The 137,913-nt window shown below is 33.2% G+C and overlaps 1 protein-coding gene across 1 annotated transcript; it reads left to right on the top strand.

Annotated features, from left to right (window-relative positions):
- Window positions 1–33,719: 33,719 nt before the first annotated feature.
- Window positions 33,720–93,931, top strand: LOC129805390 (homeobox protein B-H1-like). Its single transcript, XM_055853276.1, has 3 exons — window positions 33,720–35,355; window positions 74,627–74,855; window positions 93,337–93,931. Exons 1-3 carry the CDS (start codon window positions 35,046–35,048, stop codon window positions 93,821–93,823), a joined length of 1,026 nt encoding a protein of 341 aa, XP_055709251.1. The 5' UTR covers window positions 33,720–35,045; the 3' UTR covers window positions 93,824–93,931.
- The last annotated feature ends 43,982 nt before the right edge of the window (window positions 93,932–137,913 follow it).

Below are 137,913 nucleotides of genomic sequence, written 5' to 3' on the forward strand. Positions count from 1 at the left end.
CGGCTTAAAATTTTTTCTATAGATAGTCTCCATCGGTCTTCTTCAATGTTATAAGTATGTTAGAATTTGAAAAAGGAATTTAGAAAATAAAAAATATCTTTAGCCCTATTTTTGAAATATTTTCCATGCAGAAGATATCAATTATTAGTTACTTATATTAAATTTGATGCACTGGTGAATATTTCCCAAATTATCTGGATATTCTTTGAATACGAATCCGCTATCTATTTTAGAATTTTACAAAGATTCTTTTCTACAGATATCCTTTTATTAAAACGACCACTTGGGGTAAAAAGTAAGAAAAGCTATGGAACAAAAAGTAACAAAAACCGAAACAATTTCTGATGTTCCATGGTGAAAAGAAACGTCAATGCTATGTGTCGCAGCTTGTTGTTTGCATTGGTCAAACGATTTGCAGTCTTTTGTGTGTTTTTTGTAAAATAACCTAAAATGCGATTTTCTCGCTCAGATAGAGAAAACGGTGTTTTACAAAGGTGTAGAAGAATAAATTTCCTATGAAAATATGTCCTCTAGGTATTTTACTTAAATTTACGGAATCCTGTAATAAAGCGAATCAAAATGTGATAGTATCTTATGCCTGATACTATTTGCCCCAATATTTTTGAGAATGATCACAAAATTACCTTTTAAAAAACGGCTCGATAAATATATTTCCTTACAAAATAGATGAAAATAACTTTCATAGAGTTGCAGAGCGGTAAATTTCCTATATAACTGTGCAAATTAGAAATTTTGGAGGTGCTCGGGTAGCTTGAAAAAAAATAAAATATCGGTTTTGTGACTTTTTGCCCCAGTCTCCCTTATGGCCTCTACACATTGGGAGAAATTTTTGTCAAAAATTGCTTTTTTGAAGGAAATTCCCTGCAGCGTTGTAGGGGGAAACGTCAAATTTCTGTCAAAAACGCAATTTTTGACGAAAATTACTCCCAATGTGTAGACACCTTTACTCATTGAAAATGAAACTACTTGTAAATTTATTTCACAATTCACGTATAACAAGACAAATTATTCACTTGAATTGCCTAAATTGGCTTAAGTCGCGAGACAGCTTCTACCTCACAAATAATTGTAATCAACTCACGTGAACTGAGATATAAATTTACAAATAGTTTTATTTTAAATAGAGTACATGTACATTGCAATAAAAATATCTGCATATAAACCCACAAAAGCTATATTTTGTGGATACCAATATGAATGCTAAGCCTCGTTTGTAGTGTGTCACAAACAGACTTGGATATGAACGGGCTTAGTCGTCTCTGGACTTTAGCCGTAAGTGTGTCCAGGGCATAAGGCTGTCTAGGCCATAAGCTGATTTTATTTCTAGTAATTATAATTGAAAGATGTAATTTGAAGATTTCATCATGTTTAATTTTTTTTTTGTTTGAAAATTTTGGAATTTTGATTTCAATACAACGGCTCTTTGTGTAGGTATAGGTTAGGTGGATTATGTATTTTTAAGGTTGTATAATCACAAAAGAAATTCAAGTGAACTTAAAATTGTTGTGGTCAGATTTATTACATAGGTATATGACCGTTGTAATTTGAGGGTTCATTTGAGTGCTCAGCAGTAATACTTCTTGGAAATCCAAGTCTTCCTAATAAACATGTCATGTGTCACATCAACCCTTAAATGCCTAAATGGCATGCAAATCGTGACTAAGTTAAAATCGATCCAATAGAACATTTAAATTCAGCAAAGTTCTTTGAAGAAAAGCGAAAATTGTTTGCAATAACAAAGCAAAGAGGGTGTAAATTCATTTGACCATTTTGGGGATATGTGGAGCTGGAAGGTGAGACGGAACCACAAAACACCCCAAATCTCCCACCTCACATGGTCACCTCACCACCCAATACATTTAGCGCCACGTCGTGGATCATGACGAGGAATTAGCCATACAAAAACTACACGATTGCGTGTTATCGCCGCGCTTAAAACTGTTCAGCAAATGCGAATAATTGTTATTGTTGAAATCACGACACAACTTTAAGTGCTTCCATGGAAGTATGAGGCTATTAGGTAAGTGGGTGGTGAACTAATTAGACGTGGATACACCACGTAACATTTAATTGTACTTGCTATTTTTTTCACCTTTTCCACTGACCAGGGAGGTGGTGAGTTCTGGAGGGATATGCAGTGATTGTGATAAATGCATTGAAAATGGTAAGACAATTTTTACTCTCATGGGATTTTCTTAAGGCTCAACCATGTGTACAGTCCAGCCAGGTGAGCAGCAAAAAAAAAAGCGCAGTCTAGAGGGGCATTAGTGTTGGCATTTTCTCAGATGAAAATTAAACCCTTAATTGTGCTTAATTGCAATTATTTACTTGACTAATTCCAACTAAATGTAACTTAGCGTGTTACCAGTACTTAAGTATTATTTCCGCGCAGCGATAAAACCCAGCAACTCCTTATCATGCCCAACAATCTCGTCAGTTGGTGGTTTCACCCCTCGTCGAGGGAGTGCATTCAATTTCTCCCCAGCATGTGTGTTGAGTGCTCTTTGGAGTGGACAGGCACAGTAAAAGACTCTTGAAGAGTGTGAGAAAAAGAGCCCACAGACGATGAGGGGGATGAAGGAGGAAATGTATAAAGGTAAAGTGGGGATGAATATATATTTAAATGTAATCAAGAAATCAAACAACAGAGAAAAATTGGACTTTTTGGAACTATTTTTAACGCAGCTTTTTCGTCGTTTATTCCATGTGTACAACTCACTACGCAGGGAGAGTATTCGAGTCCATTTTCCGAGACTAATGGTAATGGTTTAATAATCACTCTTGCGTGTGTGATTTCCACCCCTTATGTGTTGTATTTCACTCCATCAACCCCATTTCCCATATGATATCCAACTCTATTCTCTGACATTCTCCTTGACACAGCAGTTAAGCATGCTCAAAAGTATTTTTATTGACTCACTTTTCGGTTGATAGAAATACAATTAAGAGGTGGATTAAAACATGAATAAAAGTTCGTGTTCTCAGAATAAGGTTAAACTTAAATTTGGAACATTTCTAATGAACTCTGTAAACCCGGAGATACATTAAATAAAAAAATATAAAATTATTTATGAATGTCTCAAATTCATTTTACTATTTACAACTCTAAAAAATAAATATTTTGAAAATGCATTTAAGGTAAGATGGGGTAATTTGGAATCATGTCTAATTTGGAACTTTGAGATATTCTATTTGTTTTAGATTGCGAAAGGAAAAAACAACGAAGAAGTACTTTAGAATGCAAAGTCTTTGTACTTCTTCGTGATTTTCTTTTTCACTTTGACCATTTGAAGCAACTAGAAAATCTCAATATTTCAAAATAGACATGATTTCGAATCACCCCATCTTACCCTCTACTTATAAAAAGTATTATTAAAGAAAGCGTTTCAGTAAATGTTTGTGTTTTTTATACATCTGATTTTTAGTTACGTTAATTTATTTAAATACTATTTTTTTTTAAATAATATAATTTTTTTTTGTAATTATTTATTTTCTCTGTAAATTCATATGTACACCATGAAATTCAGATTGTTCACTTACAAGTTCACTTCATATAGTGATCATATCTGAATTTCGCAGGGTGTAGCTGTAAATGAATAATTGTGCTATTCCAATGCAAAATGAAAAGGGGTAATCTTTCTCCTGAATATTTTTTTTTAGTACTTTTTTGTTCTCGAGTGTTTCTGCATTAGCGACTTTTCTTTGCGTTGGTTCCAGTCTCCACTGTTTTTCCTAGTCCCCGTCGTGTTTCGAAACCACCAAACAGTCGTGACAGCAACCTACGCAAAGACAAGTCGATTATAAAAATGCACTTGATGACAGTAAAGTGCTGTAAAAATATCCAGGAGGAAGATTTCCCCCTTTCATTTTCATTGGAATAACACCATAAACCCGGCTGTTAACGTCAGGTACGAATTTAAGAGTGTAAAACAAAACCCATTTTAGCTTTTTAGTCAGGGTGTTTTGTTATCGAAGTTCAGTCGTAGAGCACTTTGCAAACTCATTTAGGAGAGGGTGGGGTAGTTTCACGCACGCATTACTTTCAAAAATACACATTTTTGGATAATAAATCTACGAATTGTGCTGTATATCTTTAGATAGCCAATACCCAAGAGAAACTAACGTTTCATAAGTTTTGTTTAAATACTGTTATTAATAATTTTTATCGTTTTTCTTCTAGTCATATATTTTGAGATGAATCTATAGCTCATTGAGGGAACCATTTAACGGTGAGTATCATGACGAATTATGAGCTGGATGTTCTCTACCAGGAGCTAATATTGCAGCCTGTCAAATCAATTGTTTCAGACTTATATAGGATCTTCAAAAGACCAATGGATAGAAGTAGTAAACAATGTCCTTAACTTAAATATCTGGAAGTTCCAAGCTGTAAGATAGAGTTGGCGAAAAGTCGCCAGGACTTGAAGAAAGTTTACAAGAGTTTCTGGTTCCTTACAAATCTGGTTCCTTAAAAAACCATTACAGTCATCCAAGTAAGTAAATAGGAGAGAATGGGGCAAAATTTTTCAAATCGAAAATTACTAAATGCAATATTTTCCAAAATAAAGGAGACTGATGCTTCAAATTTTTACCACAGCTTTCATGAACTCTTTTAACGTACAAGGTTTTAAGACATTCGAGAAAGGAAAATGGGAAACGAGAAATTGAAATTTTGTGCCCTATTATTGGAGTATTTTTTTTTACAGAAAATATCAATTCTAATTAACTTAATCAACCCTTTAAGGACGATTGGAACACCCGTGTTCCATGAAGAAAATAATTTTTCCTGACAACCTAAAGTTATTAGGTGAGATTCTTAACAATCTCACCTACTATAATCCTAACAAAATCTCATGTCCTCCGATTGGCCCCAAACTTTGCCAGAATGTGTTTTGACACTTCCTGATCACGAATATATCGATGGCTAAAAACCGTTCCCGTCCGTCCGTCCGTCCGTCCGTCCGTCCGTCCGTCCGTCCGTCCGTCCGGCCGCTCTTTGGAGCTTAATAGCTCCTAAACTAAAAGAGATATCGACTTGCGGTTTTCGGCAAAGGTTATATATCGTATGAAAATTGCAACTTGGTGCATTGATCCCCCACCCTCCACCACTCCTTCCGCCATTTTGAATACCACCCTTTTTTTGTTTTCTTAATGGCTCCGCCCCTATGGCATCGATCGGGCTCAAATTTTAGAATGTTATAGCTGGGTCTTAGGGCTTTCCATCAATACCAAACTTAAGGTCCCCTGACCCCCCTGACCCCAGCTATAAGGGTCCAAAAAAAATTTCTTAAAATGGCCATAACTCCGGTTCTAATTGTCAGAATTTAAAAAATGGGGGTGTTTTGGAAAGCTCTCGTGAAATTCCACTTCCCCTTCTAACATCGCAAGTTCATAAAACCACCGCTAGGGGCGCTATTATTAAAAAGAAAATTTTTAAATCTTAAAAGTTAAATAACTCAAAAATTCCTTATGCAATCGGGCTGAAATTTTAGTATGTTGTAGCCGTTGATTATACCTATGAAACAAAAAAAACCTTAAGTCGATCCATAACCCCTGACCCGAGCTATAAGGGGTCAAAGTTCGAACATTGACCGGCCTCTATCTCCGGTTCTAATTAACATATCGACATAAATTTTACCTTTTTGGTTTCGTCTCGATGAGCACTTTCAGATGGAAGTTTAAAAAGTCACTACAGGTGGCGCTGTGATAGCGTCAAAATTCATCGAAATTCAAAGTCACTTTTCTCAAAAACGGCATTGTGCAAGTTAATGAAATTTTAGTATGTTGTAGTCCAGTCTAGGACGTTTCCAAAATGGTGCGTAAGTGCGCTGTGGTTTTAATAGAACCGGAGATATGAGGGGTCAAAGTTCACGAAATTCAAAAAATCATATCTCCGGTTCTATGTGACCAATTTGGAGGAATGAGGGCTTAAACGAAAGATCTCACCAAATGCTACAACTTTCTAGAATATTTGAACTTCGTGGGACCAACACCAGGGGCGCCACAGTCGAAAAACAAATTTCAATATCACATAACCTCAATTATCTCGACTGTCGCTAAACCGATTTTGATGATTACTTCGACATAATTGTAGAGCACATTTGTCTCTACATTTCGTCCATACATCATTTTCCACTCAGACTACGCTATCACTCCGATTTTGCCGTTTAAGTGTGAAAAAATTGATTTTTCTCATAATAACGCTTTGAAATCACTCAGAAGCCAATTTGAGTGCCTCTACTCCACCAAGACACTTAAAATAGGGTTTTAAATGGAAAGTCCCACAAAAGACAATAATTCTTTGATATAGTTGAAGTTCAACAAATAACTACTTGGGGAACTCTGGATGAAAAAACGAGTTAAGAAACAAAAAACCTCGCTTATCTTGACTTCTGAGTAATCGATGAAATCATGTTCTATGGGAAAATTATAGAGAACATTCTGGTCTACATTTCACCCATATATTACTTTTGTGCCAGTTCATCCAAATCCTTGATATTTTGGTTTAAATACAAAATTTGTATAATTTCACGAATTTGATTCAAGATAACTGAATGGCGTCTCCCAACTTCAGCTCTAAATCGAATTTGCATGCACTCTGAGTCAGCTCACGTTAAGAATCTCACCTACATAAGCCGGTTAGGATTATCTGTCCCTTTTTTCTAATGTTTGTACATCATTGCAAAATAGAAGATAGAACAAATCTATGATATTTTTTACAAGTTTCCAACTATTTGCTAGTAAATATTTGAGCTCAAAAGTGACGACGAATTTTGAAATTCTCGCATATTCATGATTTTAATTATTTTTTATACTTTCAATTTTTTTAAGCAAAACTCCTTTGAGAATAAAAATTACAATACTCATACATAATATTTTTCATTAGAGAGAAAATTATCATTGATTGGTATTGTCAGAAAAATTACTTAAATTTTTGGCCTATTTTTGTCCCTATCGTATTATAAAGTTACAAAATACACCGAAACAGACTGTGTTGGATTATTCAAGGTTAGATGAAAGACTTTTCTTTGATTATGTGTCAGTTTCATTTTTATTGTTGATATTCGGTTAGAAAAGGCCGCTCATCCTTAAAGGGTTATATCATATTTCTTTGTAAGATATAAAAATTGGTCTTCGGCAAATTATCCCTTGTCTGACAAAATTTACCCTGGTCTCCCTTATGCGATCATGCTTTATAGTATTGTTGTATCTTTAACAGACACTTCTACACAATAAATGCAGAAAAATCCTTCAGATTGATCTCTACTGTTTGAATTCTAACAGATATTTAATGAGATTTAAATTATTCTAAAAGTTGTTTAACTTTTATAATCTTAATAATTAAAAAATAAAAAGGGTATATAATTTTATGCAGTATATACAAAAAAGCCAGATATTTAAAATTAATGCTGCAACTTCGAATTAGTGTATTGTTCTCATTGTAGGGACAGGTGGGGCTATTTTAAGTTTCTATTTTTAAAGGAGAATGGTGTAAGCAATTATGTTACTTAGTCCCATAATTATTGTGTAGAGTTTAATTGCATTAAGTTAAGGCCCAGTTTCCTTCAGAAATATGCGAAAAATCGTATATTAATGTAGCTCGACAGCTCAAGATAGTCCCAACTCCCCATAATCTTTTTTTTTAATAATTTACGAAATATGATTTTTTTTAATTTGCACCTGTAAAGCTTTTAAAATTACACTTACAGAGAAATCCGAAACAGTTAAAATAACATTCCGGAAATGTTAATTTTACCCTGCATTATTGATCCGAAATCGGTGTAAATATTATGCTTTATAGGTGTATTATGGGTTAAAGTAACCCTTTTCAGTTAATTTTACACTTAAAAAGGTGTAAAATTAACACTAAAAATTTTGATATATTTTCACACCGCCTAAAAAGTTTTAAAGTTACGAGGAAACAAAGTCAATCGCACCCTCTTTTTTTCTCAGTGTAGAGGGAGGTGGGGTTACTTTGAGCTGTGGTGCTAGATTGTTATACGACCTTTTCGCCTATTTCTAAATCAAGTTGGTCATTACAATTATTTTATTTCGATTCACAATTGTTTTATCTATTCAAATTACATCATGTTAAAACACGGTTTCCTTTACAAATACGCGAAAAAATCGTATAACAATATAGCTCCACAGCTCAAAGTAGCCCCACTTCCCCTTAACACAAACGGTACAATGTCACTATCGAACATTATGAATTTCTTAAAATATGCATGTAATATATTTTTCAGTGTTTAAATTTTAATTTTCTGCTCTTTTCCAGGACAAATTTGTTGAGTATTCTACCCCACCGCGGTTTGTCATTTGGCCGAAAAACGACCAAAAACGGTCGGTAGGTTTAGTGTTAAATGACTATTTAGAAATTACTCCAAAATATTTGTTGTTTATTTCGTGTTTAAAATAAAATTCTATAATAATTATATTACCTGAAGTAATTTTAGGCGGTATTACGAATTTAAAGAAAAGATTTACGTGAGGTTTTGAGTCAAAAAGGTGTAAATTTCAGTGAAACATTCACGCGGCAAAAAACTTCTCAATGAATCTTGACCACTCCACTTGAGAATCCGAAAAAAAAAGGAAAAAGAGCGGCAAATGAAAGAAAAAAGCGCATAAATTTACACAAAAACTGGGTAGGGACCTTTCTTGCAGATTGAACGTTGCCTTCCTTTGAAGAAGATGTGAATGAGTGGAGTATAGATGAATGAAATGGTCATCGATGGTCAAATGAGCGGGAAAAGGTGGGTTAAAAGTTGAGAAAAAGAAACAAAAAAGGTCAATAATTAGAGTCAACCTATAATAACAGCTAATCGCCTATTTTTGTGGGTGAATTTCTTTTGCCATTTTTTTGTACCAACTAGTCTATTTCTCCTTTCGGGAAGCGCCACCAAACACTTCAAAAGAAACACATTAATTTTTTTCGATGGTAAAATAGAAAATGAAGAGTCTAAAATCTCCGAAAGCACCTTTCCATAATGATAATGGAGTGGAAAGTCGTTCTAAATGGTAAAATTTATTGTCAATTATTAGGTACAAGTCTCTGATGCAGTCCTGCCCCGGATATTGTATAGTAATTATATATGACTTGTACTCGGGAAGAAAATATAAATTAACGAAATTGCTGATATACAATTTCACAAAATCTAGGCTCAGAAGGATATTTTTGTCTAGGAGACAGGTTGTTTTCTGGCGTCAAACATCTATGAAAGTCCTTCACACCGATGCGTTATTTCTTTTAAAGGTTAGGAAGAGGAGGTTTTAGACAAAGAGGATAATTAAATTAATTCTCAGGAATAAAGTGATATTTGAAGAAAATAATAGAGGGACTCTTTCAGTTCTGAATGGCATCAAAAGCGAATGGAAGGCACAGAGACAATTTGTGGTTCTATAAAAAGAAACCAAATTTCTGTGATGGTAACTGTTGACAAAATGACTGGGAATTGCCAGAAGAAACTTTATAAACTGTCAATTTGTCTCACGAAAGGCCCTAAAACCGCAAATTCTTCCTCTGAGATGATCTTTTTTTGTCTGAGATGAAGCTAAGAGAGATCAAGTTCGAAAAAGCCCCAAATGATAGCATTGTGAATGTTTCTCGTATCCAATTTTGCACACAAATTGATTATTACTCTGGCGGTTGAAGGCAAAATAGACACACAAAACACGGAAACTGATATCATAAATTAATTTAGGTGCGTATAAAAAGAGAACTAGTGAAACTGTTTATATTATTATTGCTTCTTGGGGATTTAAGTGGTGGCGAGTAAAAGAAAGGGACTTCTCTTTTGGGCTTAGAAATGACCGAAATGACACAAACACGCAACTGAATCCGTTTTGCCTCATTTCCGGCCCCGAGGTGACGCCCTCAACCCACACTACCATGTGCCCCTTTTGCCACATCAAATTAACAATTTGCCTCCAGAGGCCAAAAACTTGGGATCCACTGTGTAAAAACACTAATTTCATTTGTTATTTTGATGACCTGAGATTATAAAACTTTCGCTAAAAAAGCAAGTTTGATTTTAAGAATAGGTCTCTTGTCTTAATGTCTCGTTCTTGAGACTTTCTGTTCTTTTTTGTTTAATAAATTTTATATGTCTTCTCAATGAGTAATTTAAGAAAATTGTCACACTTTAAAATTCATTTATTCTGCTTTGACGGTGGTAACATGCAAGAACTATTCTCAGAATATATCCATATTGTTAATTAAGAAATTTACCTTTAAAAGAGAAGAAGTAATATATCCGCAATTAAACAGGGTTAGTTTACAACTTTCTAGGAAACGAAACTTTTTAAAACACAATTTTCTGCAAGGTTTACTTCTTGAATTACGAAATTAATTGTTTAAAAGCTCAAAATACACTGTTAGAAATATTTTTCAAGAAACTGGAAGAATATAGAGTGGTGGCATGGGTTGTGGTTAATCATGGGTCAAAAATGAGCAGTAAAATGTGAAATTTTGATTAGTGAAAAATTTAAAAAAGCTTCTTTGGCTCATCTTTTAGATCAGGAAAATTTCATGAAATCAAAATTCATATTCTGTTTTTTTTTCAAAAGCCTTGTATAAGACACTCTTACTTTTAAGACTTTTTTTCTTTTGAAAATCACACCAAATTAAATTTGGTCCCATTTAATTTTGAGTGTCTAAGGGCCTCGACAGACTTGAGGATTAGCCGAGAGACGGCTTAGCGTAATTTTATTAGAAATAATCGTCACATTTCTATCATTTTCCACTAAGTCGTCTCTCAGCTTAAGTCGTAAGTGTGTCTAGGGTATAAGAGTGGCATAGACACATGCGAAACGCTTGGGAAAGAAACGGACTTGGAAACAGATGTGAATTCCGATTTCACGACAATATCTTAATTCAATCCCAATTAGATTGAGATGCCACTTGATGACTTAACGCCATAGAGAATATGATCCAAAAATAAAGTGAAATAAAAAAAGATTTTATTCTTTCTGATGCCAAAACTTACATAATAATTTCAATGTTTTTTTTAATTCAAAATTGACTAATACTCAATTTTTATTTTTCTGCTAACCAAATTTAATTTTTTACTGCTTATTTGTACAATCACCTAAAAATAGCGGTCTCATATAAACCATAAAATATCAAACTTTTATCGAAAAATGATTTTGAGGTCTCACCTAGGGCAAGTGTACCAAATTCCGGCTAGCTTGCAATTTCGGCCACTCTTTTTGTTCCTGAAATTTGCATGAATTTTTAGTTTTTGCATGCTCTAGCTAGAGATTATACAATACAAAAAAAATTACAAAAAATGTCGCTTAGACGAAGGAGATTATGTGAAAAAGACTTTAGCTGAATTCCGGAAGGGCGAGGAACTATGCGAACGAAGCTGGCCGAAATAGGCTACCAAAGCTATGTCTACATTTTTATTAATTTTAAAATGTATTAAGAATGATTTTAGATAAAATAAAGACGATAAACTGTCTACAATGTTCCAAGCAACGCTCGTTATAACAAAAAAATTAAATTTGTAATAGAAATATAACATTTTAAACTTAAAACTTTGTTGCTTGCATGCCGAAATTTGGCACATTTACCCTGTGGCCATGAGATTTGGGTAATAACCGAAAGCATAAGATCACGAGAAAAAGCAGTCGGGATGAAGTAGCTCCTGGCGGTTAACCCTTTAACGACGATACACTTTTAATGGACTGAAAATCAACAAAAAAAATTAAACTGAGAAACATAATCAATATTAAGTCTTACATTTAACCTTGGAAAGTCCCACAGAGTCTGATTCGATGTATTTTGTGCTTCTATGAACGATAGGGACAAAAATAGCTCAAAAATTTAAGTAATTTTTCTGACAATACCAATGAATAATATTTTTCGCTTTAATGAAAGATATTACGTATGAGTATTGTAGTTTTTATTGCCAAAAGGGTTTTGCTTAAAAAAATTGGAAGTATAAAAAGTAAATAAAATAAATTATGAATTTGAGAATTTTAAAATTCGCCATTTTTGAGCTTAAATATTTACTACATAGCAAATAGCTAGAGACTTGCAAAAATATTCTAGATTCCTTCACTTTACAATTATATACAGACAGAAGAAAAAATAACTTTAGGTAGTAATCAGGAAAAATTATTTTCTTTATGGGACACCGGTGTTCAAATCGTCCTTAAGGGGTTAAGGGAATCACTCGTCGAGATCGAGTGAAGATCGTAGCCGTTCGTGAGATGATGAGCTAACTAAGAGTCGAAGAGTTGGTTCTTCTTGTTGAGGGATAACAACTTCGGTGGTATGGTCATGTTTACCACATGAATGAAGAAGGATTCCACCGAAAAGGTATGCATATGCAAGCCATTGTTGAGTAACCTCTACTTCGGGGAGGTATAGAAAAATAAGGCGCTTTATTTAAAATCAGGATTCTGGCTTGGAACGCCTTAGGACCCAAATAGATTCAAGCTGATCCTCGAGAATATGTAGTGTGTAAAAATTTAGCAACAAAGGATTAGGTAAAAGATATGTATGCAAAGGACCTCTAATCGATGATCTTAAGCCATCAATGAATGACTCTGTTTGGGATAAATCTTTACTGCCAAATTTTACTGGTCAAATAGTTATTCTCGAGAATCAACGTGAGTCTATTTGAGCCTGATTCCGAACATGTTCCTGAAGTTGAGGAGAATCTACAGGCGTAGGTTGCTAACCTGGATATCCTGCGCCTGTGACCCTGATAGGGATAAGCGGTTGAAAATGAATGAATGAATGAATGAATGAATGATTTTGAAAAATTGTAATTTTTTTCTGTTTTGGGATCTATTAATAAATTGTTTATTCTGAGAGAAATAGTTTGTATTTGTTTGTTAAAGCTTTGTCAAAAGGATGTTTTTCAATGAATTAAAATTTTTATCGCGTTGTTGAAGAACGTTTCCTTTGACAACAAGCTTTTTCTTAAAAGAAGCTTTCTAGCTTTAGTTTGAAAAATAATTGATTTTTACAAAATATTTCGAATATAGATACCAATAACGAAAAAATGCATTAAATAAATCATTACTTTGACACCTTTGACATGATGATGTTAAATGAACTTTATAAAGGTTTCAGAAAATGCCCTAAACCTAAACCATGCTTCCGCCCTTATATTAATTTTTATATTTCATTATATAATATTTCAATCCTCAATATATTTATGTCTCTTTTGTCACAACATTTTTTTTAAAGTTTTTTAAAGTTTAATAAATACAAGTAAAAAGTAAGTAACTATAAATAGAATATAAGGTTTAAAGGGAAACTCAAATGTAATTAACAATTTGGCATTATGAGAAAATTCATTAGAATAGGAGTCAAGAAAGTACAAAAGATGTAAAAAAAAATTCAAAATTGTTATCATATCAAGATCAATTTATTAGTTTTTAATTGCGTTAGAACATTTAAGTGCTATTAAGTTTTGTTTTTCTTGCCAACAAACCTAGACGTAATTTGAAGATTAAGGAAAATTACCATGCAAATTGATCAAGAAACTTTTTTCTGCTAGTTCTCTTGTAATTTATTGCTTTTCTTCGAAAACAATCTCTTCACAAATATGAATTGTGGGTAAGTTGAGAGATTAAGAAAATGAAGAATTTAATTTGTGGTGTAGAGAAGTAAAAACAGTTTCTATTTGTTAGTCTTTCCCACCATTTAACAGTGCATTTTAATAAACCATCCAATATATGTGGGGAAAAAAACAAGAACACATTTTTATATTGTAAGTATTTAAATAAATTATATCGTCTAAATGTAGAATAAGTGTGAGGGAGGACAGAGTGAGAGAAAAAACTAGAAATATACACTAATAGATTATTAAAAAAAAATACTCAACAATTTCATCGAGAATTATTTACTGTTCTATGAGGTACTAAAACAATTAAATCCACAGTGTCGTTTAATTTTTTTATTGTACATATTCGCTTGCACGAATACATCGCTGAGCAGCCAGCAAATTGCTGTTCCTGATTCTAATCTCACCAACTTGTACACGAGCTTCCCTTGAAAATTGTTGTGGCATGTTTTCGCATTGGGGCGAATAAATGATGAAAGAGGTTCCGATCTTGAAGGACTTGAGGGGTGCAGAAAAGGGTGTCCAAAAAAAAAAAAACAGGTTAGAGTCCACTTACCCTCCCTCTATCTCCTCAATACAGATTTTCCCCCTTCGGAAAATTGTAATATTTTTTTCTACCATTGAGCACAATTTTTCATTTTCATAACTCACAATTTAAGAACTAATTTTTAGCCTTACCTTCGTGTTTTGTTGACTCAGAATTGGTTCTCCATAGGAAAATTTATTTAATTACAGCAAAAGCGTTTAGGGCAACACCGAGAATTCTTTCGACTGGGATTTTCTTATGCTGGTATAAGCGATAAAGGACACTTGACGTGAGTTGCAGAGGTGGAAAATGGTGAGTGGTTATCGTGAAAAACATACCTCTGGTATTTATGAAAAACATTTGTTCTCCTAATGGAACTCACATATTTCTTTGACTTGGTGGACAATATTTAATGAGAAAAATCAGCCAAAATGTGGCATTCTTTTGGAGTCACGTGTAACAATCACCCAAGACTTTTGATCACGCCATAAGGTATTTTACTCGAATTCTCTCATGTATTAATATCTTTATCATTTTGCCAAATATTTTTCCTTAATGTGTGTTCTTAGTGGTTCCTAACTTCTTTGTGATTACGTTGATTAGGTATATAAGCTACAATTAATATCGCTCTTGAAGGATAATAAATGATCTTAACAATAGCTTAAAGGAGCATACACAACACACTCAAGTGTTTTGTAGAAAGACGTTAAAATAAAATTTTATATACGTGATTTAAAAAATTGCTGCGCAAACTCCACAGAGAGAGCAGTATAACCCCTCAGTATTTTGGGTAATGTTTTGAGTATTTTATAAATCGGTTTAAATCGGTTGAAAACCGATATACGGTAAATGATGCGAAAGTACTTTTAAGGTCACAAGTTCAAGCACTACGCAAAGCTTCGTACACTTTACCATCCCAGCTTTGCTTTTTATTTTAAACATGGATTTTTCAAATGACGAATTCTTAAATTTTTCACTTAAACTTAACGAATCACTCAATTCATTTTGTTTAAAATTAGGGAGATGAAAAATAAAGCACGTAAAGTGTTTGTCTATTTTACTGCAGAAATTCATGTTTCACTAGTCATAGTGAAAATATAGAATAGGTTCCAAAAATATAATGTTTTTTATTGGTCTTTGATTCTTTAATATTCGTATACTAATACGCCCCAGCAACTCGTTTTTAACGTATTTTGCCGAAGCAGAGGATTCATGAAAACTAAGTCAAGATTTCCATGTGTACCTATGTCTGAACATTAAGAAGCCAAACTGTAACAGATAGCGACTTGGGGGCTTCAGGAGCCCCTCCTATAAGTCATCCCTTGCATAATATTATTTTTTTTTATTTTCACAAAATTAAAAAAAGAATGTTATTATCGGATCACATTATGCGATCACGTGTTATTATGCAATCATTATGCAATCACAAAAAATGTTATTATGGGATAGCTCTTTTAAGTACATTATGGGTTAAGGAAAAATGTTTAGTTATGTTTTGGAAGATATCTAGTCTAACTTTCACTGGTATACACTAGATATATATTCTTAAGAATGACTTTGATCCATATTAAGCCGGTAATGAGCCATATTTTTTTTCCAAAATTCAATTTTAGATATCAAAAGGATACTAAAAATGTGATCCACATTTTTTTTAACATTCTCTAAAATTTAAAAAATATATAAAGTTTAGTGATATTTTAGGATCAGGATTAAACTTCCATCGCGTAATTTAATTGAAGGGTAACTGTACCAAATTTCGGCCAGCTTACAATTCCGGCCACATCTTTTGTTCATCAAATTTCCGTGAATTTTTAGTTTTTGCATGCTCTAGATAAAAGATATAACATAAAAAAAAACAACGGTCCGACGAACGAGGTGATGTGAAAAAGATTTTGAAAGAATTCCAGCAGGGCAAGGAAATACGAGAATCAAGGTGCCCGAAATATTACCCAAACCTATGTCTATATTTTTATTCAGTTTAAAATTTATTAAGAATGATTTTAGATAAAAGAAAGACGATAAACTATCTACAAGGTTCCAAGCAATACTCCTTAGAAAGTAGTAACAAAAAAATTCAATTTGTATTTAAAATATTACATTTAAAATTTAAGACTTTGTATTTGTATGCATCTGCAGGATTTTTAAACCTTTAAGGACGATTGGAACACCGGTGTCCCATAAAGAAAATAATTTTTCCTGACTACCTAAAGATATTTTTTTCTTATGTCTGTGCATAATTGTAAAGTAGAAGGTTGAAGGAATCTAGAATATTTTTTGCAAGTCTCTAGCTATATTTGCTATGTAGTAAATATTTAAGCTCAAAAATGGCGAATTTTAAAATCCTCAAATTCATAATTGATTTTATTTATTTTTTATATTTCCAATTATTTTTAAGCAACACTCTTTTGGTAATAAAATCTACAATATTCATACGTAATATTTTTGATTAAAGCGAAAAATATTATTCATTGGTATAGTCTGAAAAATTACTTAAATTTTTGGGCTATTTTTGTCCCTATCGTTCATAGAAGCACAAAATATACCGAATCAGACTCTGTTGGACTTTCCAAGGTTAGATGTAAGACTTATCATTGATTATGTTTCTCAGTTTAATTTTTATTGTTGATTTTCAGGCCGTAAAAAGTGTCTCGTCGTTAAAGGGTTAAGGGTTAAGGAGGAGAAGCTGGGATGGGAATGACTTATTTAAGATATTATATTTATAGTGATATTTGTTTATGAATTACAATAGTGGGGTTAAATTTCTAATAAAGCCTTCATAAACATAAACCAGGATCATAAAATAGAAAATTTTGTTCGATGATTTTCATTGCCATTGTTAATATATTTTTCATATTTTGTACATTTAAAAAAAATCGAAGTAGATAAACAGAGTAACGATTTCCAAATTGTTTCGTGAAGTATAGTGAAAAATTGAAAGTGTAAGTGAGGAGTCGGAAGGAGTGTTCATTCCATCAAACCCTTAGGAAAAGCTCTACTTTTGGCTTATAGATCTATAAATTGATTTACTTTATGTTTACAAAAATTTGGCTAATCATTAGTTGTATCTAAAAAAAATACAGAATTAAATATATGCTTTGAAGCCCGGTAAGTACCACGTTATCTAAGTATTTTTTTCTTAAAGTTTTAGCAATGTAAGATCCCAAAGAGACTCAGTCTGATCCCCAAATTCGGTGGAAGAGGATCAGTCCCAAATTACCATATACTGTTGATTTAGGATCATCGATTAGATTAGAGGTTCTTTTGCAAAAGTTTCCCTTACATTATTCTCAAATAGCCTGGATCTGTTGGGGCTTAAAATAAATTGCACTTAAAAGAAATTTCGTTGAATCTAATTCGTTAGTTGTCAGAATATTTCATTAATCATTTCCATTTAATATAAAAAAAGCAACAGCAAAAAGTATAAACGATTTTCAAGTGTTCGGTGATAAAAGAATATAAACCATTAATTCTCTTTTTCACCCTCATTTCCTGCGTGTAAGCCCCATTGCATCGAATTTCCAACGCAAAAGCGTGAATAAGATATTGCACATACGTTTTGTTTGTCGATAAAAATCACGATTAGAATCTCAAAATGGATTAGTTAATATAGAGTAGAGAGAGTGCTATAAAATTGTGAGGCTTGGAACTAAAAGTACAAAATGCGTGACACATGTGAAATTTTATGAATATTTAATAAGGATAGAGTTTCTTTTTTTTCAATGCCTGGGTTTTCTAAAACACATGTTTAGAATCCAATGGTTTTTTTTCCAGTGAAATTACCAATGAATCGATTTGTAACCAATTTTCCCTCTTTATCGCAATTTTTTATTCTCGAGTAAAGAAAACATGGCAATTTTAGAGATATTCACATTCTCTCCCTGATTATCCTTGTATACATGAAGGTTTGGGATGAGGTCAGGAAGAAAGGGGCAGGAGGTGAAATTATTGGTGGTTCTCATACACTGTGATGGTCTTACTTTAATGTAACACGAAACGTGATAAGTGTGCACATAGAGATTTAACGCAGAGATATTTAACTTATTGTTAGTAGCAATTTGTTCGGAACGCAAATGAGCACTCAAATATGCAGATTAGCTCCTCTTGCTTGTGCCATTCATGTTGATTTATGTTTTGCGTACATGATGGAGTTTGCTTGTTTATCGCCCCGATACGCGGCGTTTATAAGTTTCTCACTCACTTCCATGGGGTATGGCCTCCAAGTGTGGATCATCTCTTTGGTCTTTAACACCCGCAACAATAATTCCCATGGGGGGAAAATGTAATGAGGGAGATCTTTGAATATTTTCCACATGAGAGAAAAGTTACAGCATATAAATGCTATTAATCGTCTTTATTTAGTTGCTTTGCAAGAAAACCATGCTAAAAACACCTTTTTAATTTAAAAAAAAAAATCTTCTGAGAACTAATCATGAGCACAATCACTGACGCGAAGATGTTAGGAAAATGAGTAAAATTGCATTAAGCAATCATCTCACACATTCAAGAATAATTAAATTCAATATATAATTGTATATAGGGAAATTGTCACACAAAGTGCAACATCACTGAATTTGTGAGAAATTCATCCCGATGATTCTCTTTGTGGGTATTAAATAATGCACGACTTGGTAAATTTAACCCTCTTCATCCTCTTTGCATTTTCCATCCACAGATTGTCACACATTTTCCGATGTGTGCAGACCAGAGTGGCTTATAGACGAGCGCATATACATACTTAATTTGCCATATTGTCTGAACCGCGTTAATATCCTTTTGCCAAAAGGGTGAAAGTTGAGAAGGGTATTAACAATCATTATTGACAGTTTAAAAACTGGCTCAAAAGTGTTAAAATTTTATCAATAGCAGGGTATTTCATTTGAAATAATAATCCTACAAAATAAAATGCTTCGTAATCTCTTGACTATAAATATTTTAAAAGCAATTTAATATACGAAATTTAATGTTTAAAATTAGGGAACCACATTCAAATAAATCAATGTAAAAAATCAGTGTAATAAAATCAATAAGAATGTCGAAAAAAAATTGCAGAGTCCTCGAATATTTTGTAAATTTAATTAATTTGCAAATTTTCCTTCGATATTATTCTAGTTACTATTAAAAAGGTCACTCGTTGGGTCAAGTGATAGAGTACTTTTCTTATGATACGTGTCTCGAGTTCAAATCTTCCTTTAGATTACCAGGAATTTTTCTGGCGTTAAAGAAGCCATTCCCAAGGAATCATCTTCAACAACGATTTTTCAAGGTTAAAGGCTAAGAAGGCTTTAGAAAGCGTATTTCTGAATCGAAAGGTATCATGTTTGGAAAGGTTTTGGAATTTTTCCCAAGTCGGAACCGGTTTCAATTTTTGCACTTACATTTCCAAGTTCTCTTATTAGGAGAAGTATATTACCACATATACTACAAAAAAATTAAAATGTTAACATCATTTTACTGTTCGAATTCAAATAGAGAACAGTTATGTAATCGATTTTCTTTTTCAACGTGTGATACGGCTGGAAGCCAAACGGTAAGAGATATCGACTTCGGGTCTTTGACGACCCCCATAAGTCAACATTATCTAGGACAATCTTTTTCTCTCCCCCCACTACCCTTTTCCCCCACCAAAACCATGTTCTTTTTTGGTTTATTTCGAAAACGGCTCCTACGATTTCTTTCATTTTCGAATATGTTTTAGAGGTAGTCAAGGCGAATATTTCGTCGTTGCACACCTATGTTCGAAAACCGTTTCGATATCGAATTTTCGAAGGTCAAAGTTTAACCACTTTATAGGGCATACTTTTCAAGCGATTTGCTTTAAAATTGGATTTTTTAGAAAGAGTTTTAAATTTTCAACCCAACTGCATCGGACTTAATTGGTATCGATAGTAAATCGATAATATGCCCCTAAATGATTTACCTTTCTCAGATTTACATTTTATTTGTTCGAAAGCTTTCGAAAATATTCTAAAACCAACTTTTATTAAGCAATTTCTTAGTTCGGAATGGATTTTTAAATGTATCAATAAATTTAATCGGTAGTAAAGCAGTATGTAACCAAAAAGCATGCGAAAAGGTAATACACGGATAGCTCTTTTTAGCGAGTTTGAGCACTCCGCAAAGCTGGGACGCTTTGCCATCTCTTTTCTCACAGAAGTGATATTAACTTCTTTTAAGATTGACAAATAGCCAAAACACTCACTGTTAGACAATACTGCCAACAATTTTTTTAAAATCAAAAGTCATCGAAGATATTCGCAATTAGGTGGTCTGGAGGGGAATTCTGTAACGCTCTGGCAATGTCATATGGCAAATTTAGTTCGAATCTTAGGAGAGCTTTTTCGAAAATGCGATTCTGTAGCCGTGACATTGCCATTTCAGCTCACGTGGCATTGTCGGCATTGTCAAAAGTCACATATTTGAGATTTCTGGCAATTCAAATGACAATGAGTTTGGTTAAACAAATCAACCAAGACGTACTTTATTTTCATAAAATCATCAAGTAAAGGGATTTCATTACAAATTCAATGAATTGCATTTTCGAACTCATATGATATGACAAAAAAAGCTCGAACGGCATTGTCAGGTTTCGAAATCACGCTTGACAATGTCACGAAAATTACAGAATTCCCCTACTGGTCTGAAGTACTTAGTTTCCAGGATTCCCTACCCTTGACTATATGATTTCCAAGGGTCTTAGATATGAACGTCTAATTTGTTAATATTTACGTCGTCGCGTAGCTGGAATTGGTTTTTGCTGCTCTCGGGTAATATCAATTTATCAGTATTTGGCTGGATTATTTTTATAGTAAATCTTTACAGAATTTATGGTAAAACATAAATATGAATTAGTTAGTAAAGGTTACTAATGACTTATGGTGTTAATTGATATATATTTAAATAATTTTTCAACGGTTGATTTATCGTATCTAAAGATGATCGAGAACTAAGGGAAACGTTTTCAGTATTTCATGAAGTTTGTCTCTTAATCTTGTTTTAAAAGTCTCTTAATTTTCTCTTTAGAATTGGAAAATTTGTACAACTGTACATTTGTTGCATGTATTATCTCAATTTCTGAATTTTATTTAAAAGAATATCTCTTTCAGTGTTCTAATTTTGATATAAAAAATGTATAAATTTTTCGAATGCACTTTCGAGTGTAGAGTGACACAAATTGAAAGCCTTGAAATTAACCAACAAGATGAAAGTGTTGCATTTCTCACTTAATTTTGCAGCATTTTGGCTCATATTCCGTTTTTGGATGGAAAATTTTCTCGTTGAAAGACACACAACCACCCACCCCTATTTCTCTCACTTCTTCATCCCCCTTTTTCTACTCCACATTCCCAGAAAAGAGATAGAAGTTGATGTGAATTAATGCATTCCATTTTGGATGAGAAAACTGCTGGGGGTTGGAGGGTGCTTCTCTGGAAAAAGCACATCGTCAGTGGCAATTTGCCACCCACCAGCCCATGTTAAGATGCTCACTTCGGTTGCCTAATAAAATGTGACACCACGCTCTGACGCCCCCAGAAATTGTGTTGATGATATTTGTTTGCATCTCATTTTGCTAAAGTGGAATTTTATATAAACATAAAAGCGACGCTCTTTCGAGGGGTGTTATTCCAAAAAGAGGTACTTCAAACACCCTCACAGTGAGAGACATCCCCCTTTGCTCTTTGTACCGGGATCCTCTGGCAAAAAGTGAGTGTGGTGTCAGAAAATGAGCTTCCAATTGGTTGTATGATACGATGTGACTCCGTTGGAGTTAATGCTCATTCAGGGCATTCAGTAGACATATGGGGGAAGTGGGGCACCTTTGAAATTGAGATTTTTCACCTATTTTTAAATACAATTAAGCCTCGTCGTGATATAATTTTACTGCACAAACAGATTGAGAAGCTAAATTACATTATGATATGGCTCAGTTCCACTTTAAAATAGGAGAAAAATCCCAATTTCAAAGGTACTCCACTTTCAAAGATGCCCCACTTCCCCCTATCCAAATTGTCGCCTTTACAAAACAAAGTGCCTATAAGTTATAGTAGATTTTTATATTTTAGTCTTATGTTAATCTTTTATATTTTTTTTTAAAGTAGGAATAAGAAAGGAATTATATTTTGACGTTTTTTGCAAATCTAGGGTAAGTGTGCCAAATTCCGGCCAGCTTGCAATTTCGGCCACCTTTTTTGTTCCTCGAATGTCCATGAACTTTTACATTTTACGTACTCTAGAGATTATAAAATGCAAAAGAATAACAAAAAATGTAGATTCGACAAACGAGATGACGTAAAAAAGATATTGGAAGAATTCTCAAAGGGCAAGGAACTATGAGAATGAAGGTGGCCGAAATAGGGCACCAAAGCTATGTCTATATTTTTATTCATTTTAAAATGTATTAAGAATGATTTTAGAGTAAATAAAGACGGTAAACTCTTTACAAGGTTCCAAGCAACACTCTTTCAGAAGAAAAAATAAAAAAAATCAATTTGAATTTAAAATATTACATTTTAAACTTAAGACTTTGACGCTTGCATGCAACAATGCCGAAATTTGGCACACTTACCCTAATGTTTGGTATAAAAAAGCGTAAAGATTCTGATTTGTTAATTTTACTTATAGGGTTAGTGAGGCATCGAGCCTAATAGATTTCAGTATATACTTCATATCTTCAGATCTGTAGGGGAAAAGCTTTCAGGCTTCGTACACACTTTGGCTTCAAACACATCATATTTTTCCCATACTTCTTTAATAAATTTAACCTGAAGGGGAATTCTGTAACAGTATATGACAATGTCATATGACAAATTTTCGTGGTAAAATTCGGGAGTAAGATAACATTAAACTGCAATGAACATTTAATGGCCATTGCAAAGAGCTTAATGAAGCTTTTTGTAACTTATATGAGTCGGATTTATGATTAGTTCTTTCGATTTTACCACATAAAAAAAATTTAAATTTGTCATATGACTTTGTCATACTGTTACAGAATTCCCCTACTGGCCTATAACAATATAAATTAATAGCTTTTATTGAGTCACATATTTACTGAAGAACTTAGTGTTCGAAGCCGAAGTGTGTGCGAACTTTGAAAGCCTTCCCCTAAACCTTTTCCTGAGACTGTGTAAAAATTTGGCATTTCAGACATTCAGTTCTTTAAATCAGACAGACTACAGGAGTCAAGTGTGACTGGCGCTCTTATCTATTGCATCACAAAATCCCTATAAGGATAATAAATAATTGAGAATATACACATTTATTTATTTTTTACTTAACTCAGCGTGATACGTTTATACGTTAGGCTTTCAAATCTTTTTTTTTGTCAAAATGTATTTTTGATTGAAAGCAAAATTTATCAATCTAAACGGAAAAGAGTCATAGAAACCTTACAATTTGAGAATTTATTCCAAGTTTTCAACATGATCTTTTTTGTAATGCACGATGTTTTTAAGTCAGTTGATGAATACTTCCCATGCTGCCCGAACGTGAACCTCCGGAATGAAAGTCTTTCATTCCGGATTCATTCAGTCACTGCGATTACATTCTGGTGATTTTTTAGTTAACATAGATCATAAAATGCCCCATATGAAAAGTCAATCGGATTTACATTTATACGTTTGATCATGGAAGCTATTGTGAGCTCGAAATGAACGCTGTTTTAAGCTAACTCTAGTATAACAGTGCTGAGTTTTGATGGAACGTCCACTACCTTTCACCGAAATATTTACGTATTCATAGAATTGCAAGAGAATTTCTTAATAAATATTGGCCTTAATTAATTAGTTAAATTCTTTATTATATAATTATTTTATTTATTTTTTAATGCTTGCACTCCATAGAGAGGGTAGTATACATAATACCGCGATTTTTTCACCTCCCCAAATTTCCACCCCTGGGGACCCCTTTTCTCAACATATCTTTATATTTTAAAAGATTTAAATGTTGAAAATATTCAAATAAGGTCATGCTTGACGTCATTAGAAAGGCCTCGGAATTTCTGACAAGTTTGAAGTTTGAACTGGTTCCAATCGGTTAATAATCATTTTTATTTCAATTGTAACCATTCGCAGCTGTTTTGGACCATCTTTTGAGTGATTTACGAACGATTCAAATTGGTTGTGAACCGGTAAACGGTACATCAGAGGTGTGCAAGAACCGTTGAAACCGAATAAACGTCAAAATAAGTTTGTTCAAGTAGCGTTTTGACCATTGACGTACAAGTTTCTTTTGACGTTTTTTCGATTTCAAACGGTTCTTGCACACCTCTGCGGTAAATAATGTACAAGTACTTTTGAGGTATAGCTTCGATATAGTTGAAGCAGAGGCCTCCTCGACATTATATATATGCATGTAATATATTTTTCAGTGTTTAAATTTTATTTTTTTGCTCTTTTCCAGGACAAATTTGTTGAGTATTCTACCCTACCGCGACTTGTCATTTGGCCGAAAAACGACCAAAAACGGTCGGTAGGTTTAGTGTTAAATGCAGGGTCCTCCCGACATTTCATTTTTCCATACGTTTTTGCATAGAGGCACTGAAGACTATTGGCAAGTTTTTTCCTAAAAAGAATTAACTTATCAGTCTGATATATTTCGAAATCGTGCACAAATGCTATCTAAAAATACATATTTCATAATGCTCGCCGAAATAATACAAGAACTATGAGCAAATTTGTTTAAGTCGCGGTGCAATTAGCTGCAAAATTTTTACAAGGAAAAGTGAAAAATAGTTCACTTTTTATTAGGTTTGATGAGCCCCTGGTTGAAGCAAGTTTCTTACGTTTGGCTTGGGGAAAATTGTCAAATAGTGACATAAATTCTCTGTAGTTGCGTACGCCATAAGTTACGAGTTCGTGCATTTCGCAAAGCATGAGACGCTATAGGGCTTAGGGAATACCAGGCGAGAATTAACTAGCAAATGATATTTTTTTCTGTGCCTATAATTTGTGAAAAACATGTTCGAATCAGACTGATAAATATTTTAGGCATAATAAACTATGATATCCCATTATTGTCTAAATCTATCCCTCACTAATTCTGCCCCGGTTTCCTCTACCATCCCTTTTTTATTCCCTATGTGTATAGGAGAGTTTCCAAAATTTTCACACAGAATGCGGTAATGGCATTTGTTCCTTTTTTTATTTATTTGTCACTAAACTATAGGGTAAATAATTTTAGATAGCGATTTTCAATTTCTCGGTGACTCCCCATATTTAAACCTTTTAAACTTTATTTTCGTGTATCTTAGAAACACGAAAGTAGAGTTCTGAGCTCACTTACAGAAGTAGAGTTCGAATATATGTATTTCGTATAGACAAATGTGTACGAAAGCGTATGAATTAAATTTTTCTTGTATTGAGATGTTGTGATTCTCATGTTTTGAGAAAGAGTGAGAACTGCAAATTATGTAAACACATGAATTATTCCCTCGTCAGAGTCAAAATCGCAATTTTCATATTTCACATCACACTTTGCAAAGTTGAAATTTTCGTGAATTTCCGAACGAGCCATCTATCTCTTCCCTCAACACCAGAGAGCTTTCATCTCATCGCGCATCATGTGCTAAAGCGACAGGGGTAAATATACAATATATATATTTATATGGAGGAGTTTGAGGACGTGGGTGGAGATACTACGGAGATTTCAAACACATAAAATGCAAACGAATTGGAATGCACATGCATTTTAAAATCGAATAATATACAAACTGTGAATTTTTAATAGAAAAATGTGTGTAGAGACTCCAATTGCATTTGCAACATGGCAGACAAAATGAGAGAAATCTCCCTTATGCAAATTTATCCGGGTGTCGAAATGAACTACAAAAAAAAATGCGCAAAATAAAATTTTCCTCTCTCACTATATTAAATAAATATCTCTCGACATCAATTTCCTACTTATTTGATTAAACTCATTTAAGTAAATTATTCCTGATATAACTCAGGTCATTTTTGTGCATGCTAATTTCCCAAAAGTTAATTGAAATTTATTATTGAAAGTGATATTTTTTATGCTTTCCCTTAATTACCGAGCACCATGATTCAATAACGAATTATTCCATTACGCAGGAATATGTCCCAAAAAAAAAACTTAGAAAAAATTTATAAAAGAATACTCTGCACAGAATATTTCGCATGAGGACTAGTTATTTGCATTCCAATAAATAACTCAATTACACTGTGGAAAAAGAAAGATGAAAAATCACACGCTTCTAATTTGTAGTCCGTGGCTTAATTCAATTCGTTCTCTGTGCATATTTTCCTCTCGAAAAATTTCATGTCAAAGGCAGAGAAAATAATTTCCATCTCCAGTGACACAAACATTATTAGTTTCTGCAAAAATAGCGCAACAGAATTGCTCAAAAAAAATTGTATGATTGCGGACATAATTACTCGTTTCTTTTATTGTTTGATTACTGTCCAAATAAATAGTCATAGAGAAGAGGTGATATAAAACAAAAACGGTGTCTCCATACCATTTATCTAGGTAGACCAACCGCAAAAAATTATACTTTTATGTCCACCACCTTTAATTCCCCAATCTAAAACTTTAATATCCCTCTCGCAAATATATTTTATTGTTCGTAATTAAACTGTAAGAGTGTAGATCAGTAATGTGGAAGGAATTTAACAAATAAGCTCTTATATACTGTGACATCATAATAAATTCCAGCGAATGGAATACACGAAATTAGTAATTTGAAAATTAAAATAATTTATCGTGTAAATTGCTATTATACCTCTTCAAATTTAGTCAGTTCAAAAGTTCTGGCTCAAATGAGAAAGGGGTGGTAAATTAATAGTCTTACGTGCTGGGAGTGAATTCTGAAATTTGTGAAGTATTCACGTGAAAAAAATTCACAGCCCTTAGGTCGTCTTTTGTGAGTATTTCGTTAAGTTTTCACACAAAGTGTCACGTGAAACATTCATGCTATCTTAGAATCTATGAGATGTTTTTTTGAAAGTTTCTTGAAACACTTAGTTGGAAAATGTGATCTCAAATTGGTGAATTTATCACGTGATTAACTCACCATCTCAGAATTCATATACCGTGGGGATATATTCTTCTATATTCGGGAGTTTCTCACGTGAGTACGAAAATCGAAAAAAGCGCATTATTTTAGTGAGTTTTGACTCGTTTTTTTCTTTTAGTGAACTTGCTGTGTTTCTTAATTTTCACACTCAGACGAGAAACTCCTGAATAGAAGAATATGCACCCCGTTTGTGAATTCAGAGATGCTGTGAGAATTTCATTTGACAGTTTGTGTGACAGCTTCACAAATCACAGAAAGCGATTCTAAGCGTTCGTGAATTTCTCGCGTGAAAAACTCACTATCCAATATTTTTCACAGAGAAAAGTTTTGGTGAGAAGGTTTTTCACAGAAGATTTTGGCTATTTATGCCAAAAATCTAATGGGGATGCTCCTTAGAGGGCCTCATAGGTCAATTTATGTTAATACATTTTCACAAATAAAAATATGTCAAAAATATGTTTGAAAAGCCTTCAAAATTTTCGGTGACTGCACAACATTCTGTTATGGTGTTTATTACACACTAGAAGAAATTTTCATCAAAAATTGCCTTTTTTTAAAATTCTGACGTTTCTGCCTACAAAGATAGGAGAAATTTAAAAAAGCCATTTAAAAAAAAATTCTACTAGTGTGTAGAGGCCATTAGGAAGTACTGACCGCAATTTTGAGATATTCACCGGCCGTTTTTCTCACTAAAACAGCATATTTTGCATCACTTCATCTTAACCCATTCCTTACCATGGTAATATACATCATACGCAATTTGAGTGATCTTAGATGATTTATTCCTGGGCAATTTTTATCTGAATTGCTGTCGGGAATGGATTTTTAGTAACTTTAGTTCTTCAATTTCTTGGGAAAAATAGTCCGACAGAGATGGGAATGCATTTTGTTGTTGTTTTCTTGCTTCGCGGAAGGTCATGCAAAATTTTATTGCTCAAAATGGTGGACGGAAAATTCGACATCTCGTCGAATTTGCTAAAATTGGCCTCTTTTCTCTTTCCTGGTTTGAATTCTAGTTGTCAATCTGTTTTCTTTGATAGTTACTCTATCTAAATCAATAGAGTTCGTAATGAATTAATGCACAGAATTTAAATTCAGTAACCGTTAAGACGTGTGTTTGACTGGGGCTCCCCGGGCCCCCATAATACATTTAAAAAAATTTCTTTTCAAAAATTTCATCTACTAATCTGTAGGAAACTAATCCCACAATATGAAGATTCTATCTCAAGTATTTCTGGTACATTGACTGAATGGGTTAATCTGTTCACAGAATTCTGGAAAGATTTTCCTAAATACACAAAACACTGAAATATGACGTTTCAAAGAAACATTCTTTGACATTTCAAAGTTCTGAAACCCTCCTCAAAAGTACGTAGAAGTGAAATAAAATAGCCCGCAAACAGCATAAAAAAGGTCAATATCTTCTGGAGAACTTTAGTTTTGGCATTCTAGCAAAAGCTTTTCGTGAATGTTGTCAGTCACTTTTCACTCACAATCTGAGAATCGCAATTCTAGCAGCTGTGAAAAATCTTTCGTCAGATCTTCAATTTGATTTTCTCACTAGCTGAGAGGTTCACGAAATCTCAGAATTCATACCCTGTGGGCAGAATTACGACTTAAGGCGAGAGACGGCTTAACGTAATTATAATCAAAATAATGATTAGATTACATTTGTTATTATTTGTGTAATTTTACAACAAAAATTACGTTAAAAAAAAGGTACCAACGACTATCATTATAATTTATTTTTTACTGTTTAAATAAGATTTCTCGAAACTCCCGAATTTATAAACAGTTATTGCATTTAATTTTCAAAACATGAATTCTCTCTAATCTAAAGGCGTCTACACATTGGAAGCCATTCTCATCAAAAGTTGCTTTTTTGAAGGAAATTGTGTACAATGCTGTAGGAGGAAACATTAAAATTCTGTCAAAAATGAAATTTTCGACGAAAATTGCTCCCAATATGTAGAGACTTTAAATCAAAATTTTCCAAAACCTCCCCTCATATCTCTTATATCATATTACTTTACGTACCAAGCGAATAGAAGTCTGCTCAACACTCTCACAATTTCTTATTAGGTTTATCTATTGTACTATCTAGCTACTAGGCTATCTCAGATTGACAACTTTTCAGGCCTGTGTAATTTGTTTTAATGTAAAATTGAATATCTTGTTACCTGGCAATTATCACCAGATTTTAAACTGTTATAGAGCTCAGTCTCAGGAATGTCCATAATTGAAGAACAAAAAATTTTGTTGCAAATTAAAAATATTTTTTATGGTTATTATTAGGGTGGAATCACCAGTTCTCGCCAGTGCCCCACTTCTCGCCACTTACATTGAAATCGCTATTTTTCGCAATTTATGAAATAAATGAGTCGCAATTTTTTTGTATTGTTTCTGCTTCTACGCATAGAATCGAAAAATAATAATTATTCGTTTTGGATTCACGATTTTGATCATTTTTTAGAGCAATATTTTAAGCAAGTGCATCGAATCCAACATCTCTTACCAAATGTACTAAGTGTCGTCAAATTTTCATCAGGCTAAAAATACCTATTAGGGTAAATAATTTGTCTATTGAATATTTAATTGCACATGTGGAATACATAAAATTTGTATTTAGTCAATTAATATTTCATTTTATATTATTTTTGTATAAAAATGAGGCATGGCGAGAAGTGGTAATATTCTGGAATTGATTTTACCACCTGTCGCCATATCTTTTCAATAGGCGACGCTAACTTCACTTCGTACATTCTCAGTTGTCAAATTTGCATTGTTTACTTTCTGCAAAAGCCACATAATTTGATTTCTCAAATAAAAGTGAAGAAAAATCATTTAAAGAGAGTAATAATAAAGTGATCACAAGGAAAGAGAAATGGTGAATGTATTCTTTTCATAGCATTGCCTAAAATAACCGAGTGTGGTTCTTTTCAAGTGGGTGGCGAGAAATGGTTACAAATTTTACAAAACTGGCGAAAAGTGGTAAAAAGTGGCGACGAAATGGTTATTTTTGCATTATTAATAAAAATCAGTTTTTTAAGTAGTCCAACGTTATGTTCTAGGATTATTGTTTTCACGTATCTAGAGCCAATACATCTAAGTAACTTTGTGTCAAATTTGACTTATCTTGTAACAAGGATTCAAAAGTTATGATTAAATGAATTTAATTTTTTCCTAAACATGGCGATAGACGGTTATTCCACCCTATCATCAAATTGTGAACGAGAACTTTTTGACTAACCATTTAATACTTTGGTTGGGATTGATATCGCGATGTGATCTCAATGAATGTAACATTTTTTTTTCACATTAATTAGTACAATCTGTATGACAAAAATATCCGTCCATCCGTTGATCATAAATAAATAAAATAATAGTCAAAATTGCTCATTATACACCGTGACCATCTCCTAACTCCGCAATCCCCGCGCAATTCTCTTGGGCTCAATATAATAACATAATTAACGCGCAACTGATTTTCGTGGATTGCATGACATTTGAATTTATGGTGCTAGCCAGGGGAGGCAGGAGAGGTGAGTCAGATTCACCCAAAAAGCGGTGAAATGGACATTGTGTTATATCTATTACAAAATTAAATAAATTAAATTTATTAATGGGCATATACAGACACCAGTTAGCGGAAAAAGAAGGGAAATCGTGCAGTTATAGTCACCAACAATTATGTTGATTTGTCAACTGAGAATCAAATTTGGAGCTTTAATGTCCATGTGCATGGGTCTGGAAATTTTCCAGATATAGTGTTGTGGCTTTGTTGGTTTTAGTCGTGTTTTTTTTTTTTTGGAGAAGAAAGAAAAATAGCTCAATAATAATAGGAAAAAGACCCGCGAAATTAGCTAAAATCAAATTAAGTGAACGTAAATTGAGTAATTAAAGACATGTTTCTTTGGTCGAAAGAGCAATTTCTCAGTAACAATAAATTGCTGTCATACATTAAGAATGGCAATTTTCATGAAGAAATTTTGATATTATTACAAAATTTTCAGGGAAATCTTGAGATGACACAAATATTATTAACTTCGCTTACAAAACGTTAAGGGGCTATTCATTGGAAATATTGATTGAAAACTGATTTGTGTTCAAGCTTTTTTTTCCTTTTTTTCAGTTCTTTTTTTTAGTTCTTATTTTTTTCTTCTTAACCCATTCCTTACCATTGTATTATACATCATACGCAAATTGAGTGATTTTTGATGATATATTTCTGGGCAATTTTTATACGAATTGCTGTCGGGAATGGATTTTTAGTAACGTGAGTTATTCAATTACTTGAGAAAAATAGTCCGACAGAGATGAAAATACATTTTGTTATTATTTTCTTACTTTGCGGAAGGTCATGCAAAATTTTTGCTCAAAATGGCGGACGAAAAACACGACATCACGTCGAATTTGTTAAAATTGGCCACTTTCCTCTTTCCTGATTTGAATTCTAGTTGCCAATTGGTGTTCTTGGATAGTTACTCTATCTAAAGCAATAGAGTTTGTAATGAATTAATGCACAGAATTTAGATTCAGTGACCGTTAAGACGTGTGTTTGACAGAGGCTCCCCGCGCCCCCATATGAGATAAAAAAATTTTCTTTTCAAAAAAATCAACTACTAATCTGTAAAAAACTAATCCCAAAATATGAACATTAATCTCAAGTATTTCTGGTACATTGACTGAATGGGTTAAAATTACTGTTGTGTTAAGTAACTGCCTTTAGAGTAAGAGAAAAAGGATATAGGGGAAAGTACTTTCCCTTTGAACGTTCATGCCTTTGAATAATGTGATTTTTTTTTAATTTTCGTAAGACACACAATTCTATTAAATATTAGTTAGCTTATTATTAATTATTGGATAATTGCGTGATAACTATGTGTAAATCTTTAAGGAAACATAAAATAAACTCGCATTATTCGAAGGCATGAACGTTCGAAAGGAGAGTACTTTCCCCTAATAATGATACATTAACTTTAATATAATTATTGTTGCGATTGTAAGTCAGTTGTGTTGTGAAATTAATTTGTACTTAAAGCTTACTTGATGTAATTTGAATATCGTTGATTCTAAAAAAAAACAATAATGACTTAAAAGGGATTCGAACCCGTAACACTGTCCTAATACGAGACGAACTCTCCTCCACTTAGGGGAACGTACTCTCTATTCGAACGTTCATGCCTTCGAATAATGTGAATTTTCTTTAAATTTTCCTAAGACTTAAACATTTCTATTAAATATTAGTTAGCTTTTTATTAATTATTGATAATTATGTGGCAATCATGTGGAAATCTCTTAGGAAAAGTAAAAGAAATTCATATTATTCGGCATGAACGTTCGCAGGGAGAGTACTTTTCCTTACTTATTGTGTGCTCTGTTAAATACATTTATCGGCTTTATTTTTGAGAATTACGCCGGTAAATATAGAGATAAGAAAGAGGAAGGTACAATTTAAAATGATAGGGAATCACGAATCTAGGAAAGAAAGGATAGGAAGTCTTCGACATCATCGGGAATTGAACACTTGCCATTTTGTGTAAGACTCCCTCAACGTGACAACTTAACATGCAAGGGCCATTGAGGGTATCAAAATTTGAAAACGAATTTATTATTACGAAAATTAGTCAGTTGAAAATTTATAATACCGAAAAAGTTGTGAGAAAATGTGGCCAGAAAGGGCATTTTAAAATAAATAGCTTCAAAATGCATTAAAGTGGTCTATTTTGATGGAAATTTCTTACAGTATGTAAAGGCCCTATTGTCAAATTTCACGTCAAATTTAAATTTGACATTATTTTTTTCAACTGTCAGTTGCAACATTTTAGATTTATCAAGTATTTCTAAAAACCTATTAAAAAAAAAACAATTCTCATCTCTAATCTCTAGGTCGTACAATAGTAATAAAATAAAATGCTAGAGCGAGAAAAAACAATTGAGAATTTTGCTGGGGTAGACACGCGAAAAAGACATCGAAGAGGAGAAAAAAAAGTGTACAACAGAGTTGCGAATGAGACAACAAATCGAGGAAATTGCCCTTCTCACTGCCATGCAGGGGAAAAATAAATCAAACATAAAGTGTTTTAAAAGCACCACTTTAGAATACTTTTTTTCCCAAGTGGTTCTCTATTTGGTGGAACTGTTAGCACACATACATATGTGTTGGCAACATCCCACAGTTTTTGCGCAATTTTCCCCGGCGATCCGGCGCTCTGGGCAGAGGCGGAGTTTCCCACACTAAGCACCCAACTCACACGTCCACTGGCGGAGAGCTGTGAGCATCCTTCAGATGCACAGACAAATCGATATGGCGACCAAATCGATGCCGCCGCCGTGAGAAAGTGACCGGAATCAGTCACTGAGAATTCCTGGGCTAATTGTCACAATTACAGATGATGGGGAGGGAGATACCTGACAATTGAGGTTCTTAGCATTACCTTCGCTATCCCACTCACTCCCATGTTGGGAAGATAGATGACAGTTGAGATAGAGTATGATGAGATGAATACGGAGAAGTACCTTTAGAACCAGCTTCCGTCACTTACGCGGATAATTGTTTTCCGTTTTTCCCACAAAGCTCCGTTTCAGCTGCTCCTCGTGGCCACGAAAGCTTCCCCGCAGCGCTGCAGGCGATTGGTTGGTAACTGGAGGAGGAGCCATGGAGTGTGTGAACTGTGAAAAGGGAGAAACAGTGGGAGAGAGCTGACGGATTGGCGGCGGAAAGTGGTTCTTGCACACTAGAGTGGTGGTATGGTTTTCAGTGTTGGTCCAACTCTTACCGTGAGATCATGTGTCTCTAGTTTCCTGCGTCTAACAGCGCCTGAGGAAGAGATCATTTGACGTGTTAATTGAGTGCAAGACTTTTCTTCCTCAACTTCGGTGGCAGTGCATGTCCGCCTCGATTCTCTTTCTCGTGCCACCGAACAAGACGGTTCAGTTTGTGATTTTGCACTTGTGATTTCGTGTTGACTCTTAAGTTATCCGTGGTTAATCTACATCACTTGCACCTGGAATAACTTTGCTCCAATCGCTTGGGTGTAATATCACAAAATTTATTCCCGAAAAAACTTACTGGAGACTTTAATATCATTGGTAAACCTGCGAACTGGACAAAAAAAATCAAATTCCCAATCAGTTAGTAGGTGAAGCGAATTTGAACAAGAAGTTGGTGAAGTTAATGAGCTAATTAGTGTTTTAAAAGCGAAAATTAAATAATTTTTCAAAGTGCATCTGATGCAATTGGTGGAAAATTACGTAAAAGCAAACATAGCATTACAAACACACTTCGCTAAAGTCATCGGCCCAGTGAAGCCGTGCATCACAGTGAAGCCAACATAGTTGCAGTGAACGCGTCGCGATCGCAGTAATCGTTGGCGATTAAGCAAATTTAAAACAATAAACACCAATAGCACACATTATGGAACTATAAGAAAAATAACAAGAAGCATATAATGCAGCAGAAAATGCGGACATAATTTAACACTTGACTGTAAGGAAAGTAAAAGCAAACCAATTTAATCAGTATATAAATTGCTAATAAATAATAATACAAAAAAAAACGGTGGAAAATAAATAATAACACAGTGATAAATGAGAACGTAACTTTACCTAATTTACTTTGGTATATCCGCTTTCGGGGCTAGTGTGGTATCTTTTTGGCTGTTACAACTAATAACAAGACCCAGTGAGCCAAAAAGGAAAGTCACGAAAACAAGGGACAATTTTAACTAAGAACTCTGTGACAAAGTGACAAAGGGTGCCAGATACTTTCTTTCCCGAGTGGCAGAGTAACTGCGTCAAAATCGTGCTGCAGTGGTTAACGTCGGGCGGAAGCCCATTTCCAGCAACCAATATTAGTGGCATATCGGACATTGCGGGGGCTGACATGACGGTCCCAGTGCAGCGTGGCTCCATGGCCGTGCTGCAGCCCCCACGGTCCCGCTTCATGATCACGGACATCCTGGCGGGTAGCGGTGGTGGTGGCGGTGCCGCCGCAGCGGCTCTCCATCACCATCCGCTCCATCATCATAATTCAGGAGGTGGCGGTCGAGATGGAAGTGAAGATGGACGTTCCCCAAGTCCTGGGCCGCGAGATCTAAGTGTAACGCCGGGTAATCGACACCTACATCATCCTGCCGACGATAGCGACAGTGATTCGAGTGGACCCCTTGACAATCACAGTGTCTGTAGTAATGGTAAGTCCATTACGATATTTTTAAATTACTTTACAAGCTCCTCAGTCTCTCATACTGGACGTAAAATCGTGATTCTAGTAGGACATCGTTTAGTCCTATTTGTATTTGGACTAGTTCTGGTTCCCAATTAGATTCTTCTGAACTTTTTATACATTTACTGAAGTTACTAGGTTACTGTTTTTTTTAGTAACCGTATCTTTAAAATTAATATAAGTAATATTAAATCAAATCGTTAATTTCAATGTTCATTTTAAAATTCCCGTATTGTAAAATTTTGACAGTCCATGAATTGTCCACAAAACTACCATCTAGGCCGGTTACTCTTTCCATACTGATTTTTTTTTCTAAGTCGTGTTAGTTCTAGCATTCACAAAATGATGAAATGGTTGCCATTTAGGAATAAAATTAAAAAATAATATAATATTAAGTGTATAATATTTAAAAAGCGGATTTGTTGTGAGAATCGAACCCGTGGCACGTTAACGTTTCAAGGTTAGGTAGTTCAGTTACTCTTTGAAAACTATTTTAAGTTACTGCATTCAATTTATGACATTCTTCAATTGTTCGTGAGGAGTTTTTACTGTTTTAAAAGTTTAATGTAAATCGTAAAATATTTTTAAATTGTGTTAATTATTGAATAATTTTGTATAATAAAAATTGACCTAATATAGATTATTCAGTCTCAGTTGATCTATTTGTGTTTTTAGAAAACTAATAAAAATAAAATTTTACAGGAAAAGTAAAAGTTTTTTTTTTAAATAAAAGACTGGTTAACACGTTTGTTAATAATACTAAGACAGCGACGGATGCAACGGTGTAGTCGCTTGTTGCATTTACATTGCTTTTGTTTTCAATATGCGTCACTGTTGTGTTAAGTAGATCTAGTTAATTCGTTAAATCTTGCCCCAGGTTCTCAATAAAAAAAAAAATTAAAAAAACCCGTTCAAATACAAATTATTTATTTTATTTATTTCGATGTAACCGGGCTTTTATTGCCATTTTGTACATTGTTCAGTTTACAAGTTTCTTATTCAGTTTACAATGTTTCGTGAAAAATGTCCATTCAGACGCTTCAATCATTTGCACCGGGTGGGACTCGAACTCACAACTGTGACAGTCTAGCTAGGGGTCACACCGCCCAAGAGCCGAACGCTCTTACCAATTGCACCACGGACCCTCCAAATCCAAATTAACATTTTAATTTTTAATGTGTTTGCCGCGTATTGGAGTTGCACTGTATAGTAACAAATTTTTGAGTTAAGGCTAACTCTTAGAAGACTATTTGCTATAGTTAAGGAATAATAATTAAATATTGTTTATGAATAAAATCTATTTATCTATCGAACTAAAACTAAATCTAGATCTAAAATCTAAAATAATGAATCTATGGATCTAAACTTAAACGGAATTTAACATACGTTATTATATGACTTAAAATAAATCTTGAAGATATTTTAATACTTTATGATTGATATATTTTATGCATTTTGTTGCAAAATACGAATCAAACACAATTACAGTTTTTAAGACAGGGCTTGAATTTGAGGCTATGAATAACTTTTAAAAAAATGCATTTATTTTCTTTTTTTGTAATTATTTGTATTATTGTTTCTTAGGCATTATCGCCTTTCGGTTCTCATCCTATTTAAAACAATAAGAAATCTTGTATTTAAAAACGTTTGATATGAAAACAAAAGAGTTTTGATTTATTTGTTGATACATGTATATTTCCTGTATTATTTTTCCTACACGGGTTAGCAGGTCAAATTTGGAAGTTGCGGTACCCTAATTGCAAAGTTTGGTATCCGATTCTCTATCATGAGCATTTTGTACGTACGTAATCCCATAGGGGTTGGTCCTATTGGTCCCATTCAGTAATTGAACTCAGTCGTTTCTTGTACATCTTATGCTTAAGTTCCTCAATGTCTGTGGTCTTAAGGCTGAGGTGTCCTGTCCTGGGAGTAAGAAGATTTTCATCTCTGTGAGAGAGTTTTGTCGTCAAGAAATAAAGAGAGAGAGCGAGAGTGAACTAAAAGGCCTCTGTTCACACACAAGAAACGATGAAATCAACAATACGCTAAGCTGATTATGTGATTAACGTCTTGACTTATCAAATTCGTCACTTTATTTAAAACGCATTTAAAATTTTATTATTTCACTGTGATCCTCCTATATGTGTGAGTCTTAACTATAGTTGGGAAGTGTAGCGCAAAAATGCCATTAACTTGTTACATTATTTATTTAGTCTGATATATATATTTTTTTCCTTCTTTTAAAATATATTAACACAAATACAAACTCACGCAACCAGCAAACAGCTGCCTTAATTCTGGTTTTTTTTCGCAACAACATTTGAGGGGGTTTTCTCTGAGAGATGGAATTATTATTATGAGTATCTTGGAGACATAATATCGGAGGCATCGCACCTCTTTTTTTTATACTTCTTTTGCCTGACCGAAGAAAGAAGGTACAAACGATACGATAAATGAAGTGAGGCACCCAAAGTGATATTCAATGTGGAAAAGTGTTGATCCAATTAAGAATGACAAATTATTGATATAGTTTCTGGTGACAACAAGCAATTTTCCGAATTAGGGTAGAATCATCGCGACTTGACTTCCGTTATTATTAGCGCCTGTCACCCAAACTGATTACCAATCAAATCAACACTCGATAAATTATTTATTGTGTCTAAATGAAGAGTATATAAATTATTTAACAATCACATTTCACACACAATCAACAAGCACTATAAATATTCCGTGTATATGGATGATTATCGATGATTGTTAACAGTTTGTGATTCGTAAATTCGAGTTATATCTTAACCCTAGATTTGAGCTCGATTTTTTTTGTTCATTTACTAAATTTAGAATTCAGTTATTGACTTTTTATAGACATTTAGTAATCTTTATAGTTTTATTTACAACTTTATAATTCAGTTTTATATTATTGAAAAAGTTTTATTTTTTTATTATTAATTTTTCCAATAATCTACATATCAAAATCTGCTTGCGTATTTAACAAATTTATTGAATTTCTTTAATGATAGATCTTTAGTCTTGATTATAGGTTTAAGATATGGGTTAAGGGCAGAATCACGTTGACAATAAAATGCTCGCCGTGGCCTCACCGTATTTCGTTAATTTACACATTTTTATTGCAATTCTTACGCAAAATCTCGATTACCGTATTACCTTTTCTCATACTCGGTGGCACTAGGTAAACATAATATAAGAAAATTGAAGAAATAAAACGAAAATTCGATAAACGGTAAGCAAAAAAAAAATGTAAGAGAAATTAATCGTAGTTTTTTTTGCTCACCGTTTATCGCATTTTCGTTTTATTTCTTCAATTTTCTTATATTATTTTCATCTAGTTCCACCGAGTATGAGATAAGGTAATACGGTAATGGAAAATTTGCGTAAGAGTTGCAATGAAAATACGTAAATTAACGAATTATTGTGAGCATTAAAGCGTAAAGTACTCGTTTAACTTTAGTTAAGAAATATAGAAAATTCGATCGTTATTTTAAGTTACAAGATTTTTTAATGTTAAATTCGAATCCTATTCAGTAAAATTTTACTGTAAATTTCGTAACAGAAAACAAATTAATTTATATCCAGAAAATCCCATATACGTCGAGTCCTAGTTCCCTTACGGGGTTATTATTTACAAATTATTATTTTTTTAAGTAATTTTAATTTAGGTTTTATACATATTGTACACCTAAAGGTTTGCTTTCTTAAATTAAAATTTTAAAGAATATATCTTTAGATAATTTGAATGATATAAATAAATAAATAAATAAATGATTAAACATCCTCGTTTTGGAAATAAAAATTTGAGGAAAAATACAATAGCCGTACTCACTATGGCGCTGTTAACTTGTAATATCGTTATCTCGTTATGTTCTCGTAATGTATTTTAGCCGTACTCACTATGGCGCTGTTATCTTGTAATATCGTTATCTCGTTATCTCGTTATGTTCTCGTAATGTATTTTATAAATGAAAAATTATAACAAGATAACAGATTACGGAGATTACGAGATAACAACGCCATAGTGAGTACGGCTTTTATAAATGAAAAATTATAACAAGATAACAGATTACGGAGATTACGAGATAACAACGCCATAGTGAGTACGGCTAATGAAACGTAAGTCTGTTTTTATTTGAAGTAAGACTTATTTTTTTTTTGATATTTTATGTCCAGGCACAATAACTTTTGTTTTGTAAACATGCTTTTGACATTTCAATGAGTGTGAATGAAATCTCGATCTAGTCATCTCGCTCACTCACATAGGAAATTTTAATAAAAACATGTTTACAAACAAAAGTTATTGTGCATTGGTCATAAAATTTGAGCTGTTTACATAAATTTACAAAAAAAAAGAATGAAAAATAATAACAAAGGCACAGTATTTCAGAAAAGCCTTCTGGAAAGCGAGATTTCTAAACATTCATTAAGATTTTTTTGTGTAAGGATGGGACTGATGATAAATGCGAACCCAGAACACTTACATTGTAGAACAAGCGCTCCATCAATAAAGTCATTGCAATAATAATTGAATTGAAATTCAAATTGCAGGCAACGCCTCATAATGGTCCATTTTATTTATTTGCTGATGCCTTTTAATTATCATAAAGATCGTGGACATACTACAAAAGATGAAGTTGATGACATTTGACAAGATTTCCATATTATATATTTCTCTCTCTTTTTCTCAGATGAATCTTAAAAAAACGTAATCCAAATAGTATTACAAAAACGTTATAAATGTGCGACGTGTCTTGGGCGATTTGCCGTTTGGTGTTAAAATAAATTTACGGATTATAGTCTGAATGAGATCATTTTTTGCTCTCCATCTGGTTAAAACATCATTAACTCTCAATGTTGTCGCACGATTTCTTTTCACACCGAAATAAAGCGTATCGATATGACCAGTATGAATGGGGAATTGAAAAGAGAAAGAGAGGAGTGTCAACAGCCATAAATATTTTAATCTCATACATAGCTCAGCATTTATACATTTAATATTCACACATTGTAAGTGTGAATTAGAGGCAAGAAAAATTTTGTCTACAGCAAAATGGCAAGTAATAAAATTAAGCAAATATTATCCCAAAGCATGGTGTTGATGTGAATGGCAAAATACAAAGTGCAATATGATGCTTTTTGTGGCATAGTTTTTTTTTATTGTTGTTGCTGTTGACTTTAATTGTGTCGATGACTGTGTGTGGGGAGTTATCTTAATTGTTTTTATTGATGGAAAATCATTCCTAAAACATACTCTACAATTAAGATAATTTTATACACACATTTTGTGCCTTTTAGTTTTAGATGATGTCTGCAGGAAAAATACAGGGACGAATTAGACAGAGAATGGATTGAATTTATTTTTGAAAGTTTTTTTTTTTAAATATTAGAGTGGATTTCAGAAAATTTAGAGTTGATCTACTAATTTATATTTTTAAATCTCTAATTCCTCTTTTGGTTATCCCGAATTTGAATGGGAGGGAAATGCAATGGAATTAATGATAGAACACACATTTTAATAAGTTACACACGTATTGGGTTCAATTCTCCTTTAGGGTACACTGAGAGAAATCCGAAAAAGTTAAAATAACATTCCGGAAATATTTATTTTACCCTGCAGTATTGATCCGAAATCGGTGTAAATATTACCCTTTTTAGATGTATTGGGGGTTAAAGTTACCCTTTTTCATGTTGATTTTACCCTTAAAAAGGTCTAAAATTAACATTAAAAAATGTTGATATATTTTTACACCTAAAAAGTGTTAAAGTGTTAATGAGGAAAAAAAGTTAATCGCACCCCCTTTTTTTCTCAGTGTACGAGAAATTTTCTGAAATTAAAAGTACACTGAGAAAAACAAGAGGCCGCGCTTAACTTTTTTTCGTCATAACTTTAACACTTTTTGGGTGTAAAATTATATCAACATTTTTTTAATGTTAATTTTACACCTTTTTAAGTGTAAAATTAACTTGAAAAAGGGTAACTTTAACCCATAATACACCTAAAAAGGGTAATATTTACACCGTTTTCGGATCAATACTGCAGGGTAAAATTAACAGTTCCGGAATGTTATTTTGACTTTTTCGGATTTCTCTCAGTGTAATCACATCCAGTGCACTTCACTCTGCTTAATTTAAAAGATTTAATTACACGCCTACAAATTTTTACTTGAGGTCAGATTCTTCTACTGCAGGGGAAACCGGGGAGGTTTGGGACAGGGGTAGTGTGGAACGAGGGGATTTTTTCATTAATTATTAAAATAAATGGAATTTAACCACTACAGAATCGCTATCAAGCTTTTAAATGTGTCTTTACTAAAAGAGAAAAAACGCGTCCCACACTGCCCCAGATCGAGGAGGTTGGAGACAAAGCATCAGGTTAAATAAGTATTCTATAGGCCGAATAGAATTGTAATATACTATCGTGATTTCTTGGAATACTGTCCTAAAGTAAAATTATGAAAAAGTGTCCTAAACTTCCCCGGTCTCCCCTACTGCATTATTTTTTTTTAATATTATTATACTTCATATATACTAAAAAATATAATCACCTTTTTTATAGACTTGTTGGAAATTTAGTACAAAAATTTAGTACATGGTTTCGTATTTAGTATTTAATTTTTGCAAATATTTGCCAGAGTACAGTATTTCGATATTTTAATATTTAGTTTCTGTTTTCATTTTTTTTAACATACAAAATAAGAATTGCATAAGACTGATAACATGAGAATTCGGTTCTTATTTTAGTACTAAAATGAAATTAATGAAAATTACTAAATTAGTTTGTCTTATAAATTCCAGAATTTATGAAAATTAAAATAACAACTATACTTCTATAAATTAGAATGTATAATTTATTGAGTCAGGAAGTGTGTCTCGTGTGTTGTCGTAGTTAATATAAATAATTCTCTGAATCACTTCTTAGCACCCGCTTAAGCCCTTAGTCTATAAGTTTGGTGCAAGAGAAAAATCTCCTAATGAAAAAAAGATGAAGTAAGAAGAGGTAGAAAAGGTTGAAAAAAAAAATAACAAAACATGCACAAAATTAATGGAGAAAAAAGAGATATAATGTATCGCAATAGAATGGTCGCATGCAACTCTCACCATTATCCGCACCATGATGCACATACACTTCCCCTGATTACGTATTTACTTTGCATTTTCGCTTTATCAGACGGCAAAATCCATTATATGCATCTCAAACCGTAACAGTAAGTTGAAACATTTTCCGCATATTATCGCACACACCTGCACTATGTGTTTTCAGAAGAAGAAGAAGTGAATTAAAATGCTCAAAGAAGAATGCAATGGAGCCCACACCGGATTACCTTTCCCTTTAAACTTCTGAAAGCCTCTATAATGCCCCCACCTTAGCTTAAAATGAGAATTAAGCGCAATCTCACCAGCAGCTCTTTAGTATAAATTATGAGATTTTTTTTCATTCATTGATTGTTTTGAGAATGGTTAAAAGAGATTGAATGACTCCCTCTCAATCAAATACAAATATCATAAAAATAATATATTGAATTGAACAGCAGTGTAATCAGTGGATATATCAGTGAATTGCTATAGTCTCTGCAGGGGTAATAAATAATGCTGTTTTGATTGCTATTTTTCCTATCGTTATTTTTTTTTTATTCATTTCTGGTTGACTCGATAATCTTTTTTATTGTGTACACATTTAATTTATGATAATTTGACTTCACAAATTGCCTCTCATAGAGATTGAATGACTATAATTCCTCTGAAATGGCTGTCAGGGATTTTCAGCACATTCAAACAAAATCACGCTAAATATGATAGAGGTTTAAGCTGTTTCGGAAATCTCAATGACGGAGTATTTCAGGAGAAAATTTGCAGTTAATTCTTCCAAATTGATCTTTAGCATTGAGCTTCGATGTTTAACCCTATGATGCTGGAAAGAAGTTTACAATGCCGACAAAAAACTCTAGATCTGAAAGATACTCTATCGATGGAGTTTAGAATTAAAATAGTTTAGGGGGAGGTGGGGCTACTTTGAGCTGCCCGAGGTTTAACATGATATAATTTGGATAGACAAAATAATTGTGGATCTAAATAAAATAATCGTAAGAACCAGCTTCATTTAGAAATAAGGCGAAAAAGTCGAATAATAATTTAGCCCTACAGCTCAAAGTAGCACCACCTCCCCCTATAGAATATTTTTAACAAAATGAGTAATAAAAAAATAAATTAAATGCCGGTATATCTTGCAGAAGAACTAGGCCTTTACACGATCGATATCTGCAGACATGCATTATTACAATTTTTGATAGGGTTATCAGTCATATACTTAGAAACTTTTCGTGACCGTTTAAAAAGGTATTTTTTGAAATGTACCCTATTATGCACTAATGAATCTTGGATAATTCCTCACAATGATTCGCTCTTGAAATAAAGTTTTTTCTTTAGTTAAATATAAGTCATCTAATGGCCTCTATACACTAGGGAATTTTATTTTTTGACTGTTTTTCCTACACAACCGTAGACATTTTACTTTAATGACAGGAATTTCTATAGTGTGTGGTGGTCATAAGTATGTCTTTGCTAATATAAGAAAGTGGTACTGGCCAAAATCCCGAAAGTCAAAATCCCAAATGTGTTTGATTTGATTCTCCAATAGTGTCTCGGATAAAAGGTAAATGGAACTCTATTTGCACAAAAAGTCGTTGAAGTTCGAAGAATTCAAATTCAATTTCGAATTTTCATACTAAATTTTCGAATAAGGAGGGGGGAAATTTATCAAATTATCACGTTAAAAAGCTGGCAAAAGAGTTACTCAGTGGGAGTGATTAAATAAAATGGGACAAGAACAGTAAGCGTCGTTGTTCTATTTTTTTCCTCACAACAATGTGAAGACCGTCACATTTTGACATTTGAGCACTTCGAAATTCGAACAGGATGCCACCTGTTAGCCACCTTGCGAAAATATCAAGAAGTAAGAAAGTCTCTTTTTTGGCTTTTCAAATAGATTTTCGAATGGCTTTTCTCTTTACCAAACTCTACTTCTGTATACGGAAAGGATGGGTCGAAATACCAAACGGGTCAAAGTCGCAAATTGGTCAAAATCCCGTAAGACAAAATCTCGAATGGGCCAAAATACCAAAAAGCCAAAATTTTTAACGCCAAAATCTCGAAAGTTGAAATCCTGAACGCCAAAATCCTGAAATCCGAAATTCTGGAAAAACCAAAATACCGAATTGTCAAAATCCTGAAATCCAGAAAATTTGCCTTTGCCTCCAGTAAGTGCGGATGTAATCCTGGGAGTAGAAATTACATTTTTAAGAATTCGAAATTTTGGCACTTCGGGAGTTTGGCCTTTTCGTGATTTTGGCTTTAGGGATTTTGTCAAGTGATTATTCTTCTGCTATTTCGGTAATATTATTAATATTTAATAGTAATTCCTAACAGTTTTTAAAATATTAAATAAAATAAAAATAAAATATGAAATATTAAAGGATATTTCTTTGTGATAGTGACCATTTTTAGTCACATAATCTGACGAACCAATTTCTGTAATGGTCTTTAAGGCCTCTTCAAATTATTGGGAGTAATTTTCGTCAAAAGCTCCATTTTTGACAGAATTTTGACATTTCCACCTATAGCACTACTGCAGGTAATTTTCTTAAAAAAAACAATTTTTGATGAGAATTGCTCCCAATGTGTATAGGCCATTATACATTATGATTTTTTGTCAAAAAGGAGCACTTTGACCTAATTTTAACGAACTTTACGTGCAAATGTATCGCTTCAAAATGCTTCATTTTAACAAAAATAATTGTGCAATGTGTAAAGGCCGTACAAAAAAGTTTTTTTTTCTTTTGTTTATAATTTTATCTTAAAAAATATTTTTTATTATCAAAAGTGTGCCTTTTGATCGAATTACTTCTCTTAAAAATTAAAATATTTTACCAAGAGGAAAAATGAAGTGAACAAAAAATCGATGCTTGAATATTGAAAATCAGGCGCCTCCCTTAAAAATTTCTCTAGTGTATACACTGAGAAAAAAAAGAGGGTGCGATTAACTTTTTTTCCTCATAATTTTAACACTTTTTAGGTGTAAAAATATATATCAACATTTTTTAATGTTAATTTTACACCTTTTTAAGGGTAAAATTAACATGAAAAAGAATAATTATAACCCCCAATACACCTAAAAAGGGTAATATTTACACCGATTTTGGATCAATACTGCAGGGTAAAATTAACATTTCCGGAATGTTATTTTAACTTTTTCGGATTTCTCTCAGTGTAGAGATGTTTTAAAAGTTTAAGACTGAGTTAATGCTATATTTATTACATTTAGTTTTTTTTAATAAAAAAAAAATTAATATATAAATTTATAAGAATTTTTATAAATTTAATTATACATTAGGCTTGTCATTGGGATATATACAAAGTTTAGACAGATGAGGGTCATATATGTAAGTATTATTGCAATTGCTAAGTTTCAAATTCAACAAATTTAAATATTCAATATCCTCGCAAATGCTCTTTATCTTGTCTAAATTGCTTAAACACATAATTTTATGTCACCTTATAAAGAGAGCTACTAAAAACACGATATCAAGGAATATAATTTACATAAAATACCGCATATATTTCTGTAATGTTTTTTTTCAAATTTGCATTTTTATGCAATAGTTTAAACTTTTGTTTCAAAACACCACCCATTTCAATTTCAATGCAGTGAAAATAATTTTATATGAATAAAAATAAAACTGCTGTATTAATTTGGCCTTTTTCCTCTTCATCAAAACTCGTGTTACACAAAAATATCGTGATGATAGACGAGTATATAGGGGATTTACAAGTAAATCTACTGGAACGTTAACTGCACTGCAATAAATTTCCCGCGAAATGAAGTATTTTGTAGACATAAATATAATGATTTATTGAAAATATTTCATATTGCGTAATTGGAATGTTATGAGATTACTGTTTATAGAGTTTTGGATTTTAATAATTTATTTGTATGAGCATATAGATTACGAATCTTTGAAAAGTTCAACCATTTTATCCAACAAACAGTCCTTCTGATCATATCTTTAACGTTATTAATTGCTTTTTGAGTGATAATGTAGAGGCACCTAGAATAAACTCCCGGAACAGAAAGACCATGGTGCTTTTTTCACCCATTTTATTGTCTTTTATATGTTTTATAGTAGGTATTATTTTTGTTGTGAAGAAAATTAATGCTGATGATAAATTCTACGAACCAATCATCGACGTATAATCAAGATCTCACTGAAATGGGGATAGATATCAAAAGTGTGTGATGTTCTGTTATTTATAGTTGGAGTATCTCCTCTCTTAAACCAGCAGAAGCAGTTTCAATGGATCATTTGTCATAAAAGTCGACACGCTACTGTTTTATAAGAAGGTATCAAGAAAAAAAAAAATTAAAGTGGAGAAAAAAAAGTCGAGAAAAATGATGAAAAAAAGTCTCTCCCACCGCGCAACAACGCACACAACTTTTCCACATTTGTATAATTTAGTGTATTATTTTTTTTATCTATCTCCCTCACTCTTTATTATATTGTATTTAATATTAAATTACGTTTTGTTGCTAATGGGCATAATATTCTCATGTATGGGGTCCCAATTAAGTGGTCGCTCTTTGTGGCATAATGGCTCGTTTCCGTGTTGGATGCTATTAGTCCGTTTAACTTTTATCATTTCGAGAGGATTGTATTTCGTAGAGGAGCCACCTCTAGCCAAGTTCCAGTGAAACATCCGAGGATGACTTGGACGCGGTGGCTCTGAAGCTGTTAATTGCTGTGATACCCAGTGTCAGCAACTCGCACAACACACGCGGTCAGAGTTCTTCCTACAATCCAACAAATTGCACGATATTGAATGAGAGGTGATGGCTACGCTAGTCTCAGCATAAAACACTCAGATAAATTTGTGTTACAACATTTTGCATGGCATTTAGTTTTGATTTTAAAATTTTCGTACTAAAATACAATAGCTAACAGTAATTTTTGTGTATTTTTTACACAATCGTGTATTGTATTAGATGTCTATGGAGAAATTTGTTTTTCGTATGAAACGTGTGGAAGGAATTCGTCTAATTTTACACAAAACAGATGTTTTTGTGTAAATTCTTCATTTTCCACACGTTTGACTTTACACAAAGTATTTACACAAATTTACACGTTTTTTGTTCTAATCAATTTTTTTGTGTATCGTTATATCAGGATACGATAATTAACAAACGATTATCACTTAACATTTTTATTCTGTTTATTTAGAAAGAGTTACTTAAATTCAATTATATTTAACCAACATTTTGGTAGTTGGTTTGTTAAATCTAAAAGTGTAGGGGAGACTGGGGCAAAAAGTCACAAAACGGATATTTTATTTTTTTACAAGCTACCCGAGCACCTCCAAAATTTCTAATTAGCACAGTTTTATAGGAAATTTACCACTTTATTACAGTATTCTGTAAATTTAAGTAAAATACCTAGATTACATATTTTCATAGGAAATTTATTCTTCTACACCTTTGTAAAACACCGTTTTCTCTATCTGAGCGAGAAAAGCGCATTTTAAGCTATTTTACAAAAAACACACAAAAGACTGCAAATCGTTTGACCAATGCAAACAACAAGCAGCGACACATAGCATTGACGTTTCTTTTCACCGTGGGACATCAGAAATTGCTTCGGATTTTGGTACTTTTTGCTCCATAGCTTTTGTTACTTTTTACCCGAAGTGGTTTTCTGGAGAAAAGAATCTTTGTAAAATTCTAAAATAGATAGCGGATTCGTATTCAAAGAATATCCAGATATTTTGGGAAATATTCACCAGTGCATCAAATTTAATATAAGTAGCTAATAATTGATATCTTCTGCACGGAAAATATTTTAAAAATAGGGCTAAAAATTTCGATATTTTTTATTTTCTAAATTCCTTGTTCAAATTCTAAAAAAACTTACGACGTTGAAGAAGACCTATGGCGGCTATCTATGGAAAAAATTTTAAGCCGCTATCTTATTTATCTTGGTAGATATTGAATTTTAAAATTTTCGATTTGTGACTTTTTGCCCCAGTCTCCTCTACTAAAAGATTATGATGGATATAATACAGTGTTTATGAAATTAAATAAAGAGATAGTGACAATTCACTCCAAATTTTAGAGCGGTTGGTGGTTGTTATTTATACCAATTAAGTACTAAAAATCTAGACGATCATCTTATAGATGGATGTAAAATTACTATCTACACGGAAAAAAATATTTTGCAAAAATGTTCGTAAATGTTTGTGAATTCCTATGGGGTAGTTAGGAAATGCTCGTAAATTGTATAACCCACAAACAAGTTCGTAAAAGTTTGTACTTTTTCACAAACATTGTTCGCAACATAATCACTTTACGAGCATTTTTTTTTGTGCTTTTACAAACATTTGTTCGTAAATATTCGTAAACGCACAAAAACTGTTCGTACAATTTTGTCATTTGTTCGTAAATATTCGTAAAATATTCGTCAGACAAACACACATTTACGAACAAATGATAAAATTTTTCGAACATTTTTTGTGTGTTTACGAATGTTTGTAAAAGTACAAAAAATGCTAGTCAAGTAATCATGTTGCGAACAATGTTTGTGAAAAAAGGACAAACCTTTACAAACTTGTTTGTAGGTCATACGATTTACTAGCATTTCGTAACTACCTCATAGGAATTCACAAACATTTACGAAAATTTTAACAAAATATTTTTTTCTCTGTAATTTAGTGGTGCGCAAACTATATTTCTTATACAAGCACGTTTAGAAAATTAATATACAACTAAGCATGTTGAAACTAGTCAATATCAGTGAAATAGTACTCAAATCTACAAGACATTATCAGATTCTAGCACCTAATTAAACAGAGTACAGGTTTTGTGATACAAAAGGCCTAGGACCGGGTTACACAAGTTAAAGTATTCCCGGGGTTGTTTCATTTTCAAACATTTTGTGAGCACTTGGTTGTTCTACGACTAATGAAAGTCAGTACTTATTGAATGCTTAATAAGTATTTGATGTGTTACATGCTGGGAGGTTAAGTTTTTCCGTTAAACTCGTGTCCAGTAAAAAAGAATGTATTCAAAAGCAATAAGTAAATAAATTTTGTTTCTAAACAAATTTTTAAAATTTCCCATGGGAATGAGCGAGATGACTATATCTCGCTTTCATTCACTCTCATTGAAATGTCAAAAACATGTTTACTAAACAAAAGTTATTGTGCGTTAGACATAAAAATTGTTCTAATTTTTTTCGAAAAGTTTTTTTTTAACAGTGAATTTTTTGTTATGAGAACTATTTCAAAATAATTTAGATTAGATTTTAGTACATTTCACATTTTAATATAATATTATTTTTACAATTTATCATTGCCTTAAAAAGCATTATTTATGTTTCTATACAACTATTACTTTTGTAAATTCTAAAGGAAAATCTAGCAGTTCGACTAAACTGTTTTTAGTACAAAAGCTTAGTTTAACACCTTTGGTAAATTTTTCCGAGTGTATCGTTTTATTTTGGACTGATGATCCAAGAATCTCGGGGCGGATATGGACACTAATGCTGGATTCCGACTAAATGAGGGGCTATCACTTGACTATTTTATGCCTTTACAATTCAATCTCAATTCTTCGGCGAGCATCATCAGACTTGTTGATCACACCATTCGAACAGGAAATAAACTTCGTGATGATCGTGTTTTTATTTGTGCTCAAATTTCGGTTGTTGCGGCATTTTGATCGTTTTTTTTTTGGTCTTTTGATGTGACAGAAAAAAAATGTTGTGCTACTCGCAAGAGTCAATCTTTCTTGACTATTCTCCACGGCATGAAATGTATGTCCTCAGGGCAAAATTGTGAGAACATCTTGTGATGATCACAACTGTCCATCCCCATAAATATCAGTATCGGAGCAGTGATTCTTTGGTTGGCAATAGAGTGATAAAGTCTTCTTCAATGTGCCTTGTGGTTTGATCTTGGCGGTCGGGAACAATTCTTCAAAAAGTGTGTCTGTTCTCAAAATTTATTGACCATTTGTGCCACACACAAATCGTAAATTGAATTGAGATGCGCCCATTTAGGGGTCCCCACATCACAATCCAATGGGTGTTGGTGACACAACTTGGAAAGTAACAAATTTTCAAAAGGAATTAAATTATCTTGCCATTTCTTGCTCACAACACTCCACACACAAACTATCTCAATTCATTATTATTTATACATTACACTCTTTATTGTGGCTGAGTGTTAAAATGAAATAAATTTAATTGAACATGATTTTGCAATTCTCAACACTCACTTTAATACTGTTTCTTTGGATCTTTTTTTTTCATAATACTATTTTATAAAGTGGATGCCCCAAGTAAGACGTGTTTGAGCTGAAGGAGTGTTGGGACTGTATTATAGAGACGTTTTTCGAGAAATACCTTTCGAGAGCAAATAAGATAGTCCGTGTAGGCGTTTTGTGGTCAACACAGCTTACGATAAATAAGTGTTAAATATTAGAATTTTAATACGGTTTTATGATTTTTTTTTCAACCATTCAACTTATTATATTAATCTGGCAGCCATAAAATCATTTGCGATTAGGGCTATAAACGTGCGTGGTGCGTGTATTTTTTTTAAATCTCTCATCTCTCTCATTCACATTTCCATCTCACTCATCTGTGCAGCCAGACACTTCATTTAATTGGAGGATTTTTGTGGTTGAGATAATTAGAAGAATTTGAGATGGGAAAATAAAAATTAGAAATTCAAAAGTTTTTGGGCAACAGTGAAATAATTGCAATTAAGAAACACACATTCACAGCTATCAAGGTGATGTTTGTGTCTACCAAAGAGGTAATATTACCTAGAGACCGAAAATGAAGTAAGTAATAAATGATAATTTATATGTAATGGACAAAAAAGGCCATTTATTGCTGGACAATTAATTTTTCAAGACAAAACAATCTTTTTTTTTTAGAAGTCTTGCACGTGGATTTAGAAATGAAACTTTACAATTTAATATAAAATTCATGCCAAAATTTTCTTCAATTGCTTATGTGATGAATTTATAAATTTTGCCACAGAAAGAATAAATGACCACAAACACTTGAGGCCATCCACAATTTTCTATTTTTGCTAAATTTCTACAAAAGTATTTAATTGCGTGTTTAGAAGACCAAGTATTACCGCAAGAATATATTTCAAACTGAATTTTCTCTTCCTTACAAATGTTATTTCGATTTATAGAAATATTTTGTAAATGTTATAGCTATTTCGTGCTATATCTAAGAATTCAGTAGCGATTAATAAATTGAAAGCTTTTATCGATTTAACTTGTAATTGTTGCGTACATCCTGTTAGAAAATCCTTAAGCTTCCGATTAACAAGAGATAATCTTTCTAGAATGTAGAATGCAATTAGACGCTTGTTTATTTTGAGTTATGCAATAATCAAAATATGTTTTGCAACAATATTATTAATTTCTTATGTCCAACGCACTATAACTTTTGTTTTCAAACATACCTTCAAAATTGACTATGAGAGTGAGCGAGACAACTAGATATAAGTTTCATTCACTCTTATTGAAATATCAAAAACATGTTTGCAAAACAAAAGTTATTGTGCGTTGGGCAAAATGTCGTTTTAGTCACCTCATATTTTTAATATTTCAGTGAGAGTGAATGAGATCTACATCTAGCCATCTCTCTCTCTCTCTCATAGGAAATTTCGAAAACATGTTTCAAAACAGTTAGTTATAGTGCGTTGGGTAATGCCCAACGTACAATAATTTTTGTTTGTAAACGTCTTTTAAAAATTTCCCATGAGAATGAGCGAGATGACTAGATCTAGATCTCATTCACTCTCATTGAAATGTCAAAAACATGTTTACTAAACAAAAGTGATTCTGCATTTTTATTATGTTTTCGAACTGTTTTCGTATAGGAAAAAACCTTTAAATTTTATATTCAAATTAAATTTATCTGTCTGACAAAGGGGGGTTAGAAGTTTTAGATCCAAGGTCTGAATCAATACTTAACGGTAAGATTATAATGGTAGCTTTAATTAGCGGCTTTATAAGAAATAATTTGGGATGCATGGAAATTTAAGACCTAACGTCTCTATATTTTTCTAAATATTAAAAAAAGAAAAAAACAAAATAATTTGAAGTGATAGTGTTATGTTTTGTTTAATCAGAATTAACAATCCAAAATTTTAGACATGTAAAAAGGGGAAGCATGTGAAAAAAAAGTTTTGCAAAAATGATTCATAAAATGTAATCAAAATAAAAAAAATAGATTTATACTTTATAGTCTTTTCAGCACTATGCAAAGCGACGATTAATTTAAAGTTTTTTTTTGTACTACACAACACACTGTACTTTCAATATGACAAGTTAAGTATTAGCGTTATGGGGACTTCTTTAAAGGAAGGCATGGAAATATAGTCGAATTCGGGCTTTAATTGTGACCTACACTGAGAAAAATGGGTGTGCGATTAACTTTTTTTTTCCTCATAATTTTAATACTTTTTAGGTGTAAAAATATATCAACATTTTTTAATGTTGATTTTACACCTTTTAAGGGTAAAATCAACATGAAAGAATGGTAACTTTAACTCATAATATACCTAAAATGGATAATATTTACACCGTTTTCGGATCAATACTGCGGGGTAAAATTAACATTTCCGGAATGTTATTTTAACTTTTTTGGATTTCTCTCAGTGTACTTGTCACACGGACATCATTTATATAAATTTGAAATTTGACAGTTATGGTTTTTGTATTAAATTAGGGTACTGTTGGGTAATTTTGAGCAGAATTTAATTTTGAGTGTTGAGATGGACACAGAGCAAAAAAAAAAACACGAAAACGAAGAATAATAAGAAAAGCATTGCTTCATTGTCTTTTTATATTTATCCGATAAAGTGAGGAAAACTCAAAATTCAGAATTAGATTATGTCCAAAAATGCTTCATTGTACAGTGTCATCAATAGACGACACTGTACAATCAATTATTCATGTTGTATACTTATGGACCGGAAGGAGGCAGCCAAAATCCAGAGCGCCAAAATCCTGAATAATTAAAATCCTGAAAGGGATAAAATTATGGAGGATAATGTGTAGAATAATTCCCCAAGATACAGAAAATTTTCCTGTACCTCCAGCACGCACGGGTGCAATCATAGAAGTATCTATGACAGTTTTAGAATTCGAGATTTTGGTTATCGGGATTTTGACCGGGACTCTTATGAACAGCTATCAGAAATCGTCAATTACAATTTTTAATAATCATAGTGCTAAGTTTATGGTTTTTCGAAATCTATTTTAAGGACTTAAATAAAAAGAAAAATAGTCTCAGTAATAAGGTAAAGTGCCCTCAAGTAGACCGGTTCCTCAATTCGACCGGTAGAGTTATTTATTCAATTTATTTATATTTGCACTAATATTTGGCGTATGATCTTACATTAATAAGTCAATTATTCCACAAATAAATACGAATCAGTGACAATTTTATAGAAATTCACCATTAAAACATTCAAATATTGACCACCAGTCGAGTTGAGGAACCGGTCGACTCGAGGGTACTTTACCTTATTATTTCCTTCTTTACTCTAATAATGGGATGGTAACGCATCCCATGCTTTGCGGTATATTCAAAGTCATTTCTTTGATGCAATACCTCAAAAGTATTTTCGCATTATTTACGCATGCATGTATATAACCATATTTGATCCGTTTTAGAAATCACTCAAAAGATCCCCCAAATTAGCTGATGAGTAGGATTTATTTTCTGGCAAAAATTAATTATCAGTTTATTACTGGTTCAAACCCATTGGAATCGATTCGATCTTGTCAGAAATTCCAAAACCTTTCCAATGAGCTCAAACATGATACCATTTGGTTGAAAAATACGCTCTTTAGGGCTTCTAACTTTTGAAAAATCGTTATTAGAAATGATTCAACGGTATTTTTATTTACGGGAGAAATGTCCGTCTAGCTGATCTCTAAACCATGTTCAAAAATAAAAAAAAATAGTACAATACGTATTCGAACAATCCAAATAGCATGGTTTTGGAAGTGAAGGGGAGGGGTGATGGGAAACTGAGGAGCATATTAATGGTTCGAGGGTTGATTTATAGGAGGGGAGTCCCAAGTCTCTATCTCTAATCGTTTGGGCTTTAGGCGACGTAACGGCTGGATGGAAATACGCACAGACAGACAAACGGCATGACGTCAACAAACTCAAAACTTCCGATTTCCAAAATTTTACTAAAATACGATCCCTTGGGGGTAAAGACACGAAATATATGTATAAAAATCATAATTGAGGGATTATATGCTCCCTCTGTGTAGTTCGAGCATTTAATAAAAATCTAAAAATACCTAAATGTTTTTAGTACACATTCAAATTTTAGGATAGAAAAAAATTGGGAATTTTAGAACTAGCTATTTTATATCTTCTCATTGTGTATAGTATTTAAAGGCCTCTACACATTGAGAGCTATTTTCGTCATATACTGCATTTTTGACAGAATTTTGACATTTCTACCTATAGCACTGCATGCAATTCCTTTCAAAAAAAAAAACAAACTATTTTTGAAGAAAATTGCTCCCAGTGTGTAGACGCTTTAAATCATAGTCTTTTGATAATTTTTTTTAGTACAAATAAAATTCCATTTTAAAAAGTACATAAATTCGAGTACACTTAAAAATGCACTTTTTAGTACACAGTAGTACATACAAATTTTATTGTTGTAAAATTTTACAAAAACAAAAAAATTGAAATTGAAAGATTCGTTCCATCAAACATTTCAAATATTTAGAGCATAAGAAATACAATGTGTCTCGATGGGAAATTAGGCTTAGATTTTAGTACATGGTAACATAACCTCAATCGTGAAATCAGCTTCACTGTCACAAGGTGATGAGGCTCTTCTTCAGACAATAGAGGCGAGATTGAACATTGGATACACGTAAATTGCAATTTTTCACTTCATAGAGAGTAATTTCATAAGCAATTAATTTCATGAGTCTTTCCAATTTCAACATTAACAAGTTGTAAAGTGAAAAGGAAGACTCAACAAATCTCCCTAATTGTGAGTATATTATATATATATTTTTTGTGTCTTTCGAGGGCAATTGTTTGAAAAAAAGTAAGACTAAAGAGAGAATTTCACGTGGAATTGTCTGCGTGCAGTTTTGTGAGTTTAAAATGTACAACTCGTATTGTTGGCACTGGTATCAATCTATCCATCCAGCTTGTACACAATCTTGCTAATAAATCTTTCCGCACTTTGAGCTACAGTCTCCCCTCTTGATTTTCTCTTGGCGCCCTCGGGCCTAGTCCGTTGTGCACAAAATTATTAATAACAATGGTCAGTGGACAACAGAAAAGGCGTCAAGAGACTGCGAGAGAATTTAGTCACAATAATTGGGAGAAGGAAAAGACACAATTTTCACATCATATCTCCAAAAAATAAATGTATATTGCATAAAATTGTTGGAAGTATGCTTTCTTCTGTGGGACATTCTCTTAAGAAGATGTTTATGTTTAATGGTTTTCAAATAATATTAATAATCTTTTTTTTTTGTGGCTTCTGAACATGAGTTCAAGCATAAATATTCATTTTTGAAATGAGCAAGTTGAAGAGGTATTGTATATTTTTCTTTCTTGGATGATTGTGATCAGAAGTGAAGCAAGTTGCCCATCGCATTTGCCCATTTAACGTTAAAGAGAAGTTGTGGAGATAAAGTTTGTTCACATTGCGCATGTAATTCTAAATTGTATATTAAAAACGCTCTTTCACGGTTCGTTACGCAACCATTTTTTCAAATTAACATTTTAGTACATTTCTACAACATCGCGTCTTCAGGGGCGGAACTTGACCACCAAAAGCTTCCCAACGGTGTGTCCACAATTCGTTCCAGATTCCGTCACTGGTTCAGATCCGATAGCTCGAGACTTTGCTCGTGTATTAGCAATTAATTCCATTTGTGTAATTGCTTCTAGTTTTCTAACCTGGCACATCATTAAGAAGTCTGGCGTTCTCTTCAATTTTTATCCATCATAGACTTCACGTGAATGTAAATCAAAATGATCTCATTTCTTTTTTGGAGGAACTTCATGATCTGTTTTCTCTTCAGAGATAATTCAAATGATCATATATAAGATATAACCAAAGCCACAGCAAGTATAAATGTCTCAAAATTGGCCTATTACCCTGTCCAAGACATCTCTCTCATCTGGGACATTGTTCTTTTCCCCATGTGATCGTTAGAATGGGTCTTCCTAATTCCTTGTCTCGAGGCAAAACTTCCATTCTCTTTGCATGTTGTGTTACACTTGAGGGAATGTGGTTGCGTGAGAATTAGCGTCGATGCAACTTGCGTCACAATTCAACTCTTTTATACGTTTTTTTCGCCACTAAACACTGCATTTTGATCCTTTTCACTTTTCTTCTGACAAGAATGTCTTCCATCTGTTTATTTTCTTATTCGTTTAGAACATATTTAATGTTATGTTGTAAAATTAGAGAACTATGAATAAATGTTTTTTTTTTATTTTAATAAAATTCTAGAGAAATTCAAGAGCACAGTGTTCTATAGGAGCATGACGAACAGGAATTTCTTCAAATTTTCACTAATTTATCACTAAATAATAAAAGTTCAATTACTAGTAAATTTCAGAATTATTACAGACTGTGATCCATGCGGTCGTGTTGTATATTCCAAGACCTTTCACTTGAATTCAATCTTGGTTATATCTGTTGCGAAATAAACCCTCTGGATGTAATTAAAATTTGGCATTGAAAAAATAAAAATGTCGAATTTTACGATATAGACAGAAGAGTGCGCTTGTGTCCCTTCCAACACTTGAAAATGAAATAAATCGTTGGAGTTGTTTTTTAAACTTAAAGAAAAAGAATTTATTAAGGAGTTACGTGGGTCAAATATAGGCTTAAAAACCAGTATATTGTCTTTAGATTTTTTTCAATAACTAATAAAAACAATATTTTTATCAAGCTAAAGGTACAACATATTTTCTAAAATTTTCATTTAAAATTTTAAAAAATCAGTCGTTGAGACTTGATTTTTGAAGACCGTTTTAAAGAAAAAAACATACTTTTCCGCGGATAAGATTTCTCACAATATTATTAACCTAACGTCCAAAAACTAAATATGTCCTGTTAGATCATGAGCTGAACTCGTACCTTAACTATAGATTTTTTTTACCTTGATCACAATTGATTTTACAATAGAAAACGTGTTGTAAAATAAGCCGAAAATTGTATTTTTGTATAGAGATGGTAAATTTCATGATATTTCATGAATTTCCGCCTAAAGTGGATGGCGACTGCTGTGAAATTTCTGAAATTTTATTATATCTATTTTTGTATGAAATTCTGCCAAAAATCCAAATTTTATTTAAAAAAAAATGTACTGTTCATGTATGAGTTTAACTGATCAGCTAACAGGAATTGGTTTTTTGACGTTAGATGAATATACTCTGAGAAATCTTATCCACCGAAGTTTATCTTTTTTCAAAAAAGGTGTCCGAAAATTAGGTTCCAGTGGCTCAATTTTTAAGATTTTGAAATGAAAATTCCAGAAAATACTTTAAATGTTGTACCTTTATATGTTTGAGAACATAAGTAAAAAAAAATATTATGTTGAAAAAAATATCAACTAAAGATTATCCACTTAGGGAGTCGATTAAATTAAAATAAATGGATTTTATATAATATGCTCTCTTTTTGATTTCAAGCAATAAAAATTTACTAATTTGATTAGTTGTAATTTTGCTGTCATTCTTTATAACCGATTTTCAAGGTCAAATGTCAGAAATACAGGTCAAAGCTTGGATTCATTGGAAAGGTCTTGGAATTTTTGACAAATTTTAACCGGTTCCAATCTGTTATGAACTGGTTGTGAACCAAAAACTAATTTTTAACTGAAAAATCGATTGTATTATTCCTTTTTATTTTGGCCGAACATGTAATTTAATTGGTTTAACAAATCGGTACAAATCAGTTGTGATCTGGTAAACGGTAAATGATGAAAATGTACTTTTGGGGTATAGCATCTAAGTTACGAGTTCGAGCATTTTGCAATACATGGGACGATTTGCCACCCCTTTTTACGCAAAATGCAATAAAACCAGATGCCTATCGCCTATCCATTACTTGTCATGCTTCCTTAAAAGGAACTCTTGAGAAATAGCATGGCATAAGAATTTATGGAAAATTTTGATATATAAAGGTAAAAAGTGAGCCATGTTATAGTTGAGAAAATCATAAAATTGCTCAGACGAACATGGAGAGTGCTTTAGGGTAAGTGAAGCGTGACGAAGTACAAAACGTGCTAAGAATAATCTTAATTAATTAATTAAGTTACAATGTCTGATAGTTGCTAACTATTCCGATTAAGCAAGAAGAGTTTTACGGTTTTTTTTTCCTACCTAACCATCTCTTTTTGAATATATCTTTTTCATAGTGGAATGTGTGGCTGAGAAATGGGAAAATCTTCGAGGGGAGTCTCACAGAGAATGCAATAAAAATAATTAGCGATTTAATTATATTTTAGCCTAAGACGAAAAGAACATATGTTTGTGTGATAAAAATCGTATAGTGTTTTTTTGGTGGTTGTGTGCCCCTTATTTTAGAAGAGGTTGAGGAAACACCTGTACGGTGTTGTCTAGTTCGCGGTTGAATTTCTCTGCACCACAGTTAGTGAATATGGCCTCAAAATTCCCTTAATAGATTCCCTATGTTGGACACTTGGTAGGTTGAGAGGGTAGGAAATTGTAGCTTTGTTACCATAATTCAGTGATAAGCAATTGCTAACCGCAACAGTCGGGCAATTCTTGTGGAAAATTAATGAAGGCACCAACTTACCCTGGAAGAGAGCCAGAATAGCGAGACAGACAGACATGAAAATGTTAAATCACAGTCCATCCATTATGGCTAATATTTATTTTAAAAATCATTTACTCAGTTTATGATCGTTGATCGGTTATTACATTTAAAATGAGCAATAATTCATACACAGCAGTCATACCACAAAATGTATACACGATAACATTATGAGAAATGTTACATCACGCGATCCAATTTATGTCAAGGGAGAAAAAGATTAATCGGAAAATTGCGACGGTACGGGGGGAGATACAATTACACCACTTCCATGCCCATAAAGACTTAAATGCACCACTCTTCTCCCCTTATTTCCAAACCTACTCTTTTATATCATACCAACTCGACATTTAGATATCCTATTTTCTGAAAAAAAAAAAAAATTATTTTTCCACAATCACGGCTTCTTCAAAAAATTATTTAATCAATTTTTCATGAAGCCATACAAAAGATTTTTTCAATATTTGATTCATAGGCAATTCGGGGAAGGCTCAAATTCAGAAAAAAAATCATTTATGTATAGAATAATATTCATTTGAATTCACTTTCAGAAGTCACAAAAAAAAATCAGAAAAAAGATCTCTTTCAAAGTGAACTCTTAATTTAATGTTTCTCAATAGGTTTTGTATGATTTTTTTTTGTCAAACTCTTTATGTGAAATTGTAAAACATCCAATTTAGATTGTATTGTTTGGATTAACAGTTAAATTCAAATTATACTAGATAAATGTGAATATATTGCGAGAAATTATGAATTTTAGTTTAATAGGAAAAAGAAATAAGGTAAAGTGCCCTAAAGTCGATCGGTTCTGCAAATATAAATAAATAAATAATTATACCGGTCGAGTTGAGGAACCGGTCGACTTTAGGGCACTTTAGCTTAAGACATTTTCTGTGATATCAAACTATCTAGATCTAGAGTATGATTTGATGGTGCCTCAGTTTCCCTAGTATCGATAGGTTAAGAGAAAATCCGAAACGCATTTTGTGTAGCCTGTAGAAAAAAAAAATAAATAAGAGCCCTAAGAGCCAAATTACTCGAAAATAAAATGATAGGAAAACGCGATTTTTTTCTATAAAATATGAGATAAATTATAGAAAAAGGATAATTTTGATCAAAAATTGCATATTAAGCCTTATATTATCGTGAATTTTAGTAGAAACGTTGATATTTAGAATTTTCAATAAATTTGTCATCGGAGCACATATGGTAGGGTGGAGTCTATACTGTGGATGTTATGCACTTATGGACAGTGTGCAAAAATCTTAAGTTGTTACGTAAAACATTTATTTATTTATTTTGATGTACTGGGCTTTTTTGCCATTTTGTACATTTTTCGGTTTACAAATATTTATTCAGATTACATTGTGTATGAGAAATATGTCCATTCAGACGCTTCAGTCGTTGCACCGGACGGGACTCGAACTCATAACTGTGACAGTCGAGCCGGAGGTCACACCGCCCAAGAGCCGAACGCTCTTACCAATTGCACTACAGACCCGACAGACCCCCTGTTACGTAAAACAGATTTCGAAATTCGAAAAGTTATAAAATTTGGTTTGCGGAATCTTTGTTTTTTCTATTTTGTTTTTTACACTTTTATTTTTCCCAGTTTGTGTTTGGAATCTTTGTCTTCAGTAATTTTTGTTTTTTGGAAACTTTATTTTTGGAAATCTTGTCTTTCATATATTTTAAATAAGTTTATTAAATAAAATAATGAAATTACAATGGTGTTTTTCGAAGTTTTTAGTTTCGTCCTTCAGGGCAAGGGGAAATTTTCTGTGTGTTTGGGAAGTTTTTAGTTTTGTCCTTTCGGACAAAGGGAAATTTTCTGTGTTTTGGGAAGTTTTTAGTTTCGTCCTTTGGGATACAAGGAAATTTTTCGTGTTTTGGGAAATTTTTAGTTTCATCTTTGGGCAAAGGGAAATTTTCTGTGTTTTGAGAAGTTTTCAGTATCACCTGTCGGGACAAGGGGAAAATCTCTGCGTTTTAGGAAATTTTTAGTTGCGTCCTTTGGGGCAAAGGGAAATTTTCTGAGAAAAGGGAAATTTTTGGAAAGTTATAAAATATACTTGTGCAAAATGTGTCACAGACAAAATTTCCGATAATTGTGAATTATGTATGAAAGACAAGATTTCCAAAGACAAAGTTTCCAAAAAACAAAAATTAACGAAGGTAAAGATTCCAAAGACAAAGTGGAAAAAACAAAATGGAAAACGCGAAGATTCCCGATCCCATAAAATTTTCAGTTTATGATATAATTAACAATTTTTTTTTATTTTTCGAAATCTGTTAAATGTAATAACTTAAGATTTTTGCGTTGTCCATAAGTGTGTATAACATCCATAAGTGTAGACTCCACCCTTTTGTTTTTTTTTTTTACTTATCAAAAGTGACAGCCAATGTACAGATTCAATTGACAAATTGGGGTTATCATATGAACTTACAGTAAAGTCTCTCAAATTGGAACGCTTGAGGTGTATTTTTGACATTTCTCACCTCCCAAATTCGAACGATATTTTCAAAACTAACGGAATTTAGAGATCAAATTTTACTTTGAATCAAATGCCCGTACTTTCTCACAAATCTTCGTGATTATGAACTTCCTTTTCATTTTACTTGATCATGTAAATATTCAGGAAGCAGCAAATAATATGATTTTTAATCGTTTACAACATATGAATGTTTTTTAACTCCACAATTGACATTTTGAATTCAACTATTGTTCGAATTTGAGAGATTCAAATTTGGAATACTTTATTGTCAGATTAATATTTTTCGATTTTGGCACAAGTTTTAACGAACTTATTCTTTTTAAAAAAAAATGGTCTTCAGAATGAAACTGTAGTAAGAGTGACACATAGTATAACAGTAGAGTCTTCTAAATTCGAACGTGCGGGGGGTAAGATTGACATTTCACACCTCCGAAATTCGAACGATGTTTTCGTCCACGAGTGTGTCCAACAGCCTTACATAAAATAGAAGAAGAAGAAGAACGGTGTTTAAAAAAAATAATGATATTTATTTGAGATTAATTTGTATTTTGCGACAAATATTCTGACTTTCACAAAAATCTTCGTAGTTACGCATTTCCTTTACATTTTATATGATTGTAAAATTATATAATGTGTAAATATTTAGGAAGCAACACATAAATTTGCTTCTCAATTATCCACAACACGAATTTTTTAACATAACCCAACATTTGACGTTTTGAATTCAATCCGAAGCGTGTCGTTCGAATTTGAGAGATTCAGATTTGAGAGACTGTACTGTTTCTAGAAAAGTTGAATAGGAATATTCCACAATTTTCATACAAATGGTAAAATTACACATAAAACGTTTTCGGTGTAGTTTTTTTTTTCAATTTATTTCAAAGAACAAATAAACGTGTATAAACGGTAATTTTATTTTATTCAAAATATACAATTAAACTTCAACAATTTTTATATAAAGAGCCAACTCTGGAAAAAATACACTCATAAAAACAAATCAGAAAAAAAACGGCAGCGGGAGAGAAAATTTTTATGACCCTCTGTCATGCAATGCACAGTGTCACACAAATTTCATATAAAATCGAAAATTAAAATATTAATCTTTTATTACGGAGAAGTTATTATGTCCAATTAAAACACATTATATTTGTACAATTATGGAATTTGTGCCTCTGTGTGGCCTCCAATGACAAATCACATGGTCTGCATGCAACATGACATTTTTAACCCTTTTTTTTCACTGTATATGATCCAAGGAGAGAGATGGGGTTGATGGAGCATAGAAAAAATCAATTTTCTCGTAATGATTTTCCGCTGAGAATTTTTCACATTTTAACATCACCAGGCTTTCGTGTTTGCGGGTTAAAAACAGGGAAAACATTACAGCAATGACAATAAAATGTACTAAAATATGTGTGCAGCTAATTTATCCATTTCACACGCGAGATTTGTTGATGAAAAACCGTCTGCAAGTATTATTAAGGCCCTTTTAGTCTTCCCCCATCTCCCAAGCAAAGTTTTCACAAAAGCGCCAAAATGAATTTAAAACAATCGTTTTTATACATACATATGTATATGAGAGAAAGATTGGTTTATGAAATAAAAAATTAAGTAGATTATCTTTATAAAATCATCAACAGTTATGCAGAATATCTGAAGTATTTATTTATTAATTAAAAAAAAAGAGACAAGGAGATCTGAACAAAAGAGAGAGAAAAATCATGTTGATTAACTTATCATTTTGCTTTGTAATTAACAGTAACGAATAGTTCTTTGGAGAAACACCATCTTCCACGAAAAAAAAAGACTTTAAATTATTATTTATGAAACACAAAATACTGAACAACAAAAGAGAGTTAATAGACTGAGAACAATATGAATTATATTGTTCCATTACACATTTTTTTTCGTACACTCTTACTTAGACAATCATCGTAAAACCAACAGGTAATTTTTCTTTACTTCTTGTAAGTTAGAAGGTAATGCAACAACGACATAATTAATTGTTTGCTCTTGTAGAGGAATCCTATTTATTTGGCAAAATTGCTCAATTTTCATTCTGTCTGCGGTAGCAGAGTAATTCTTCACAATTGTTCTCGATTAAGAGCTGAATTAATTGGGCCAACAGTCAATTTCCCGTGAAATTTTACGAGTGTTATTAATAGGATCATTTTTATTATTTGAAATTGGATATTTCCAAATATCAGCTACTTTTATTTTAACAAGCCTATCGTTCCCATAAAATAATATCTCGTTTATTTATTTATTTATTTTTTTTTTTTTGAAATTACAGAAGTAAATGCTGTAATGAATATATCCCATGTTTGCAATGTATTTTATAGTTGGTGTAAAAACTGTTTACGATAAAAATACACATTAATAGTGGCAGCTAATAATTGATTAATAAACAAAAGGTTGCATTGTGAATTTATTTATTTTTTGAGAAATTATTTTGAAATTATATAAACTATAGAGGAATATGTTTATAGGAGGAAGAGGGGCAGTTCAAACACGATTTTTTTTTCTGGCAAAAGGTGAATGGGATTGTTAAAAGTATTAATTATAATCTCTGTGCGGTGCATTGTCAAGTAAGAATAGGTAGGTTTACATTATTAGAAAGTAACTAGCATCGCTCGTTTTTGCACCTGTGCACTACATCGTACCTGTCCACTACGACGCCTAGAGGCCAAACGGTTAGAGATAGAGACTTTGAACTTTCGGGGGACCCCCCCATAAATGGATCCTGGGATCATTGACAAGCCCCTTATAGCCTCCCACCTCTAGCTTCCCCTTCAAAACCATGTTTATTTGGAATTGCTCGAAACGCGTTGTGTGATTTTAGATTAGATTAGATTAGATTTCAGTTTATTTCATGCCTTTTAGATCTACAGATCTTAAATTTCACACTAAATTTTCACAGATTGATACAAAACTTTTTTCAATGCACCTTCAAAATTACAATTAAAAATGTTTTAAAATTACACTTTGTAAAGTGTAATTGTCAAACCTTTGTTTTATACATTGTCTGATTCCTCAAGGTGTAATAGACTCAAAATTTGTACTACAAGGTCTAGCTATACGTATTAATTAGTGTTCCTATTAAGCTATTTTTAGTGTAAAAAAAATCCCTAATTAATTGAATAACTTCTAGTAACAATTAATATATTCGTCAGTGAATACTTAAATGAGTGCAGTCAGGGAGAATAAAGCCTTTTGCATTTGCATCTCAGAACATATTGCGCCAGAGCAAAATGGTGTAGTTTTGTGGACGAGTGTGCATGTTAGACTTAGTGGTTCAGTGCTCCTCTTTTGTTAGTAATTAAGTTTTCCAGAGATCTTCATTTATGATAATTGTTCAAAGTTGAAAAGTGTTGTGTATAAAAGTGCAGTGCACACGGTTTGTTTTCTTTCTGGTGCATTTAATAATGTTTTATGTATTAAAAGTGGTGTGAGAGAATGAGTGAAGTGTATGGAGCATAAAAGAGAGTGAGAGAACTTCTGAAATTACCATTAATTTATCCAACTGATGACGAGATGAATTAATTCTATTTAGTCGTCAAATAAACCTTTCTTTTTAATTCACTCTCCTAGCATTAATGTATGAAGGTGTTAAGGATATTTATTGGACTGCATGCACATTCATTTCTGTTTTTTTTTTTTGGAAAACCCAAGAGGGATTAAATGCTCTAAAAAAAAAACAGACAAGGGCTATAAAAATTCAAATGAATACCACACCGGAAGTACATTTAGACGATGTCTAAATGTAGAAATTATCAACTCGAGTAATTACACCATCATAATTATATGGCAGCTTAACAAATTCTTTATACGAAATTAATGCTAATTCCACCACTTCATAATACAATTGTTGAAAAATATGAAAAACCACGTAATCTCCTATTATATCTGGGTACATCATTTTTTCCACCAAGAACGACATTCGCACAATCAACATGATCTTTTGGAATTCTAACACAGAGCTTTAATATATAGTGGCGAATGGCGATTCATGTAATTTTACAGATGATATCAGAAAAATGGGACCAATTACATTTGGATATTCTCTTTAAATGTAATTCATGCATGACAAAAAATTTAATTTTTGTACTCATCCTCCTATTTTACCAGAAAGACATTTTGGAATAACAGGTTAGGGTAAACCTAACCTAAAACTAAGACGCTAGGGAAAAATTTGCAAAGGCGGACAGTTAAAGCACAACTGAACTCTACATGTATTTTTGTGAAGATTTTGTCTTTATGTGTGTCCGATTTTCAGCGCTGTCCGACTTTTAATAAATTACAAATTGTTATATTTATATAACTATAATTTTGAGAACCTAAATAAAATTAGAACATGAAATTTTTCTAGTATGTCTAAAACGTTAGAATATTTTAATAAGTACAGTGTTAAGAATCTCCGGAAAAACAATCCAACATTTTTTTGAATGAAAGTTTAATTCACCTAAAATGTTAAAATGATCCTGATATTAACTTATTTTATCGGATAGGGTACCTGTTCCATATTTCGGCCAGCTTGCAATTTCGGCCATACTTTTGTTTCTCAAATTTAAATGATTTTTTAGTTTTTGCATACTCTGAGATTATACACTGCAAAAAAAACGCTTCGACGAACGAGATGATGTGAAAAAGACCTTGAAAGAATTCCAGAAGGACAAGGAACTATTAGAATCAAAGTGGCCGAAATATTATTTCAACCTAGGGGGAGGTAGGGCTACTTTGAGCTGTATAGCTACATTGATATATGATTTTTTCGCATACTTCTAAAAGAAACTGGACTTTAACTTAATGTAATTTAGCTTAAAGCTCTACAGCTTAAAATAGCCCCACCTCTCCCTATGTCTATTTTTATTAATTTTAAAATGTATTGAGAATGATTTTGGAGAAAACAAGGACGATATACTATCTACAGGGTTTCAAACAACACTTCTTAAAAAAAAGTAACAAAAACAATCAATTTCCAACTAAAGATTTTAGTACTTCAAATTCATCGTATGCTTGCTAGGGGGAAGTGGGGCAACGTTGAAATTGGGATTTTTCAGCTATTTTTAAATAAAATTGAGCCTAATCGTGATATAATTTACACAGTAAAAAATTTTTGGCTGCTTTACCATGATTTTCATTGTGAATTTTACATTAAACATGTAGTCGTGTGTGCTAATACACATTTGTGTAATTTGTACACATTTTGTCTGAAAACTGTGTAATTTGTACACCTTTTGTTTGAAAACTGTGTAATTTTACATGAAATATGTAAGAAAATATTTAAAACTGTTGATTACACGGTTTACAATTACATAAAATTTAAATTACACATTTTCAGATTACATGTTTTGTTGAAATACATAATTTGTGTAACTTTACAAGAATAATCGTGGTAAAAAAGCAAACCAACGATTATCCTTGTAAGTTTTTTTTTACTGTGTAGATGCACAAACAGATTGAGAAGCTAAATTACATTACGATATGGCTCAGTTGCACTTAAACATAGGTGAAAAATCCCAATTTCAAAGGTGCCCCACTTCCTCCTACAGGCCTATAAAGGCCAAGCGATAAGAGATATCGTCATCTAGTTTTCTATGACCCCTCCATAAGTCGATATCTGTAGAAATGGTAGAAATATTCTTTTTCCTATTCCTACGGTCTAAGAATTTTCTTTAAAGACTATTTTTTGTTAAATTGTAGTATTATTATTTATAACAGTTCACCTTCATAATTTTATGAAGTGCGATTTTCAAATTTAGAAAAAAATCTGTTGCTTTAATTCTTTTGCCCCCTAGTGTACCTTAAAACATTCTTTTGCGATTTTTTTTTACATTCCAGCGGTAGACGAAGCATTTTGAGTATCTTATGAAGGTGAAAGAGGAGTAATTTATTCATAAAAGCATAAGCATTTTATTGTTGTGAGCTAATTATAATTTTGTCATAAATTTAAATTCCCGTCGTGAGGAATTAAAGTGGCGTCTAGCCATTTTTTTCTGCTAGGTTTGCTCTCCTTTGGAATTCTGGTGAGAAGAGAGAAAACACCGAAGCGCAGGCGTTTTGAGTGGTATACGCGGAGAGGAATACTTGTCCCCATGACAAGACAATAGGATGCCCGGAAAACAAATAGCTTGAGTGTTCAAGGGGGCGCCAAATTGAGTGTCGAATGCGCGCAATCTGAGGCATGAAATGTGTGCGCTGGAGAATATGGGAGGGATAAGAGACAGGCGTGGTTTGATGGCACTTCATCCAATCTTGAGTATTAGTCCGACCATGTAGCTTCTCTTGTCTTTTGGCCACATTGTGTGTGGTGGCTTTCGAAAAATCGATGCACACACAGCTTCTCTCTTTTTGACGGAAGAATGTTGTCTTCTATTTTGTGCCAACGAACCAAGAACTCACCCCCTGAAAGCTCTACAGAGTAAAAGGTATTAAGGAAAAGACGAATCTGTGGAAAGCCACCCTGCTTGACACAAATTTTCACCCTCATTTTTCCGGCTATATAGAAAAATGTGCGAATCAGTGTGACACACAAAAGCACAAAAAAAAAGTTAGGAGGTCAATTTGATGGTTTCCATTTGATAAAAACAATATTGCTCTACCTTTGGCACCCTTGGAGAGTATGGGGTGAGCCCTGTGGAAGTCAACCCCAAGCAAATGTGGTTACGTCTTTAACAAAAGGAAAATTTCCACTTTGTCAACCATGCGAGACAAACGATGTGCCATTTCTTCCTTCTTGTGTTTTTTTTTTTGTTTGGGGAGACTTTGAGATCTCCTGATGAGGAAGATCCGGTAACTTCTTTGTCCCTTCAAGGAATTCGCCCATTCACCTAACATCAGCCTATCCCTGTCTGACATCAATTGTGACCACAAACACTTAGCATTCACGAACTGTAATTACATCTGGAACATGAGAAAACCAACTCTGCATGCCATAATCATTTGGGAGGTGGCACGCGAAACCACCTGAAATCTTTGTCAATGTCAGCAAAATTTACTCCAATTAGGCATTCTTCCAAGGGGAAGGGTAAAGATTGTACAGATGCAATGGTTTTTTTTTTTTTTAAACAAAGTGAAACTGGCTTCACTGAAACCTGGTGGAGCAATTTACCCTTTTAATTAGGAAGACAAATTCCAGGAATTCTGCAGCTCAACCACAAACCAAGTATTTTCTTAATGTCTGAAAATTGCATGCAACCATTGCAAAATGATATTTTTATGTTAATTTTTTTTTGTAACAAAGATTTTCTGAGTAAAGCCAAAATCCTTGTAAATTCTCGTTGGCAAAAAGCATTATCCCAATAATTATGCAGACTTAGAGTGGTGACATTACTTATGGTCTCATCGCAATTATTCTCAGAAAATGATTCCAAAAATCAAAAAAGAAAATATGATGAGTTATCATAAGACATCAAATATTTTTAATTTAGAGGTTTTTAGAAATCATTTTGAGACATTGTAGTGTTTTTTTGCGAGGAGGCCTCAAGTAATGCCGCCACCCTATTTAGATGTTTGTGTTAAACGTAAAATGTAACGGATAGGGGAAACTGGGGCACCACCAAACACGGGTAACACCAAATACTAATTTTTATTTCTAAACTACTTGGACTACCTCGACCATTTCTTCAGTGGACAAGCATCCCTATAATGTCCATAAATTTCTATAAGCCTCGTCCTCTGAAGTCGAATACACAGCTCTCCCAGATATCCGGCACCTCAATATCCGGCTGACAGTTGCCAAACACTGACGGTTGATGTATTCAAACTTTTTTTTACTAAATAAGCAGCTTGCTCAGCATGAATTAAAATGTGATTTTCACTTTATCAAAGCCTTTGATACTTTAATTGTGGTAAAAATGAAACATAAGCGCACCACAAAGAAAATTCTGTTGTTTTTTTTTTGACAGAAAATAAATTCACACAGCGCAAAATAGAAAAACCGTCGACCAGTTTCAAAAACCACAAATGTCATTTTGTCCCCCCGTCAGCCGGATATCGGAGAGAGCTGTGTATCTGATTAAAAAATCGCAATGTTTGATGGTATCCAAGTTTCCCCTAGAACTGAAAAAAATATTCGTTATTTATTTGTTAAAAGACTATCAAAATCATGTTCTTGCAATGGAAAACCAAAAGTTTTGTCAATTTAACAATATATTACGGATCTTGTGAAAAAAAAATGCTCAAAGAGTTATTCGTTCATAGACGGGTGATCCATATAGAGAAACCCTTATCAATGACCCGAGAATCTCGTGAAATCCGAGAAACTGTAAAACCCTTTCAGTAGAAATGAAAGGGGTGGCAAAGCGTCCCAGGCTTTGCAAAATGGTCGAACTCGTGACTTAGATGCTATATACCTCAAAAGTACTTTCGCATCATTTAACATTTACCAGTTTTCAACCGATTTGAACCGATTCATAAATCATTCAAAAGATTCTCCAAAATTGTTTAAAAAGCAATAGAATTGATTTTTGGATAAAAATTATTCATTGGCTATGAACCGGTTCATTACCGGTTCAGAACCGATTGGAACCGGTTCAGTTTTAAAGTAATCCCAAGACCTTTCCAACGAGCCCAAACATGACCCCATTCGCTTGATAAATACGCTCTCTAGAGCCTTTTATACCATTGGCCTTGAAAAACCGTTATTAGGAATGATTCAACGGTATTTTCGTATATAGACGAAATGTTTGTCTGGGTAATCTTTAAAACATATTCAAAAATGAAAAAAATCGCACGATGCTTTTTCGAGAAATCCTAAAAAACATGGTTTTGGATGGGAACGGGAATGGTGGGGCGAAAATCAGAGGCATGTTATCGATCGTTGGGTCGACTTATGAGTGGGTCCCCAAAGGTCCCAAGTCGCTATCTCTAACCGTTTCGCCTCTAGAGCTGGCGACAGTCGGACGGACAGACGGACAGACAGACAAACAACAAAGTGGTCTCCGGGGGGTGGAAGCTGGAAATTGCGGTCGGTGAAAAAATCGAGGGAATATTATAGGTTCGGAGGAACGTCTGTTCGACAGGGAACCCCTATTGACACTTTTGTCAAGATGTTGAAAATTATTTAATGTATCTAGTAAAATATAAATAATATAACGTTTTTTCTGTAATACACCTTTTACTATAAACAGAGATGTTCATATTTCGTATCCCAAATGGTACAGAATAGGGTGTCAATAGATGCTGACACGAGTTCTTAAAGTGTCAATAGACGTTCCTTTCACCCTACTGCTCTCTCCGTGGAGTTCGAGCAGTAAAAAGAATTGACCCCTTGGTCCAATTCTAAAATATGCAAAATACTTTGTTTTTCAATTTTCAATGTTGCTTGTTTTTTGACTTCGAGAATCAAAAAATAAACAGATGATTTTTTTAAATTTATTAACTCAGACATTTAATTTATTTAATTAAAAAATCGATAATTTGCCATCCCTGTAAAATGTAAAGATGTCCATTAATCTTTCGTGTTTGATAAATTAGTTTTAAATTTACAAAAGCTTTAAGAACGATCAAGAGCTCATCACATATCCAGTCAAATGGAATTGAAGAGTAACATTAAATGCGGTTATTTGTCATGCAATTTTGACAAGACAAATTCAATTAGCTTATAATGCGAATCACTTTTTGCACTATTTTCAGTAAAAAGAATCAGAATAATGTGCCAAGGGGCGAGAGAACATGACAATAATTGCAGCAATTTGCATTTTATATTAAAAGTAACAAATGTTAACTCATGTAATTTTAACATTTATCCGTTAATTTTATATTATATGTTTTGTTTGTTCTCTTGTGCTTAAAGAGGAGGATGACTCCAGAGGCACACAAAAGAGAGTAAACTCATGAATGTCATTTGGTAACAATAGTGCCTGTATTTTTTTCTTTTTTTTTTTTAAGATAAAGACCATGAGGGACAAGAATGACAGATAAAATGCAGCCTTTCGCCTTCTTAAAAGTGCAATTTTGCACGGAATTCTTACAATATACTTGAGGCTGTCATTGAAAAGTTCCATATTGAATGATTTGAGGGCAGAGTTTGTGCATGAGAGGTAAACGGGGAGATGTTAATTATTATTTCATAGTTTCTCCTCTCAATGCAGCATTAATCGATTCTTAGAGCTATGAGCCATAAAAACGTCTCAATTGCATTTCGTCGTGTCATGCTGTTGCTTTTAGAGTGTCTATTTAATTAATTTAAAATTCTGTGTTGTGACAATTCGCACTTTTAACTAAAAGGGGCACGAGGGTCCCTTTCTCAAATGGGTAAAAAATGCAAAATTTACCTTGTCACGATCCAGATGCCTGCAAAATGACGATAAAAATTACATTGACGATATTTCATTCTCCTCAGCAACGATTTTTTTCCTGTATATAGACTTTGCCTCTAACAAAGCAAATTCCAAAATATACGACCTCATTCTGCGCATGATCTTAGGGCTACCAGTAAAAGAAGATTCATTGTTCAGCATTAATTTTTCTCTAACAACTATATTATTACAGATTTCTCACTATATTAATTTTCGGTAGTTCATCCAGAGATCAACAGAAGTCGTGAAAAGAAGAGAAGTATTGACGTGATGTTAATAAAATAAATGAGAACAGACAACACATTACAGTCACTTCCTCAGTTATAATTGTTTGAAAAACTAGAGAAATTTATATGGTCCCATTTAGTTCTGAATACTAGAACAAGACATCAACATCATCATGAAAGAATAAAGGGGTTGAAATTCATAAACTTATCATATTAGTGGAAAATTTCAGAAATATTTCGTTTGTATTCTTTAGTTACTTAGACGAGATTCTGTAATTTTCAAAAAATTTTCTACTCTAAAATCGGTGTGCTCACAACCGCATTTTGATTCTCTAAAAGTGTCTCGACTAAAAGGTATATGGCTCTCTATTTACGCAAAATGTTGTAGATGTTCGAAAAACGCAAAGTGAATTTCGAACTTTCAAAATAAATTTGGCGCGCAAGGTTGTGGAAATTTATGAAATATGTATATAAAATATTACACCAATAAGCGTTAAAATAGTTCTTAGTTAAAAAGAACATTATAAATGCAGTAAGGTAGAAATACTATAGGGGAACTGGGTGACCTTTGAAAGTGGGGCACTTTTGAAATTGGAATTTTTCTTTTATGTTTAAGTGGAACTGAGCCATATAATAATTTAATTTAGCTTCTCAATCTGTTTGCACAGCTAAATTATATCACGAAAAGGGTCAATTTTATTTAAAAACAGGTGAAAAATCCCAATTTCAAAGTTGTCCCACTTCCCCCTAAGCCTCGTTTCTTGGATTATCCCCGCAACAAGTGAACTGACGACACTGACACTTGTTGACACTCAAGCTAAACTGAAATTCGTGGAATTAAGAAGAATTTAAAATGTAATTTCTTTGGATTTTGAAATCCAATATCGAATTTACTAAACTTAGGCTAGAACACACAAATTAATTACTTAAAAAGTATAATTTATTAAAACACAAGAATAAATTTTATAATATAATTTTTGTGATTGTTTTAATTTTTTGACTAAATCGGTGGTATTGAAAAATTAAAAAAGTTTTATATATTTTTTGGATTATAACGTGATTTTGCCTGTTCACAGTCGTAGTTTGTTTTCTATCATCTTAACTAACAGTGTCTTGGCTAAAATGGCTCTTTGGTTGATTTTCGAAAATTCAAACTCAGTATAGAATAGTCAAGATAAATTGCTACGTAAAGTTCTGAAAATTTGTGAAAAAGCAAATTAAGATATTAAAGAAACTGTACAATTATTATGTGAGGATTATAAATGAGACAGAATTATTATTTGGTACTTTCGCTTTGAATATTTATTATTGATTTTTGCTTTAAAAAAATATGATTTTATTCTGGAAGATTCTAACGGTTATCAAATATCCAAACCAACCCATGATCCTACACTGAGAAAAAAAGATGGTGCGATTAACATTTTTTTCTCAGAACTTTAAAACTTTTTAGGTGTAAAAATATATCAACATTTTTTAATGTTAATTTTACACCTTATTAAGGGTAAAATTAACATGAAAAAGGTAACTTTAACCCCTGATACACCTAAAAAGGGTAATATTTACACCGATTTTTGATCAATACTTTAGGGTAAAATTAACATTTCCGGAATGTTATTTTAACTTTTTCTGATTTCTCTCAGTGTTTAAATAAGAGTGCGAGTACTTGACCTTTTTTTGAAATTTACTGGAGACTGATGTAAGGTTTTCTTTGATTTTTCAACATTGTGAGTGATTAGTGATGCATATTTCTGTTACAATACGATATTTTAGTACATGCATGTACTAAATTTTATACCGCTTCCCCTTTAATTAATTTTGAAATTTTTATACAGCTTTAGTGAAGTGTTTTAAATATTCGTTTAGAATTCATTTTTTTTTTTGACAAGGGATCGATAACGTATTCTTCCGTAAAATTTAGTGCAACATCATGAAATTTTAAATCCCTAATCCCTATTATTCAAGAGAGAGAGAAAGATAGAAAAGTGCTCTAAAAACGTTTGCTCTGCAATAGACACTGAATAAAAGCAACACATATAGAAGACAATTAATAATAAATTCAACAAAAAAAAATTTGTCATGTCACGATATTTAATAGAGTTGAATGTCAACTAACGCTAAACACCATGAATGTGAATTCAGACGGGAGCATTTATTGAGATATATATTTTCATAGAAAAATTGTCCAGGAGGGTGGGAGTTGAGTGACAAAGAGCAAGAGTTTATGATTTAGGTGTTTGAGCATGAAGAAATTAATGATGTTTAATGCTATTTTCTCTGTGTAGGTGCCAAAGACGATGATGGAAGCATAAAGAGTGGAATTGGCATTGGTGGTTCATCAGGATTGAGTAAAAAGCAGCGAAAAGCACGAACAGCATTCACAGATCATCAACTACAAACACTGGAGAAGAGTTTCGAACGACAAAAGTACTTAAGTGTTCAGGATCGCATGGAGTTGGCAAATAAGTTGGGACTGAGTGACACACAAGTGAAGACATGGTACCAAAATAGAAGGTGAGAGATCCTACTTTGAGACTCTTTTATAGAAATTGATCCCTCCGCCTTTTGTTGCTTGTGGGTATAGAAGAGACCCATGTCGATTTTGCGCCTTAATCCGAAAAACACTGACACAGTCTTTTAGCGCGTCCATCCAAATGAAAGCATGAAAATCCTCTTTAAACACATGAGTCAATGGATCAGAATCTCATTATTGGTGGTTGAGTCTCGTCATCTTGTTGGTTTTGCCTTTGTGGAGTCTCTTGTCTTTTGGACATACTCTTGAAGGCAAAAATAGACAGTGATTGTCTCTAGTTAGGTGTTCTTTCATCTGATTCCGTGACTAATTTAACCGAAAAAATCCATGAAGATGGATTTTGGTAAGACGAGAACCTTGTCAATTGTGCAATCACTCAAGCACACTAAATACCTCTTTGTCTCATCTCACAAATTACAGTGTAAATTACTTCAATTAAAGTTTCGTTATTTGTAAATAAGGATCATTACATTATGTAAATATAGCAAAATATTTGTTTATAAAATTGCACAATGGAACTTTATCCTCTAAACACGTTTTTAAGAAAAACCACTGTAAATTTCAACAATGAGAAAAGATTAATTTGAATATTCAAAGATTTTGTGAAAAATTATAGGGGATACCGGGGCAGAATTAGCCACGCATGGTAATAGAAAGTGGAATGATATAACCTGTCTTAGAAGGAATATTGAAGAAACCACTACTTATTCGAAGAAAACACATCCCTTCCTATTCATTTAAATATTTATCAACCTGCTACAAACATTTTCCTTACAAATTATACACAATGAAAAATTTTATTTTCTGGCTAATCTAACCCCGTCTCCCCTATGTATTTTTTACTTTAAAACAATTATTTTCGTCACCTTTCTTGAAGTTGGAACTCTTTGAAAATCTTAGGACGTCTATACATTGAGAAATTTATGTTAAAACATTTGAATTTTGAAGTAGATTACGTATACAAGTGTATACAGATACGTAGACTTGCATATGGGCGATTTAAGTCAATTTAAAATACTAACTAAGGAATAGAAATAGGAATAGGAATAGGAACTAAGATAGTCTTTGAAGCATTTCTTTTAAAGTTCAAGAGGGGTAAAGGCTTACAGTAGAGTCTTTCAAATTCGAACGCTCACTGAGAAAAAAAAGAGGCTGCGATAAACTTTTTTTCGTCATAACTTTAGCATTTTTTTGGGTGTAAAAATATATCAACATTTTTTAATGTTAATTTTACATCCTTTAAGGGTAAAATAAACATGAAAGAAGGCTAATTTTAACCCCCAATACACCTAAAAAGGCTAATATTTACACCATTTTCGGATCAATACTGCAGGGTAAAATTAACATTTCCGGAATGTTATTTTAACTTTTTCGGATTTCTCTCAGTGCTTGAGATGAAGCGGAAAACGCGCTATATTCGAACGACTCAAGCTTCGGACAATTCATTTTTTTCAATGTTTTTTATATTAACTCGCCTTTTATAATATTATATTTCAATAGCTGGTCCAATGCCTCAAAATTTCAAAAACAACTACTGGTGAAATCTATTAAGAACATTGAAACAAAATTGAATTGTCCAAAACTTGAGTCGTCCGAAGGTAGGGCACTTTTGTCCATAAGTCACATTTTTCACTTCTCAAATTTAAAAGTTAAAAAAAAAAATTACGAAATTTATACGAGTTCTAATTGTAGTTTGAATCAAGTGCCCGTGCTTTTAACAAACCTTTGTGGTGACGTATTCCCCTTTCATTTTATACGATTATAATGTGTATAAATAATATTCAAAAAATCAGCAGAAAAATATGATTTTCAATCATCCACGACATTAATTATTTTATATAACCTCACATTTGACATTTTCAACTAAACGACTATTGTTCAAATTTTTAAGATTGTGATTTAAGAGACTATTAAAATGTCATCACTGTTCTGTCACTTGTCAAAAATGTCAAATATTCAAAAAGTACATAACATCAGCTTCGGAAGCTTGAAAATGTGTTTGTGAATTAGTTCGAATGATCATTTCTAAATCGACCACTCAGAATATACGTCGAACAACTCGATTTTTTACAAAAATCGTTTTATACGTTTTTTGGATACTTCTTTATAACCCTCTACCTTCCCCGTAAATATTATACTTGAAAGATAATTATTTTTAAAGTTATAGAAATTTTAAATCTTACAAATTCTATACTCTGCATGTAAAATCGTAGCTTCAAATCGCTCTCCTGTAAAATTTGCCTACTGTGAGTTGTTCGTTTTTTTAAGTCTGAGCGGTCGAAATAAGAAATGAAGATCTTGTTGAGGAAATTGTTTCTTTAATCAAGAAAGATAATAAAAACTTATTAATATGTAAATTCTTTTAGCAACGAGGAGTACAAAAATTGAAAAGTTAATTTTTATTAATTTTGAACATATATTCAGTCAATAAAACAAATTGAATTCATCTTTTTAAAAGGATAATTCTTAAGATTTTGAAAATTTCTCGCAAATTTTTGAAATTTACTATCCAGAAAATCAATAATAAATTCAAATATCGTTTAAGTATGGTTCATTTTGATTTCCTTTAAATCATTTAAATCCATTTTTTTTTAACAAAAAGGAGGAACACAAGGGACGTTTTTAGAAAAGTATCATAGAACTGTTTTTTGTTTTAAATGAAATAAGGGGTACATCTACGTTGGAAGACTTACATAATTCGTCATTCAATCATTAGAAAATATTTTTTTGGAATTCACATATGAAAGCATAGTTTTGTACAAAAAAAAATTCTCAGTGTACTGTAACAAAAGATTTGTTTTTCATCCTGCAAATAAAATACCAACAATTTCCAGATGAAGCATAAAATCATATCACTTTTTGGTCCTCAGTTCCAGACACTTTAACACACAATCAGTGAATTTTCAACGATTAATTTTACGCTCAGAGTCAATAAGAAAATGTCGATTGCTTTTTTTTCTTTTCTTTTGAATGCCTTTTAAAATGGGCTTCTGTCTTTCGATCTAGAAGACTATAAAGTAAATAGGCAAGAAATGAGTGTGATGGAAGTTTTCAACCCATTCAACCCATTTGCTACATCGAAAGATGGTTTAGTTTTGGGGAATTTCAATTTGTGAGTTTATTAATGATTCTAAAGAGCAAAACTGTTCGTAGACGAATGATTCTCTGAACTGAGCAGGAGATTGATTAGGAATAAAAAGAGGTCGAGGGTGTTTTTGTACCATAGAGACTAATCTTTCTTCCTGCTGTTCCATCTTCCAAATTCTTTTTCCTCTATAAGAAAATGTGTATGGCATGGAAGGTGGGTTATCTCTGTCATGGTCCAGGGTGTGTAATCAAGTAACGAAAAAAGTAAACTAGTCATTAAAACCATATCTTGGCGAGTAATTTGTGTTAAGTAGACCTTCTTGTTTTTCCACACTATGTGGCTGTCTTTTAGAGATATGTCTTGGAATTGGGCGAGATGACCCGACAGAAGGATCCTCTTTTGTGGCCCACAGCCGAAAATCAATTCCTCACACATTTCGGTGAACTCTCTCACAAAACATGTTTGTGTGCGGGCATTCTGCCAAGTCATGCCCAATTGGTTTCAACCATTCGCCCGAGTGTTTTTAAAACAATTTGTTCACAAATCGTGTGCTCACCTCCTCGAATATTTCTTGTTGGCCATCGTCATTCGTTCTCCAAATAGTTACACAATGGACTTTTATATTCAGCCGATACGCTGAATTAGACTCGCTGGGAGTCCCATACCTCAACCTCCTAACCATTCACGAGCTTCCATGCCCTCGCGATTGATGGTTATTTAATATGGAGAGAAATTTCTTGAAATTGTCACCGGAAAATATTCTTGGCATCCATTTCCGACTACACCATCTCAAGATATGTCCTCCAAAAAATATAGTTAACCTAGTCATTTGGATGTCATGAGGCAAATGAGATTAGGGTCAGGAAAAAAGGGCTGTTCTCGGACCAAATCATTGACTATATATATATATATACGCCAGGAGGGAGGAAATTCCGTCGGCATATTGGGTCCTTGATGAAAGGCAAACGTATAAGAAAATCATTTAATTTACCGACTGTTTTATCCATTGAAATTACAAACGCCGCACAAAAGTGCTGAGTCGGTTTCCGGCGCCAATAGACTTAATCTTCTTCTGCCCATTTTCGACATACTGAAAACCCCGAGACATCCTAAATGGAGGTAATGAGCTCGATCTTCATCTACACTCCTCTCTTTCTCTTTTTTCCCACATCTCCCACCCTCCTGATGATTTTTTTTCCTGTGACTCAGCTTGGTTTGGGGTGAAAACAAAAAAAAAATGACCAGGAATTGCAACTGCTGTGGCGCCTCTTTCTGCAACAGCAAACTCAAAGGCCGATATGCGATGCCTCAAATGCGTAATTACACCACCGGTTCACTCCCTTGAGCGGGTGAGATCAATTACTTTCGAACATGCAATTCATTCTCAGACTCTCGTCTCCTCCGATCCTCCCGACCGAGTATCCTGAGAGAAATTGCTGGGATCACTCATAAAAATGACACTGGCCAAATGTTGTCCCAAGTGCTTTTGTGAACTAACACGCGAATATCTTGAATTTGAACCCTTTAGGGCATTTTCTGTTCGTCAGTACTTATGTCACCTACCTATTCTTCAAAGGTGCAATTCAAGGCTATTTTTACAAAAATTATCGTTACGAAAATTGAATAATTACAGGTCATAGAGAAAGAATGTCTTTTTAAAAATGAGATTTTTATACAAGTATAGAGGATTCGAACCCATAACACTTGTATCTTATACCAAGTACTCTATACTACTTCACCCATTCGTAAATGTTTGTAAATTCCTACACTGAGAGAAATCCGAAAAAGTTAAAATAACATTCCAGAAATGTTAATTTTACCCTGCAGTATTGATCCAAAATCGGTGTAAATAAATAATAATACATCCTTTTTAGGTGTATTATGGGTTAAAGTTACCCTCCTTTCATGTTAATTTTACCGTTAAAAGGTGTAAAATTAACATTAAAAAACGTTGATATATTTTTACACCTAAAAAGTGTTAAAATTATGAGGAAAAAAAGTTAATCGCACCCTCTTTTTTTCTCAGTATACTTACGAAATGCTCGTAAATTGTCCACAAACAAGTTAATAAAAGTTTGTACGTTTTTCACAAACATTGTTCGTAAGTTTTATCACTTGACGAGCATTTTTTGTACTTTTACAAAAATTTTGTTCGCAAATGTTCGTAAATACACAAAAAACTCGTAAAATTTTGTCATTTGTTCGTACATCTTTGGCAGACAAAAAATTATGATTGTAATGTTTGTAAAAGAACAGACACTGCTCGTCAAGTTATCATGTTACGAAAAATGTTTGTCAAAAAGTACAAACTTTAACAAACTTTTTAGTGGATTATACGATTTACGAGCATTCCGTAAGTTTTCAGTAGGAATTTACAAACATTTACGAAATATTTTTTCTGCGTACATAAAAAATAAATATTGAATTTGAGAAGAATATTTTAAATTTTTTATATTTTCCAAAATACAAATTATTTTTTCACAATCATTTAGAACATACCACTAATGGAAGTTTTTTTTTAAATGGATGATAAGACTATCTGGTTATACTCAGAAATTCAATAAAGACAAGAGTTTTTTTCAGATGCAACGAATTATCTTAGCAAGTACAACATACCATCCTAGACACTTTCTAGAATTTTCGAATAGAAATTTTTTTTTGTTTCACAGAATACTGAAAGCAATTAGCCAAAAATTTATCTGCTTTCACTTTCGAATTTAAGTTCTAATGTTTCCAATGCAGTGTGCCAAATTTCGGCATAGTTGCATGCAAGCGCCAAAGTCTCAAGTTTGAAATGTAATATTTTTAATAAAAATTGATTTTTTTATTCTTTCTTCTTAAGGGCCGTTGCTTGGAACCTTCTAGACAGTTTATCGTCTTTATTTACTCTAAAATCATTCTTAATACATTTTAAAATGAATGAAAATGTAAACATAGCTTTGGTGCCCTCTTTCGGCCACCTTCATTCTCATAGTTCCTTGCCCTTCGGGAATTCTTCCAATATCTTTTTCACGTCTTCTCGTTTGTCAAAGCTACATTTTTTGCTATTATATTGTATAATCTCTAGAGTATGTAAAAACTAAAAATTTATGGAAATTAAAGGAACAAAAAAGGTGGCCGGAATTGCAAGCTGACCGGAATTTGGCACACTTACCCTATCAGTATTATTTTGGCCAGATTTTAAAGTGTTTTTAGTATTTTTCCAAGACACCAACCAATTAAGCCATCAAAAAGATAAAACATTTATTAGTATTCAAGGAGTATTGGTTTTTCTGAACACAAAATTTCTAGCAAATCCATCATGCATGTGAAATTTTCTTTTACCTTGGGGCACTTTCGAAGTAACACAAATATTATGCACCAAAAAAAAATCTCAAAAGCGAGATAAATCCGCCTAAATTAAAAGCTCGTTCAAAAAACGTTTTTAGCCAATCAGTCGAAATAATCGTGAGGGAATTCTAAAAAGCGTTGGCAAATGATATCCAATTAGGCATTGCATAATTCTGCGTGCGTGCAACTGAGGGTGGATTGAGAAAGTGCACCAGCTTAAATGCGCGCTTAAGAAATTGTATATATCTGGGAGGCATGCAAAAAAAAGCCCCCCCCCATAAAACGTGATTTAAAGAATTTAATGGGTGTATAAGTATTTGGTGATTGAGCATTATGCTGACAATTATGAGAGTACTCTTTTCTCCCTTTTTGAAACATTTATATTTTTTTTCTACTTCTCTATTTTTCTTCTCACTCTTGAATTTGTTAACAAGAGCGACCGCGACAAATTGGCGCGTTACGCAAACCATAAATTTTCCCTCTAAATCTGAATTTTTGATTTTTATTATTGTCCACACATATACACGGGAATCAGATTCGTAATATTTTCCCGCCACATTTCCCGAACTCTCGAATTTATTGCATTTTACAGTCACGAAAAAATATATGACAACAAGTCTGATGGTTCTAGTGAGAGAGTGAAACTTTTGAATAATTTAAAATGCAGATGAGTGGAAGTAATGTGTATTAATTGATGTTTTATGCAATAATTTGCCGACAGACTGGCATCGGGGGAATGGGGAGGGAGGGTTTTTGTGTTTTCCCAATGCTTTTTAATGTGTTCATTCGCCCCGGACCGACGAGGGTTTCTCAAAACCGCACAAATGATTAATGTGCATGCAGCACAAGAGCCACAAAAATATTAATGTCAAAATTTCAATTGTCGTTTATATCTAATTACATATTCCATTCGTCACAATGCAATAAGATATTTACAAGAGCCTGGGTAACAAGCAGTCGAAGATATTGTCAGTTCTCCAGATGGAGATATTTTATAACAATCCATTTTCTAACCACTACTGTCGCATGGCTAATTGAGAAAGAATGGTGATAAACGCTTTGGCAAAGAGAATATATGCTCAAATGACTTCACGAGAAGCACAAAGTGGCATTCTGTTTTCATCATATATTCCATCATTTGTGCCAGTCCAGGTTTTTACCAGCAATCAAAAGACTATGGGGCTGTGATAGAAAATTTGTATACACCTTAATGACGATCACTGAATTGACGATCAGTGGAGCAGCGCGAAATGAGTGTTCAGAAAAAGGCGACCATTAGGCCACAATAAACGCTGGCTGCACGTTCAAATGGACACCAATGAAACCGCAATTGTTCCGCTTCAAGTGCCATTTAATTGTCGCTTTTGTACGCCAATATGTTGTTCTTATGCCATCGTGTTAGTCGCTAATATCTCGTTCAGCCCTTACTTGAACTCCTTGAAGCTCTGCTAATCCTCCCATTTCATTATGGAACACACATCAGCTGCTCCATGTTCATATATATGGGTTCAAGTGACAATTGATTCTTTTTTCTTTAAATGTGCATTCAACCTAAGAAAAGAACTGATTTGATTTAATTGCATATTGTGATAAATGTGTGGAACAATTGTATAGAAATTATGGATACATTGTCGTTTTATACGGTTTAAGCAAATTAAAATGTTTCGTCAAAACGTTGTATGATGGAAATTAAATTACAGTGAATATTTCATACAAAATGTCTCTAAAGTGTTACCTAAGACTTTCCCTAGTAGTTTATCTAACTTTAAGTTACAAATGATTAATCATTTTAAGAGAATTTGATGAAATGCATAAAATTAAACTTTATTATTTAAAAAAAATATTCTACTTAATTAATTGATTATGATTTTCTCTCCCGAAGTATACCTTTAAGTGTAAATGTCCTTGAAAGAATTGTATTGGCGAAATTTTTTAAGTATCACTGCATGGAAGTGTTTATTTTGCTCACTAAAATGATATTTTAAGTAACTATATCATTTTCGTTGATGTATTTCGAATTATATTAAGATATTATAATAATATTAAAGATATTAAGATATTAAGATAATATAATCTTTAATTGGTCTAAAAATTAGAGAAATTATATTGATCATCCTTCCAATCTGAGAAGAATCATTGATTACAGTGGAATGACAACATCTTGTCGCTTTTAGGAAAGAGTACAATCGTTAAATAAATCATAACTATTTTTAATTATTGATTAAAAAGAGGTGGCAAAGCATCCAAAAATTTATCAAGAAAAAAGCCATGTCCAACTTGTACCGGCGAATTGTCCAACTTGTAACACTATGTCCAACTTGTATCACCTAGGCATCACTTGTGGCTACATTAAAGGACATATCTCTTTACAGCTGCAGATCTTTTTGGTCAATTAAAGCAAAATTTTAAGAATAATTTCTTTTATATAGTTTCCTTCGATATATTCAAATGAATTTACTAGGAAAATCTCTCAAACCCCGGAAAATATATGATTTACCTAACCATGTAAAATTCATAACTTGTGGTCCCTTTTACGAACTTATGGCTACTCGTGGAATAACCTATGGCCACAATTTCAAATGATGTAAAACAAACTTAGCAATAAAATAATTTTAATACAAAAGAAAAGAAAAGCACTTTAGACACTTTTTTAGATCCTGCACACACTTATGCCTTAAGCCGGAAGACGGCTTAGTGGAAAATGATCGAAATGTATTTTAACTGGGGTTTCTTTGCTTTTATTTGAGAATTCAATTTATTATACTTTTAGGGCGTACGACCTATTCGGTAATCGTTAGTCCAGTTAGTCGATGGTTGATCCTACAAACCCTAATACTTCATTCCTACTTCAGTTGTTAGGGAGAGTTTACTCTGAGAAAGTTAAGGATAGGAGGCACCTTCAGTTCCCCATTTTCCCTTTAGAACTTTAAAAAAAAAATTAGTAACACACATGCCAAAGCGGTCTTCAAACTAGATGTTTAGCCTAGTTCCCGAAGGTCTCAAAATCCTAACTAAAAAGTATTATTTTGGCTTATCTAAGTCTAAATGATTATGTGGGGATAAGAATTTTGAGAAATTAAGCTTTATGGCTAAACGCCTCTACACATTCGTCAAAAATTGCTTTTTTGAAGGAAATATTCTACACTTTTGTAGATAGAAACTTTAAACTTCTGTCAAAAATGCATTTTTTGACGAAAATTGCTCCCAATGTGTAGAGGTCTTAAAAGCCTTATGCTCTAGACACACTTTCAAAACTTAAGCCAAAAAACGCCTTAGTGGGAAATTGATGGAAATTTAGTGAAATCATTAATTTAATTATAATTACGTTATGCCGTCTCTCGGCTTAAGTCGTAAGTCTGTGTAGGGCATTAGGTCTGAAGCCTGTATAAGATGGCAAAAAGTGGTTGATCCATTCTATCAACTACACCTAACATACATATAAAGCTACTTTAAGTGCACTTTAGTGCAAAATTTAATTCTCATTCTTGGTGAATCGGATTGTTGTGAATTCCTAATGATTTTTGTGCTTCAATTCCTTTTCAAATTAATCTATCCCTTGATGTACAATAGAAATCTTTCAGCAATTTTACAAGAAGGATTAAATTAATGGATGTAATTTAAAAGAGGAAATTACCACTTTTTTCTCAATCGATCTCTCAAGTATCTTGCAGGTTTTTACTCAACTGGAAATTCTCTTTGATTGAGAAGTGTTGAATATTTTTTTTTGCCTGCCAATACAAGATTGCAGCCGAAAAATGCGTTTCTGCAATTCAATCGAGTGTAACTAACGTGGTACACACATTCATGTTACAAAAGTGAATTAATGATTGATTTAATCCTTTCAATGGGGGATCATTAACACTGTTGCGACCGAGTGAGAGACGAATGATAAATTGCATCATAAGCCGTCTCCTTTTGCGATGCAATATGCTTGGGCTTTGCCAGTCGTATTGACCATTGTTGGGTGGTTGGAGTTCTGACGACCTTGACTGGGTAAATGCATTTTGCACTCTCTCGCACTCCCATTAATAGCCTTCCAAGTCGGCATGATAGCCAATTCTTATCGACAATGAGCTCCCCTTTTTTACACCCAACTTTTGCAGTTCCCTTCTTGCCCAACACCCCTGGTCCCCCCATAATGGGCATATTCGGTAGCTGGGCAACAATATCAATTAATTGCCTTTCGCCGTGGAAAGAAAATCACGGCTGTGGCTAGTGAAAGAGAACAATAGTACGTGCAAGAAGTGGTTGAGATTTTTGTGCAAAGAAATACCATTTATATGATTGATGATGGTGTTAATTTTATATTCTTTTTCTATATTGCACATACACGGTGCAAAATGGTTTGTAATGGGTAAAATTTGTACTCTCGTGATATTCTTCTCCCTCCTGTTTAATTAAGAAATAATCACCGTTTATCACTTTGTGCGATTATTGATCGTTAAATGTGCTGCAGATTGCACACGATCGTGGCGGTCAGCGAAACATAAAAGACTACCAATTTGGAGTGCGTCAAATTTCTACAGAATCTATAGGGGCAAATGATTAATGGAACAGAAGTCACTTGGTCAAAAATAATTTCAAAAACAAATCCCTCAAAAGTTAAAAGATTTGATTGAAATTGTTCATGTCAAATTTAAATATTTCCCATTTACAAACTTAACCGATCCTCGGAATTGCAGCTTTAAATTAAAGAAAACTTAAATAGACTTGTGCTTTGTGTTTTAGCTTAGATCGTAAGGTTTCATTTGTTTGAGAATGGGAGATGAAACTTTTTTCACTAAAGGTTTATCTCAGAATTAATTAGATAATCGAAATAATTCGTAAAATTCAAATTCTTGTAATACGTTAGTCGATAAATAACGTAATATCGCGAGTATTACAAGCTGCCGAGCTGAGGTACCTTCGGATTGTTAAAGGAATCACTCGTTGAGATCGAGTGATTTCTTTGAAGGATTTCCCAGAAAAGTTATGTAAGCTATTCTCAGGAGACCTCGACCTCGGGGCAGAACCACGACAAGGTGACCGAATCAAATTCAGGATCTTGCCTTTGAGCGCCTTGCGATTGACTGTGAACACCTTTCTGAAGTTGCGGAGGATCGGCAGGCGTGTGCTCTTAACCTAGATGTTCTAAGCCTGCGACCCCAATAGGGATAAGCGGTTGAAAATGATGATCACGATAATGATGATCTTGAAGTATTTCTTGAAGATCGCTACTTTAAAATTTTATATAACTTAAATTTCTCAGTCGAATTGAATAGTCTAAGGATATTTAGAAATAAATTGAAAGATTATTAAATTCTTAAAATCTCAAAATCGGTTACAAATCGGTATTTATTACGATTTACTATATGTCTTATGCCCTAGACAGACGTATGGCTTAAGCCGAGAGAGAGCTTAGTGAGAAACTGGTAGGGGTAGGAATGTACTGTAATCATTACAATCATTATTTTGATTGTAATTTACGTTAAACCGTCTATCGCCTTAAGCTGTAGGTCTGCCCAGAACATTATTCTGTTGTGAATACGAAGACGTTTTGAACGTTATCATATTTCTCATTTAATTTATTTAATTTATACTTATACTATGCATAATTATGTGTATGATTATCACATTTATTTTTTATATCGCAAACGTTATGTTATCTTAGAGTATATTCTGTTCAGCACAGGAGTTCTAAATATGATATTACATGTCAGTTTTGATATAGGGTAAGGGCTCATAATTTTGACCAGTCTGCTTATAAGCATCGATGTTCCAAGTTTGAAGTTCGATATTTTCAATACTTAATTGACTTTTTTTGTTACTCTCTTTTCAGAAGGGTTGTTTAGAAACTTAGCAAGCTATTTATCATCTTATTTTTACTAAAATTAGTTTTAATACGTTTAAAAATGAATTGATATGTAGAGGTGAATTTGGCTCTTATTTTGGACAACTTGGTTATTAATTTGGACAACTTGGCTGTAAATATAGACAGCTAATCCATGTAAGGGAAACGTAGAATGTCACAAGAAGCCCAGAAACTCTCCATATCATTCATTAAAGTGAGTTGACTTCGGTAATCCAAGTACTCGCGGATACGCTCATTCCCTGGCCTTTTCGGGAGCCTTTCAAGGCATTTCTCGCTACATCTCTTTCGTAGAGATGATGATCCTTTGGTTCTATAGGCATTTGTCCAACCTAGTCATCACAAAAGCTAAAACTTCACGAAATTTCATGAGAAAAACACCTGTTCAAAATAAGGAGTATCACCTCACTGGTAAATGTCTTAAAAAATTTCCCATTTTTCACACGAAAAATCTATTTCACAAGGCAAATCTCACTTCAGGTCAAATGTACAAATCACCACTAACGTGAATCAACACAATATTCAATGAATATTCAATAATATCACTCAAAAAAAGCGAAGAAACATTGTTAGTACTTCATCACCACTAAATAAGACTGAAGTAAACACAAAGTTCTGTCATATTTCTCGTAAGCTCACACTGAATTTTCAACAAAGCAATTTCAACTCAAATCATATTCAAAATTTAACGTATTTAGTGTTAAAATCTTCCAAAAAGAACAAATATTTAGATAGAATTCATTATTCATCAAATATTGGAATAAAAATTCATCATTTTAATCAATTTATTTTTAGTGTCTAATTTTATCCTCAAAGTGTCCAAAATAAGAAACTGGACAAAATTATGAGCTTTTCCCTTTAGTTGCTATATTTATTTTTCCAGATTTTACGATTGTATTCTTGTACTTTGTTTACATCATTTGACTGTAGATTTTATTAATTGTCCACCCCTTGGTGCACAAACATAAAACACCCCGCGTGATCTTACAATCGTGAGTTGGCTCTATAGATCTCACCGCCAATTTCGGGTGTACCAACAGAACAACAAATTGAATAAATGATACCTGGGAGAACGTGCATCGTGGATTAAATTGGTGAGGAAGTGCACAAAAGGGAGGGTATCGCGAATACCGATGAAAACCACCAATAAGCCGTTACACTTTTCCCACTGGATACAGTCTGTATATTTTATAGTGAGCTGGAACAATTAAAGGGCACCAAATTGTGGCAGTGCAGTGCAGTAAAACGTTCAGGCAAATGGTCATATCTTTTATTTGACCTTATACAGCTCCTAATCATGAAAATTGCCACATGGAACCGCACATGCAAAGTGTGTAGGAAGAGACTATTATAATATAATTTGCATCATGTGCAGGGGGTGGGGGGCATCTTGACCAGGGAGGGCGAGGACAAGTTAGTTCAAAATGGGGATTTCTTGGCAATTGTGGTGAGGTCTTGGACAAAAGTTTTTCCTTGGGTGTAATGAAACTCTGAATTCAGTGCATTTTTTAGTAGCCTCGAGGTATAGAATGCTATATAGATGACCATATAATGCAACAATTGTTATGGAGTAATTTTTCATCAAACACGAGCAAATTCATTCGTGTGTTGATGGCAATGGATGCAGAGCACGGTGTCTGATTCCTCACCTCCACCTTCTTCTCCGGCAACGCCAAAAAATAACAATCCCGATAATGTATGCGGGGAGAATGGTGGGCAATTTTGTCTGATACTTTACTACTCCTTTTTTTTTCATCTTCAAAACCTTAAACACTTGCGTGCCGATGCTTGTTCATACTTTGTTTGCAAGTCCACCATGTCGGCCATTGGAAATGGAAGCACTTTAAATCGCTACCGTTCATCCATTTGCCCATCCTCCTGGTGCAACGGACAGAAAAAAAATCCAGTAAACCACCCCCACGGTAATTGCAGGTGTGTAACTTAAACGTATGTTTGCCGTACTCGCTTGCAAAAGTGCATTTAACCCTCCTCTCGAACTTCATGATCTTCAGCATGAACATCAATCATAATTAAGGAATTAGGGAGAGGGTAATATTTCAAAAATGCAGACTATCTGAGGAATTTTGCTCCTGTCCAGGGCATATATGGAAAACGGAAAATAGAAGGAAATTAGCTCAAGTTGTTTTCTCAATATCAAGATTTCCATGAACTTTCTGTGGGTGATATTTTAACCCATTAAAAACTGGCATAAATGTTTATTTTTCAATCGATATATTGTCGAGACTGAAACTGAAGTCATTTGAAATTTCCCAGAAATACTTTACCGATTTCGTTTCTAGATGTATCGGTAAAGAATCGGGTAATTTAATTTTTATTGGTCGTTTGTGTTTTAAGGATTTGTGATATGACTTTTGATTCTGTTTAGATTTGACAACATAGCCAAAAAACAGCGGTACAGAAACAGCGGTACAGAAACATCTGTGAAATACTGATTTTTGTTTTTAAATTTTGTTCGATTTAAGCATTCTTTGCATTGTTAGATTTTCCAAACTTTTAAATAATGGGGCACAAAGTGGGCAGAAAATTTTAAAATGTGATTTTTACCATTAGATTGCCTTCATAAACTTTCTTAACCCTTTAAGGACGATTGGGACACCGGTGTCCCATAAAGAAAATAATTTTTCCTGACTTTTTTTTTATATATTACTTATTTATTTCTTATGTCTGTGCATAATTGTAAAGTACAAGGTTAAAGGAATCTAGAATATTTTTTGCAAGTCTCTAGCTATTTGCTATGCAGTAAATATTTAAGCTAAAAAATGGCGAATTTTTAAATTCTAAAATTCATAATTGATTTTATTTATATTTTATACTTCCAATTGTTTTTAAGCAAAAGCCATTCGGCAATAAAATCTACAATATTCATACGTAATATTTTTCATTAAAGCGAAAAATATTATTCATTGGTATAGTCTGAAAAATTACTTAAATTTTTGGGCTATTTTTGTCCCTATCGTTCATAGAAGCACAAAATACACCGAATCAGACTCTATAGGACTTTCCAAGGTTAGATGTAAGACTTATCATTGAGGCTATTTACACCGCCGCATTAGATTGGGATTGAATGAACTGTTCTAAAACCGGATTTAGGATAATTAAGTCTTAATCTAAGGCTGCAATCTAAACGATTTCATTGGGGTCATTTAGACTGTCGTATTAGATTCTAACTGAATTGTCCCAAAAACCGATTTTGGGACAATTCAATCTCAATCCAATGCGACGGTGTAAATGGCCTCATTGATTATGTTTCCTAGTTTAATTTTTATTATTGATTTTCAGTCCGTAAAACGTGTTTCGTCCTTAAAGGGTTAAGCTTTCAAAGATTAAAGAAATCCGAGCAAAGGGTAAGGGGAAAAGGGGTGGCAAAGCGTCCCAGGCTTTGCGAAATGCTCAAACCCGTGTCTTAGATGCTATACCGCAAAAGTACTTTTGCATCATTTACCATATACCGGTTCTCAACCAATTTGAACTGATTCATAACTTATTCAAAAGATCCTCTAAAATTGTTTTTAAATCAATAGGATTGATTTTCGGATAAAAATTAGTTATCGGCTATGAAGCAGTTCATTACCGGTTCAGAACGGATTGGAACCAGTTCAGTTTCACAGGCAATTCCAAGACCTTTCCAACGAGCCATAACATGACCGCATTCGCTTGATAAATGCACTCTCAAGTGTTTTTTTTTTACATTAGGGATAAAAAAGACTTCTTTTTAGGGATTATTTATAGGGTAAAGTGTGGTATTTCGGGACACTTTTTAGCATGTTCAAATTTCAAACAGCCTAATGACTGCTCAAATTATTTTTTTCTTTGTTGATACAAATATTTATGTTCCTTATTCTATCCAGAATAAGATTCTTAGCGAAAAATGTTGAAAAATACATAATGTTTTATTCAAAATAGCAAAAAATGTAAAGAAATAAGAATGATGTATTTCGAGATAGGCACAAATCGCTATTAAGCAAATAAATGTCACTGAGCGTGACTATTTATCTTTGAGTAGAAGGTCTAAACTTCACTCTTTCATAAAAAAATTTGTTTAAATTTCACTTGTAAAGTGGCTTAAATCGAAAAAAACTCAGCACTGTTTGTGTTGACATCTGCAAAATTGACCACACTGAAGGTTTTGTAAAAAGTGGAATGTGATACTCACAATTCACGCGTATTTTACATTTTAAATTAAATAAAATTTTAGAAGTTTTATGTTTGTCTGATACGTAAAGAGCTTAAAATTTCATATAGAACTTAAAAATAATAAGAAAACAAATATTTAGAGGTTTTTTGATGTGTCCAGAAATACCCATATTATGTCCCGAAAAGCACCTTGTCCAGAAATACCACACGTTACCCTACTGCTCTCTCCGTTTAGTTCGAACAGTAAAAGTATTAAATTTTTTATCCCATTTTGTAAACTACTTTTATTACAAGGGATATCAATCTTTGGCAAAGTTGTAGACGTTGTAGACCTACTTGTTTCAGATTTTCATATTCAGGTGTTTTATTTTGGCCTAGGTTCTCCTACATGTAATATATTATCTATACATACATGATCTACGAAATAACAAAATACGAAATTTCCTAGAATACGAAGTTTCCACTATACGAAAAATGCAAGATGAACATGTAAAATACGAAGATTGCGTAAATCGAGCTAATGTATCCTTACAACGGTGGCAGCCAAAATCCCGAAAGCCAAAATCCCGAATTTTCAAAATCCTGAAAGGGATGAAATTATATGGAGAAAAATGTTTATAATAATTTCCTAAGACACAGGAGATTTCCCTTTGCCTCCAGCAAGCGTGGGTACAATCGTGGGAGTAGCTGTGACACTTTTAAGAATTCGAGATTTTGGCTTTCAGGATTTTGGCGTTCGAGATTTTGACCGGGACCCCTTACAATTCATTCAAATAATACGACTTAATGACTAGAAATATTATTTTCGTCTATCTGAATTTTAAGAGAATAGGGTAAGTGTGCCAAATTTCGGCATAGTTGCATGCAAGCGCCAAAGTTTCAAGTTTGAAATGTAATATTTTTAATACAAATTAATTTTTTTGATTCCTTACTTAAGAAGTGTTGCTTAGAACATTGTTGACAGTTTGTTGTCTTTATTTACTCCAAAATCATTCTTAATACATTTTAAAATGAATAAAAATGTAGACATAGCTTTGGTGCCCTATTTCGGCCACCTTCATTCTCATAGTTCCTTGCCCTTCAGGAATTCTTCCAATGCCTTTTTCACGTGTTCTCGTTTGTCGAAGCTACATTTTTTTTTGTTATTCTTTTGCATTGTATAATCTCTATAGTATGTAAAAACTAAAAATTCATGGAAATTCGAGGAACAAAAAAGGTGGCTGAAATTGCAAGCTGGCCGAAATTTGGCACACCTACCCTATATTGCGATTCTAAAACCGTAAATTTTATTCACGTTCCTTAACTATAGACATCAAAAGACAACTTTACTCTTATCAACCTATTAAAATTGTTGACGAGGTTCTTTCAAAATAGAAAGAACCATGTTTTAACCAAAAAAGCTTTTACTCTACCCTGTGGCACTTCCAAAAACTACCTTCCTGGATGCCCATTAAAATTCTTAAACGTTAGAAAACAGCTCGACACAACCCCTCACATGGCATAGGGGTGTTGTGAGTCTCATGCGAAAATTACATGTAATTGAGCACAAACATATTAGCAGATAGACACCAACCCCAGTTCCCAGACGACTTTGGGGTGGAAGTTCAACAAACCGCCCACTCACCATCAATCGTTTCGCTCATTTGCATGTTTGTATCCGCTGGAAATCGTTTTATGTTTTCGCTCGCTGATATTTGCTGGGGAAACTGAAGTATTTTTGCAAATTGGAGCCGTGAATAAATAATGTACCTCGGACGAACTCTCCACCTCACTGCCACATTTTGCCACCCACACTCCCGTTATATGGCCTTTCAGTGAATAAATTCGCGCCGTACTCGATATAATGCGATTACACAGTGCGTTTGGACGAAAGTCTCTCGTAAACTATATGTGTCAGGATTTTAGACAGTGAAATGAGCGGAATATATTAGAATATATACTACAGAAGAATTTTGAAGATGACCAGAATGTACATGAATAGAAAAAAATTGTTGAATTGACAAAAGATTAATAAAGGATTTCAAATTTTTGTATCTTCCAGAACAAAATGGAAGCGACAGACAGCGGTGGGATTGGAATTATTAGCAGAAGCTGGCAATTATGCAGCTTTCCAGCGTCTATATGGCGGTCCTGCGTACCTCGGTGGATGGCCTTATCCATCCCAGGGTCCCCCTGGAGCCCCTCCCTCGGCAGCCGATCTCTACTATCGGCAAGCCGCTGCCGCAGCTTTGCAAAAACCCCTGCCCTACCGCCTATACCCTGGTGTCCCAGCTCTTGGGTCACTGGGTACTATACCAGGGCCAAGTGCTCCTTTTCCGCACCTCGCAGCCTCCAATTCACTCTCCTCCCTCAGCAGTTACTACCAGAACAACAATAACACTAGCAGTAGTAACAACAACAACGGGTCTTCAGCCAATAACTCCAGTTCCAATAGACGCTCACCCAGCCCACCCCTGAATCCGGGCAGTCCGCCTGGGCGCTCAGAGAGCAATGCTGCGTCAGATGAGGAGGACACAATACAGGTGTGAGCACCCCCCCCATTCCTCCCATAAAATCTAAAATGCTTTGTGATTTTACATTAAAAACACTGTGTAAAAAGAACGTTAAACTTACAAACATAGAGAATGTAACTTAAATTACATATACTAAATTTATTGGTAATGTGTGCGAGGAGATAAAGTACAGGAATGAGATTCAATTGAGAAGTGTTCAGCTCTGCTCAATTAAATCCTTTTTTTTTTGGTATATAAAGCACTTTTGTTGCTTTAACAAACTTTTTACAAAGGCGCCCAAATACTCACATTTTCGCAAAGGCTTCATTTAAATTTAAATAAACCTACTACCAATGTGATTTTACAGTCATAGGCTATTGCTAAATCATCAACTGATCTTTATAGAATTTATATAGAATTTCACTTTTAGTATCTCAGTCAATTTTTATTATTCCTTATTACAGTTTTTTTTTATCTCAGTGCTTTCAGTCACATTGAACAGAGTTGAGCACTACTTGAAATTACTAAAAAAAAAAAAACGGAAACGATATTACACAGAAAAAATATTTTGTAAAAATGTTCGTAAATGTTTGTGAATTCCTATGGGGGAGTTACAAAATGCTCGTGAATCGTATAATCCACAAACAAGTTCGTAAAAGTTTGTACTTTTTTCACAAACATTGTTCGTAACATGAACACTTGACGAGCATTTTTTGTACTTTTACAAACATTTGTTCGTAAATGTTCGTAAACACACAAAAAATTTTCGTAAAATTTTGTCATTTGTTCGTACATTTTTGTTTTCCTGTCGAACATTTTACGAACATTTAAGAACAAATGACAAAATTTTACAAACATTTTTTGTGTGTTTACGAACATTTACGAACAAATGTTTGTAAAAGTACAAAAAATGCTCGTCAAGTGTTCATGTTACGAACAATGTTTGTGAAAAAAGTACAAACTTTTATGAACTTGTTTGTGGGTTATACGATTCACGAGCATTTTATAACTCCCCCATAGGAATTCACAAACATTTACGAACATTTTTACAAAATATTTTTCTCTGTGTAGGAAACTTTTCCATGCCGAATGTTAGAAATCTCAGAAATAATTTTGAGAAAAAAAGACATATTCTTACATATAAATTTTCTACGAAAATTTCCTTTATTGGCTTAAGCAAACATCAGTGATTTTTTTTGCAAAAATTCACTGAAATCCCCACGATATAGACTCTGACAGAATAGAAAATACTCAAAGAAAAATCTCCATAACTAATTTGTATAGAATATAAAAATCTTCCGTAATTTGCAATTTGGTTGACAAATTATTTTGTCATTTTTACAAATTGCCCACAAAATGTTACAAATGAGCAGCGCATTTAAACACAATTATATTTTACCTCCCAAAACTTTGTTTTTTTTTTGTAATAGTTTAATTTCCAAACAGCCTGATGATTTTAGTAAAACAAGAAAAAAATGTATAATGATCCTACAAAGTAAATCTTAACTCGTGAGATGAACAACAGTATTAAAGAGAAATCAACTTACAAAGTTCTTAAAAAACAACAATGTTAGATAAATGAAAAGTGAAGTGTAAAGAAGTGTATACTAACTTAGGCAAAAGAGATAAATAGTTAAAGAAAAATAAAAACTTTTTTGTAATTACAAATATTCATTTTTTATTTAGGAGTGAAATGCAGGGTGATTTGAAATTAAGATACATTTGGGCTCTGGATTTTTCTTTTTGAAAATAGTTCTTAAAAAAAAAGTTTTATTTTTACTTGAGTTTTAAATGACTTTTTCAAATCTATCCTGTTCCCTTCTTACAATTATATAGGTACATAAACACGTACAGAAGACAATTGTAATTAAAAATGAAAGATTAAATAAGAATTTTGTACACAATCCCCAAAGAAAACATATTTTTATGTAATATTTAATGACAGAAGATTGAGGAAAAAAAATCAAGAGAAATGAGACATTGAATTGAGAGTTAATGTATAAATAAATATGATGGTATGTAGTACTATTGCTAAACGGAGAAGATATTTTAAACAAAAAAAAAAGAAGAAATGATATTTCCTTGTAAAGATGAATCACACAAAATGATAACAAAAACATGGTGTATAAAATATTGCAATATGTTTTTTCCTGAAAACTTTTCTATCAGATCCTTTTTCGGAAATTATTAGATGTGAGAGATGCAAAAAAAAAAACAGAGCAAAAGAAATTAATCAAATGAATTATTTATTAGTTGAAAATGAGATAAAAGAGTATATTTTATTTGAGAGAGAGAAAAAGGAGTGATGAAACGCAATTGAAGACACCGCATAATGAAAATTTATGTTTGTATAGACGTGAATGTAAGAAAAATTTAAAATGACGTATAAATAAAAGGCATATATAACAGAGAAAAAAATCCTAATTAATTTTTCCTCATGGGCAAAAATGACCAAAAAAAAAAAAACAGTTCATCGAAGATACAACCGTCACATGGCAATCGAACTTAACCCACCCTCGAGGCAACAGCATTAAATTGAATTTTCTCGCTTCTGTGGCACTTTTTTTTTAATTTTGTATTTTGTATAGATAATGATCCCCAAATTGTTGATGATTGGAGACGAGATGCTATGACATGTGTCAAAATATTATTTACCATCGAACGTGCTGTTCACGCGTGAAGAATTTACGAGAAGGTGTTTCACGCTTGGTCACCTCTTCCAAGTGCCCACAAATTCAATTACCAGGACACAAAATCAATGGGTCGAGTTTGATGAAGGGTGCACAATTAATTTCCACGCTGCACAAACTCACTAATTTCAATTTGGAATCGTGCAGTAATTTGATTAATTCAATAAAGTCCACGCCGCCGAGGGGAATGAAATTGTCAAAGGGTGACATTTTGGGACCACACAAAAAGGCTTAGGACCACCGGATATTTTTTTCTGGGAATTTCTCTGAAATTCATGTCCCAGGAATTACTAACAAACTTCTGTGGATACCTTGGTGGATGCGAACTAAAAGGTAAGTGCAACATTTTAATTGACACAAAAGCTGTATGGATTAGCCCTGGGGCTTTTTTGAACTTCATGTAACGCTTCCAAACACGTTTTTGAGACATAATTGAAATTATACAGCTTTACACAAGGCATAAATACCAAAATAATTAGAATAAATTTTTATACCTAACGCACCTAACGCACAATAAGTTTGATTTTGAAGAAATGGCAAAGCTTCCCAAGTCCCAGTTTTGCGGAGTGCTCGAACTCACGAGAAAGAGTTATCCGTGTATTAACTTTTTGCATGATTTTTGGGTACATAGCGCTTTACTACCGATTAAATTGATTAATAAATTTAAAAAATCATTGCGAAATAAGAAATTGCTTAAAAAAGTAGGTTTTAGAATATTTGAGCATTAGTAACAAGCTTTCGAACAAATAAAATGGTGAACACGAGAAAAGTTAACCATTTGCGGGTATTATACCAACTCATGACCGATTAAGTCTAATGCAATCCGATTGGTGAAATTGCAAGATCTTTCAAAACAATCCAAATTTAAGCAAATCGGTTGAAAAATAGGTCCATGAAAGTGATTAAATTTTGATCTTCGAAAATTTGATATCGAAATGGTTTTCGAACATAGGTGTCCAAGGACGAAATATTTGCCTTGACTACCTCTAAAACATTGAGGGGGCCTCAGTGGATCAGTGGATAGAGTAGTGGCTCTATGACTGTGAGGTCTCGGGTTCGAGACTGGGCAGTGAATGAATGGAGACGTAATGCTAATGCATTGACAATGAACCGCCTAAAAAGAGAGGTTGGTACAGTAGACTCTCTCTCAATCGGGAATATGGGGCAAAATGTCATCCGGTTTAGCGATAGAATTGAGCATCAAAGCCTTTGTAAATTCCACAAAAAGCGCTCAATTATAAAGAATCACGATAAAATAGGAAGAACTACAGCGAATTTGAGCGAATTAGCTTCATAATTAAACGTGAAAATTGTCAACAAAATTTGTCGCCCGATTGAAAAAGAGCCGATTGAGTGAGAGTCTACTGTATAGGAAATAAGTTTCGACATGCAGAGTTCAGTCTAATACAAATACACATTCACTGCCCAGATCCACAAACCGAGGCTGGTTTACCGTGATATAAAGCGGTAATGTGTGTATCAGAACGCACACAGAGCACTGTGATATAGAGCAGGTTTACCCGCCTTAGAGGTTAAGATAGAACAGGAGAATGGGGAGTGCATAATGGGCCCAAACAAGTGGCCTGGGTGCAGCAGTTCCGAAAGGAATATAATCGACCCATAGACAAATATTAAATCTTAATCTTAACCTCCAAAAACATATTCGAAAATGAAAGAAATTGTAGGAGTCGTTTTCGAAATAAACCGAAAGACATGGCTTTGGAGGGGAAGGAGGAGTTTTGAAAACATGTTTACAAAATAAAAGTTAATGTACGTTGGGCATATTATAGTACTAATACAACAACAATAATAATAAATATAATAATGTTGGCACATTATTCCATAAGGAAACTAGGTCGTCCCGCAAGTGAGATTTCTAAACATGCATAATTATTTTTCTTATAGGGGGAAGTGGGGCTACATTGAAAACGCTATTTTTTCTCGTATTTCTAAAGGCGTCTGAACCTGAACTTAGCCATAATTTAATTTAGATCCACATTGTATTATCTGTCTAAATTACATCATTGTAAAGCCTACCTTTCTTTAGAAATATGAAAAAATAGCGTTTTTAAAGTAGCCCCGGTAGCCCCAGCTAAGTGTAGGTCCACCTCCTCCTACAGGGATGAGGTTGTTAGTCCCATGCGCCATGCCCCGTGGAAACAAGGACAGTGAAGCTCAACTGAATGTAATTCAAATACCTTTAACACTAAAAATTCCTGAGGACAAGGGGTGTATAAGTGGCTGTCAGAGTGAACCGTGAGCGGCGATCGATAAAATAGTGCTGATCTGGAGCTAAAGTCGACAGATCGCCACTATTTTGCTAAGAGATAGATAGATCCGCAGAATATGGCCAAAGATCGGCAGATTGATGCCATTTTTGGAATAAATCGACAGATCGGCATTCGAGTGAACCGTGAGCGGCACAGTTATCTACCTCTTGCCTGAGGACCTAAAACGAATTCGAATTCAGGACATTTACATTACAAAGCAAGTATACTCTACTACTTGAGTCATTCAGGGAGCATCTAAACGGGGGGATTTTAATTCGAAACCGCCATTCTGAAACAAAATTCCCCCACTGAGCTTTAGACCGGTGCATTTTTGCCTATCTTTTGGCGCTTAAAACCTCCTTCTTCGAAAGTTCCATTTGTTTATGTTCGAATATTTTGACATTTCAAGCGATTTTAAATCACTTTTTTTAGTTTTTCAAGAGAAGTTTCGCTCGTGAACTATTTTTAAAGTTATCAAGAGTCGAAAAGCAGGTGAAATAGGGTCACGGTATCAATCACTCTTCTGAATGTATAGTTTAATCTTTATTAGAATATGGTCGAATTGTTAAATAGTAGGTGAGATTGTTAAGAATCTCACCTAATAGACATCCTTAAATAGAAATAAAGAAATAGTTAAAAAGTATAAAGTTGATTTATAGAAAAATAAAAACTTAGGATATTTTCTTAATTTAGCAAAAATATTGGCATAAAATTCTGAGGTAAGACGGTTTTGATATAGAAGATGGGTGCTCCATCTCCTCTTTCTTAATAAAGTGTTCATCACCAGGCATAAATATTAACCTTACTACTCTAACAAATTCTTTGATTGTAAAACACTGTGTGATTCACGTTTGAAACGTTTCGAAATAAAATAGAAAGTCTTCCAGACTATCTATTTTAGTTAGAGCACACTTTGAGAATTTATAACAGACGGTGGAGAAAATTTATCTTAGGCATGAACCACTAGGGAGATTTCCCGAGATTCACCGGTGCATAGCACAGTGGGGTGCATTTCGAAATCCCACCGTATAGAAGACACCTGAGTGACTATTTTAAGTTAGAATAATCGCGAAGGAAATTTGCAAATGATTCAATTTGGCAAATTACTCCAGCACTCTGCTATTTTTTCGACTTTCTTTTCTTGATAAATAATGGAAACGCAATGGCCTAAACGAATTCATACCACTTTCTAATTCTAATTGATAGTATTGAGTTTTTTTTTATACTATTGGAAACTCAAAAAAGTCCAATTTTACGTAAAAGTCTAGGGGAATTCTAGGGCAATATAAGTCTGGTACTGACAGATGAACCTTTAATCAATATGAATTCTCTCTTTGTTTCCAAAGCACTGACTCCTCATTTGTGACGTCCAGAGCTAAAAAAAAAACTCTAACTTGTATCCATTTCGAATTTATCACATCCCATATCCCCGAAAAATGGCCTTGAGTTATTTCTAATTAGGGTTTCCAAAGTCAAGAATTCTACTGAACCTAGAGATCATATTTGAGGAGCTCAGAGCAAAAAACCGCTATTTTAACAGGGAAATGCATACGACTTAGAGTTTTTCTGCTCTGAGCGACTCATTTCTAAATCTATTTGAAACGAGTTTAATTTAACCTGATTTGAATTGGTTACAAAATAGTTATGAATCGGTAAAATAAAATCCAAAAATCAATTGTGTAATGGAAAAAGGAACTTTGCAAAATGCTCGAAATCCTGACTTCACACATTTCCTAGCATTCCGAAAAGCTCGAACGCATTGCTGTAATTCTAACCCCAAAGATAACGAAAATAGTATAAACAGTTTAATAATGAAAGACTAAGGAGTTAGATTTCCCTATAAATTAAACTGCGGCTTTCTCATAAGCTTAAAAAAACCCTTAAACGCTTTAAATTCAAACTATTAAGAACATTTTTATTATAAATATAAGCTTATAACAAGTTTTTTTTGAACTCTTAATAGCTATTCGCAAATAGTTTGTTTTGTTCTTACACAGAAAGACCAGAGTTATCAAGCACAAGTTTTAATGATCACTGAATAAAAATTATTACAAATATTATTTATTTATATTATGTAACAATTTAAGAATATAACTCGTAATCCAGAATTCAAATTAGAAAAGATAATGAAGGAAAATATTATCAAAATTGACGCGATGTAAAATTTTTTCGTACGTATGTTTTTACAAAAATTTTGCATAACTGTCAGCGAAGCGATCAAAGATAAATTAAATTTTACCTCAGCCGGGCCATTTTTTCACGTAATTGAAGGTCAAAAGTATATCTAAAAATCCTTTTCACACAGCAATAGGGGGATGTGGGGCACCTTTGAAAGTGGGGCACTTTTGAAATTTGGATTTTTCTCCTACGTTTAAGTGGAAATGAGCCATATCACAATGTAATTTAGATTCTCAATCTGTTTGTGCAGCTAATTTAAATCACGATAAGGTTCAAATTCATTAAAAAATAGGTGAAAAATTCTAATTTTAAAGGAACCCCACTTTTAAAGGTGCCCCACTTCCCTCTATTTGCATTATAGGTATTTACGCAGAAATAAATTAGCTAAAATCATCTGGTTGTCTAGTTTGCTCATGATGTATAATGCGATAGATGCGAATGAGTTAATCCTTCAAATATGAAAATACATTTTGCTAATGAATCAATTTATTACCAAAATCAAACTAAATTTATTTGAGATTGATAACTCATCAAGTGGGGTAGTTCTGTCGAAAACAAACTCCCTCATTCTCATGCTTGACTGTCTTTTCTATTGCACCCTATTTGAGCCTTGTTGTGTGATCAAGAAGTGCGGTTAAACGAGGACAGGTGCAAAACTTATTATGACAAACCACACTGAAACGATATTACAACTGTCATAAATTTATTTCTCATAATTGCACTTTTATCGTGTCTAAGAGCAAATGTACGAGGGGACATCTAAAGTTTATTCCCTTTCCCTCTTGGCAATCCACTTTAATCACATTTGCTCTCTATTTGGTTTGTTACTCACTAAAAATTTCACTCTATTAGTATATTAGTATACCTTTACTTTGACGCACGATCGCGGCTAATTTTCAAATCAGAGATTTTATCACATTTCCGGGAAGTTATGAATTTAATTTTTCTCTCTCTCTCGTTACTCTTTCACTCTCATTTCAGACCGCTTTTGCATTATTATTTTATTTTATATGATATAGGGAGATAATGAAAAGCGTCAACATACAAAAATGGTCATTTAATTTATGCACAATTTGCTAATTGTTCTCTTTAATTCATTATTCACAATATTCATGTGTTAATATATTTCACATGGAGTAATACCGGTGTAGGTGGTGATTTTTTCAGCATGTTCCGTGGAAATGATGTAAAGGTAATAAAAAGAAATATCTTGGGCTTTTATGACAGGCGCAGATAATATAAAAATTGCAGAATATAATTACTTGAAAACAGGTGAGGGGGAAAGAAAACACCGGAATGAATTTTATTTAACTACTCAAAAACAGTTACGGTATTTTGTCACTCCGAAAATTGCTGGAATTTAATTAAAATATCAGACAAAAAAAAGGTAAAGTAAACATAAATTTTTGGATGGAAAAGAGAACAGTTAATTTAACCAAAATAACAAATCAACAAAAAGACCACACTCAGAAGTATCATTCTCGAGTAAATTATAAAATGTTTCTATTTCTTTTAGCATTTTTTTCGGCTATTATATAATTCAGGTATGTTTTCTCATACAAACGAAAACAATTTAGATGTTGTCATGCAATAGAAAATTCCCATTTTGTCCGACGCACGAGATTATCAACATGAAAAGTTATATATTTTCGTCATAATGATAATAATATATGTGGCAGCCTTTTTTTCCGAAAAAGTAAGAGAGACAGAGTGTATATGAATTTACAATTAAATGAGACAATTAAAATGAAGAGCCTTCAACTCCCTCCGGAATTCATTACTCAACGCAATCGTAAATAAATCGTAATACTTTTCAACGAACTAAAACTCAAATGCCATGTAACAGACCTGAGTGGTAATTCATTTTAAAACTCATTTGCACTGCAAGGCATTTATAAAAAAGTTTAAATGTTTAATGAATTCAGACGAAATGATATATTTCTTCAGGGGCAAATTGTAGCAAGAAATATGATTGAGAGGGCGGAATAATATGAATTAAAAGCCGTACAAAACACTTATTAGCTTAAGCATTGCACATTTAAAAAAGAAGGTAAAAGCCGCAAAATCTTTTTATTTAGAGGCATTTAAAGTTTATTAACTTGAATATTTAGAAAAATGAAAGATCTTTTGAATCTGGTTGTTAACATGATAAGAATCTCAGTTACTGTAAGATTATCCGGGCTAACGGGAAACTGGGGCAGTGGTAAGCTTTTATGATAGGTGAGAATTCTTAATTATCAGATCCTATAAATGTAAGAATATAATCCTAAAAGATGTAGGAAAGAACTGATATTGTGATATTTTCATTAATTTCTCTTTTTAATTTCGAGGTAAAAATCTCAATAACCAAAATAGTCAAAATATCAAAATTTTCAGTAAAAGAAATGTTACTTTTTCAACATTTTGGATTATATTGGGCAGTGAATCTGTGGACATATAAATCCGTTTATAACCACACCGACCACACCAGTTCTCTTTTTTCCAGATCAAACGGAAAAATAAGTTTAAAAAATCGGTTAATAAACACACGGACTAAAGACAAATTTGACCGTTTATTAGCTCGGTTCAGGAAAGATTTAGAGGGAAGTAGGGCACCTTCAAATTGTAACAGTTTTGAAATTAGACATTTTTCTCCTAACCGAACCTTATTATGATATAGGGGAAAGTACTCTCCCTTCAAACGTTCATGCCTTCGAATAACGTGAATTTTCTTTTAGTTTTTCTAAGAGACTTACACATTTCTATTAAATATTAGTTGGCTTATCAGCAATTGTTGATAACTCCATGATAATCTAGTGTAAATCTCTTACGAAAAACAAAAGAAATTCACATTATTCAAAGGCATGAACGTTCGAAGGGAGAGCACTTTCCCCTACTTTATGTCAACAAACAAACTGAGAAGCTAAATTACATCATAATAAGACTCAATTCCATTTAAAGAGATGGCAAAGCGTCCCAGCTTTGCCATCTCTTTGCCAGAATATTTTTGGCATAAATAACAAGTATACGAACAAAAATGTAAATCCGAGAAAAATAAATCATTTACGGGTATATTACTGATTCACTACCGATAAAATCGTATGCAGACAGGTTGGAAATTTCATGATCTTTCAAAAAAATCTAATTTTCAGCAAATCGGTTGAAAAATAGGCTCTCTAAAGTGATTCAACTTTGATCTTCGAAAATTCGATATCGAAATGAGTTTCGATCATAGCCCAATCCGCAAAAAATTACTCTGACTCAAAAATGACTGGTTAATAAATGGTCAAAAAAATTACTCCTAATTGGAATCTTAAAAATTAGTCGTATTCGCGTCGAATTTTGGTCACAGCATTACTCAAGATTGAATTAGTAATATTATCGTTATTTTACCGTTCTAAAATTTACTCTACCATGCAGTAACAAAAGCGACTCCAAATGACGGTATTTTTCCGTACAAAATATGACGCGCCAAAAACAATGCATTTGGCGTCCTTCTCTAGCGCATAGGTACGAAATTGACATACACACTTTGAATGAAAACGTTTAGTGCACTTCACAACTTTGTATTGCATAACCACTGTAGACGATATTTTCTCAACAATTCTTCACATTTTCCATCGTTTTCTACTACGTTCTATGTAAATTTCTCTAATTTTTCCCTAGTTCACTACACACATTTGCGAAGATTTTTGCCGTTCCTATTGCTGAATGAGCCATCCGACATGTCGAAAATTTTCCCATTGGATGGCAACAACATAAAAAAATCTTTTAAAATTTTCACTAAATAAATCTTTTCGACACAAAATTTTAATCACAGGACACTCCAGAGACTGGAGCAAACTACTAAATCACAAAATTTCATTTTGCAAAAAAAATGTTTGTGTGTTTATCATGCAAAAAATTGCCTAATTTTCACTTTACTTCTGTCGGCACTGTACTTTTTCGAATCACAACACACATCTCTACTGAAGGAGCTTTTCCTCCCAATGTACACTATTATATTGTTGAGAAAACACGCGAAAATATCAATTAATTTGCGAATTCACAGCTCTGAATAGTTCTATTTGCCATTTGACAAGTGAAATTTCCCCTCAGATATATCCAGTGAGGAGAAGAATTTTTATTAGTACACTGGAAGTCGGCGTCATATTTTAGTCGTAGGCGGGTAATCTCAGAGTTATTATGACGCCAAATGACTTCCGTAATTACCGTCATATTATTCCCCACTTTCCGTCATTCGACTCTCTGACGACCGTCATAGGACCCGTTTTTGGAATCCAGAATACATACATCCAACGGTAATCTTACTCCAAATTGCTATTTGGATTGTGAAATATGTGTCTTTACTATCTCTAAAACATATTCAAAAATGAAAGAATTTTTAGGAGCCGTTTTCGAAATAAACCAAAAATATGCTTTTGAAGGAGGAGGAGGAAGGTGAGGGGAAAAACAAAAAAAATACTATCCTAGATAATGTTGCCTTATAAGGGGGTCGTTGAAGACCAGAAGTCGGTATTTCTTATCGTTTGGCCTCTAGCAGTGCCACAAGTTGAAAAAAGTGGATTATATTATTGTTCTCTTCTCGAGTTCGAGCAGTAAAACAGGGGAAAAAAGCATAATTTCAAAAGCTGCCCCAATTCAAAGGTGCCCTACTTCCCCTACAGCTCACGATGGGAAAGTTAGAGAGAATATCATAGTTTTTCATATACGAAATACGAAATTTCAAGATTCAATACGAAATTTTATTGAAATTGAAAATGAGGATTTTGAGATGTTTCTGAGATCAAAATTTAGAAAAAATGTTTTTCGATTTTAGCACCACTTGTTCACAATACTTATGTTGTTTCGAAAAGTTATAGCATATGACTTCTCAATTATACTGTCCATTAATTATGACTTTCTGTCAATTATATTAATGTTGCAATTTATGGTCATATTCCTACACTGTTACAATTTAATTTTTACCGATTTAGAATCGATTTTGGCGATTTCCACTGAACTGATTATTAGATTATTAAAAATATTACGAAAAATAGGGTAGATCTAAAATAATTTAATTTTCGACAAGAAAAAAAGAGATAACAAGCGTCACTTCTTTGCAAAATGCTCGACGTCACGAGATAAAGCTCTGTCTAAATTACATTCTTGCACAGTTTTCGGGTGCATACCGCTTTACTAAAGATTCAAAGAACGGTTATCATTACCGATTAAGACCGATGTGTCCAGATTGGAAATTTAAAAACATCTCCAAAAAAATTAAATTCAAGAAAATTTATTGTAAAATTGACCGTTCAACGACTTTAAGCTTTGGTTTTGGAAAATTCTACGTTAACACTTATTTCGGATTTGATTAAAAAAATTGTAACAAATAATTTATATAGGGTAAGTGTCAAGTTTGAAATGTAATATTTTTAATACAAATTGATTTTTTTATTCTTTCTTTTGTAAGAGTGTTGCTTGGAATCTTGTAAAGAGTTTACCGTCTCTATTTACTCTAAAATCATTCTTAATACATTTTAAAATGAATAAAAATATAGACTTTGGTGCCCTATTTCGGCCACCTTCATTCTCATAGCTCCTTGCCCTTCGGGAATTCTTCCAATATCTTTTTCATGTCATCTCGTTTGTCGAAGCTATATTTTTTGTTATTCTTTTGCATTGTATAATCTTTAGAGTACGTAAAATCTAAAAGTTTATGGTAATTCGAGGAACAAAAAAGGTGGCCGAAATTGCAAGCTGGCCGGTATTTGGCACACTTACCCAAGGTTGTGAATGATGCGATTCTAAAATTATTGCCTGAAATGGAATTAAATTTTCAAATTCAACGGAAAAAAACTTATAAATTTCCCTAAATACTTATTCATCGATGGAAGATTGAATAAAAACCACCTGTGAGTGTTTCCGCGATATTTTCCTGCATCGTCATCCATCCAATGAGCTGTGGGGCATTTTTGCTGTCACACGCGGGGGTGGTTTTAGTGGATGACTAAATGGAAATTCCGACGCCGTCGCCTTTCCACCCTCTTCGGGTACAATGGAGGGGTGACAACAGTATAGTGTTTATAGCCGCTAATGCTCTTCATTATTGTTCGATCATGAGAAAATTATTGGGGTGGATTATAATTTTCCAATGTGCAGAGCATGACGCTTTTATGGACAATAACGTGCGCGAGGGTGAGGTGGTCCCTTTTTTTACCCCCAGCTCAGGACTATGGTGTAGCTCTCCCGCGAGTTCTCCAGAGATGCAAAATACTGGCTTCGCGCTAGTATATTACATAAATCCCTGGGACTCCCTCCTGAGAGGGGTTGGTAAGTGGCTCGAAATTGAGTGTGAGCAAATATTAGAGAGTCTGGGTTCTGCTCAAAATTTGTGCGCGCGTTGGACAATTCTCGCCCGCCAACGGCAAATTCCCTCATTTACTTCCCACTGCAATCATATTCTCACTGCCATAGACGAGGGTGACAACGAATGAGGGATTCGTGCTGAAAAATGTGATGAAAATTAATGAATATGTAATGGACGCAATTCACAGAAGAATGACATCCGGTTCTTTACAGAATGATTTGAAATATATCGCTACTCTGTGCACTTCCCTTGCAAATCTCATCCAAATTAGCCGACTGTGAAAAAAAATTGAGGAAAAAATTGTACAATATTCAGAGCAATTTGGCGGAAAGTGATCTGACGAAAAAGGCATTGAGGTGTCAGGATCGGCTGATATTGTGGATGAAAAACTCCACAAAAGTGCAGTCATTAAAATCATTAGGTCATCATTTTATTTTTTAAATGCTTATTCATGAAATTAATGATCAGTCTGCCGAAAGTGCTCTTTTGATTTACAATTTTCAAAAGAAAAAGATAAGCAAGTGACTGGAGTACGATCCTCACAAGAAGTCAAGGAATAATTAACGGTTCGTTAATTTTATTTTGAAATTTGTTTTTGCTTCTTAAATTGCTGACACTTCAAATTTTGAACGGAAAAGCTTCTATAACATTTTTTTTTGGAATGTGAGCTTAAGTCGGGTCTAATTTTAGTAAGTCATTGGAGATAATTTAACAAAGATGCACCTTAATTCTGAAACAAAGAAAGCTTAAAGATTTTTGTTGAATATTTATTATCAAAATTGAAGAGTTAGAATTCTGAGTTAAAGGCTACTGACGCTTGATCTATCCCAGTCTTATTTTGAATTTTTGTAAGGTAACCTAAAGGGTAACTGTACCAAATATCGGCATAGTGGTATACAAGCGACAGAATCTTAAGTTTGAAATGTAATATTTTTAATACAAATTGATTGTTTTCTGTTACTTCTTTTTCAGCAGTGTTGCTTCGAACCTTGTAGGTAGTTTAACGTCTTTCTTTTCTCTAAAATCATTCTTAATACATTTTAAAATTAATAAAAATATAGACAGAGCTTTAGGTAATATTTCTGCCGCTTTGATTCTCATAGTTCCTTGCCTTTCCGGAATTCTTCCAAAGTCTTTTTACATAATCTCGTTCGTCGAAGCAAGATCTTGCATTTTTTGCAAAATATAATTTCTAGAGTATGAAAAAAAAATCATGGAAATTTGAGGAACAAAAGAACTGGCCGAAATTGCAAGCCGACCGAAATTTGATACAGTTACCCTATCTGGAGATTTAAAATATCTTTCCGACCAGCTTTAAAGTTTCGTTATTGTGTATTTTGTAGTTTTCCACTTTAGGCCTAAAGAAATTTGGTACTATAAAATTAAGGATCTTTATTGGACAAAATGAATTATTCCTTGACCAATTAATGGCGTTTCGAACACCGGTGTCCCAAAACAATTTTTCTTTACTAAGTATAAAACGTTATTTTGTCTTCCAAATTGGCAGGAAAATACGATCTTGTTTTTTGGATGCCGGTGTCCCACTGTATCATAAAAAGCCGATTTGGAGATTGAATGCTCATAGATTTATCTTAAAATTGAAGAGATAAGGAACAAGATAGCTCTTTACTTGTTCTTTACAATTACGTTATTGGAATTATTTGCGAAATTTTTTAACTTAAAATACATTTCAGAGTTTGTTTATTTTATTCATATAGAGCAGAGGTGTGCAAAAACCGTTAAAACCGAATTAACGTTAAAATAAGTTTGTGTAGTAGCGTTTTGACCATTGACGTACATGTTTCATTTGACGTTTATTCGGTTTCAACGGTTCTTGCACGCCTCTGATATAGAGAATATTTTCTCCATATACATCATAATGATCTTGAAAAATTTCTCTTATGCCCTAGACCTAGACACACTTACGACTTAAGCGGAGGGACGATTTAACGTAATTGTAATCAAATTAATGATTTTACTAAATTATGATCAGTTTCCCACTAACCAAGGAGTTTCTCGGCTTAAGCCGAGAGGCCGCTTAGTCAGAAACTGATGGAAATGTAATCTGATCTTTATTTTACATTAAGCCATCTCTCGGCTTAAGTCGTAATTGTGTCTAGAGCACTACTGTTTTTCAAAGGTAGAGGTTACATGGCCATAGAAAAATATTTGTCAACTAATTAAGACAATAGATTTGTTTGACAGATCTTTTATCATCAGAATCGTTCGAAATTAAGATGAAATACGGTTATGAAACAATAACGTTAACATAAAACATTTTTATTTTTGTTAATATGACAATATTCAGATGAAGAATATTGATAATAATCTAACATTCTAATGAAAAATAGTAAATTTTGTGTCTCTAGAAATAATCTCATATTTAAAATAAACTTTGTGACCAAAGTAAGAAGTTTAATATGATTTAATAAGAGCTCAGTTCGTTTTAATCAACTATTAACAAGCTTTCAAAATTAGATCACTTGTAACACGTTAAACATTATTTGTACTTCGTAACTTTAATTATAGGAACTAATTCCATGGTGTTTGAGAAAATTTCTTATGGAAAAATTTCTTTGATGTATTTCAAAAATTTATGGTATTTTCACTGAAACATAACTCTCATAAAAATGTACAATATCAATCGAAATCTCTCGACAAAATCAGTGCATTTTCCCATGAAACCGAAAGAATGCTTAGCGAATGTTTGAAGAAGTGAGCAAGAAGAAATTTCCGTTCATGTTGATAATCTGAAAAGATGGGAGGCATATCATGTGCGATCGGTATTACTCAATGATTGATAAAGTGAAAATTCTATACAAATTGAATTGGGAATTGATTTTCTTTACATTTGTAAGATACAAAAATCTTGGAGTGATGATTGATCCTATTGTTTGCGTGTGCGTCGTGCTTCCTCCTGCCACCGGAAACTTACGCAACGGATTTGTTTGTTAAGAAAGAAACGAATGAAAAACTACTAGCAAATTCCATTGATGAAAAGAATGATTTTCAAATTTAAACGCAATAATTCAAATTGTAATTAAAATGCCACACACAATCAACATTTTTTCCCATCAATCCCAACAATCCAATAAAGAGGGAGCTTTTGCATGGTGCTAGAAGAGTCATTCTCTCAAATAATTTGAAATTCTTCTTCTTTACACACTCTGGAAGAGGCGGTGAAATAAGAATTTTTCACAATGAAATTTCTATCAATGGGAAATTACATTTGACTACTTCCATGAATGAAATTTCGTGCTACAGAATTGAGAATGAATTTACTCACACACATTGTTGACAAATTGGCGCGTAATTATCATTTGTCAGCGGGTGACCTTATCGAATTTCCGGGTGGGATCTATTGATCATTAAATGCAACATCGGGAGAACAATGGCAATAGCATATAACACACAATGGACCAGGAGAGATCATTTCACCTCAATTCTGTGTCGAATTGTGCAGAATGGTGAACTGGATGGCCGCAGAAAATCAATCATCCCCACTGATGATATTATACAATCTGGCCATGGGAACGATCACCAAGAGATCATCGATCGTTTGCCTAAGAGAAGATTCCTCTTATAGAAATTAGTCAATTACAGTGATAGTAAACAAAATTAGGATAAAATATCCCAAGATTTCCAGGAGCATTTCCACTTAAATATCGCTCTTCAGATAGCGATCACACCTTTTAACATCCCAAAGAATGATCACATACAGTAGCACGATCATGTCATAAAATTTATCATCATCTATACTGGTATATTCACTTACACACATCTCAATCATGACTTAGTACTTTTAATTTTTCATAAATAATCTTCACCAGATCGCTTATTGTCTGCCTCTCAAGTTTCTTAAACTGCCTCACCATGGGCATCCCACAAAAAAAGAACCTGGAGCCTTCTCTCAAGTGCGGTACGCGACTCCATTAGAGAGGCAAAATGTTGATTAACTAATTAAAATGCGGCTTTGTTGGGAAATAAATTGTATGTTAAAAGGGAGTCGGGCCTGGGGTATTGATAAAAAAGAGCAAATAACGTAATATGGCTTGAAAATATTAACACTGAAATGTATTAATGAAAAAAAAAAACGCCACCGATTGATCGATATAATTCCATGGTGAGATTGATCGTTAGAGTTAGTGGTTATTCTTTGGAAGGAACAAAAATGACCGCCTTTAATCTTTAGAGTAAACTTTTAATTCACTTGTGAGTGTAGGAAATGATGATCGAGCATCTCGCAAAAGAGACAATCTCAAGTCTTGATGATCGAAGATTGAGACGCGATCACGATCACTCATCTTCCCGGCAATCTTGTCTATATCACCCTAAAGTGCATCTTCAAGTTGGGACATTTGGGAAGACAAAACATGCCAAAATATGCCAACTATCGCACTTTATCATCCAGAAAGGTTCTGTGTGATCAATTAAGATAATAAAGAAATAATAGTGGTAAGAACTAAGCAAGAAATTTAGTCTAATGGCCTCTACATTCTTGAGAAATTTATGTCCATATTTTACTGATTTTCCTCAGAAACGTAGGAAATTTGCTGCTGCAATCTGGACATAAATTTCTCTAGTAGAGGCCATTAGGCAATTTGCTTCTACATGGACATAACCTACAAAACCCCCTCCAATATTACAATTTTATTATATTTCGAAAGTCGCTCTATTTGTTTTTTCGTTTTTGATATCTTTGAATATCTGACGAATTTGCATCGTGAGTCCAGAAGGCACAGGAATTAAGAATGACCGGCCCCTCTACCCAACTTCCTTAAGAGCACACTTCAGATTTCCACAGCCACATCCCCACGTATACCCGCTTAAGAAAATAATTGCCAAGTATATTGTGTTGATAATAAAGTTTTACACTTAAACCTATACTTCGGGGGACCAACGCAATATGCCTTCGTCTGCTTAGAGTACAGGGACTCAGTGCTTGTGCTACTATGAATAGTAAGAAGGAGAGGAACTAATGGTTGAGATTCAGAATAGAATTCGTCTGCCTTACAACTTCACAGGTAAAACCTCCGCATGCGATGTGGACGAAGGAAAATCAAAAGAAATTTGGAGTTACAATATCAGTGTCAACCCTTACCAGATATAAAGTTTCACCGATTCCGTGGTTTAGGTTGAGCTCACCTACAGCATTGGGGCAGCCAAACTGTCTTAAAGCTCATTGTCAATAGAGCGGCAAAACTTCTTCCATAAAAAGATTGACACATAAGTATCATTCTTTAGACATAACGTCCTAGACACACTTACGGTTTAAGCCGAGAGACGGAAACTGATAGGGTTGTAGTCTAATTATTTAGTAATTAAGGTAATAATAATTTTGAGTATATTAATATTGGGTACCGGTGAGGGTCGGGAAAAGATGGGTCAGCTTAGAAAATTCTGATTTTTCCCAAAGCTTTCGGCTAAGACTCCATGACTTTCTCAATGGTCAAATCTTGTGTTTGTCATGAAGTCAGGGATTTGACAGAACAAGGGCCCAATAACTGCTACCATCAGGAGAGAATGAGACATATGGGAATGGAACAGTCGAGGTTCAGAATTTTCTTTCTCAAGTCAATATTTGAGACTTTTTATATAGGGTAAGTATGCCAAATTTCGGCATAGTTGCATGCAAGCCCCAAAGTCTCAAGTTTGAAATGTAATTATCTAATATCTTTAATAGAAATTGATTTTTTTCATTCCTTCTACTTTAGGAATGTTGTTTAGAACCTTGTAGACAGTTTATCGTCTTTATTTACTTTAAAATCGTTCTTAATACATTTTAAAATGAATAAAAATGTAGACATAGCCTTGGTGCCCTATTTCAGCCAGCTTCATTCTCATAGTTCCTTGCCCTTCAGGAATTCTTTCAAAGCCTTTTTCAAAGTATCTCGTTCGTCGAAGTGATAGATTTTGTTATTTTTTGCATTGTGTAATCTCTAGAGTATGCAAAAACTAAAAAATCATGGAAATTCGAGGAACAAAAAAGGTGACCGAAATGGCAAGCTGGCCGGAATTTGGCACACTTACTCTATCACTCTCAAGCTACTTTATCTCCCAAACAAGAGATCAAATCGAGGTCCCAATGAGTATATTCACCCCTTAAGGGGTAGTCGATGCTGCATCCACATTCGTAACGATATCTTTAGGACGTAGTTTAGGAGAACATTTCATTCATTTACCCCATTTTCCATTGGTCGGCAAATTTGTCATCTTGTATTAAATATTAATGCAAGTAAATGTAATTAAATGTTAAAATGAAATTATCTAAAGAGTTTAGTTTATTTCTTTACTGATTCCAGCTTGATCTCTTGAAGCTTGATGCGAGATAGAGAAGCAAGAATTCTCGCTCAATAAAAGGCCCATTTGTGACCACTCATTTAGCATAATTTGCAAAAATCTTCTTAAAGCTAGTTTCTGACTGATACGATTACGGTTTACTAGCCTGATGTTTAACTTCGCATGTAAATGTCTCATGCTTCGTTTTCGCATTTAACAATAACAATTTTTGGGTATTGTTACAATAGTGTTTAGGGAGTCCATATTTTCTCGTGATACCGATCAAAGTCAAACGATATGCTTTAGTAATATCAGTTAGATCAAATGTTAAGGTCAATGATAGTTATTTGAAATACCAACTCAAAATAGAGAAATTAATTACTGTCTCTCTTTTTGAGTTTTATCTTTTCAAAGCATAATCAGTGAAATTTGGAATTGCAGACAATCCAGTATTTTGGAGAAACCAATTTAGGGTTCGTACGTTACAACTTTCTTAATACCTGATAAAAATAAATTAAATGTAAGTTTGAACTTCTAAGTTGGTTTGCCTAGAATTCAACGTTGTCCGGAATTCCAAATTTAACTGTAGATCACATAAATTACAAATATGTAGCAAGATTGCTACGGGTCTCCCACCATTTTTTGGAGCCTGGAGCACCACGTTGGAGCCTGGAGCACCCTTAATCGCTTATATCCGAGAGCGAGCCCCATTGTCCATTCCAAGACAGCCACGAATCTAGCATCCTCCTCGCTTCACTAGTGAAGACCGACTGAGGACTGAGGACCCGATTTGATGTCTTCGGAATAACTCGTCGAGTACTCACAACCCCATCTAGCGGAACTATAGCAATATCGTAACTTGAAGTTAGCAGCCGTTATAGCACCCCTCAAAGATACACGCTAGCTGAACAGTGATTGGTACCGTTGGCTTAGAAGAGTCTTCATCAGGACGAGCTTTCTCCCTATAACTCATTTAGGCTCAACAGTCCTACTGCAAATATTGATGTCTCAACTATTCAATTCTCCTTGCTCAGGACAATTTCCTTTAAAACTCTGTATTTAGTTGGAAAATTATTATTTTGTTTTGTAGAAAATTTTAAAAATCATGCAAATTAAACACCTCAAACGCCTGACGATGATGGAAATCCTAATTAGTCACCACATAATTGTCTTATTGGTTTCCATTTCGTGGTCTGAAAGTGGAGAACAAACACTTTTAATGATAATCCCCGCAGAGACACAAGCATCGAGCTTGGAACTTGTATGGGTTGGAATTTAGAAGCCATACCCTGGTTCCGGATTGAAATTACAATGGACAGGAAAAGAAGAATACAGAATCCACTAAAAGAATCAGGGATGATGGTGAGGCAAAGTGTGTGCTAATTAATTTCCATTCGATGGTAATTTGGTAGAGGGGGGCACTTGAGGGGAATGACGAGGCACGGAGAGAAGGATTAATTGTTGGAATCATTAAACTCTAACCTTGTCAGAGAAGTAGCATCCACGGGTGCTCGATTGGGTCGCGACTTCAAGTGCAAAAGTGACGAGTCATCCGTGAATTGGCCAGCGCGCAGAAATAATTGCATACTTTGGGATGTTGAGCTGAAACTCCACCGATCGGACCACAGTACCAATCCAATCGCGCCGCATACAATATGAAATTATTAATGATTGCATTTAGCGGCGGGGATGGCGATCCAATGAGTTGCGGTAGCTGTGGCCAGCACAAAGTTAAATGCCGCTTATTTCAGAATTAAATCTCAATGCTTCACATAATAATCCATGAAAGACGTTGGCATCTTTGTCTCTGACGATGATCTCTCTCCTCTCTTCCTCTTATGCACCTCGGATACTTTTTTTCCCCACTGAAGTTCCTTTTATCTCGGCTGATTCCTTTGCATCCCGAACAATGGCCAGGTGAGCGGAGGACAAAAGAAGTCCCACAGTGAGGTGTAATTTGTTTGCAATAAATTGTTCATCTTGCAGAGATACTCTCCTGATGACTCCTGCAATGCTCCCATGTGAGAAAGAGATCTTGGAGCGGAAAATGTATGTTGTGGAACGTCTAGTTGCAATCATTTGATGCTTAATTTCAATATATTATGTGTTATTTTTATTCATTCAAGCCCCGCATTCAACAATGAACCAAAACTAAATTTTGATTGATTACAGAAATAATTTGATAGCTGCCGGTGAGTCCATGTCGAGGTTTTTTGTCCGTTAATGGACGATCTAATTAAGTGCCACTGTTGTGTTGCCGCGAAACGATCATTCGACAGGTTTGTATGATCAGCCGTATACGTCTTTTTTTTGCTGCCTCCATTTGGGTCCACACACCTCACCTCCTCCATACCTTGCGCTCTCCCCCTCCAGGTTCTTTTGATAGAAAATTTACATGGCATTCATCGTTTAGGAGTGAAAGATTATTCCGCCGATATGGCTGTATGAAAAGCGAAGTGATTCTTGGCTGAAGGAGTTCAATCGTGAGATGAAAGATTTCCAAAGTCCCAGAGGAGCGCTTCGTTCATATCCCAGGCCGACAAAAAGATCCATTGAACACCAATTCAAAAGTCCAGCGCGCGGGAAAAAGAAGCGGAGGAGGAAACAGCGCGGTTTAATGGATTACATGAAATTGTTTTCTTTTTTGTCTAACTCATCTCCTCCCAAGATTGTCCACATAAATTATGTGATGATCATGACAATTTTTTTTTCCTTCACTCTCACTCCGATCGATGTACCAATGACGTCCCTGCTGATGTATGTCTTCATTAACTCACGATGAAATTAAGGTGTTTCCGGTTAGAGAGGCCATCGCGTAGAATATATGATATAATAATGTACACTTAACAGGGCAAGAGATTTATTATAACCATCTTCTTGATTCGGCATTCTTTTGTACCAAAGAGTGTAAAACTCTCTTGTTTCAGAGTTCGGAAAAAAAGCAGCACACCATTGGGTCCCAAACGCTTTTCCATGACTCACAAATAGCTCTCCCCTAAGTGTTCCCGCCACTAATTTCATACATCCAGTAATTGGGTATTAATCGTCGACGGGAAATGAATGAATGGGTGTTGGAGTGATTTGTGATTACTATTTAGAAATGATTTAGAAAATTGCTTCTTCAATCGTATGTCGATTATCTGCCTTTTAGCCGTGAATATTAATGCCGAATATGCTGGATTTTTTTTAACTTCGATACTACTGGCGATTGTTTTCCCCGCACAATGGATCTTTTGGAATTCCATAAGAAGGAAAATTTAACGCTTTTGATCTATACAACGTATGATTGCGGATTAAAATTTTAATTTTTGGTAAGATTTATCTTTAATTCTTAGCCAAATTGATTTCAAATTGTATATATGAAACAAAATAGCAGATGAAGATATTTTTGCCAATTTTGTAGGATTAGGGTAAATTCAGCTAATTCAAAAGTTGCTCCAAATGGAAATTTTTCTCTATTCCAAATGGAAACGTCATTGTTTTCATGATAAATACAGTACTAAATTATTATATTTATATATTTTCCGTACCACAGTTTCATTATTTAGTTAATTTTGCTCCAAATAAAGCAAAAATCCATTCATATTCACATATTTTAATTTGTTAATTTCTCAGAAAAATTAAAAGTGTACCTTTTCACCATCGAATTTTTCATAGATCGACCATGTTTTCCAATGAAAAACACAATGAGGTGACTGTTGTTTATTCGTTTTGTTTAACATTTATGTCATATTTCTGGCTAATTTTAGTTAAATTAAGTGCTAATCTTTATTGTTAACAATACGTGAAGTTTTCAAATGAAATAATTGCCTATTTCGTGAACAAAAAGGGTTTTTCTGAAGTGTCTGCAAATGCTTCAATAGGAAACCCCGAAAATACATTTTTTTTGGAGAGATTTTCTTATAGTTTTAAATGGGAAAGGAGAAAAGACCAGGAATAAGAACAAATTTTGCACTCAAGAGCAACTCAACAAGGTTTTGGAAGCCTTTCGTCGCGGTTTCACTTACACTGTTTGTCTCCGATTAGAAAACTTCCCTTGTCTCCATTTGGATTAATACGTTTCCAATTGCAGCATTTTACACTCGCGTATTTTTCTTGTATTTAAGAAGTTTTCAAATTATATTTAAAGAATTTTCACTAAACAGCAACATTCTAGAAGAGTCAAGGAGCAAATTTATGTAATTGTCTTCAGAAAAAATATGAACTTAATGTGTTGAATCTTCTGTCAAAGTTAAAGCGTCTGGAAATTTTTTTTAAATTAGGACATTTACCCTACTCTTGGATATTCTAAACTAAATATAATAACATGATGATATGAATTTGGCTAATATGTAAATGTCCTTAATGATTATGACAGTTACATAAAGGTTTTACATTTTCTCTTTGAATGAAACATCTCCGTTTTAGGTTTAGAATTTACAAATGTTGGATTCCAATATTTATCTACTAATATGGAACTGTTAAAGGCTTTTTTTATGATTTTTGGTTTTAATGTCACGATGATCCGGGATATAGAAACTTCGTATTTTACATTTCGTATTTTACATGTTCGTATTGCACATTTCGTATTCTAGTACATTCGTATTTCACGTTTCGTCTTTCATTCATTTTGCACAAAAATTGAACAGGCACTACTGAGAACTTTCCAAAAAAAGCACAGAAAATTTCCCTTTGTTCAAACAAACAATACTGATAAATTAGAGCTTGAAGTTCCACTTTAAACCCCATAAAACTGCTATTCTATTATTTTATTGGTTGATATGTTTGTGTGAAATGTATGGCAGACGAAATGCTCATTTTTTGTACAAATTGTATGAAAGACGAAACGTGAAATGCGAAATGGTAAAATACGAAATGTACTAGAATAAGAAGTTTCCGCAATACGAAATGTGCAATACGAACATGTAAAATACGAAATGTAAAATACGAAGTTTCCGTACACCACTTATGTCCAGATTGAATAACAAATTCTATTATAATTCCAAAGGGGTGGCAAAGCGTCCGAGGCTTTTCGAGCTGCTCGAACTCCAGAGAAAGAGCTCTGCCTTATATACACTGTGAGGAAAATCCGAAAAAGTTAAAATAACATTCCGGAAATGTTAATTTTACCCTGCAGTATTGATCCGAAATTGGTGTAAATTTTATGCTTTTTAGGTGTACTAGATGTTAAAGTTACCCTTTTTCATGTTAATTTTACCCTTAAAAAGGTGTAAAATTAACATTAAAAATGTTGATATATTTTACATCTAAAAAGTGTTAAAGTTATGAGGAAAAACAGTTAATCGCATCCCCATTTTTTCTCAGTGTACCTTTTCGTAATTTTTACTGGTGCATATAAAATTATTGTCCAATTTAATTTGTCTATAAATCATCACAAAATCATCTTGAAGTTGAAAATTATTCAAGAAGAGGGTTTCAAAACAATCATTAACCTTTTAATTAATTAATTGGCCAATGCGGATGAAAATTAGACTTTAAAAATGAACGAAATCGCCAGGGCCAATTTTTTGTAAAGTTAGAAAAACTTCATCAACCTAAAGAGATTAACTTCGAGATAATGTCATTTGAAGAGGGGTCACTGAAGACTGGAAGCTGATATCTCTTACCGTTTGAATTTTATATGGGTCAAAAGACTGAAAAAAGTGCAAAAAACAGTATTTTTAAAATAGAGCTATTATCGTTACTTTCCCGATCCATCACCGATTGCGATCGAAACAGTCGGGTTCAGAATTTCAAGAACTTTCAAAAAAGTGCAAATTTAACCAAGTTCGTTGAAAATTAGGCTTTCCAGGGTGGTTGACCTTTGATCTTGAATAATTCAAGACAGCTATTTTTCCGGTGATAAGTGTTGAAGGACAAAATGTTCAGTTGGACTATCTCCAATAAATATCCAAAAATGAACGAAATCGCAAGGGCAAATTTTTTGAAAAGTTAAAAAAACATGTTTTTTAAGGGGATAGAAGGGGTGGGGGTAATTTGGGTAAGTTAGTTCGATAGAGAATGTTGACTTGTGGGGGGGGGGTCACCGAAGACCGGAAGTTAATATCTCTTAACGTTTGGCTGCCAGGATGGAGAGAAGTTGAAAAGAACACGATTGTTAAAACTGCTCTCTCTTGGAGTTCGAGCTGTTAAAATACTTAATATAAAAAATCAAAATGTCGACTGTTTATGTTGGCAAGAATTGGGGTGGAATTATACTTATTTCCACCACTGTATTGATAAGTTTCGATTTTTTTCTTTCATTCAGATGGCCTATGCAACCTGAGAAAGAGTTTTCCACAGTTTTAATTGTGGAGGTTGGTTACCAACGCTAAGATGGCGGTGGTCGCTATTACTGAAATTCTTTAAGATCTGTATCTCTAAAATATGCTTTCAAGAGAACTACCTCAAAAGCAGTTAATTTGTCAATATAATAAAATTGAAGTAAACTGATATTTCACTTCAGTGATAAACAACGCAAAATTTAATCATAAATTATTATTGATTAATTTATATATTAGAAACCAAACTTGAGATATCAAGAATATTCGTATTTTTTGGTTCTCCTTATGTCATCAATATTTTACTAATTTTAATATGATTTCCTTGATTTATTGATTTTAGCTAACCAAATTTACAAAAGTAAGTGCGGATTCGCTCATTCCCTGACCTTTCCGGGAGCCTTTCAGGGCATTTCTCGCTACATTTCTTTCGTAGAGATGATGCTCCTTTGTTTCTCCAGGCATTTGTCCAACCTAGTCATCACAAAAGCTAAAACTTCAAGAAATTTCGTGAGAAAAACACCTGTCCAAAATAAGAGCCATCACCTCACTGGTAAATGTCTTAAAACATTTCCCATTTTTCACATGAAAAATTTAATTCACAAGGCAAATCTCACTTCATATCAAATGTACAAATCACCACTAACGTGAATCAACACAATATTCAATGAATATTCAATAATATCACTCAAAAAAACCGAAGAAACATTGTTAGTTACTTCACCACAGCTAAATAAGAACTGAAGTAAACACGAAGTTCTGTCATATTTCTCGTAAGCAATTGCTCACACTGAATTTTCAACAAAGCAATTTCAACTCAAATCATATTCAAAATTTAACGTATTTAGTATTAAAATCTTCCAAAAAGAACAAATATTTAGATAGAATTCATTATTCATCAAATATTGGAATAAAACTCCATCATTTTAATCAGTTTATTTTTAGTGTCCAATGTTATCCTCAAAGTGTCCAAAATAAGAAACTGGACAAAATTATGAGCCTTTCCCCTATAGTAGAATTATTAATCTTAGATTCTACATTCGAACGATTCTAATTGTAAAAAAAAACTTAAAACAAGTAATAAATTCTTAAGACACGCACCTCAATAAGATTGCCCATTTAAATATTGCATATTTATCTATGGGATTATGTGAACTTTGGAATTCCCATTAGGTGTATTTAAGAATACTCAGCTTATCTAACAGATCTAAAAGTTCTCGGGAAAATTCATTGATAAAATTACGTTGCTATTAAATTTGAATATTTAAATAATCTGCTATTGTGTGCAGAATATTCTTAAATCAATTTGTAGTTCTAAACACAAGATAAGGCAAATAACTTGATGATAATTACATTTATCAAGAATTTCAATGAAACGTGCATGAATTGCATAAATGCCAATTGACTAAGTTATCGAGAAAAATTGAAAGATACTGCGAGAGAATATGCATATGTATTTGTTTGTGCATAAAAATGATATTTCGCAAACTGTGTCTCCATAATTGTTTGGGACAACATCAATTGCGAAGGTGATGATGTGCTTATCTATGTTGTCATGTGAATTGAGTCGGTTATTCAGGCGCAATTGTTCTGCAATTGAGGCGAAATCTGTTAAGAAAAGTACTGCAAAATGACTCTCAATGGAATTCTCCAAGACGAAATCTATCACTCTCTGGAGAGGAGATGAATGGTGTGCAGTTTTCACCTGATGATGGAGACTAATGCAAGGTGCCATGAATGAGCTGTATATCGTACATTATCTCATGGTTTTACAGTGTACCAATTAATGTATTTAAATATATCTCAAATTGTGTTAATTGCGTTTTTTCCCTTCTATCTTCACTTCACAAATAAATTAAGACGGAAATTAGTTTGAGAAATTATAAAGTTGTATCATGCAATGATGCTTGAGATGGGGCAATATGATAATTCGCTTCCCTATAACATTATTGTCTCGAATATCAGCCGTCATGGCTCCCATGCAAAAAAAAACAACAGTCTTCCACATTGAGGCATGAGATCAAGAAAACACTGTTCTTCTCTTTGCTATTTAGTTACTTAATAAATCCATTTAAGTGGTAGAAAAATTAAAAAAAAAAAAGATAGTATTTCCCACTTCAACAGAAAGATCAATTTTTTATCATTAATCATCGTGGACGCTTAAGAAAAAAACGTCATTAGATCACGACATCAATTAACGTTGAAATTGTTTAGCTACCCTTCTGCAGCTTCGGTGTGTCTGTGAGATCTGGAAGATGGAACGATGCAAAGTGCTTGAGAGATCAGAGGCGTGGGCCGACGCGACGAAAAACGGCTGTCACCAATTCACTATCTGATCTCCGGCCGGTTTAGTTTTTTTCTCCACATCAAAAATATTTGTGGCATATTTCAAAACAGTTGAGATTAATTTCTTGAATAACAGAGTAACTTAATCCTCTTGGTAATTTTATAATGAGCATAACATTCTGTTTCACGTGACTCAAGTAACTAATTATCCATATTACTGTAACAGATATTCAGATATCTTCTACAAATATGGATGCTTTCCGGGAAACTGAGATTAGTAGTGTGCTCCATATATTGAAGATTATAAAATTATTGTTGCAATTTCAAGCTCAAGTTCCTTAATTATTTTTAATGAATTGCACTGTAGTATACATTAATAATGAATAATCATAAAATTTTAATATGTTTATATTATGTTTTTCACATGTCTAGAAACAAAAATGGTCAAATATTTCGACTTTGGTTAATGAAAAACTTCACAAAAATTCAAATAAAATTCAAACTTGTTTCTAATTTGTTTTTTTTTTCGGAGTCAAAACAACGCCACAAAGTAAATCAACAAACTTAATAGTTCTTATAAGTTTTTAAAGACTAGATATTACTTCCATTTGCTGGGAAACATATCAGATCTTAATTAATTTAAATAGCAAATTTTATAAAATCAAATTTTACTGATTTTTCTTAATTTTTAATTAATTCTTTTAATTAGAAAAAAGAAAACAATTTTATTAGTCTTGCACACTTGACCTAAGAGCCAAACGGTTTTAAATTTTGGTTTTACGTGAAAACCACCAAAGAAGAAAAGGTTTCATCTAACAGGACCTGTAATTTTTCAAATTTTTAATTGCACGAAACCAATTTTTTTTTACATTGATAGATAATAGCATTTAGGGCATTTGGCTGTTTAGCATTCTACAGCATTTATAGAGAGAATAATTGAAATAGGGATTACAATGGACTTTTAAGTTCTAAAGTCCATTGCCTATCTTACATGAACTATTACAAGTGTTAATAACATCTTAACAAACTTCCGCTCCGTCTACTGAAAGCCAAAAAAGTATATTTTCTTGTATCAAGAGTCTCAGAACTTGGGAATAAAAATAAAAATGCTCTTTTTATAGGACTATGACAGTATCAATCCTCACATATTTCTTAAAAACTTAGGATCTGATTAATCAAAATTGCGATCTCTTAGAGACGCGCGAAAGGAGGATTATACAGCTGATTTTTAGCCTTACAAGAACTTCGATTTCGTATCTTATATAAAGGTTCTTACATTTTAAAACAAGTGTAGGGGAGACTGGGGCAAAATTTCTCAAAACGAAAATTTCAATATTCACTATTTTATAAAATAAAAGAGACTGAGGCTTGAAATTTTTATTATAGATAGCCTTCATGAACCTTCTTAAACATACAAAGATTCAAGGTATTCGAGGAATGATTATGTAAAATAAAAAATAATGAATTTTTGAGCCCTATTTTTTGAATATTTGGCTTACAGAAAATATCAATATTGATTAGCTCAATTTAAGCACATTTCTCGTTAAGATAGAAAAAAATTATCTTCGACAAAGTTGTAGAGGAATAAATTTCCTATAAAAATATGTCCATTTGATATTTTTAACGTTTTCGAGAGTAAAACGTCACAAATTATCCGAAGACTGACAAAATTTGCCTCAGCAATTTTGAGAATCTCCACAAAATCGACTTTTAGAAAATAATTCGAAAATCACATTTCTTTCGAGATAGAGGAAGATAGTCTTCTGCAATGTTGCAGAGCAGTAAATTTTCTATAAGAATATGCTCATTATAAAACGTTTAAGGTTTCTCAGAGCTCGTGAAAGAATTAAATATGCGTTTTGACAAGTTTTGCCCCAGTCTCCCCTACATCAAAATTTAACATTTTAAAATAAATCATCCGCGAATAACCGCTGAATCGAAGGCATAGTAAATCGATTACTTTCTATGACCTCTGCCAAAAACTAAATGTCGTCACGTGCTCCATATTCTGGGATCTTGGGAGTAGATAACTTGGTTATCCTGGGGCTTATATCTTAGATAACGAAAACTTCTTCTTTATTTGAAGAATATACATAAAATCATATTAGATTACTATATGTGGAATATAGCTCATGGAGTTCTTGAGACATTTGCACCCAGGCTCCCAAAATGGGTTGTATCCTGAATCAACAATCTTTAATATAAAGGGGTGGTAAAACGTGCCGGGCTTTGCGAAGTGCTCGAACTCGTGACTGGGTAATATCTAAAACATATCCAAAAATGAAAAGAAAATCGTACTACGTGTTTTCCAGCAATCCCAAAAAACATGGTTTTGGAGGGGAATGGTCGGGGAGGGGAGGCAAATGAGGGGCATGTTAACGATCCTTGGGTCGATGTATGGGGGGGGGGGCCTCTTTAAGTCCCAAGTCGCTATCTCTAACCATTTGGCCTCTAAAGCTGGCGATAGCCGGACGGACAAACGGCGTGGCGACATTTGTCAAAAATCGTTTGAAACGTGAAGATTTGTTGACAAAAGTGATCTCCGGGGGGGGGGGGGGGGGGGGGGTGGAAGGTGGAAATTTGGGGGGGGGCGAAAAAAACGAGGGATTATTATACTGCTCTCGCAGTGGAGTTCGAGCAGTAAAAGGTGCAAATTAAAAGTCGTTTTGTATATAATTATATTAGAGTCTGAGAAAGGTATTGCTTACTTATTATATTATTATATTCATTAAGTTTTCTAATGAGGTCCTAATTTTTGAAAATATTATATTTCAATATATGACGATTTTCTCAAAAGCGTTGTTCTCATTTAACTTCACTTCTAAACTGCACTTCTTAGGCTACAATCAATGATATCATTGTAAGATATTTTCCTATATGATAAAGATACATAAGATATACAAGGCTTAAATGGAATTTCATAACGGTTGAGACAAAACCGTTTACCACATCCCTCACACTTTGTTCGGCCCACACCTCATTTTGAGACTCCTTCAATTGATGTCCTTCTGCCGGTTAAAATCTTTTGAGATGCCTTTTCAAAAGCGGTGAATTAAGTTTATTTCTCTTTCACATTGGTTGTTAAATGAAGTAGCTACTCAATCGCAAAGGGCACCATTTATCTCCTTGCGAAGACATCAAAACTGATGAAACGTCTCACCCAAAGCTTCTTTTTTTTCCCCATCTCCACCAGCCACAATAATTCCCTCTTCCAATCATTTTCAAAACATTTTTCCGATTGTACTGTGAAGATCATTTAAAATCTCTCGAGGTTGAATACAAAACGCGCACTTCTCAATGGACCTGAGGGACTCCTTGTGAAGCTGTGCTTCTGCTTCAGCTCAGGCGCAATGATGAAGAGAATCATTAACACTATAGGAGGGCCCCCATTTTATGTGATCGGAATTTTTATTCAATTGAACATCATCAGCAGCACTTCTATCATCGGTTTTATTGAGCCAAAGATTGATCTTTTAAATATTATTTTACACACGCGGGTGTGTGGAGGGTATCTGACTGAGCAATAAAAAATGTGAGTGAGAAGTCTTTTGGATTCATCGATGATTTTGTGATCTTCACAAATCAACACCTTGGGCAGGTTATATACAGGCAAAAAAAACATGACATCCTCTCAACAGATGCTCTGGAAAAATTTTAGGTGATTTGGTGGTGTATTGTAGTAAGAGAATAAAATAGAATTATAGAGCTTCAACGCGAGCCTTTCATTTTTCACGTGGACTTCTCAAGATCTCATTTCAAGGGGTTATTCAAATGGGAATCTTAGACCAAACGTGCAAATCAATTTTGATATAAAGGATCAGAATATTATTGATTAAATTTATTTGAAGATATAAGGTAAATCTAATGTCTGATGATCAATTTCGTCAATTTCTAAACATTTGTCACTAGTTCGTATTGTTCATGGAATAATTGACCTATTAATATTAGATCATACGCAAAATATTATAGCAAATATAAATAAATTGAATAAATAAATCTACCGGTCGAGCGAGAGTACTTTACCTTATTTCAGTAGTTCAAGAAAACTTAAAAAAAATTAGAAACCAAAAACGATATAAAAGTTCTATATTATTACACTGAGAAAAAAACGGCGGTGCGATTAACTTTTTTTCCTCGTAACTTTAACACTTTTCAGCCTTTTCAGATGTAAAAATATATTAACAATTTTTAATATTAATTCTACACATTTTTAAGGGTAAAATTAACACGAAAAAGGGTTAATTTAACCCCTAATACACCTGAAAAGCATAATATTTACACCGATTTCGGATCAATACTGCAGGGTAAAATTAACATTTCCGGAATGTTATTTTAACTTTTTCGGATTTCTTTCAGTGTAGCCTTACTTAAGCCCAGTTAGTATTAAATTTAGTACACCTAAGATTTAATTCTTTTTTCAATCAGTGTGAAAACAAAAAGGGAAACATTACATTATTATAAATATTAATTTAACAATTATAATTACATAAATCTATTGAATACTAGTAAATTAATGTGTTACTAAACTTCGAACAACAGACTAACTAACTTACAGTACATAAACTCTCCTTTTTGGAAATATATCGCTCCTTGGAAATTACAAGGGGCCAACTCACTTTTTGGCGATTTTCAGGTTTTATTGCACTCAGACAGAGAATTTAATAAAATTTCAGATGATATGAGTCAATAAATTTCGTTATTAGAAAAGTTTTTCAAAATTTTACTCTTTATGATTGCTTGCGCGGTTTTGTTTGAAGTCAAGGGGCACAAAATAGATTTATCGTTCAAATTTTTGTGAAACAAGGGACTAACTCAAGCAAGTTGATCCCGTGTCATTCTAATTTCATGAAAATTTGCGCATCATTTAGAATGACAAAGAGCTAACTCATAAAAAAACATATTTTGAAAGGTAAAAATATGTATGTTTCGATGTTTATAATAATGCTCATACAAATAGAAAAGAATTAAATTATTTTTATTAACATACTTAATTGAGATAATTATTTATACAAAGTTGAATCTTTCATGCTGTCTCCTGAAAAATGGCTCAGATTGAGTTGGCCCCTTGTAATTTCCAAGGAGCGATATACACATATTTTCAAATTTTTGTCAATTCAGAAAGTTGTTTCAGATACCAAAAAAAAACTGAAACTGTAGGATATTCTTAGTTTAGTACAAAGAAATTTTTAGAAATCCTTCAATGGTTATTGAATAACCATTCTAAAATGAAATTACGAGCCCCTTGTCCCATTCCTAATAACTGAGAGGGGGCTTTTCATCTCAATCCCAGAAACTCCCAGAATCATTGTCCATGAAATCGGTGGAGGATTTGAATGTTGATTGACGATCACACGTCAAGATTAACTAATATGCCCGAATCGATAATTTAAACCCGGAGATAATGATAATTTGATAATTATTGAAGACTTCTTTTCACACATTTTCTCTCACACATTACAATTTCACGTTCAATTATTCATATTCAATTTCAAATGGTTTACTTTTCGGGCCAGTGCCCATAAAAAAGGAACCTCTTTTAATACCTGATCAAGTGGAAGGCAATTCCACTCTTTTTCTTCTCCAGCCTTATTCAGACACTGCAACCTTACAAGTAATCTCAACCTCAAAATCACGGTATATTTAACGAGATATTCAAAATTTATTCACCTGACAAATATGATATTTGATGATATACAAGAAGTTGCCACACAAAAAAAAACTTGGTTCTCAGTGGGAAATCAGGGAAGGAATTGTCCATAAATCCTCGAGGACATTGAGGATTGAAGTGATGGCCAAGGGGAAAAAAAGACGTAATGGGAAACCTATCAAATAAATATTTTACACACCACTAGTGGTGTAATTTGATCGAACGATGAAGCCCGTTTTTCCATTTTTCCCACTCCCTCTGTGGTCACAGGGAACTTCCTGTTTTTCCCACACACACAATTTCATATATTAGAGGGAGCCCGAAAAGAGCACATCACTCACCAGAAAATAATTGAACTTTTCCATGCACTCAAGTGAAATACCACAAATTACATGTTGTGTGTTCCATCATTTGATATCTCATAATTGCAATCGGAAATTTTGTGCAATTTGTGTACAAAAAAGGAGTGCTTTTCACAATAACATCTCAAAAGTGCAGCCAAAAATGCTGCAAAATTACTCAAGTTGCCCATTTTAATTTGAAAAATGGAAACGTTATTGCAGACTTGAAAAGAATTACGAGATTAATCGCCAATGATAAGAAACTTATACTTGGTTTTACGTAATATTAAAGATTTAATATTTCCAGGTATACGATTATTACAATATTCCCTTTTGGAAAGGATTTTGGATATAACAAAATCCTTTCTAATAAATATACTACTTATGTTTTACTACACTGAGAGAAAAAAGAGGGTGCGATTAACATTTTTTCCTCATAACTTCACTTTTTAGGTGTAAAAATATATCAACATTTTTAATGTTAATTTTACACCTTTTAAGGGTAAAATCAACATGAAAGAAGGGTAACTTTAACCCCCAATACACCTAAAAAGTGTAATATTTACACCGATTTCGGATCAATACTGCAGGGTAAAATTGACATTTCCGGAATGTTATTTTAACTTTTTCGGATTTCTCTCAGTGTATAAATTTGTTTATTTTTGCTATAAAATTGATAAATTCAATTTTATTCTTTTTCGAATATTCTAAATCGATTTTAATTTTGTAATGTACAAATTAACGTAGTGTTTTTTCCAATTAATATTATTATTTTGAGGATATCGGTGTGTTAATGCCAAAACGATTAGATCTTTGGCGGAGAAATTTTTGCCTAGACTCTTTCAGTTGTGAAATGGAGTCCCGCCCCGCTTGGTGTCAAGAGATTAGACAGCCATAATAGGAACTTTATCAAATTTATTAAAACTATTTAATAAAAATTAAACACAAACATAAACATAATTAATATTGATTTTTTTCATTTAACTGTTTCAAATTAAAAACTGTAACCGCCACTGCAACATATTGGGCAGTATCATAATAAAATTGATGACTTAAGGAAATAAAATATATAGTAAAATATATAATTAAAAGAGAAATCACAAATTTTCAGTGCATAAAAATAGGGAAAAATGTTCTTGTCAAAAGGAAAATGAAAAGTTTTGAAGTCGTCTCGCAGATTTGGGTCTTCTTAAAATGATTCGTGATCAATTTTGAGTTATTTAATTCACTTACCAAATTGCAACACTTTTATGCCAAGCGCACAATAACTCTTGTTTTTAATTAATTACAAACAAGAGTTATTTTTCTTTTATGCCTTATGCACAATAACTTTTATTTTGTAAACATGTTATTGTCATTTCAATCAGAGTGAAGGAAACGAAAGTCTAGTCATCTCGCTCACTCTCACAGGGAATTTTGAAAACATATTTACAAACAATACTTACTGTGCGTTGGACATTAATTACAACAATTTGTTGTGCACAGTGGCCAAACAGCTATTATGGCTAGGCCCATTTCTTACCATTAAGGCACTCATGGACAGACTTATGTAATCAATTAGACTCAATTTATAATATTGTAAAAGTGTAAACCTGACCATACAACCTATGAAGGGGTTTTCCATCGTTTTACCCTGGAGGTTGGTCACCAACGCTAAGACGGCGATGGCCGCAAGGTACGGTGGGGTTAACATGAGTTATTATAAGTTATTAATGGTAATGAAAAATAAATACAATACAATACAATACATGTTTTCAAAATTTTCTATAAGTGTAAGCGAGATAACTAGATCTAGATCTCACTCGCTCTCATTAAAATGTGAAAAAACATGTTTACAAAACAAAAGTTATTGTATGCTGGGCATTATAATGACAATAAGTGAATACTTTATTGACCATTTCGAATTTCCTACTGAAAAACATGAAGTTTTCCCAGTCATAATGTTAATTTATCGATTAAGATTTTCGAAATTAAATAGGTGATAGGTATCTATAAAATTACAGAAAATTAATTTATTGATACTTTTTAAACATATGGTTTTCTTTTAAGAAAATCCAATTTTTACTTATTACAAATCTATTCACTTCCAACGAAATAGATTTATACTGACTTTTATAAGATATTTTGTATTATTGGAATTTATTAAAAAAAATTATACTAATGCTACCGAATTTAATTGAATATTTCTTTTTAGTTTTTCTTCATTTTATGTCACAGGGTCTTCTTAAGCTTATTGATACTTGTTTTGAGTTAGATTTGTATCCTAGATAAACTTCACCCAGTTAAGTTGAAATTCTTTACTTTTTAATGTTGAATAATGAAGAATGCAATTTAAAGGAATTATATGCGAAGCAACAAGGAAAAAAATGTTACTTTGCAATGTTCTAAAACTATGCCACCTTGTATATTGTTCTTACCCAATTTGTCTAGTAAGTTCTGTTGCTTATTCTTTAAAGTGGATTACATGTACTAGAAAATTTGTAAGATTTTAATAATAACTAATACACGTTTAAATATAATGATTTCGTGCACAATGATTTTCACATTGTTTAATGCGTAATGGGAGTGGTCTGCTTCTTACTAGATCAAAATTTTTAAGCTCCGTCCAGGATATTAAAGGTTAAAAGGAAATTTGTAACTCCCGTAGGGGAAGTGACGTAAAACGAAGTATGGCTTAAATTTAATAGATGGAATAAACACTAACTTCTTAGAGGGAAATCAATTAAAAAAAGTTCCAATAGGGTGGAATCACTTCTCGCCAATGCCCCACTTTTCGCCACTGAAATCGCTATTTTTTGCGATTTGTGAAATCATGAGCAGCAAAGTTCTTTGTATTTTTACTACTGCTACATATAGAATCGAAAAATAATAATTATTCGTTTTGGATTTACGATTTTGAGCATTTTTTAGAATAATATTTTAAATAAGTGCATCGAATCCAATATTTCTTACCAAATATACTTAAGTGTCATCAAATTTTCATCAAGCAAAATGTACCTTTTTGGATAAATAATCTGTATATTGAATATTTAATTACACTTGTAGAATAAATAAAATTTGTATTTAGTGAATTAATATTTCATTTTATATTATTTATATAGAAAAATTAGGCATGGCGAAAAGTGGTTACATTCTGGAATTGATATTACCACCTGTCGCCATCTCTTTTCAATAGGCAACGCTAACTTAACTTCGTAGATTCTCAGTTCTTAAATCTGCATTGTTTACTTTCTGCAATAGATCTATAATTTGATTTCTCAAATAAAAATGAAGAAAAATCATTTAATGTTGATCATGATGGATCATTAGATGATCATGAGGAAAAAGAAATGCTGAATGTATTCTTTTTATAACATTGCCTAAAATAATCGAGTTTGAACCTTTTCAAGTGGGTGGTGAGAAGTGGTTACAAAACTGGCGAAAATTGGTGAAAATTGGCGACAAAGTGGTTATTTTTGCATTGTTAATAAAAATCAGGTTTTTTTTAAGTAGTCCAGCGTTAAAGTCTAAGACAATTGTTTCCACGAATCTAGAGCCAATACATCTAAGTAGTTTTGTGTCAAATTTGAGTTGTCTTGTAATAAGAGTTCAAAAGTTATAATAAAATTAATTCCTCTTTTTCCTAAAAATGGCGATAAGTGGTTACTCCGCTCTATGTGTTCTCCGAGAAAAATGATTGAAATTTTTGTAATAATTTTATTCGGAAAATATCATAAAATAGATCATGATTTTATTATCTTCAATTCTGTGATAAGTATTTAAGTCTGATATATTTAATTCAATTTTTGAGGATTAGGTTCTTTAACCATTTAAGAACAAGTCATCAACTTTCATTAAAAATTGAAATTTCTTTTAAATTTTAATTTTGAATTTTAAGAAAAACTTCTTAAAACGAACATGAAATTTTATAGTGTTCTTTTAGCATCTTTTTTATAATGAACAAATTTTAAATACCGAATTGTAAAATATTAAATTAAGTCAAAATAGGAAATCTACCTTTATTTTTAAGTTATTTAACTTAATAATTAAACTTACCTAACAGATATGAATATATTATGCAATTTTATTGATAAGTGTTTTTTATATGTAAACAAAATGCACACAATTCTGAAAAATACTGTATTAAGTACAAACAAACCAAAAGAATTTTAATAAATGTTCTTCAATTTGAGTATGATTTGCTATTGGGTAATATTACTAATTTGCGAAATTACCATTACTTCGTTGTAAATCGTTAGAGAAAAAGCTTAAATTTTGACTTAAGCGGTAAATTACCGTTGTAAGATTTCTAAAAAAAACAAATAAATACTATATATTTAGATTAAAAATTTGATTTGAAAGACATGAGTGAAATGGCAAAATGAGACGTTTACTAACATTCCAAAATCTTATTGGTCTTACTGTGTAAACCTTTAACGTAACATTTTCACAGATAATTCCCAAAATTGTTGCGGCAAGAACAAGGAGTGCTTGAGAATCAATAAACAATAATCGCCTAAATTAGCGGAAATGTATGTTTAGAGACCAAAAGAGCCGAATTATCTTGAAAATTCTCTCGGTAACATCATTGAACAATCATCTCGACAGTGTGAATCGAAAGCTTTTACCGAAGAATTATCTCAAGGAAAAAGCTCAATTTAGTGTAGACAAAATCATTAATAATGGATCTTTTTCTCCCAATCCTCTTGGTGAGATCGTGAGAGAGGAATTCAAGTCCACCAGAAGTATATTGAATTCCTTTTATATACATAAAAATTCAATTATATGTCTTGAATGAAGAAAATCGTCATGAGGCCATTTAAAAAGAAGAGATATCTCTCTGAGGGCTTCTCTGGAGGGATTTTGCTGGTGGGAATTATGGTCTTAGAGAGTAATTTGCGGTATCCACGGGGCAGTGACCACAGGTGAAATTGTACTTGGAAGACGCCCTCCATCCCCAATTCGCCAAGGATTGTGTTGGCCAATGGGGAGAAAGATTGCCAAAGGGAAACCTACAATTACTTTAACATCGATTTCATCATCGACGATGGACGATCTTGGGCCTTAAACGTCGTTCTCTCATGTGCATCAACGACGACACCGATGACAACGGCATGTGCACTTTTATTCCCCATTCGTTCAACGGAAAAAATTAAATGAGTGGTTTGCCCAGAATGCACCTTCAATCAATTTTGTGGCCATGCATAGTGGGATTGTGCTTTTATCGAACGATCACCATATAATTTGAGGCGATTTATCGAAAATCACGTATAAAGTAAATATAATTCATTTGATTATATTGCAATTTTCCACCATCTTTGAGAAATACAGAGTCGTAGGATGGCAAAATGGCTTCGCGTCGCGATCAAATGATTATATGGGTGTACCATATAGGGGGTATAGGCAACCAAAGACTATTGCTCACATTATAATTTTCGTGAATAGGCAAAAGCGCAGATGCCTCCATGGTATGGTGTGATTGGAAGAATTGAATCGCCAGGTAAAATGATAAAATTGTCTCTTGGTGAAGAGAGAAATAACTATCTGAAAAATTTAATAGAAACATTCTACTTCTTGATGTTTTCTAATCATCACTTTGGGCTGCAGCACCCAGCATTCGCATGCAACATCATTGGCCATTCAATGCTATCGCCAATTATGCACGATCGTATGCGATCATTTCATTTGTGGTTGGATGATGAGAGATAAATAATAAGAAAAATCTCCGTGGCACGTTAATATCACATCGACACCGATCATTATTTATTAAATTGACAGAATGATCGATAATGACTATGAGAATAACATGAGCTTTTTTGTAGTTCTCCTCAATTCCATGCACAAATTATTTTATGAATAAAAACGTATTAAATTTCAGCAATAATCGTCTGCACGTAAATTAATTATAGCGCGAGAAATATTGTTGTAGCTCTTGGGGACGATCGTTGATTTAATTGTGGAACAAATCGATCAAAAAGAGAGGGAGATCAAACACTATATCGACCTGGTAAACTGATTCGAGTTTATGCATTGAGAACAGTACTCATTGTTGTCATTGATCTCAAGTGATCACCCAAAGTGATGCTCCGAGTGAATTTATTGTCGCTTTCATCAATCAGTGTCGTATTATTTATTTTAGTATTTTTAATTGCTTTAATTACACATTTTAAGTCAGAGTAATTTTCCCAATTTTTTCAATATTATGCCCAATGCACAATAACTTTTGTTTGTAAACATATTTTCAAAATTTCCTATGAGAGAAAACGAGATAACTAGATTTCTGTTTCATTCACTCTTATTGAAATGTCAAAAACATGTTTACAAAACAAAAGTTATTGCGCGTTGGGCATTACACGTTTTACTACACACACAGTAAAAAATTGTGTGAGAAATAGAGTTGTGTATGGGAAAAGTTGTGTATTGTCACAAGCATTTTGGTTGTAAATTGTAAAATTACTATCATATTTGTAGTACGATACTAGCATAGTGTTAGTAAAATTAAGTTTGTGTAATAAAATTTGTGTATGGGAAAATTTGTGTGAGAACTGTCAAAATTTCATTGTTTACTATTGCAATTTTTCTAAGATTTTAGTCATTTTTCGCATTTCTAACCATCTAATCGTCTTCTAGAATCATTCATTGGATTCTTAATATATGCCTCAATTGAAAAAATTGACGACGCAACTCTTGACCATTTGCTTTACAGAAATAAAGGAGACTGTGGTGCAATCGGAAAATGCGCGATCGTCAACGCTAAGCTTCTGGGATCAAGTTTCGGACTTAGTCTTAAATATTTTTCTTTTTTATTCTTTTTTTTTGTTCTCTTTTTGTTTTTTCTTTGTTGAATACACAGACTTTTCATAAATGATGCACATAAACCTGTATAGTCCTACATGTTCCTTTCTGTATTAAAAACCGCTCAAAAATGTTGTACGATCAAAATTAAAGAAAAGAAACCATTCTATAAAATACACCAATTAACAATACACAACTTTAAACCAATACACAAAAATGACAATACACAAATCTTACAACCATAATTCTCGTGCAAAAATTAGCAATCATAATGGTTGTAATTTTTTTTTACTGTGTAGTTATATTATTTCCTTGTGTTCCTTACAAGGATAATTGTGTAAATACTGTGTGTAAAATTCTGTATTATGTGTAACCTTATTTTAAAGGAAAACCATAAATATTAAGAAAATGTATAAGTCTATAAATCTTGAGAGCCCTGCTCGAAAATTCTAAGGTTATTTTTGTCCAATTTCCTTAGAATCTGCACAAAACCTCTCGTGAGACCACGAGATTGCATATGCTAATTAAAAAAATATATCAAGATCGAGAAAATCAGGGGTAAATTAATCATGACTATGAGCTTTAGGACAATCTAGAGAAATATTCTCGCCTAACTTACAAGGAATAATGTGTAAATTCATGTTTAATTAAAAAAACAAAAACTTTCGTACTAGGGTAAGTGTGCCAAATTCCGGCCAACTTGCAATTTCGGCCATATTTTTTGTTCCTCGAATTTCCATGAATTTTTAGTTTTTGCATACTCTTCAGATTGTACAATGCAAAAAAATAACAAAAAATGTCGCTTCGACGTCGAGCAAGATGATCTGAAAAAGACATTGAAAGAATTCTGGAAGGGCAAGGAACTATGAGAATGAAGGTGGCCGAAATAGGCCACCAATTCTATGTCTACATTTTTATTCATTTTAAAATGTTTTTAGAATGATTTAAGAGAAAATAAAGATGATAAACTGTGTGATCCTTATAAAAGAGTAACAAAAATATTCAATTTTTATTAAAAATATTACATTTCAAACTTGAGACTTTGTCGCTTGCATGCAACTATGCCGAAATTTGGCACACTTACCCTATATTCTTATCAAAAAATAAAACTTCTTCTAAAAAGCAGTGAAAATATTTATCCGATACTAGGTGATGCAAGCGACTTAATACACTTTGAGACTCTATGAGCATATTGTGTTACTTTTTCAGTAACACCATCCACCTTGGTGGGCTTGTCATGTCAAAAAATTGCCGAGAGGGAGCAACAAAAAAAACCAAGGGGGGTGCTCCTCATCAGTGCGAAAACCACTCTCGCGAGATCCCCTGAACAATCAGTCTCCGTGATATAATCGCACCAATTAGCCTGATGGCATTTTATGTGCGCCATTTAATGATGAGTGGTTTTGCGGATTCAAAATGCCACAAAGTGCAGTGCTGGAGACAAACAACTTGGCATATATACAACATAAAATAATTTGCGATTGAAATGAACGGGAAGTAAATGGCTTCCACCAATAATTTCTTACTAGTTTCTTATAAGCAATCAAAGTGGTATAAAATATCCAACGGTCATTCCTTACACTCACTAACTGTGACATTAAGTCTATAATCATTTAGAAATCCCAAACCCCTAATGCCGCGTGGTAGAGGAAGGCTTTCAGATTTCGCACACAATCTGGCTTCGAACACATCATATATTTTCTCATATTCCTTGACTTGATAGCACGAATTTTCTCACGAAATTTCGTGAAATTTTAGCTTTTGTGATGACTAGGTTGGACAAATGCCTGGAGAACCAAAGGATCATCATCTCTACGAAAGAGATGTAGCGAGAAATGCCTTGAAAGGCTCCCGGAAAGGTCAGGGAATGAGCGAATCTGCACGTACTTGGAGTATCGAAGTCAACTCACTTTAATGAATGATATGGAAAGTTTCCGGGCTTCTTGTGACATTCTACGTTTTCCTTACATGAACAGGAAGAGGACTTGGTAAGATTGGTTCATAAAATGAAGAACAATGGGCATCCTGTTGAAGTGGATTAGCTGTCCAAATTTACAGCCAAGTTGTCCAAATTAATAACCAAGTTGTCCAAAATAAGAGCCAAATTCACCTCTACATATCAATTCATTTTTAAACGTATTAAAACTAATTTTAGTAAAAATAAGACGATAAATAGCTTGCTAAGTTTCTAAACAACCCTTCTGAAAAGAGAGTAACAAAAAAAGTCAATTAGTATCAAAAATATCGCATTATAAACTTGGAACATCGATGCTTATAAGCAGACTGGGCAAAATTATGAGCCCTTACCCTATGAGAAAATATGAAGCGTTTCAAGCCAGAGTATGTACGAAGCCTGAAAGCTTTCCCCTAGTGTTTTTTATCCCATCAACACTCTCCTCAAGAAACACATTCCACCAATATAGCAATGTGTTTACTTAATATAACAACTGATCCTAATATTTAATATCACCAACTCAACCGTGCGATTATCGAATGTATCCCATGAGAGAATATGTGCTAAAGCAGAAGCCATATGTCTTCAGATTGAGAGTGGAATTTGGATGGTTAATAAGATCAATCTATATTCAAGAAATTTTTCTTTCAAAGTATTTAATGTAATGCAAAAATTGAAAAATTACCTTGCTTAGTGATAAGATATTTTCGATATTTTCATATAGAACAATTTAGAATAGTTTAGAATTTAGAAAGTTATTTGGAACACAATATTAACAGTATTCCAACAGTTTTGGTGAAAGAAAATTAATCATCAACTAATTGAAGAAGCAAGGCATAAGAAAAGTTTTGTTTATTTAAAAAAAATCTTTTCATTTCTTTTACTTTTATAAATTCAAACAAAGTCTTTAATAATCCAAGAGCTATTGGATAATGGATTGCGGAATTTACGTTTTCTTGTTAATGATAACGTAGTACAAAAGCGAGTCAAAAATCTTTGGACTTTCTTTTTCAGATCTTTAGGGCTTAGGAAAATTAAATCATTACTGCTTAATTAAGAGGAATTTTTAGACATGTATTTTTTTCTAAAGAATTTATAAATGAATTAAATCTTTTGTTG

The sequence above is a fragment of the Phlebotomus papatasi genome, chromosome 3 (assembly GCF_024763615.1).
Source record: "Phlebotomus papatasi isolate M1 chromosome 3, Ppap_2.1, whole genome shotgun sequence".
Lineage (NCBI taxonomy): Eukaryota > Metazoa > Arthropoda > Insecta > Diptera > Psychodidae > Phlebotomus > Phlebotomus papatasi.

What these genes read in the sequence shown, in the direction of transcription:
- LOC129805390 (XM_055853276.1), top strand. Translation starts at nt 35,046, where the DNA reads ATGACGGTCCCAGTGCAGCGTGGCTCCATGGCCGTGCTGCAGCCCCCA. An exon ending in TCACAGTGTCTGTAGTAATG is followed by an intron (nt 35,356 to 74,626) that starts GTAAGTCCATTA and finishes TTCTCTGTGTAG; the next exon opens with GTGCCAAAGACGATGATGGA. An exon ending in ACATGGTACCAAAATAGAAG is followed by an intron (nt 74,856 to 93,336) that starts GTGAGAGATCCT and finishes TGTATCTTCCAG; the next exon opens with AACAAAATGGAAGCGACAGA.